General features: G+C 43.3%; 1 protein-coding gene and 14 non-coding genes across 16 annotated transcripts; 3 read left to right on the top strand and 12 right to left on the bottom strand.

The window, feature by feature from the left end:
• Positions 1-21171: 21171 nt before the first annotated feature.
• trnac-gca (transfer RNA cysteine (anticodon GCA)) lies at positions 21172-21243 on the bottom strand. The gene has a single exon. It is a non-coding gene; the product is annotated as a tRNA-Cys (tRNA).
• A 5102-nt stretch (positions 21244-26345) lies between these two features.
• Positions 26346-26417, bottom strand: trnac-gca (transfer RNA cysteine (anticodon GCA)). Its single transcript has one exon. It is a non-coding gene; the product is annotated as a tRNA-Cys (tRNA).
• Positions 26418-28407: 1990 nt separating this feature from the next.
• trnac-gca (transfer RNA cysteine (anticodon GCA)) lies at positions 28408-28479 on the bottom strand. Its single transcript has one exon. It is a non-coding gene; the product is annotated as a tRNA-Cys (tRNA).
• Positions 28480-28721: 242 nt separating this feature from the next.
• On the bottom strand, positions 28722-28793 carry trnac-gca (transfer RNA cysteine (anticodon GCA)). The gene has a single exon. It is a non-coding gene; the product is annotated as a tRNA-Cys (tRNA).
• A 1555-nt stretch (positions 28794-30348) lies between these two features.
• Positions 30349-30420, bottom strand: trnac-gca (transfer RNA cysteine (anticodon GCA)). The gene has a single exon. It is a non-coding gene; the product is annotated as a tRNA-Cys (tRNA).
• A 3443-nt stretch (positions 30421-33863) lies between these two features.
• trnac-gca (transfer RNA cysteine (anticodon GCA)) lies at positions 33864-33935 on the bottom strand. The gene has a single exon. It is a non-coding gene; the product is annotated as a tRNA-Cys (tRNA).
• Positions 33936-35407: 1472 nt separating this feature from the next.
• trnac-gca (transfer RNA cysteine (anticodon GCA)) lies at positions 35408-35479 on the bottom strand. The gene has a single exon. It is a non-coding gene; the product is annotated as a tRNA-Cys (tRNA).
• A 2519-nt stretch (positions 35480-37998) lies between these two features.
• trnac-gca (transfer RNA cysteine (anticodon GCA)) lies at positions 37999-38070 on the bottom strand. Its single transcript has one exon. It is a non-coding gene; the product is annotated as a tRNA-Cys (tRNA).
• Positions 38071-40038: 1968 nt separating this feature from the next.
• Positions 40039-40110, bottom strand: trnac-gca (transfer RNA cysteine (anticodon GCA)). The gene has a single exon. It is a non-coding gene; the product is annotated as a tRNA-Cys (tRNA).
• Positions 40111-47714: 7604 nt separating this feature from the next.
• On the bottom strand, positions 47715-47787 carry trnac-gca (transfer RNA cysteine (anticodon GCA)). Its single transcript has one exon. It is a non-coding gene; the product is annotated as a tRNA-Cys (tRNA).
• A 2667-nt stretch (positions 47788-50454) lies between these two features.
• Positions 50455-50526, top strand: trnac-aca (transfer RNA cysteine (anticodon ACA)). The gene has a single exon. It is a non-coding gene; the product is annotated as a tRNA-Cys (tRNA).
• Positions 50527-59661: 9135 nt separating this feature from the next.
• On the top strand, positions 59662-59733 carry trnac-gca (transfer RNA cysteine (anticodon GCA)). The gene has a single exon. It is a non-coding gene; the product is annotated as a tRNA-Cys (tRNA).
• A 402-nt stretch (positions 59734-60135) lies between these two features.
• Positions 60136-60208, bottom strand: trnas-acu (transfer RNA serine (anticodon ACU)). The gene has a single exon. It is a non-coding gene; the product is annotated as a tRNA-Ser (tRNA).
• A 2025-nt stretch (positions 60209-62233) lies between these two features.
• trnay-gua (transfer RNA tyrosine (anticodon GUA)) lies at positions 62234-62305 on the top strand. Its single transcript has one exon. It is a non-coding gene; the product is annotated as a tRNA-Tyr (tRNA).
• A 7684-nt stretch (positions 62306-69989) lies between these two features.
• LOC137299857 (ADP-ribosylation factor-like protein 5B) lies at positions 69990-103282 on the bottom strand. Of its 2 annotated transcripts, XM_067968795.1 has the most exons (6): positions 103165-103282; positions 89591-89651; positions 86999-87146; positions 82078-82161; positions 80482-80633; positions 69990-78644 (listed from the first exon to the last, which is right to left on the bottom strand). In XM_067968795.1, exons 1-6 carry the CDS (start codon positions 103208-103210, stop codon positions 78596-78598), a joined length of 540 nt encoding a protein of 179 aa, XP_067824896.1. In that variant the 5' UTR covers positions 103211-103282; the 3' UTR covers positions 69990-78595. The 2 variants fall into 2 exon arrangements, with proteins under 2 accessions (XP_067824896.1, XP_067824897.1); XM_067968796.1 differs by lacking the exon at positions 82078-82161.
• Between the last annotated feature and the right edge of the window lie 18614 nt (positions 103283-121896).

Genomic DNA, 121896 nt, shown 5'->3' on the forward strand with positions numbered 1-121896 from the left:
AAGTTGGATTGGTCGCGGGGGAAGAGACTTCACTCGGTCGCCCTGCCCGCACTTCAAAGTTAGGCCGAACTTTCCCCAAGACCGACATTCACCTTCCTGCTGCTGATTGGCCAGCAGTAATTGGGATGATGTCGGCTAAGTAGCCTCTTGTTTCCGGGTTGGAAATTCACAAATAAAAATACACAGAACTGACAACACGGAAATAGACCAATAAAATACAACAGAGTAAAGATCCCACGGGACAATAAAATGAGATTTTATTCTGAAATAAGGGTTGACGTGGATCAGTTAAACAGTGAGAGGGTGAAGGAGGAACTTCAGTGAGAGAGAGTTTGAGGAGGATCAGATAAATAGGGAAAGTTTGATGGCGTTTAGTAAAATTTTAATGTTCACATTAAGTACGAGAGAAATTGATGACGTTAACAAAGAAAGTCAGATGCTGTTTAGAACGAGAGAGAGATTGACCATTTTAAGAGAGAGAGATTTGCAGATTTCACAGAATTTAACGAAGTTCAGCACTCCCTCTATAGACACGTACGTTTCTATTAAAGAACTCCCTCCAGACACACGTACACTTGTGTATTAAGGCACTCCCTCCAGAGAGGTGTACCCTTCTATAACACTCCCTCTACAGACACGTATAATTGTACTATAGAAAGCCATCTACAGACACATACACTTGCATTGTAGAACTCCTTCCAGAGACACACACACTGGCATTATAGCACTCCCACCAGAGACATGTATACTTTATCATAGTACTCTCTCCAGAGACATGTGCATTTGTATTATAGCATTCTGCCGAGAGACACGTATTCTTGGATTACAGTATTCCCTCCACAGACAGGTACACTTGTATCATTTTTTTTTTCAAAAAATATACTTTATTCATAAAATTTGCAGCAGTACATACAAAAACAGTTGTCATATCACTTTCCAAACGTACACAATACAGATTATACAATTTGCAGGTTACGTTAAGTGCAGTACAATGAACACATTGGACATCATTGCAGTTCATGACACTCTAGGGTGTCTCATTGCATCATACGTCAACACGGATTATTGCTTACAGATTCATTTCTGGTCCATTTCAGATTCATTACAGGTACATTACAGCAATTTGAATTTTACATTCTGCCCGAGGGGGTTTTTCCCTGATTGCAGCCCCTCGGTATACAATGGCGGGAAGGCTCTAAACGGTTGCCTTTCCCCACAGGGCCTTTGCGGCGGCCGCACCCATCCTCAGTGCATCCCTCAGCACGTAGTCCTGGACCTTGGAATGTGCCAGTCTGCAACACTCGGTCGAGGACAGCTCCTTGCACTGGAAGACCAACAAGTTTCGGGCAGACCAAAGGGCGTCTTTCACCGAGTTGATGGTCTTCCAGCAGCAGCCGATGTCCGTCTCAGTGTGCGTCCCCGGGAACAGCCCGTAGAGCACAGAAACCTGTGTTACGGAACTGCTCGGGACGAACCTGGACAGATACCACTGCATCTCTCTCCAGACCTTCTTTGCAAAGGCACATTCCATAAGGAGATGGGTGACGGTCTCGTCTCCACCGCAGCCTCCTCTGGGACAGCGCGCGGTGGCGCTGAGAGCCCGGGAGTGCATGAAGGATCTGACGGGAAGGGCCCTTCTCACCACCAGCCAAGTTAGGTCTTGGTGCTTGTTTGAAAGCTCTAGCGATGAGGCGTTCTGCTAAATGACATTGACAGTCTGCTCGGGGAACCAACCGACAGGATCCACCATCTCCTTTTCCCGCAGGGTCTCGAGGACGTTACGTGCGGACCACTTGCTGATCGCCTTGTGGTCAAAGGTGTTTTCCTGCACAAACCTTTCCACGAAGGACAGGTGGGGCGGAACGGTCCAACTGGACGGAGCGTTCCGTGGCAGCGTGGCCAGGCCCATCCTTCTCAACACCGGGGACAGGTAGAACCTCAGCACGTAGTGACACTTTGTGTTTGCGTACTGAGGGTCTATGCACAGCATTTCCTCCAGAGACACGTACACTTGTATAATAACGCTCCCTGCAGAGACACACACATTTGTATCATGGCACTCTCTCCACACATACGTACACTTACACTATAGCGCTCCCTGCAGAGACACGTAAATTTGTATTACAGCACGTTCTCCAGAGACAGGTACACCTGTAGCATTCCCTCTCGACGCACCTATATTTGCATTATGGCATCCGTCGAGAGGCACGTATACTTGTATTCTGGCCTTCCCTCCACAGACACGTACACTTCTATTACAGCATTCCCTCCAGAGACACGTGCACTTGTATTTTATACCACTCGCTCCAGAGACACGTCCGTTTGTATTATAGCACTCCAGCCAGAGACACGTATTGTTGTGGAAAAGCACTCTCCCCAGAGACACCTGTACTTGTATTGTAGCTCTCTCTGCAGAGACACATATACTCGTGTTATAGCACTCCCACCGGAGCCACGTACACTTGTATTATATCTCTTGTACGTACACTGATATAGCACGTACACTTGTATTATAGCACTACATATAGCACAGAAAATAAATGCGTCTGCCTAAAAATATGAAAATATTTTTCTGCCTAAAATTTTAAAAACAATTCTGAAAATAATTTTTATTTTTTGACCTGCCTAACATTTTTGAAAACCCGTGTGAAAACCAGTCGAGACTAAATTTCGCAGCATTGTCGGGCGGCTCCGCGCTATTCCTCAAATGAATTTTGCGGCTACAAAGCACACGGGCGGCAGAGAGTGAAATATGTGCCTAAAATAATTCTGAAACCAATTTTGAACATACGAAGTTGGAAACATTTGTCTTGTTTCGCGCTGGCCGCTGTGTCTCTGGGAGATATTCAACAAGTCTTTCCCAGCGTCTCTGTGCGTGTGTATGTATTATTACTGAGAATAAAGCTGATGTATTAGACTTTTAAAAAATCCCTCCAGAGATACGTATACTTCTATTATAGCACTCCCTCTAGAGACACGTATAATGGTATTATAGCAATCCGTCCAGAGTCACTTATACGTGTATTAAGGCACTCCCTCCAGAGAGGTGTGCACATCTATGACAACGCTCCCTCTATAGACACATACAATTGTATTATAGAAAACCATCTACAGGCACGTACACTTGCATTGTCGCACTACTACTAGAGACACATACTGGTATTATAGCACTCCCACCTGGAACATGTATTCTTTAATCATAGTTTTTTTTTCCAAAAATACACTTTGTTCATAAAATTTGCAGCAGTACATACAATACAGTTGTCATATCACATTCCAAACATACACAATACAGATTATGCAATTTTCAGGTTCCATCAAGTGTAGTTCAATGAACACATTGGACATAATTACAGTTCATGATACTCTTGGGTGCCTCATTGCATTACACTCAATACAGATTATTGATAACAGGTACGTTACAGATTCTTTCCAGGTTCATTACAGATTCATTACATTCTTTAATCATAGTACTCTCTCCAGAAACATGTACACTTGTATTATAGCGCTCTGTCGAGAGACACTTTCTCTTGTATTATGGCACTCCCTCCAGAGTCACGTACACTTGTATTATAGCACTCCGTCGAGAGACATGTATACTTGTATCATGGAATTCACTCCAGAGACTTTCAGTGGGAGAGAGATTGAGGACAGACAGTAAGAGAGAGTATGATGTAATTAATTAAGAGAGAAATTGATTATGTTTAAAATGAGTACAGAGATTAACGATATTAAGTAATAGAGACAGATTGATAGAGTTCCGTCGGTGAGAGATTGACGATGTGAAGTAACAGAGTTTGATGATGTTAAGAACGACAGAGATTGACGATGTTAAGTGAGAGAGTTTGGCGACATTCAGTAAGAGTGGGTTTGATGATGTTCAGAACGAGAGAGGATTGTCCACATTCAGTAAAAGTTTGTCGAAGATCTACAAAGCAGGAACAGAGGGCGTGTATGACGAGGATCAGTAACATGTATTTATTTTAAACAGGGCAATAATACATTGTGTGTCAGTTTGACTGATCTGTTCAATCTGATGTACAAAAAAGATCGAATGCCATTCTTTGAACGTGGGGAGTTTCCCCTGTACCGGATGTGAGTCATCCACAACCAACAAAAATCAGATTCTGGGGACATTTTGTTGGGGTCTTGCTGTGCGCAATTTGACTGCGGTGGAAAGACTGATTGGGCCGAATGGCCTGTTTCTCTCCCGTGGTGTCTAATTCTCTAATTCTTGCTGAGCCCTGGACTGGAAATGGTGGCGCCTGTAATGATCTGGTGAAAATGCGAAGTTAGATTGGTCGCGGGGGAAGAGACTTCACTCGGTCGCCCTGCCCGCACTTCAAAGTTAGATCCGAACTTTCCCCAAGATTTGTTTTAATCTTTTATCTCCTAAATGATGGATAATCTTTTCAGTGTATTTCTTCTTCCTGATATTTCTGCAATGTTAATAGAAATGAAAATGATTGAAGAACATCCGCCTACTAGCTAAGCGCAACGTTACACGCGAAATTGGCCAAATTTAACTCAATGGAATTAATTATGAACGATATGTTGATGAATATTAAGAATGAAATCTCCACCAGGCGCTATAACCGCGTTGCCATCTCCCTGGATGATGAGGTGGGACAGATCCCGCACATTCTCGGGGCTGCCAGCCCTGCTCTCTCCCTGAGCTTGTCTCAATTTCGAATGACCGACAACAGGTCTGAAATCCAGGCCAGGACTGAGGTTAAATATCGCAGCATTGTCGGGTGGCTGTGCGCTACACGTTAAATTAAAGATACGACCAGAACCGTGATAAGCGCTTCACCCACTGGCGCGACAACCCAGGGAGGGCGATATATATTGAGAGAGACAAAGTTGCGGAAGAGAAGGAGACTGACGGGATCATATGATACATTGAGGTATTAACCAATCAACGACCGACATTCACCTACCTGCTGCTGATTGGCCAGCAGTAATTGGGACGCTGTCGACGAAGCGGCGTCTTGTTTCCGGGTTTTAAATTCCAACAAAGAAAGACACAGAACTGACAACACAGAAATAGACCAATAAAATACAAGAGCAAAGATCCCGCGGGACGACAAAATGCGATTTTATTCTGAAATAAGGGTTGACGTGGATCAGTTAAACAATGAGAGGGTGAAGGAGGAACTTCTGTGAGAGAGAGTTTGATGATGTTTAGAACGAGAGCGAGAGACAACGTTGTGTAAGAGAGAGAGACTGACGTGATCATATGATAGAGAGGGCGATTGACAACGTTCAGTAAGAGAGTTTAATGTTGTTTAGGAGAGAGATTGACCACGTTGTGTAAGAGAGGGAGACTGACGAATTCATATAATAGAGAGCGATTGACAACGTTCAGTGAGAGAGTTTAATGTTGTTTAGAACAACAGAGATTGACAACATTGTGTAACAGAGGGAGACTGACGGGATCATATGATTGAGAGGGCGATTGACAATGTTCAGTAACCGAGTTTAATTTTGTTTAGATCGAGAGAGATTGACCAGGTTGTGTAAGAGAGGGGGACTGACGGGATCATATGATACAGAGGGAGATTGACAACGTTCAGTCAGTGAGTTTAATGTTGTTTCGAAGGAGAGAGATTGACAACGTTGTGTAAGAGAGGGAGACTGACGGGATCATAAGATAGAGAGGGCGATTGACAACGTTGAGTGAGAGAGTTTAGTGTTGTTTAGAACAACAAAGATTGACAACATTGTGTAAGAGAGTGATACTGATGAAATCATATGATAGAGAGGGCGATTGACAACGTTGAGTAAGGGAGTTTAATGTTGTTTAGAAGGAGAGAGATTGACAACGTTGTGTAAGAGCGGGAGACTGACGAAATCATATGATGGAGAGAGCGATTGACAACGTTGAGTAAGAGCGGGAGACTGACGAAATCATATGATGGAGAGAGCGATTGACAACGTTCAGTGAGACAGTTTAATGTTGTTGAGAACCAGAGAGTTTGACAACGTTGTGTGAGAGGGAGACTGACGGGATCATATGATAGAGAGGGAGATTGACAACGTTCAGTCAGAGAGTTTAATGTTGTTTAGATCGTGAGAGATTGACCACGTTGTGTAAGAGAGGGAGACTGACGGGATCATATGATGGAGAGGGCGATTGACAACGTTCAGTAAGAGAGTTTAATGTTGTTTAGAACAACAGAGATTGACAACATTGTGTAAGAGAGTGAGACTGACGAATTCATATAATAGAGAGCGATTGACAACGTTTAGTAAGAGAGTTTAATGTTGTTTAGAACATCAGAGATTGACAACATTGTGTAACAGAGGGAGACTGACGGGATCATATGATAGAGAGAGCGATTGACAACGTTCAGTGAGAGAGTTTAATGTTGTTTAGAACAACAGAGATTGACAACATTGTGTAACAGAGGGAGACTGACGGGATCATAAGAAAGAGAGGGCGATTGACAATGTTCAGTAAAAGAGTTTAATGTTGTTAAGAACAACAGAGATTGACAACGTTTTGTAAGAGAGGGAGACTGAAGAGATGATATGATAGAGAGGGCGATTGACAACGTTGAGTCAGAGAGTTTAGTGTTGTTTAGAACAACAGAGATTGACAACGTTGTGTAAGAGAGTGATACTGATGAAATCATATGATAGAGAGGGCGATTGACAACGTTGAGTAAGAGCGGGAGACTGACGAAATCATATGATAGAGAGAGCGATTGACAACGTTCAGTTTGACAATTTAATGTTGTTGAGAACCAGAGAGTTTGACAACGTTGTGTGAGAGGGAGACTGACGGGATCATATGATGGAGAGGGAGATTGACAACGTTCAGTCAGAGAGTTTAATGTTGTTTAGATCGTGAGAGATTGACCATGTTGTGAAAGAGAGGGAGACTGACGGGATCATATGATGGAGAGGGCGATTGACAACGTTCAGTCAGAGAGTTTAATGTTGTTTAGAACAACAGATATTGACCACGTTGTGTAAGAGCGGGAGACTGATGAAATCATATGATCGAGACAGCGATTGACAACGTTCAGTCAGAGAGTTTAATGTTGTTAAGAACAACAGAGATTGACAACATTGTGTGAGAGGGAGACTGACGGGATCATATGATTGAGAGGGCGATTGACAATGTTCAGTAACAGAGTTTAATTTTGTTTAGAACGAGAAAGATTGACAACGTTGTGTAAGAGAGAGAGACTGACGAGATCATATGATAGAGAGGGCGATTGACAACGTTCAGAAAGAATGTTTGATGTTGTTTCGAACAACAGAGATTGACGGTGTTAATTACTGGAGAGAGTTTGGTAACCTTCCCTACGAGGGTGAGATTGACGAAGTTAAGTGGGAGATTGTCAGGTTAAGTAAGAGAGACAGTTTGGCCTCATTCAGTGAGAAATTGACGACATTCAGTAGGAGGGAGAGCTGGGACATTCTGTTAGTGAGAGTTTGATGAATTTAATTAAGGGAGAGTTTGATGATGTTTAGAACGAGTGAGATTAAACACGTTCAGTCAGAGTGTTTCATGATATTTAGAACGAGAAAGAGATGGAGGGCGATCCGTCAGAGAGGGAAATTGACAAAGTTAATTGGGGAATTGACAGGGTAAGTAGGAGAGAGTTCGGATCGGCATAACAAAGAGAAAGATTATTTCAACCCAGACATTGACAACATTCAGTAAGAGAGAGTTTGATGATGTTTAGAACGAGAGAGATTGACGATGTTAAGTGAGAGAGTTTGGCGACATTCAGTAAGAGTGGGTTTGATGATGTTCAGAACGAGAGAGGTTTGTCTACGTTCAGGAAAGGTTTGTCGAACATCCACAAAGCAGGAACAGAGGGCGTGTATGACGAGGATCAGTAACATGTATTTATTTTAAACAGGGCAATAATACATTGTGTGTCAGTTTGACTGATCTGTTCAATCTGATGTACAAAAAAGATCGAATGCCATTCTTTGAACGTGGGGAGTTTCCCCTGTACCGGATGTGAATCATCCGCAACCAACAAAAATCAGATTCTGGGGACATTTTGTTGGGGTCTTGCTGTGCGCAATTTGACTGCGGTGGAAAGACTGATTGGGCCGAATGGCCTGTTTCTCTCCCGTGGTGTCTAATTCTCTAATTCTTGCTGAGCCCTGGACTGGAAATGTTGGCGCCTGTAATGATCTGGTGCCAATGCGAAGTTGGATTGGTCGCGGGGGAAGAGACTTCACTCGGTCGCCCTGCCCGCACTTCAAAGTTAGGCCGAACTTTCCCCAAGACCGACATTCACCTTCCTGCTGCTGATTGGCCAGCAGTAATTGGGATGATGTCGGCTAAGTAGCCTCTTGTTTCCGGGTTGGAAATTCACAAATAAAAATACACAGAACTGACAACACGGAAATAGACCAATAAAATACAACAGAGTAAAGATCCCACGGGACAATAAAATGAGATTTTATTCTGAAATAAGGGTTGACGTGGATCAGTTAAACAGTGAGAGGGTGAAGGAGGAACTTCAGTGAGAGAGAGTTTGAGGAGGATCAGATAAATAGGGAAAGTTTGATGGCGTTTAGTAAAATTTTAATGTTCACATTAAGTACGAGAGAAATTGATGACGTTAACAAAGAAAGTCAGATGCTGTTTAGAACGAGAGAGAGATTGACCATTTTAAGAGAGAGAGATTTGCAGATTTCACAGAATTTAACGAAGTTCAGCACTCCCTCTATAGACACGTACGTTTCTATTAAAGAACTCCCTCCAGACACACGTACACTTGTGTATTAAGGCACTCCCTCCAGAGAGGTGTACCCTTCTATAACACTCCCTCTACAGACACGTATAATTGTACTATAGAAAGCCATCTACAGACACATACACTTGCATTGTAGAACTCCTTCCAGAGACACACACACTGGCATTATAGCACTCCCACCAGAGACATGTATACTTTATCATAGTACTCTCTCCAGAGACATGTGCATTTGTATTATAGCATTCTGCCGAGAGACACGTATTCTTGGATTACAGTATTCCCTCCACAGACAGGTACACTTGTATCATTTTTTTTTTCAAAAAATATACTTTATTCATAAAATTTGCAGCAGTACATACAAAAACAGTTGTCATATCACTTTCCAAACGTACACAATACAGATTATACAATTTGCAGGTTACGTTAAGTGCAGTACAATGAACACATTGGACATCATTGCAGTTCATGACACTCTAGGGTGTCTCATTGCATCATACGTCAACACGGATTATTGCTTACAGATTCATTTCTGGTCCATTTCAGATTCATTACAGGTACATTACAGCAATTTGAATTTTACATTCTGCCCGAGGGGGTTTTTCCCTGATTGCAGCCCCTCGGTATACAATGGCGGGAAGGCTCTAAACGGTTGCCTTTCCCCACAGGGCCTTTGCGGCGGCCGCACCCATCCTCAGTGCATCCCTCAGCACGTAGTCCTGGACCTTGGAATGTGCCAGTCTGCAACACTCGGTCGAGGACAGCTCCTTGCACTGGAAGACCAACAAGTTTCGGGCAGACCAAAGGGCGTCTTTCACCGAGTTGATGGTCTTCCAGCAGCAGCCGATGTCCGTCTCAGTGTGCGTCCCCGGGAACAGCCCGTAGAGCACAGAAACCTGTGTTACGGAACTGCTCGGGACGAACCTGGACAGATACCACTGCATCTCTCTCCAGACCTTCTTTGCAAAGGCACATTCCATAAGGAGATGGGTGACGGTCTCGTCTCCACCGCAGCCTCCTCTGGGACAGCGCGCGGTGGCGCTGAGAGCCCGGGAGTGCATGAAGGATCTGACGGGAAGGGCCCTTCTCACCACCAGCCAAGTTAGGTCTTGGTGCTTGTTTGAAAGCTCTAGCGATGAGGCGTTCTGCTAAATGACATTGACAGTCTGCTCGGGGAACCAACCGACAGGATCCACCATCTCCTTTTCCCGCAGGGTCTCGAGGACGTTACGTGCGGACCACTTGCTGATCGCCTTGTGGTCAAAGGTGTTTTCCTGCACAAACCTTTCCACGAAGGACAGGTGGGGCGGAACGGTCCAACTGGACGGAGCGTTCCGTGGCAGCGTGGCCAGGCCCATCCTTCTCAACACCGGGGACAGGTAGAACCTCAGCACGTAGTGACACTTTGTGTTTGCGTACTGAGGGTCTATGCACAGCATTTCCTCCAGAGACACGTACACTTGTATAATAACGCTCCCTGCAGAGACACACACATTTGTATCATGGCACTCTCTCCACACATACGTACACTTACACTATAGCGCTCCCTGCAGAGACACGTAAATTTGTATTACAGCACGTTCTCCAGAGACAGGTACACCTGTAGCATTCCCTCTCGACGCACCTATATTTGCATTATGGCATCCGTCGAGAGGCACGTATACTTGTATTCTGGCCTTCCCTCCACAGACACGTACACTTCTATTACAGCATTCCCTCCAGAGACACGTGCACTTGTATTTTATACCACTCGCTCCAGAGACACGTCCGTTTGTATTATAGCACTCCAGCCAGAGACACGTATTGTTGTGGAAAAGCACTCTCCCCAGAGACACCTGTACTTGTATTGTAGCTCTCTCTGCAGAGACACATATACTCGTGTTATAGCACTCCCACCGGAGCCACGTACACTTGTATTATATCTCTTGTACGTACACTGATATAGCACGTACACTTGTATTATAGCACTACATATAGCACAGAAAATAAATGCGTCTGCCTAAAAATATGAAAATATTTTTCTGCCTAAAATTTTAAAAACAATTCTGAAAATAATTTTTATTTTTTGACCTGCCTAACATTTTTGAAAACCCGTGTGAAAACCAGTCGAGACTAAATTTCGCAGCATTGTCGGGCGGCTCCGCGCTATTCCTCAAATGAATTTTGCGGCTACAAAGCACACGGGCGGCAGAGAGTGAAATATGTGCCTAAAATAATTCTGAAACCAATTTTGAACATACGAAGTTGGAAACATTTGTCTTGTTTCGCGCTGGCCGCTGTGTCTCTGGGAGATATTCAACAAGTCTTTCCCAGCGTCTCTGTGCGTGTGTATGTATTATTACTGAGAATAAAGCTGATGTATTAGACTTTTAAAAAATCCCTCCAGAGATACGTATACTTCTATTATAGCACTCCCTCTAGAGACACGTATAATGGTATTATAGCAATCCGTCCAGAGTCACTTATACGTGTATTAAGGCACTCCCTCCAGAGAGGTGTGCACATCTATGACAACGCTCCCTCTATAGACACATACAATTGTATTATAGAAAACCATCTACAGGCACGTACACTTGCATTGTCGCACTACTACTAGAGACACATACTGGTATTATAGCACTCCCACCTGGAACATGTATTCTTTAATCATAGTTTTTTTTTCCAAAAATACACTTTGTTCATAAAATTTGCAGCAGTACATACAATACAGTTGTCATATCACATTCCAAACATACACAATACAGATTATGCAATTTTCAGGTTCCATCAAGTGTAGTTCAATGAACACATTGGACATAATTACAGTTCATGATACTCTTGGGTGCCTCATTGCATTACACTCAATACAGATTATTGATAACAGGTACGTTACAGATTCTTTCCAGGTTCATTACAGATTCATTACATTCTTTAATCATAGTACTCTCTCCAGAAACATGTACACTTGTATTATAGCGCTCTGTCGAGAGACACTTTCTCTTGTATTATGGCACTCCCTCCAGAGTCACGTACACTTGTATTATAGCACTCCGTCGAGAGACATGTATACTTGTATCATGGAATTCACTCCAGAGACTTTCAGTGGGAGAGAGATTGAGGACAGACAGTAAGAGAGAGTATGATGTAATTAATTAAGAGAGAAATTGATTATGTTTAAAATGAGTACAGAGATTAACGATATTAAGTAATAGAGACAGATTGATAGAGTTCCGTCGGTGAGAGATTGACGATGTGAAGTAACAGAGTTTGATGATGTTAAGAACGACAGAGATTGACGATGTTAAGTGAGAGAGTTTGGCGACATTCAGTAAGAGTGGGTTTGATGATGTTCAGAACGAGAGAGGATTGTCCACATTCAGTAAAAGTTTGTCGAAGATCTACAAAGCAGGAACAGAGGGCGTGTATGACGAGGATCAGTAACATGTATTTATTTTAAACAGGGCAATAATACATTGTGTGTCAGTTTGACTGATCTGTTCAATCTGATGTACAAAAAAGATCGAATGCCATTCTTTGAACGTGGGGAGTTTCCCCTGTACCGGATGTGAGTCATCCACAACCAACAAAAATCAGATTCTGGGGACATTTTGTTGGGGTCTTGCTGTGCGCAATTTGACTGCGGTGGAAAGACTGATTGGGCCGAATGGCCTGTTTCTCTCCCGTGGTGTCTAATTCTCTAATTCTTGCTGAGCCCTGGACTGGAAATGGTGGCGCCTGTAATGATCTGGTGAAAATGCGAAGTTAGATTGGTCGCGGGGGAAGAGACTTCACTCGGTCGCCCTGCCCGCACTTCAAAGTTAGATCCGAACTTTCCCCAAGATTTGTTTTAATCTTTTATCTCCTAAATGATGGATAATCTTTTCAGTGTATTTCTTCTTCCTGATATTTCTGCAATGTTAATAGAAATGAAAATGATTGAAGAACATCCGCCTACTAGCTAAGCGCAACGTTACACGCGAAATTGGCCAAATTTAACTCAATGGAATTAATTATGAACGATATGTTGATGAATATTAAGAATGAAATCTCCACCAGGCGCTATAACCGCGTTGCCATCTCCCTGGATGATGAGGTGGGACAGATCCCGCACATTCTCGGGGCTGCCAGCCCTGCTCTCTCCCTGAGCTTGTCTCAATTTCGAATGACCGACAACAGGTCTGAAATCCAGGCCAGGACTGAGGTTAAATATCGCAGCATTGTCGGGTGGCTGTGCGCTACACGTTAAATTAAAGATACGACCAGAACCGTGATAAGCGCTTCACCCACTGGCGCGACAACCCAGGGAGGGCGATATATATTGAGAGAGACAAAGTTGCGGAAGAGAAGGAGACTGACGGGATCATATGATACATTGAGGTATTAACCAATCAACGACCGACATTCACCTACCTGCTGCTGATTGGCCAGCAGTAATTGGGACGCTGTCGACGAAGCGGCGTCTTGTTTCCGGGTTTTAAATTCCAACAAAGAAAGACACAGAACTGACAACACAGAAATAGACCAATAAAATACAAGAGCAAAGATCCCGCGGGACGACAAAATGCGATTTTATTCTGAAATAAGGGTTGACGTGGATCAGTTAAACAATGAGAGGGTGAAGGAGGAACTTCTGTGAGAGAGAGTTTGATGATGTTTAGAACGAGAGCGAGAGACAACGTTGTGTAAGAGAGAGAGACTGACGTGATCATATGATAGAGAGGGCGATTGACAACGTTCAGTAAGAGAGTTTAATGTTGTTTAGGAGAGAGATTGACCACGTTGTGTAAGAGAGGGAGACTGACGAATTCATATAATAGAGAGCGATTGACAACGTTCAGTGAGAGAGTTTAATGTTGTTTAGAACAACAGAGATTGACAACATTGTGTAACAGAGGGAGACTGACGGGATCATATGATTGAGAGGGCGATTGACAATGTTCAGTAACCGAGTTTAATTTTGTTTAGATCGAGAGAGATTGACCAGGTTGTGTAAGAGAGGGGGACTGACGGGATCATATGATACAGAGGGAGATTGACAACGTTCAGTCAGTGAGTTTAATGTTGTTTCGAAGGAGAGAGATTGACAACGTTGTGTAAGAGAGGGAGACTGACGGGATCATAAGATAGAGAGGGCGATTGACAACGTTGAGTGAGAGAGTTTAGTGTTGTTTAGAACAACAAAGATTGACAACATTGTGTAAGAGAGTGATACTGATGAAATCATATGATAGAGAGGGCGATTGACAACGTTGAGTAAGGGAGTTTAATGTTGTTTAGAAGGAGAGAGATTGACAACGTTGTGTAAGAGCGGGAGACTGACGAAATCATATGATGGAGAGAGCGATTGACAACGTTGAGTAAGAGCGGGAGACTGACGAAATCATATGATGGAGAGAGCGATTGACAACGTTCAGTGAGACAGTTTAATGTTGTTGAGAACCAGAGAGTTTGACAACGTTGTGTGAGAGGGAGACTGACGGGATCATATGATAGAGAGGGAGATTGACAACGTTCAGTCAGAGAGTTTAATGTTGTTTAGATCGTGAGAGATTGACCACGTTGTGTAAGAGAGGGAGACTGACGGGATCATATGATGGAGAGGGCGATTGACAACGTTCAGTAAGAGAGTTTAATGTTGTTTAGAACAACAGAGATTGACAACATTGTGTAAGAGAGGGAGACTGACGAAATCATATGATAGAGAGAGCGATTGACAACGTTCAGTGAGAGAGTTTAATGTTGTTTAGAACAACAGAGATTGACAACATTGTGTAACAGAGGGAGACTGACGGGATCATAAGAAAGAGAGGGCGATTGACAATGTTCAGTAAAAGAGTTTAATGTTGTTAAGAACAACAGAGATTGACAACGTTTTGTAAGAGAGGGAGACTGAAGAGATGATATGATAGAGAGGGCGATTGACAACGTTGAGTCAGAGAGTTTAGTGTTGTTTAGAACAACAGAGATTGACAACGTTGTGTAAGAGAGTGATACTGATGAAATCATATGATAGAGAGGGCGATTGACAACGTTGAGTAAGAGCGGGAGACTGACGAAATCATATGATAGAGAGAGCGATTGACAACGTTCAGTTTGACAATTTAATGTTGTTGAGAACCAGAGAGTTTGACAACGTTGTGTGAGAGGGAGACTGACGGGATCATATGATGGAGAGGGAGATTGACAACGTTCAGTCAGAGAGTTTAATGTTGTTTAGATCGTGAGAGATTGACCATGTTGTGAAAGAGAGGGAGACTGACGGGATCATATGATGGAGAGGGCGATTGACAACGTTCAGTCAGAGAGTTTAATGTTGTTTAGAACAACAGATATTGACCACGTTGTGTAAGAGCGGGAGACTGATGAAATCATATGATCGAGACAGCGATTGACAACGTTCAGTCAGAGAGTTTAATGTTGTTAAGAACAACAGAGATTGACAACATTGTGTAACAGAGGGAGACTGACGGGATCATATGATTGAGAGGGCGATTGACAATGTTCAGTAACAGAGTTTAATTTTGTTTAGATCGAGAGAGATTGACCAGGTTGTGTAAGAGAGGGGGACTGACGGGATCATATGATACAGAGGGAGATTGACAACGTTCAGTCAGAGAGTTTAATGTTGTTTCGAAGGAGAGAGATTGACAACGTTGTGTAAGAGAGGGAGACTGACGAAATCATATGATGGAGAGAGCGATTGACAACGTTCAGTGAGACAGTTTAATGTTGTTGAGAACCAGAGAGTTTGACAACGTTGTGTGAGAGGGAGACTGACGGGATCATATGATGGAGAGGGCGATTGACAACGTTCAGTAAGAGACTTTAATATTGTTTAGAACGAGAAAGATTGACAACGTTGTGTAAGAGAGAGAGACTGACGAGATCATATGATAGAGAGGGCGATTGACAACGTTCAGAAAGAATGTTTGATGTTGTTTCGAACAACAGAGATTGACGGTGTTAATTACTGGAGAGAGTTTGGTAACCTTCCCTACGAGGGTGAGATTGACGAAGTTAAGTGGGAGATTGTCAGGTTAAGTAAGAGAGACAGTTTGGCCTCATTCAGTGAGAAATTGACGACATTCAGTAGGAGGGAGAGCTGGGACATTCTGTTAGTGAGAGTTTGATGAATTTAATTAAGGGAGAGTTTGATGATGTTTAGAACGAGTGAGATTAAACACGTTCAGTCAGAGTGTTTCATGATATTTAGAACGAGAAAGAGATGGAGGGCGATCCGTCAGAGAGGGAAATTGACAAAGTTAATTGGGGAATTGACAGGGTAAGTAGGAGAGAGTTCGGATCGGCATAACAAAGAGAAAGATTATTTCAACCCAGACATTGACAACATTCAGTAAGAGAGAGTTTGATGATGTTTAGAACGAGAGAGATTGACGATGTTAAGTGAGAGAGTTTGGCGACATTCAGTAAGAGTGGGTTTGATGATGTTCAGAACGAGAGAGGTTTGTCTACGTTCAGGAAAGGTTTGTCGAACATCCACAAAGCAGGAACAGAGGGCGTGTATGACGAGGATCAGTAACATGTATTTATTTTAAACAGGGCAATAATACATTGTGTGTCAGTTTGACTGATCTGTTCAATCTGATGTACAAAAAAGATCGAATGCCATTCTTTGAACGTGGGGAGTTTCCCCTGTACCGGATGTGAATCATCCGCAACCAACAAAAATCAGATTCTGGGGACATTTTGTTGGGGTCTTGCTGTGCGCAATTTGACTGCGGTGGAAAGACTGATTGGGCCGAATGGCCTGTTTCTCTCCCGTGGTGTCTAATTCTCTAATTCTTGCTGAGCCCTGGACTGGAAATGTTGGCGCCTGTAATGATCTGGTGCCAATGCGAAGTTAGATTGGTCGCGGGGGAAGAGACTTCACTCGGTCGCCCTGCCCGCACTTCAAAGTTAGATCCGAACTTTCCCCAAGACCGACATTCACCTTCCTGCTGCTGATTGGCCAGCAGTAATTGGGATGATGTCGGCTAAGTAGCCTCTTGTTTCCGGGTTGGAAATTCACAAATAAAAATACACAGAACTGACAACACGGAAATAGACCAATAAAATACAACAGAGTAAAGATCCCACGGGACAATAAAATGAGATTTTATTCTGAAATAAGGGTTGACGTGGATCAGTTAAACAGTGAGAGGGTGAAGGAGGAACTTCAGTGAGAGAGAGTTTGAGGAGGATCAGATAAATAGGGAAAGTTTGATGGCGTTTAGTAAAATTTTAACGTTCACATTAAGTACGAGAGAAATTGATGACGTTAACTAAGAAAGTCAGATGCTGTTTAGAACGAGAGAGAGATTGACCATTTTAAGAGAGAGAGATTGGCAGATTTCACAGAATTTAACGAAGTTCAGCACTCCCTCTATCGACACGTACGTTTCTATTAAAGAACTCCCTCCAGACACACGTACACTTGTGTATTATGGCACTCCCTCCAGAGAGGTGTACACTTCTATAACACTCCCTCTACAGACACGTATAATTGTACTATAGAAAGCCATCTACAGACACATACACTTGTATTGTAGAACTCCTTCCAGAGACACACACACTGGCATTATAGCACTCCCACCAGAGACATGTATACTTTATCTTAGTACTCTCTCCAGAGACATGTGCATTTGTATTATAGCATTCTGCCGAGAGACACGTATTCTTGAATTACAGTACTCCCTCCACAGACAGGTACACTTGTATCATGGCATTTCCTCCAGAGACACGTACACTTGTATAATAACGCTCCCTGCAGAGACACACACATTTGTATCATGGCACTCTCTCCACACATACGTACACTTACACTATAGCGCTCCCTGCAGAGACACGTAAATTTGTATTACAGCACGTTCTCCAGAGACAGGTACACCTGTAGCATTCCCTCTCGACGCACCTATACTTGCATTGTAGCACTCCGTCGAGAGACATGTATACATGCATTATGGCATCCGTCAAGAGGCACGTATACTTGTATTCTGGCATTCCCTCCACAGACACGGACACTTCTATTACAGCATTCCCTCCAGAGACATGTGCACTTGTATTTTATACCACTCGCTCCAGAGACACGTCCGTTTGTATTATAGTACTCCAGCCAGAGACACGTATTGTTGTGGAAAAGCACTCTCCCCAGAGACACCTGTACTTGTATTGTAGCTCTCTCTGCAGAGACACATATACTCGTGTTATAGCACTCCCACCGGAGCCACGTACACTTGTATTATAGCTCTTGTACGTACACTGATATAGCACGTACACTTGTATTATAGCACTACATATAGCACAGAAAATGAATGCGTCTGCCTAAAAGTATAAAAATATTTTTCTGCCTAAAATTTTAAAAACAAGTCAGAAAATAATTTTTATTTTTTGACCTGCCTAAAATTTTTGAAAACCCGTGTGAAAACCAGTCGAGACTAAATTTCGCAGCATTGTCGGGCGACTCCGCGCTATTCCTCAAATGAATGATGCGGCTACAAAGCACACGGGCGGCAGAGAGTGAAATATGTGCCTAAAATAATTCTGAAAGCAATTTTGAACATACGACGTTGGAAATATTTGTCTTGTTTCGCGCTGGCCGGTTAACCCGATCAACATTTGATAGAATGTAATTTCCAGACCGAAATGCAATGTTGGAATGTCCTGACTTTCCTCCCCTGCCCCTGGGCTACAGGGTGAAGCTGTTTCCATTCATTTGGACAGGGAGGCAGACACTGGGAGGGAGCTGAGAGGGGGTGAGTCAGAAAATTGTATCATATGTGTCACTGACACTCAATCCATCAGATGTTTATCTGAGCTGAATAAAGGTCCCTCCGATCGGCGGATTTACACCGTGGCCCCCGCCCATATTTTTCTTCCCCAATGTGAAAAGTTGGGCCTGTCGCCACATCTGGAGGTTGAGGAGCGGCGCGGAGCCGCTGACAATGCGGCGATATTCAGTCCAGGTCCCGGGCTCGCTTTTCACACCTGTTACCGCTTGGTCGCCAAGTGAGACGGACACTGGGGGAGAGAGAGAGAGAGAAGGGGGCAGGCAGCCCCCGGGAGTGCTCTGGCTCAAGTCATCGGTCATCTGTCCGAACATCTCCTTCTTTCACTCCAGTGTCAATTGTTGACCGATTACCCTCCTGTGAAGCGTCTGGGGTCATTTTACTAGTTAAAGGCGCTATATAAATGCAAGTTTGCTGTTTGACCTTCCCTTGAGTGGGGACCAGATGCCTGCGAGTCTATCTGATTCTCCCTTGGAAAGAGAAAGGACAGAAGGTCCTTCAGTAAACGTCCAGAGTTGGAAAGGTTTATCTCACCATCAGGACTGCCTCCTGAATTAGGATTCATTTAACTTATTGGTTAAAGTTAATATTGAGGTGCGGCCGCAAACCAGACTTTTTAGGTGATTTTAAACCCCCAAAAACGGGTGTGTTGGGGGCGGGTGGGAGTTGTAAATAGTCGTTTTTTGGGGTCTGAACCGCAAAATTTCCGGACTTTGCATTCCCAGTGGGAAGCCTGGTCTTTTATAAAATTATCTGTGGAGAGAGAAACACAGTTAACGTTTCAGGGCGTTCACCTTTCATCACAATTGGAAGATGCCTGAACTTTTGAAAATAATTCTGAAAATAATTTTTATTTTTCAGCCTGCCTAAAATTTTGAAAATAATTTTTCTGAAAATAACTTTTATTTTTTGCCTGCCTAAAATGTTGAAAAACAACCAACAAACAAAAAAAACAGAGATAGAGAGGTAGAAACATAGAAAAGACAGCAACTGACCCGTTATATTAAAAACAGATAACATTTGTTCGCTGGTGGGGTAACGTGTAGCGTGACATGAACCCAAGATCCCGGTTGAGGCCGTCCTCATGGGTGCGGAACTTGGCTATCAATTTCTGCTCGACGATTTTGCGTTGTCGTGTGTCTCGAAGGCCGCCTTGGAGTACGCTTACCCGAAGGTCGGTGGATGAATGTCCATGACTGCTGAAGTGTTCCCCGACTGGGAGGGAACCGTCCTGTTTGGCGATTGTTGCGCGGTGTCCGTTCATCCGTTGTCGCAGCGTCTGCATGGTCTCGCCAATGTACCATGCTCTGGAGCATCCTTTCCTGCAACGTATGAGGTAGACAACGTTGGCCGAGTCACAGGAGTATGAACCATGCACCTGGTGGGTGGTGTCCTCTCGTGTGATGGTGGTATCTGTGTCGATGATCTGGCATGTCTTGCAGAGGTTACCGTGGCAGGGTTGTGTGGTGTCGTGGACGCTGTTCTCTTGAAAGCTGGGTAATTTGCTGTGAACGATGGTCTGTTTGAGGTTGGGTGGCTGTTTAAAGGTGTGGAGGTGTGGGGATGGCCATAGCGAGGTGTTTGTCCTCATTGATGACATGTTGAAGGCTGCGGAGAACATGGCGTAGTTTCTCCGCTCCGGGGAAGTACTGGACGACAAAGGGTACTCTGTTGGTTGCGTCCCGTGTTAGTCTCCTGAGGAGACTAACACGGGACGCAACCAACAGAGTAGTAAAAAAAGCGGTCATTTCAAGAAATTATTAGACAATGCGAAACATCACTTTAAAAATGCTTCAGTCTTTCAAAAATACAGCCAAACTGTTGATGCATAGATTTTATGACTGATTGTGATAATTACAGGCACAGTGTCGAGGGAGGTAACTGGAACTTTCAATCTTTGTGATAACATAAAGTTGAATAAGGGGACACCCAGATTTGGGCAAGGAAACCTCTTGATCTGCAGTCAAATGCTCTACAACTGAGCTACACCCCCTCTCACACTCTGCTGTACCCTGAGCTTCACAATCAAATGAAACAATAGGTAACGGCCTAAGCTTTCCACACCACCCCCCCTCCGCTTAATTTGGGCGCATTTCCATCAGGGTGGGATCTTCACCCACCCTGAGATGCCCCCCCAAACTCATGACTCTGGCCTCATTCCAGGCCCTGCTCATTAACATACAAGGGAAGGTCTCACTGGTCTGTGCCCATGATGCCCGTCAGAGGACACAACCCTGCTGTGGGAGAAAGAGGCGGATAATGCACTGCCCGTGGGAATTTTAAATCTCCCCTTTCCTTGGTGCACGGCCTCACTCTGAGAGTGCTTGCACAGGCCGCTCCGCTGTAGTTATCAGCCGTGATTCAGTGGTAGCACTTGCATTCCTGAACTGGGTACTTATTGATCTGCAGTCAAATGCTCTCCCACTGAGCAATAGCCCCAGATCCATCTATGCATTTAAAGTGCTTCAGAATAAAATGGTCCATAGTACAGGTCACCATCAGGGATTTAAAAAGTGAAGAGATGGGGTCTTTTCAAGAAAATCTTTGACAATGCGAAATATTAATTTAAATGGCATCAAACTGTGTTTACAGTATTATTATGAATGATAGTAACAGACATGGTACAAAAGTTCAGGCTGGAGAACTTTCATTGACTTCTGGTGACATAAAGCTCTGTGAGGGGGCACCCAGATTTGAACTGGGGACCTCTTGATCTGCAGTCAAATGCTCTACCACTGAGCTATACCCCCAAATACATATCAACACTTGATGGGCTGCAGAATTAAATGGTACATAGTACAGGACACCATCAGAGATTTCAAAAGTGAAAAAGAAATGGGGTCATTTCAACAAATTCTTACACAATGTGAAACATTGCTTTCAAAGGCATCAAACTGTTTATACAGTTACGGTAATTATTATTCAAATGATCTTCACAGCAATGATTGAAACCGAAGTCACCCTTTGGTAACACGACCATGAGGCAAAGGGGCAAACTGCATATTCCACTTTATTGTTAAGGGGGCAACTGGATTTAACCAGGAGACTTCTCGATTCAAAGGCAAAAGCTGTCCTCCCGAGCTATAAACCACCACTGAAATGTACAAAGTGTTCTAAACCCAAAGGAGGGAACAGATAACGTGTCTCGGTATGAAGAAGATTCACACAGAGAATACACTCACTGAACTTGCAATTCTTCATTCACGGAACCCCTTTAAACAAAGGGTAGCTGGATTCAAACCCTGTAGTTAAATGTACCATCACTAACCTCCACCTATCACTGAAGCCGGTCTTTCTCTTGTCATTTTGTTTTTTAGACCGATGATGCATTTTCCACAAACTCCAACAGAAGAATTTCAGCCTCCGTCCCAACACATGTTCCACTCTGTTCACTCGGGGCTTTGAGTGTGTCTCCCCCTTGTGGGGAGCAGTGAGATTCAATGTTGCAGGAGCAAGAAATAAAAGTTAGAACAGGGATTGCAAAAATATTTTAACTGATTCCTCTGCATTTAATCCGTGTAAACAATCACTATCCACACCGGCATCACTATTACATTCTTCAATTTTGGGGTATCGCTCATCAGGAAGTATCAATTGGCCTTAGATGGGGTGCAGCTCATATTCTCCAAAATGAGACCGGGGCTTAGAGGGTTAAATTATGAGGACAGGTTGCATCAACTTGGTTTGTATTCTAATGATATCGAAGATTGAGGGGTGAGCTGATTGAGGTGCTTTAAATGTTCAAAGGATTTGATAGAGTAGATCCAGAGAAACTTATTAACTGTGGTGGGGGAATCAAGAACAAGGGGACATAATCTTAAAATTAGAGCTAGGCCATTTGACAGTGAAATCAGGAAGCACGTCTTCAGACAAGGGCTAGTAGAAATCTAGAATTCACTCCCCCAAAAGGCTGTGGATGCTGCGGCAATTGAAGCTTTCAAGACTGAGATCGATAGATTTTTGTCAGGGAAGGGTATCAAGGAATATGGAGTAAAGGCAGGTAAATGGAGCTGAGGTGCAGATCAGCCATGATCTAACAGAATGGCGGAGCAGGCTGGATGGGCTGAATGGCCTATTCCTGCTCCTAGTATTCATAGAATCATAGAATCATAGAAGTTACAACATGGAAACAGGCCCTTCGGCCCAACATGTCCATGTTGCCCAGTTTATACCACTAAGCTAGTCCCAATTGCCTGCACTTGGCCCATATCCCTCTATACCCATCTTACCCATGTAACTGTCCAAATGCTTTTTAAAAGACAAAATTGTACCCGCCTCTACTACTGCCTCTGGCAGCTCGTTCCAGACACTCACCACCCTTTGAGTGAAAAAATTGCCCCTCTGGACCCTTTTGTATCTCTCCCCTCTCACCTTAAATCTATGCCCCCTCGTTATAGACTCCCCTACCTTTGGGAAAAGATTTTGACTATCGACCTTATCTATGCCCCTCATTATTTTATAGACTTCGATAAGATCACCCCTTAACCTCCTGCTCTCCAGGGAAAAAAGTCCCAGTCTGTCTAACCTCTCCCTGTAAGTCAAACCATCAAGTCCCGGTAGCATCCTAGTAAATCTTTTCTGCACTCTTTCTAGTTTAATAATATCCTTTCTATAATAGGGTGACCAGAACTGTACACAGTACTCCAAGTGTGGCCTCACCAATGTCCTGTACAACTTCAACAAGACATCCCAACTCCTGCATTCAATGTTCTGACCAATGAAACCAAGCATGCTGAATGCCTTCTTCACCACCCTATCCACCTGTGACTCCACTTTCAAGGAGCTATGAATCTGTACTCCCAGATCTCTTTGTTCTATAACTCTCCCCAACGCCCTACCATTAACGGAGTAGGTCCTGGCCCGATTCGATCTACCAAAATGCATCACCTCACATTTATCTAAATTAAACTCCATCTGCCATTCATCGGCCCACTGGCCCAATTTATCAAGATCCCGTTGCAATCCTAGATAACCTTCTTCACTGTCCACAATGCCACCAATCTTGGTGTCATCTGCAAACTTACTAACCATGCCTCCTAAATTCTCATCCAAATCATTAATATAAATAACAAATAACAGCGGACCCAGCACCGATCCCTGAGGCACACCGCTGGACACAGGCATCCAGTTTGAAAAACAACCCTCTACAACCACCCTCTGTCTTCTGTCGTCAAGCCAATTTTGTATCCAATTGGCTACCTCACCTTGGATCCCATGAGATTTAACCTTATGTAACAACCTACCATGCGGTACCTTGTCAAATGCTTTGCTGAAGTCCATGTAGACCACGTCTACTGCACAGCCCTCATCTATCTTCTTGGTTACCCCTTCAAAAAACTCAATCAAATTCGTGAGACATGATTTTCCTCTCACAAAACCATGCTGACTGTTCCTAATTAGTCCCTGCCTCTCCAAATGCCTGTAGATCCTGTCCCTCAGAATACCCTCTAACAACTTACCCACTACAGATGTCAGGCTCACTGGTCTGTAGTTCCCAGGCTTTTCCCTGCCGCCCTTCTTAAACAAAGGCACAACATTTGCTACCCTCCAATCTTCAGGCACCTCACCTGTAGCGGTGGATGATTCAAATATCTCTGCTAGGGGACCCGCAATTTCCTCCCTAACCTCCCATAACGTCCTGGGATACATTTCATCAGGTCCCGGAGATTTATCTACCTTGATGCGCGTTAAGACTTCCAGCACCTCCCTCTCTGTAATATGTACACTCCTCAAGACATCACTATTTATTTCCCCAAGTTCCCTAACATCCATGCCTTTCTCAACCGTAAATACCGATGTGAAATATTCATTCAGGATCTCACCCATCTCTTGTGGTTCCGCACATAGATGACCTTGTTGATCCTTAAGAGGCCCTACTCTCTCCCTAGTTACCCTTTTGCCCTTTATGTATTTGTAGAAGCTCTTTGGATTCACCTTTGCCTGATCTGCCAAAGCAATCTCATATCCCCTTTTTGCCCTCCTGATTTCTCTCTTAACTCTACTCCGGCAATCTCTATACTCTTCAAGGGATCCACTTGATCCCAGCTGCCTATGCATGTCATATGCCTCCTTCTTCTTTTTGACTAGTGCCTCAATCTCCCGAGTCATCCAAGGTTCCCTACTTCTACCAGCATTGCCCTTCACTTTATAAGGAATGTGCTTACCCTGAACACTGGTTAACACACTTTTGAAAGCCTCCCACTTACCAGACGTCTCTTTGCCTGCCAACAGACTCTCCCAATCAACTTCTGAAAGTTCCTGTCTAATACCATCAAAATTGGCCTTTCCCCAATTTAGAATTTTAACTTTTGGGCCAGACCTATCCTTCTCCATAGCTATCTTAAAACTAATGGAATTATGATCACTGGTCCCAAAGTGATCCCTCACTAACACTCCTGTCACCTGCCCTTCCTTATTTCCCAAGAGGAGGTCAAGTTTTGCCCCCTCTCTAGTCGGGCCATCCACATACTGAATGAGAAATTCCTCCTGAATACACTCAACAAATTTCTCTCCATCCAAGCCCCTAATGCTATGGCTGTCCCAGTCAATGTTGGGAAAGTTAAAGTCCCCTACTATTACCACCCTATTTTTCTTGCAGCTGTCTGTAATCTCCTTACATATTTGCTCCTCAATTTCCCGTTGACTATTTGGGGGTATGTTTCCTATGATCCTTAGGGTGGGATGGTCACTAAGACCTCTCTGAGCTGCTGGTTTCGACCAGGAGCAGCAGATGCCTACGATCCCCATATCTGTCATTAAATGTATAATTTATTGAATCCCTCGATTAGATTATGTTTCTGCAATCACCCCAGGTATCTGTAATTCTCTCCGTAAGTGAAGTGCACGGTTGAGTCGTTATGTTGAATTTCTAAGGGGACCTCCCAGTTCCATGAGATCTGCTGACAAATTCACCACAATCATAACAAACAAGAAATATTTTCTAACAAATTATTTTCTGTTCACTTACTGTGGTCATTTCCTCAGTAAACAGGCTAGGAAGCATTTCACCTGTTTGTTTACACCTTCAAACCCAGGCCTCATTTACAACTTGTGTTTAACCCATTCCCACCTCTTAACAATCGTCAATCCCAATTTAAACAAGCACCTGAGCCCACGAACCAGCCTCAAATCCCGAGAATTACGCCGTTTAATGGGAATTAGCATTTGTTTCCCTCTTGGCGATGGCTTCCAAAGAATGGATTTGACCAAACAAAACCTGCTACTCTGGGCAAATACCCTGCAGTGACAGGACACCAGTGGAGGCCTAAACCACACCTCTGCAAAGGTGATTTCTGTGACAGTGTAAAATAATTCCCTGCCATTCCACTGTTATTTTTTTTATTCATTCTTGGGGTTTGGGCATTGGTGGCAAGGCCAGAATTTATTGCCCATCCCTGGTTGCCACTTGAGAAGGTGGTGGTGGGCCATCTTCTTGAAGTGTTGCAGTCCGTGTGGTAAAAGTGCTCTCAGGTCAGGAGTTCCAGGATTTTGACCCAGCGACGCTGAAGGAATGGGCCATATATGTCCCAAGACAGGATGGTGTGTGACTTGGCGGAGTTGGTGTTCCCATGCACCTGCTGCCCTCATCCTTCGAGGTTGCTGCAGTGCATTTGTGAATCTTGCTCCACATTAACTTTTATTCTCAACATAAACAGCACTGAGTGAACGCCTGGCTTGTAATAAATAACCTCTTGATCGCTGCCTCCACCATCAAAACCCCAATCCACACCTTCATCACCTCAAGGATCGATTGTTGGTGAAAAGCAGTTATGAGGAGTTATTATTATCACTGAGCTGGTGCGGAGGGAGGGCGATATCATGAGTGCTGATTTGTGAAACATAAAGGTTATGGAGGGGGCACCCAGATTTGAACTGGGGACCTCTTGATCTGCAGTCAAATGCTCTACCACTGAGCTATACCCCCAGATGCATAGTACAATCTGATGGGTTTCAGAATAAAGTATCCCATAGTACAGGACACCATCAGGGATTTAAAAAGTGTCGAAGAGTTGTGGTCATTTCAAGAAATTCATAGACAATGTAAAACATTGCTTTAAATGGCATCAAACTGTTTATTCAGTATTATTATTAATGGTTATAATAATCATAGACATGGTACAGAAGGTCAGGCTGTGTAACTTTCATTTACTTCTGATCACATAAAGTTCTGTGAGGGAGCACCCGGATTTCAACTGAAAAACCTTGTGATTTGCAGTCAAATGCTCCACCACTGAGCTATGCCCCCAGATCCATATATACATTTTATGGGCTTCAGAATTAAATAGTCCACAGTACAGGACACCATCAGGGATTTTAAAAGTGTAGAAGAGATGGCATTAAACTGTTTTATACAGTATTCTTATTAAAGATCACAATAATCACAGACATGCAACAGAAGGGAAATCTGTGCAACTTTTCTTTACTTCTGATCACATAAAGTTCTGTGAAGGGACACCCAGATTTGAACTGGGGGAAACGGCTTAATCAGCAATCAAATACTCCACCACTGAGCAATACCTCCACACAGGAAGCTTTCTTTAGCACTGTCGATTGACCTACACTGCCCAATTCAAATACAGCTCATTTTTGCTGCAATATCCCCAAAACAAACATCATTTGAAACCTTGAGTGAGGCAGCTGTCCCAGTGATTTTTGGTTTAAATTGTGAAATCTAACTCAGGCCCAAATCCCATCGTGCAGGACACCATCGACCTGGGAAACAGGAGCAGAGAAGATGACGTCAATCCGCAAATACTTTGTTTGACGCTAAACTCGTCTTTTAAGAGTCCGATATCTTTGGCTCTAAAATGCTTGTGGGGAATTATTACGAATTAAAATATCACACAGCTGGTTTACAAGGACACAAATTGCAGTGTCTTTATTTATGAAACTGAAGCTTGCTGAGGGGTTATCCAGATTGAAACTGGAATCCTTTTAATCTGTTGTCCAATGCTCTACCTTGGAGCTGTAACCCCAACTACAGTACACTGGGGGCAGCATTCATCCACTTTCAAACACCCACTGTTTATTTATGATCCGAAGGATTTTCCCACGTTCCCTGATCATTGCTCCTAATTCCCAGTGGCCTCACAGTGGCACCTTGTTCAATGGCACAAAACGGGGCCTGAATCTGTCTCACACTGGTAGATAAGTGGGGCCAAGTTTAACTTCAGTCACGGTAATTATTATTCAAATGATCTTCACAGCAATGATTGAAACCGAAGTCACCCTTTGGTAACACGACCATGAGGCAAAGGGGCAAACTGTATATTCCACTTTGTTGTTAAGGGGGCAACTGGATTTAACCAGGGGACTTCACCATTTAAGGGGAAAAGCTGTTGGTGGCAAGGCCGGCGTTTATTGCCCATCCCTGGTTGGCCATTGAGAAGGTGGTGGGAGGCCTTCTTCTTGAACTGCTGCAGTCTATGTTGTGCAAGTGCTCCCACAGTGCTGTTTGGTCGGGAGTTCCAGGATTTTGACTCAGTGACGATGAAGGAACGGGCGATATATGTCACATGTCAGCATGGTGTGCGATTTGACGGGGAAGTTGGAGGTGATGGTGTTCCCATGCACCTGCTGCCCTCGTCCTTCGAGGTGGTGGAGGTCGGGGGTTTGTGAGGTGCTGCCAAAGAAGCCTTGGCGAGTTGCTGCAGTGCATTTGTGAATCTTGCTCCACATTTACTTTTGTGCTCAACATAAACAGCACTGAGTGGACACCTGGCTTCAAACAAATAACCTCTTGATCTCTGCCTCCACCATCAAAATCCCCAATCCACACCTTCATCACCTCAAGGATTGATTGCTGGTGAAAAGTGGTTCTGAGGAGTTATTGTTAATGATTATAATGATCGCTGAGCTGGTGTGGAGGGAGGGCAACACCATGAATCCTTATTTGTGAAACATAAAAGTCATTGAGGGGGCACCCAGATTTGAACTGGGGACCTCTTAATCTGCAGTCAAATGCTCTGCCACTGAGCTATACCCCCACATCCCTGTTGGCATTTGTTGGGTTTCAGAATAAAACGGTCCATCGTATAAGTCACCATCAGGGATTTAAAAAGTGAAGAAGAGATGGGGTCTTTTCAAGAAATTCTTCACCAATGCAAAATATTGATTTAAATGGCATCAAACTGTTTTTACAGTATTATTAATGATAATAATCACAGAGATGGTGCAGAAGATCAGGCTGTGCAATTTTCATTGACTTCTGATGACATAAATTTCAGTGAAGGGGCAACCAGATTTGAACTGGGGACCTCTTGATCTGCAGTCAAATGCTCTACCACTGAGCTATACCCCCAAATACATGGTAAAATTTGATGGACTGCAGAATAAAATGGTGCATAGTATAGGACACCATCAGCAATGGGGTCATTTCAACAAATTCTTACACAATGTGAAACATTGCTTTCAAAGGCATCAAACTGTTTATACAGTTACGGTAATTATTATTCAAATGATCTTCACAGCAATGATTGAAACTGAAGTCACCCTTTGGTAACACGACCATGAGGCAAAGGGGCAAACTGCATATTCCACTTTGTTGTTAAGGGGGCAACTGGATTTAACTGGGGGACTTCTCGATTTAAAGGCAAAAGCTGTCCTCCCGAGCTGTAAACCACCACAGAAATGTACAAAGTGTTCTAAACCCAAAGGAGGGAACAGATAACGTGTCTCGGTATGAAGAAGATTCACACAGAGAATACACTCACTGAACTTGCAATTCTTCATTCACTGAACCCCTTTCAACAAAGGGTAGCTGGATTCAAACCCTGTAGTTAAATGTACCATCACTAACCTCTACCTATCACTGAAGCCGGTCTTTCACTTGTCATTTTGTTTTTTAGACCAATGATGCATTTTCCACAAACTCCAACAGAAGAATTTCAGCCTCCGTCCCAACACATGTTCCACTCTGTTCACTCGGGGCTTTGAGTGTGTCTCCCCCTTGTGGGGAGCAGTGAGATTCAATGTTGCAGGAGCAAGAAATAAAAGTTAGAACAGGGATTGCACAAATATTTTAACTGATTCCTCTGCATTTAATCCGTGTAAACAATCACTATCCACACTGACATCACTATTACATTCTTCAATTTTGGGGCACCGCTCCTCAGGAAGGATCAATTGGCCTTGGAGGGGGTGCAGCTCATATTCTCCAAAATGAGACTGGGGCTTAGAGGGTTAAATTATGAGGACAGGTGGCATAAACTTGGTTTGTATTCTACTGAGTACAGAAGATTGAGGGGTGATCTGATCGAGGTGCTTTAAATGTTCAAAGGATTTGATAGAGAAGATCCAGAGAAACTTATTAACTCTGGTGGGGGAATCAAGAACATGGGGCCTTCTTCTTGAACTGCTGCAGTCCATGTTGTGCAAGTGCTCCCACAGTGCTGTTTGGTCGGGAGTTCCAGGATTTTGACTCAGCGACGATGAAGGAATGGGCGATACATGGCACAAGTCAGCATGGTGCGTGATTTGACGGGGAAGTTAGAGGTGATGGTGTTCCAATGCACCTGCTGCCCTCGTCCTTCGAGGTGGTGGAGGTCGGGGGTTTGTGAGGTGCTGCATGAAGAAGCCTTGGCGAGTTGCTGCAGTGCATTTGTGAATCTTGCTCCACATTTACTTTTATGCTCAACATCAACAGCACTGAGTGGACACCTGGCTTCAAACAAATAACCTCTTGATCTCTGCCTCCACCATCAAAATCCCCAATCCACACCTTCATCACCTCAAGGATTGATTGCTGGTGAAAAGTGGTTCTGAGGAGTTATTGTTAATGATTATAATGATCGCTGAGCTGGTGTGGAGGGAGGGCAACATCATGAATCCTTATTTGTGAAACATAAAAGTCATTGAGGGGGCACCCAGATTTGAACTGGGGACCTCTTGATCTGCAGTCAAATGCTCTACCACTGAGCTATACCCCCACATCCCTGTTGGCATTTGTTGGGTTTCAGAATAAAATGGTCCATAGTACAGGACATCATCAGCTATTTCAAATGTGAAGAAGAGATGGAGTCATTTCAAGAAATTGTTCGACAATGTAAAACATTGCTTTAAATGGCATCAAACTGTTTATTCAGTATTATTATTAATGGTTACAATAATCATAGACATGGTACACAAGGTCAGGCTGTGTAACTTGTGTGTAGAAGCAGAGAATGTGGGTCGGGCTTTAAATGAATATTTTATCTCCGTATTCACATGGGAAAGGGATGATCCGGACGTAGTCGTTAAAGAAGAGAGGTGTGAAATATTGGATAAGGTAAACATAATGGGAGAGGAAGTACTAGAGGGACTGGATTGCTTGAAAGTTGCTAAGCCACCAGGGCTGGATGGATTGTTTCCTAAGCTATTGAAGGAAGCCAGGGAGGAAATAGCGGATGCTCTGAGGATCATTTTCCAATCCTCACTAGATACAGGGGAGATACCGGAGGACTGGAAGACTGCAAACATAGTACCATTGTTCAAAAAGGGTACGAGGGAAAGGCCGAACAATTATAGGTCGGTCAGTCTTACCTCGGTGGTGGGCAAACTAATAGAATCAATACTGAGAGATAGGATAAACTGTCACTTTAATCAGGGATAGTCAGCATGGATTTGTTCAGGGAAGGTCATGCCTTACAAATCTGATTGAATTCTTTGAGGAAGTGACAAGGAGGATTGATGAGGATAGTGCAGTGGATGTTGTCTACATGAATTTTAGTAAGGCATTTGACAAGGTCCCACATGGCAGACTGGTCAGAAAGGTAAAAGCCCATGGGATACAGGGAAATGTGGCAAATTGGATCCAAAATTGGCTCAGTAACAGGAAACAAAGGGTAAAAGTCGATGGATGTCTTTGCAAATGGAAATCCGGTCCAGTGGTGTGCCACAGGACTTAGTTTTGGGTCCCTTGCTGTTTGTGGTATATATTAATGATTTGGACTTAAATGTAGGGGGCATGATTGGCAAATTTGCAGATGACACAAAAATTGGCCTTGTAGTTGACAGTGAAGAGGATAGCTGTAGACTCCAAGAAGATATCAATGGTTTGGTGGAGTGGGCGGAAAAGTGGCAAATGGAGTTCATCCCGGAGAAGTGTGAGGTAATGCACTTAGGGAGGGCAAATAGTAAAAGGGAATACGCAGTAAACGGGAATATATTGAGAGGGGTAGAGGAAGTGAGAGACCTTGGAGTGCATGTGCACAGGTCCCTGAAGGTGGCAGTACAGGTAGATAAAGGTTGTGAACAAGGCATACGGAATGCTCTCCATTATTAGCCGAGGTATTGAAAACAAAAGCAGGGATGTAATCATGGAACTGTATAAAACGCTGGTAAGGCCACAGCTGGAGTATTGTGCGCAGTTCTGGTCACCACATTACAGGAAGGATGTAATTGCTCTGGAGCGAGTGCAGAGAAGATTTACAAGAATGTTGTCAGGGCTTGAAAATTGCAGCTACGAGGAGAGATTGGATAGGCTGGGGTTGTTTTCCTTGGAGCAGAGGAAGCTAATGGGTGACTTGATTGAGGTGTACAAAATTATGAGGGGCCCAGATAGAGTAGACAGGAAGTACCTGTTTCCCCTAGCAGAGAGTTCAAGAACTAGAGGACATAGATTTAAGCTGATTGGCGGGAAGGATTAGAGGGGACATGAGGAAAAACTTTTTTTACCCGAGGGCGTGGGTGTATGGAATTCGCTGCCCGAATTGGTAATAGAGGCAGGGACCCTCAACTCTTTTAAAAAGTACCTGGGCCTGCCCCTAAAGTGTTGTAAGCTGCAGGGCTATGGACCGGGTGCTGGAAGGTGGGATTAGAATGGGCACCTGGTTGTTCTTCGAGCCGGCGCGGACACGATGGGCTGAATGGCCCCCTTCTGTGCTGTATCTTTTCCATGGTTCGATGGTTCTAACAATGGGACATAAACTAAAAATTAGAGCTGGGCCATTTGACAGTGAAATCAGGAAGCACGTCTTCAGACAAAGGCTAGTTGAAATCTAGAATTCACTCCCCCAAAAGGCTGTGGATGCTGGGGCAATTGAAGCTTTCAAGACTGAGATCGATAGATTTTTGTCAGGGAAGGGTATCAAGGAATATGGAGCAAAGGCAGGTAAATGGATCTGAGGTGCAGATCAGCCATGATCTAACAGAATGGCGGAGCAGGCTCGAGGGGCTGAATGGCCTATTCCTGCTCCTAGTTTCCTCTGTTCCTGAGGGTGGGATGGTCACTAAGACCTCTCTGAGCAGCTGGTTATAGACCAGGAGCAGCAGATGCTTACGATCCCCATATCTGTCATTAAATGGATAATTTATTGAATCCCTCGATTAGATTATGATTCTGCAATCACCCCAGGTATCTGTAATTCTCTCCGTAAGTGAAGTGCACGGTTGAGTCGTTATGTTGAATTTCTAAGGGGACCTCCCAGTTCCATGAGATCTGCTGATAAATTCACCACAATCATAACAAACAAGAAATATTTTCTGACATTATTTTCTGTTCACTTACTGTGGTCATTTCCTCAGTAAACAGGCTAGGAAGCATTTCACCTGTTTGTTTACACCTTCAAACCCAGGCCTCATTTACAACTTGTGTTTAACCCATTCCCACCTCTTAACAATCGACAATCCCAATTTAAACAAGCACCTGAGCCCACGAACCAGCCTCAAATCCCGAGAATTACGCCGTTTAATGGGAATTAGCATTCGTTTCCCTCTTGGCAACGGCTTCCAAAGAATGGATTTGACCAAACAAAACCTGCTACTCTGGGCAAATACCCTGCAGTGACAGGACACCAGTGGAGGCCTAAACCACACCTCTGCAAAGGTGATTTCTGTGACAGTGTAAAATAATTCCCTGCCATTCCACTGTTATTTTTTTTATTCATTCTTGGGATTTGGGCATCGGTGGCAAGGCCAGAATTTATTGCCCATCCCTGGTTGCCACTTGAGAAGGTGGTGGTGGGCCATCTTCTTGAAGTGTTGCAGTCCGTGTGGTAAAAGTGCTGTCAGGTCAGGAGTTCCAGGATTTTGACCCAGCGACGCTGAAGGAATGGGCCATATATGTCCCAAGACAGGATGGTGTGTGACTTGGCGGAGTTGGTGTTCCCATGCACCTGCTGCCCTCATCCTTCGAGGTTGCTGCAGTGCATTTGTGAATCTTGCTCCACATTAACTTTTATTCTCAACATAAACAGCACTGAGTGAACGCCTGGCTTGTAATAAATAACCTCTTGATCGCTGCCTCCACCATCAAAACCCCAATCCACACCTTCATCACCTCAAGGATCGATTGTTGGTGAAAAGCAGTTATGAGGAGTTATTATTATCACTGAGCTGGTGCGGAGGGAAGGCGATATCATGAGTGCTGATTTGTGAAACATAAAGGTTATGGAGGGGCCATCCAGATTTGAACTGAGGACCTCTTGATCTGCAGTCAAATGCGCTACCACTGAGCTATAGCCCCAGATCCATAGTACAATGTGATGGGTTTCACAATAAAGTATCCCATAGTACAGGACACCATCAGTGATTTAAAAAGTGTCGAAGAGTTGTGGTCATTTCAAGTAATTCATAGACAATGTAAAACATTGCTTTAAATGGCATCAAACTGTTTATTCAGTATTATTATGAATGGTTATAATAATCATAGACATGGTACAGAAGGTCAGGCTGTGTAACTTTCATTTACTTCTGATCATATAAAGTTCTGTGAGGGAGCACCCGGATTTCAACTGAAAACCTTGTGATTTGCAGTCAAATGCTCCACCACTGAGCTATGCCCCCAGATCCATATGTACATTTTATGGGCTTCAGAATTAAATAGTCCACAGTACAGGACACCATCAGGGATTTAAAAAGTGTAGAAGAGATGGCATTAAACTGTTTATACAGTATTCTTATTAAAGATCACAATAATCACAGACATGCAACAGAAGGGAGGTCTGTGCAACTTTTCTTTATTTCTGATCACATAAAGTTCTGTGAAGGGACACCCAGATTTGAACTGGGGGAAACGGCTTAATCAGCAATCAAATACTCCACCACTGAGCAATACCTCCACACAGGAAGCTTTATTTAGCACTGTCTATTGACCTACACTGCCCAATTCAAATACAGTTAGTTTTTGCTGCAATATCCCCAAAACAAACATCATTTGAAACTTGAGTGAGGCAGCTGTCCCAGTGATTTTTGGTTTAAATTGTGAAATCTAACTCAGGCCCAAATCCCAGTCAAATGCTCTAACACCTCTCATGCACTAATGCACCTTGAGCTTTGCAATCAAATGATTCAATAGGTAACGGCCTAAGCTTTCCACACAACTCCCCCCGCCCCCCTCATTTTGGGCACATTTCCAGCAGGGCAGCATCTTCACCCACCCTAAGATGCCCCCCCACCAATGAATCTGGCCTCATTGCAGGCCCTGCTCATTAACACACCAGGGAAGGTCTCACTGGTCTGTGCCCATGATGCCCGTCAGGGGACACAACCCTGCTGTGGGAGAAAGAGGCGGATAATGCACTGCCCGTGGGAATTTTAAATCTCCCCTTTCCTTGGTGCACGGCCTCACTCTGAGAGTGCTTGCACAGGCTGCTCCGCTGTAGTTATCAGCCGTGATTCAGTGGTAGCACTTGCATTCCTGAACTGGGTACTTATTGATCTGCAGTCAAATGCTCTCCCACTGAGCAATAGCCCCAGATCCATCTATGCATTTAAAGTGTTTCAGAATAAAATGGTCCATAGTACAGGTCACCATCAGGGATTTAAAAAGTGAAGAAGAGATGGGGTCTTTTCAAGAAATTCTTTGACAATGCAAAATATTGATTTAAATGGCATCAAACTGTTTTTACAGTATTATTATGAATGATGATAACAGACATGGTACAAAAGGTCAGGCTGTTGAACTTTCATTGACTTCTGGTGACATAAAGCACTGTGAGGGAGCACCCAGATTTGAACTGGGGACCTCTTGATCTGCAGTCAAATGCTCTACCACTGAGCTATACTCCCAGATACATATCAACACTTGATGGGCTGCAGAATAAAATGGTACATAGTACAGGACACCATCAGAGATTTCAAAAGTGAAAAAGAAATGGGGTCATTTCAACAAATTCTTACACAATGTGAAACATTGCTTTCAAAGGCATCAAACTGTTTAGACAGTTACGGTAATTATTATTCAAATGAACTTCACAGCAATGATTGAAACCAAAGTCACCCTTTGGTAACACGACCATGAGGCAAAGGGGCAAACTGCATATTCCACTTTATTGTTAAGGGGGCAACTGGATTTAACCAGGTGACCTCTCGATTTAAAGGCAAAAGCTGTCCTCCCGAGCTATAAACCACCACTGAAATGTACAAAGTGTTCTAAACCCAAAGGAGGGAACAGATAACGTGTCTCGGTATGAAGAAGATTCACACAGAGAATACACTCACTGAACTTGCAATTCTTCATTCACTGAACCCCTTTCAACAAAGGGTAGCTGGATTCAAACCCTGTAGTTAAATGTACCATCACTAACCTCCACCTATCACTGAAGCCGGTCTTTCTCTTGTCATTTTGTTTTTTAGACCGATGATGCATTTTCTACAAACTCCAACAGAAGAATTTCAGCCTCCGTCCCAACACATGTTCCACTCTGTTCACTCGGGGCTTTGAGTGTGTCTCCCCCTTGTGGGGAGCAGTGAGATTCAATGTTGCAGGAGCAAGAAATAAAAGTTAGAACAGGGATTGCACAAATATTTTAACTGATTCCTCTGCATTTAATCCGTGTAAACAATCACTATCCACACTGACATCACTATTACATTCTTCAATTTTGGGCCATCGCTCCTCAGGAAGGATCAATTGGCCTTGGAGGGGGTGCAGCTCATATTCTCCAAAATGAGACCGGGGCTTAGAGGGTTAAATTATGAGGACAGGTTGCATCAACTTGGTTTGTATTCTACTGAGTATAGAAGATTGAGGGGTGAGCTGATTGAGGTGCTTTAAATGTTCAAAGGATTTGATAGAGTAGATCCAGAGAAACTTATTAACTCTGGTGGGGGAATCAAGAACAAGGGGACATAATCTTAAAATTAGAGCTAGGCCATTTGACAGTGAAATCAGGAAGCACGTCTTCAGACAAGGGCTAGTAGAAATCTAGAATTCACTCCCCCAAAAGGCTGTGGATGCTGCGGCAATTGATTTTTGTTAGGGAAGTGTATCAAGGAATATGGAGTAAAGGCAGGTAAATGGAGCTGAGGTGCAGATCAGCCATGATCTAACAGAATGGCGGAGCAGGCTGGAGGGGCTGAATGGCCTATTCCTGCTCCTAGTATTCCTATGTTTCCTATGATCCTTAGGGTGGGATGGTCACTAAGACCTCTCTGAGCTGCTGGTTATAGACCAGGAGCAGCAGATGCCTACGATCCCCATATCTGTCATTAAATGGATAATTTATTGAATCCCTCGATTAGATTATGTTTCTGCAATCACCCCAGGTATCTGTAATTCTCTCCGTAAGTGAAGTGCACGGTTGAGTCGTTATATTGAAGTTCTAAGGGGACCTCCCAGTTCCATGAGATCTGCTGACAAATTCACCACAATCAGAACAAACAAGAAATATTTTCTAACAAATTATTTTCTGTTCACTTACTGTGGTCATTTCCTCAGTAAACAGGCTAGGAAGCATTTCACCTGTTTGTTTACACCTTCAAACCCAGGCCTCATTTACAACTTGTGTTTAACCCATTCCCACCTCTTAACAATCGACAATCCCAATTTAAACAAGCACCTGAGCCCACGAACCAGCCTCAAATCCTGAGAATTACACGATTCAATGGGAATTAGCATTCGTTTCCCTCTTGGCGATGGCTTCCAAAGAATGGATTTGACCAAACAAAACCTGCTACTCTGGGCAAATACCCTGCAGTGACAGGACACCAGTGGAGGCCTAAACCACACCTCTGCAAAGGTGATTTCTGTGACAGTGTAAAATAATTCCCTGCCATTCCACTGTTATTTTTTTTATTCATTCTTGGGATTTGGGCATCGGTGGCAAGGCCAGAATTTATTGCCCATCCCTGGTTGCCACTTGAGAAGGTGGTGGTGGGCCTTCTTCTTGAACTGTTGCAGTCCGTGTGGTAAAAGTGCTCTCAGGTCAGGAGTTCCAGGATTTTGACCCAGCGACGCTGAAGGAATGGGCCATATATGTCCCAAGACAGGATGGTGTGCGACTTGGCGGAGTTGGTGTTCCCATGCACCTGCTGCCCTCATCCTTCGAGGTTGCTGCAGTGCATTTGTGAATCTTGCTCCACATTAACTTTTATTCTCAACATAAACAGCACTGAGTGAACGCCTGGCTTGTAATAAATAACCTCTTGATCGCTGCCTCCACCATCAAAACCCCAATCCACACCTTCATCACCTCAAGGATCGATTGTTGGTGAAAAGCAGTTATGAGGAGTTATTATTATCACTGAGCTGGTGCGGAGGGAGGGCGATATCATGAGTGCTGATTTGTGAAACATAAAGGTTATGGAGGGGCCATCCAGATTTGAACTGAGGACCTCTTGATCTGCAGTCAAATGCGCTACCACTGAGCTATAGCCCCAGATCCATAGTACAATGTGATGGGTTTCACAATAAAGTATCCCATAGTACAGGACACCATCAGTGATTTAAAAAGTGTCGAAGAGTTGTGGTCATTTCAAGAAATTCATAAACAATGTAAAACATTGCTTTAAATGGCATCAAACTGTTTATTCAGTATTATTATTAATGGTTATAATAATCATAGACATGGTACAGAAGGTCAGGCTGTGTAACTTTCATTTACTTCTGATCATATAAAGTTCTGTGAGGGAGCACCCGGATTTCAACTGAGAAACCTTGTGATTTGCAGTCAAATGCTCCACCACTGAGCTATACCCCCAGATCCATATGTACATTTTATGGGCTTCAGAATTAAATAGTCCACAGTACAGGACACCATCAGGGATTTAAAAAGTGTAGAAGAGATGGCATTAAACTGTTTATACAGTATTCTTATTAAAGATCACAATAATCACAGACATGCAGCAGAAGGGAGGTCTGTGCAACTTTCCTTTACTTCTGATCAAATAAAGTTCTGTGAAGGGACACCCAGATTTGAACTGGGGGAAACGGCTTAATCAGCAATCAAATACTCCACCACTGAGCAATACTTCCACACAGGAAGCTTTCTTTAGCACTGTCTATTGACCTACACTGCCCAATTCAAATACAGTTCTTTTTTGCTGCAATATTGCAAAAACAAACATCATTTGAAACCTTGAGTGAGGCAGCTGTCCCAGTGATTTTTGGTTTAAATTGTGAAATCTAACTCAGGCCCAAATCCCATCGTGCAGGACACCATCGACCTGGGAAACAGGAGCAGAGAAGATGACGTCAATCCACAAATACTTTGCTTGACGCTAAACTCGTCTTTTAAGAGTCCGATATCTTTGGCTCTAAAATGCCTGTGGGGAATTATTATTTATTAAAATATCAAACAGCTGGTTTACAAGGACACAAATTGCAGTGTCTTTATTTGTGAAACTGAAGCTTGCTGAGGGGTTATCCAGATTGAAACTGGAATCCTTTTAATCTGTCGTCCAATGCTCTACCTTGGAGCTGTAACCCCAACTACAGTACACTGGGGGCAGCATTCATCCACTTTCAAACACCCACTGTTTATTTATGATCCGAAGGATTTTCCCACGTTCCCTGATCATTGCTCCTAATTCCCGGTGGCCTCACAGTGGCACCTTGTTCAATGGCACAAAACGGGGCCTGAATCTGTCTCACACTGGTAGATAAGTGGGGCCAAGTTTAACTTCAGTCACGGTAATTATTATTCAAATGATCTTCACAGCAATGATTGAAACTGAAGTCACCCTTTGGTAACACGACCATGAGGCAAAGGGGCAAACTGTATATTCCACTTTGTTGTTAAGGGGACAACTGGATTTAACCAGGGGACTTCACCATTTAGAGGGAAAAGCTGTTGGTGGCAAGGCCGGCGTTTATTGCCCATCCCTGGTTGCCCCTTGAGAAGTTGGTGGGGGGCCTTCTTCTTGAACTGCTGCAGTCTGTGTTGTGCAAGTGCTCCCAGGTTGGGAATTCCAGGACTTTGACTCAGCGACAATGAAGGAATGGGCGATATATGTCACAAGACAGGATGGCGTGCGATTTGACGGGGAAGTTGGAGGTGATGGTGTTCTGATGCACCTGCTGCCCTCGTCCTTCGAGGTGGTGGAGGTCGGGGGTTTGTGAGGTGCTGCCAAAGAAGCCTTGGCGAGTTGCTGCAGTGCATTTGTGAATCTTGCTCCACATTTACTTCTATGCTCCACAAAAACAGCACTGAGTGGACACCTGGCTTCAACAAATAACCTCTTGATCTCTGCCCCCACCATCAAAATCCCCAATCCACATCTTAAACACCTCAAGGATTGATTGCTGCTGAAAAGTGGTTATGAAGATTTGTTGTTCATGATCACTGAGCTGGTGTGGAGGGAGGATGATTTCATGAATCCTTATTTGTGAAACATAAAGGTCATTGAGGGGGCACCCAGATTTGAACTGGGGACCTCTTGATCTGCAGTCAAATGCTCTACCACTGAGCTATACCCCCACACTGCATATGTTTATTAGCACTGTCTATTGACCTATACTGCCATGTCACTCTGATTTTCAAGAAAGGAGAGAGAGGGAAATCAGGGAATTATAGACCAGTTCGCCTACCATCTGTTGTGGGGAAAATGCTGGAGTCTATAATTCAGGATAGGGTGACTGAACACCTCGAGAATTTTCAGTTAATCAGAGAGAGCCAGCATGGATTTGTAGAAATGCATAAAGAGATACCTGACCATATTAACTCTCTCTAATACACCTAACCCACGAATGTAGAAATGCATGATGGATATTTGACTATATTAACTGACCAGCTAATTCAATTTAAAGCTCACATAATAGTTTCTCATGAAAACACACAGAGAAGCACAATTGTGTAATTACGTTTAAGCCTTGGTATGTTGATAATTAAGTTAGCTGAGCAGGTGCTTAGTACCGTCTGGCCCCCCGAGCAGATAAGGGTATTGCTGACTACAAAAATATAATGACAATACAGTTTCTTGAAAGGCCATGTGGCCTTGAGACTGACTTCAGCCCTACTGATAACCAGGACAGAAATGTGGGAAGGATGAGAATGCTCAGGCCTACGAGGCCTACGTGCCTAGATAATAAAGGGCTATGGGCGTTCGGGGGGGGGGAAGGCTCTCTACTTGATTGACCAACTACCTGAGCCAATAAAGAATGTATGTGTACGCCCATATTCTGTGACAGGTGGGCGTCGTTACTGAACTGTATAAACGTGAGCTGTTTCTTGAACTGAGCGAAGACGTAGCCTCAACCATTGTTTGAGGTACACTTCCACTTGTCTGAATCAAGTGTTTGGGAGTTAATGCATTGTATAGAATAAGTAATATTAAGTTTAAGTTTTCGACAGATTTGTGAAAGGTAGTTCGTGCCTGACAAACCTGATTGAATTTTTTGAAGAGGTGACTAAAGTAGTGGACAGGGGAATGTCAATGCATGTTATTTATATGGACTTCCAGAAGGCATTTGATAAGGTCCCACATAAGAGACTGTTAGCCAAGATAGAAGCCCATGGAATCGAGGGAAAAATACGGACTTGGTTAGGAAGTTGGCTGAGCGAAAGGCGACAGAGAGTAGGGATAATGGGTAGGTACTCACATTGGCAGGATGTGACCAGTGGAGTCCCACAGGGATCTGTCTTGGGGCCTCAATTATTCACAATATTTATTAACGACTTAGATGAAGGCATAGAAAGTCTCATATCTAAGTTTGCCGATGACACAAAGATTGGTGGCATTGTAAGCAGTGTAGATGAAAACATAAAATTACAAAGCGATATTGATAGATTAGGTGAATGGGCAAAACTGTGGCAAATGGAATTCAATGTAGACAAATGTGAGGTCATCCACTTTGGATCAAAAAAGGATAGAACAGGATACTTTCTAAATGGTAAAAAGTTAATAACAGTGGATGTCCAAAGGGACTTAGGGGTTCAGGTACATAGATCATTGAAGTGTCATGAACAGGTGCAGAAAATAATCAAGAAGGCTAATGGAATGCTGGCCTTTATATCTAGAGGACTAGAGTACAAGGGGGCAGAAGTTATGCTGCAGCTATACAAAACCCTGATTAGACCGCACCTAGAGTACTGTGAGCAGTTCTGGGCACCGCGCCTTCGGAAGGACATATTGACTTTGGAGGGAGTGCAGCGTAGGTTTCCTAGAATGATACCCGGACTTCAAGGGTTAAGTTACGAGGAGAGATTACACAAATTGAGGTTGTATTCTCTGGAGCTTAGAAGGTTAAGGGACGATCTGATCGAAGTTTATAAGATATTATGTGGAATGTATAGGGTGGATAGAGAGAAACTATTTCCGCTGGTTGGGGATTCTAGGAGTAGGGGGCACAGTCTAAAAATTAGAGCCAGACCTTTCAGGAGCGAGATTAGAAAACATTTCGACACACAAAGGGTGGTAGAAGTTTGGAACTCTCTTCCGCAAACGGCAATTGATACTAGCTCAATTGCTAAATTTAAATCTGAGATAGATAGCTTTTTGGCAATCAAAGGTATTAAGGGATATGGGCCAAAGGCAGGTATATGGAGTTAGATCACAGATCAGCCATGATCTTATCAAATGGCGGAGCAGGCACGAGGGGCTGAATGGCCTACTCCTGTTCCTATGTTCCTATGTCCCAATGCCCAATTCAAATACAGTTCTTTACAGCTGTAATATACCCAAAACAAACAACATTTTCAAAGTTAAATGAGGCAGCTGTCCCAGTGATTTTTGTTTTAAATTGTGAAATCTAACTCAGGCCCAAATCCCATCGTGCAGGACACCATCGACCTGGGAAACAGGAGCAAAGCAGATGAAGTCAATCCACAAATACTTTGCTTCACGCTAAACTCATCTTTTAAAAGACTGATATCATTGAAAAGTGTCTCTAAAATGCTAGTGGGGAATTATTACTCATTAAAATATCACACAACTCGTGTAGAAGGACACAAATTGCAGTGTCCTTGTTTATGAAACTGAAGCTTGCTGAGGGGCTATCCAGATTTAGACTGGAATCCTTTTAGTCTGTAGCCCAATGCTCAACATAAACAGCACTGAGTGGACACCTGGCTTGGAACAAATAACCTCTTGATCTCAGCCTCCACCATCAAAACCCCCAATCCACACCTTCATCACCTCAAGGATTGATTGGAGATGAAATGTGGTTATGAGGAGGAATTATTACTGATTATAATGATCACTGAGCTGGTGTGAAGGGAGGGCAACATCATGAATCCTTATTTGTGAAACATAAAGGGGGACACCAAGATTTAAACTGGGTAACCTCTTCATCTATAGCCAAATGCTCTACCACTGAGCTATACCCCCAAATCCATATCAGTATTTGATGGGCTTCAGAATAAAATGGTCCATAGTACAGGACACCATCAGGGATTTAAAAAGTGAAGAAGAAATGGGGTCATTTCGAGAAATTCTTAGACAATGTGAAACATTGCTTTCAATGGCATCAAACTGTTTATACAGTCACGGTAATTATTATTCAAATGATCTTCACAGCAATGATTGAAACCGAAGTCACCCTTTGGTAACACGACCATGAGGCAAAGGGGCAAACTGCATATTCCACTTTATTGTTCAGGGGGCAACTGGATTTAACCAGGGGACTTCTCGATTTAAAGGCAAAAGCTGTCCTCCCGAGCTATAAACCACCACAGAAATGTACAAAGTGTTCTAAACCCAAAGGAGGGAACATTTTTTTTCCAAAAAATATACTTTATTCATAAAATTTGCAGCAAAACATACAATACACTTGTCATATCACATTCCAAACGTACACAATACAGATTATACAATTTGCAGGTTACATCAAGTACAGTTCAATGAACACATTGTACATAATTACAGTTCATGACACTCTGGGGTGTCTCATTGCATTATACTCAATACAGATTATTGATTACAGATTCATTACAGGTACATTACAGATTCATTACAGGTACATTACAGCAATTTGAATTTTACATTCTGCCCGGGGTGGGGGGGTTTTCCCTGATTGCAGCCCCTCGGTATACAATGGCGGGAAGGCTCTAAATGGTTGCCTTACCCCACAGAGCCTTTGCGGTGGCCACACCCAGCTTCAGTGCGTCCCTCAGCACGTAGTCCTGGACCTTGGAATGTGTCAGTCTGCAACACTCGGTCGAGGACAGCTCCTTGCACTGAAAGACCAGCAGGTTTCGGGCAGACCAAAGGGCGTCTGTCACCGAGTTAATGGTCTTCCAGCAGCAGTTGATGTCCGTCTCAGTGTGCGTCCCCGGGAACAGCCCGTAGAGCACAGAGTCCTGTGTTACGGAACTGCTCGGGATGAACCTGGACAGATACCACTGCATCTCTCTCCAGACCTTCTTTGCAAAGGCGCATTCCAGAAGGAGATGGGTGACGGTCTCGTCTGCACCGCAGCCTCCTCGGGGACAGCGTGCGGTGGCGCTGAGAGTCCGGGACTGCATGAAGGATCTGACGGGAAGGGCCCTTCTCACCACCAGCCAAGCTAGGTCTTGGTGCTTGTTTGAAAGTTCTGGCGATGAGGCGTTCTGCCAAATGACATTGACAGTCTGCTCGGGTAACCAACTGACAGGATCCATCATCTCCTTTTCCTGCAGGGTCTCGAGGACGTTATGTGCGGACCACTTACTGATCGCCTTGTGGTCGAAAGAGTTTTTTTGCATAAACTTTTGGACGAGGGACAGGTGGGGTGGAACGGTCCAACTGGACGGATTGTTCCCTGGCAGCGTGGCCAGGCCCATCCTTCGCAACACCGGGGACAGGTAGAACCTCAGCACGTAGTGACATTTTGTGTTTTCGTACCAAGGGTCCACGCAAAGCTTGATGCAGCCGCACACGAAAGTGGCCATCAGGATGAGGGCCACGTTGGGCACGCCTTTCCCCCCTTTCTCTGGAGATTTGTACATCGTGTAACTGCGGACACGGTTCATTTTTGATCTCCAGATAAAACGGACGATGGCTCGGGTGACTGTCACGGCGCAGGAGCGAAGTATGGGCCAGACCTGTGCCAAGTACAGCAACACCGAGAGCACCTCGCACCTGATGACCAGGTTCTTGCCCACGATCAAGAGGGATCGTCGATCTCACAGTCCCAGTCTCTGCCTCACCTTGGAAATACGCTCCTTCCAGTTCTTGGTGCATGTCCCGGCCCCCCCGAACCAGATCCCCAGCACCTTCAGGTAATCCGACCTAACGGTGAAGGGGACAAAGGATCGGTCGGTTCAGTTCCCAAAGAACATGGCCTCGCTCTTGCTACGATTTACCCTGGTCCCTGAGGCCAGTTCGAACTGGTCGCAGATGCTCATCAATCTGCGGACCGACAGCTGATCCGAGCAAAAGACGGCGATGTCGTCCATGTACAGGGAGGCCTTGACCTGAGTGCCTCCGCTGCCTGGGATCGTCACCCCTCTAACGCCCGCATCCCTCCTGATGGACTCGGCAAAGGGTTCAATGCAGCACACTAACAAGACGGAGGAGAGAGGACAGCCCTGCCTGACTCCAGATTTGATTGGGAAGCTTTCTGATTCCCACCCATTGATTGAAACTGCGCTACTGATGTTTGTGTAGAGCAGTCGGATCCAGTTGCGGATTCCCTCCCCAAACCCCATTTTGGAGAGCATGTACGCGTGGGATATTCTGTCAAAGGCCTTCTCCTGTTCCAGGCTGATCAGGCAGGTGTTCACCCCCCTGTCCTGTACGTAGGCGATCGTATCCCTGAGTAGCGCCAGGCTATCAGAGATCTTCCTGCCAGGCATGGGGCAGGTCTGATCGGGGTGAATTACCACCTCCAGGGCTGACTTGACCCAATTGGCGATGACCTCAGACAGGATTTTGTAGTCCACGTTAAGTAGTGAGATGGGTCGCCAATTTTTGATTTCTTCCCTCTCCCCCTTCCGCTTGTAGATGAGGGTGATGATGCCTTTCCGCATGGAGTCTGACATGCTGCCTGCCAGAAGCATACCCCCGTACACTTCCAGCAGGTCTGGGCCTATCCAGTCCCACAGAGCCGAGTACAACTCCACCAGTAAGCTGTCGCTCCCGGGAGTCCTACTCTTCTCAAAGGAACGGACAGCCTTCGTCAGTTCGTCCAGAGTTAGCGGTTGATCCAGACTCTCCCGCTTGCTGTCGTCTAGAACCTCCGTGATAGACGACAAGAAGGACTGGGAGGCCGCGCTGTCTGTGGGCTTCGCGTCGTACAGTCCAGCATAAAAGGATTTGCAGATCCTCATTATGTCGGGCTGCGAGGATGTGACCGAGCCGTGTCTCGGTATGAAGAAGATTCACACAGAGAATACACTCACTGAACTTGCAATTCTTCATTCACTAAACCCCTTTAAACAAAGGGTAGCTGGATTCAAACCCTGTAGTTAAATGTACCATCACTAACCTCTACCTATCACTGAAGCCGGTCTTTCTCTTGTCATTTTGTTTTTTAGACCGATGATGCATTTTCTACAAACTCCAACAGAAGAATTTCAGCCTCCGTCCCAACACATGTTCCACTCTGTTCACTCGGGGCTTTGAGTGTGTCTCCCCCTTGTGGGGAGCAGTGAGATTCAATGCTGCAGGAGCACAAAATAAAAGTTATTTTGCACAAATATTTTAACTGATTCCTCTGCATTTAATCAGTGTAAACAATCACTATCCACACCGGCATCACTATTACATTCTTCAATTTTGGGGCACCGCTCCTCAGGAAGGATCAATTGGCCTTGGAGGGGGTGTAGCTCATATTCTCCAAAATGAGACTGGGGCATAGAGGGTTAAATTATGAGGACAGGTTGCATAAACTTGGTTTGTAATCTACTGAGTATCGAAGATTGAGGGGTGAGCTGATTGAGGTGCTTTAAATGTTCAAAGGATTTGATAGAGTAGATCCAGAGAAACTTATTAACTCTGGTGGGGGAATCAAGAACAAGAGGACATAATCTTAAAATTAGAGCGAGGCCATTTGAGAGTGAAATCAGGAAGCACGTCTTTAGACAAGGGCTAGTAGAAATCTAGAATTCACTCCCCCAAAAGGCTGTGGATGCTGGGGCAATTGAAGCTTTCAAGACTGAGATCGATAGATTTTTGTTGGGTGACGGTATCAAGGAATATGGAGCAAAGGCAGGTAAATGGAGCTGAGGTGCAGATCAGCCATGATCGAACAGACTGGCGGAGCAGGCTCGAGGGGCTGAATGGCCTACTCCTGCTCCTAGTATTCCTATGTTTCCTATGATCCTTAGGGTGGGATGGTCAGTAAGACCTCTCTGAGCAGCTGTTTATAGACCAGGAGCAGCAGAGGCCTACGATTCCTGGATCTGTTATTCAATGTACAAATGATTGACCAAATTTAACCAAACAAAACCTACTACTTGGGGTAAATTCCCTGCAGTGACGGGACAACAATGGAGGCCTAAACCACACCTCTGCAAAGGTGATTTCTGTGACAGTGCAAAATAATTGCTTATCATCCTCCTGTTATTTTTTTTGTACACATTCTTGGGATTTGGGCATCACTGGCAAGGCTGGCATTTATTGCCCATCCTTGGTTGCCCCTTGAGAATGTGGTGATGGGCCTTCTTCTTGAACCACTGCAGTTTATGTTGTGCAAGTGCACTCACAGTGCTGTTAGGTCTGGGCTTCCAGGATTTTGACCCAGCGACGATGAAGGTATGGGCGATATACTTCACAAGTCAGGGAAGTATGCGATTTGACGGGGAACTTGGAGGTGATGGGGTTCCCATGCACCTGCTGTCCTTGTCCTTCCAGCCGAGGAGGTCGGGGGTTTGTGAGGTGCTGCCGAAGAAGCCTTGGCGAGTTGCTGCAGTGCATTTGTGAATCTTGCTCCACATTTACCTTTATACTCAACATAAACAGCACTGAGTGGACACCTGGCTTCAAACAAATAACCTCTTGGTCTTTGCCTCCACCATCAAAATCCCCAAGCTATACCTTCATCACCTCAAGGATTGATTGCTGGTGAAAAGTGGTTATCAGGAGTAATTGTTAATGACGACTGAGCTGATATGGAGGGAGGGCGACATCATGAATTGTTATTTATGAAACATAAAGGTTATGGAGGGGGCACCCAGATTTGAACTGGGGAACCTCTTGATCTGCAGTCAAATGCTCTACCACTGAGCTATACCCCCACATTGGAAGGGTTTGTTAGCACTGTCTATTGACCTACACTGCCCAATTCAAATACTGTTCTTTGCTGCTGCAAGATTCCCAAAACAAACATCGTTTGAAACCTTGAGTGAGGCAGCTGTCCCAATCATTTTTGTTTTAAATTGTGAAATCTAACTCAAGCCCAAATCCCATCGTGCAGGACACCATCGACCTAGGAAACAGGAGCAGAGAAGATGACGTCAATCCACAAATACTTTGCTTGACGCTAAACTCATCTTTTAAAAGTCTGATATCTTTGGCTCTAAAATGCTGGTGGGGAATTATTACTAATTAAAATATCACACAGCTGGTTTACAAGGACACAAATTGCAATGTCCTTATTGATGGATCTGAAGCTGGCTGAGGGGCTATCCAGATTTAGACTGGAATCCTTTTAATCTGTAGTCCAATGCTCAACCATGATCTCACTGAATGGCGGAGCAGGCTTGAGGGGCTGAATGGCCTACTCCTGTTCCTATTATTTCTACGTTTCCTATGTTCCTCAGGTTGGGATGGTCACGAAGACCTCTCTGAGCAGCTGGTTATAGACCAGGAGCAGCAAAGGCCTACGGTCCCCGTATCTGTTATTCAATGTATGAATGATTGAATCCCTCGATTAGATTACGTTTCTGCAATCACCCCAGGTATCTGTAATTCTCTCCGTAAGTGAAGTACACGGTTGAGTCGTTATGTTGAAGTTCTCAGGGGACCTCCCAGTTCCATGGGATCTGCTGACAAATTCACCGCAAACAAGAAATATTATTTGACAATATTTTTTCTGTTCACTTACTGTGGTCATTTCCTCAGTAAACAGGCTAGGAAGCATTTCACCTGTTTGTTTACATCTGCACATCCAGGCCTCATTTACAACTTGTGTTTAACCCATTCCCACCTCTTAACAATCGACAATCCCAAGATAAACAAGCACCTGAGCCCACGAACCAACCTCAAATCCCAAGAATTACGCAGTTTAATGGGAATTAGCATTTGTTTCCCTCTTGGCGACAGCTTCCAAAGAATGGATTTGACCAAACAAAACCTGCTACTCTGGGCAAATACCCTGCAGTGACAGGACACCAGTGGAGGCCTAAACCACACTTCTGTCAAGTTGCTTTCTGTGACAGTGTAAAATAATTGCTTATCATCCTCCTGTTATTTTTTTGTATTCATTCTCGGGATTTGGGCATCGCTGGCAAGGCCGGCATTTATCACCCATCCCTCGTTGCCCCTTGAGAAGGTGGTGGTGGGCCTTCTTCTTGAACTGCTGCAGTCCGTGTGGTGAAAGTGCTCCCACAGTGCTGTTAGGTAGGGATTTCCAGAATTTTGACCTAGCGACGATGAAGGAATGGGCGATATTTGTCTCAAGACAGGATGGTGTGCGACTTGGCGGGGATGGTGTTCCAATGCACCTGCTGCCCTTGTCCTTCCAGGTGGTGGAGGTGCTGTCGAAGAAGCCTTGACGAGTTGCTGCAGTGTATTTGTGAATCTTGCCCCACATTTACCTTTATGCTCAAGATAAACAGCACTGCGTGGATACCTGGCTTCAAACAAACAATCTCTTGATCGCTGCCTCCACCATCAAAACCCCAATCACCTCAAGGATTGATTGTTGGTGAAAAGTGGTTATAAGGATTTATTATTACTGGTTGTAATGATTGCTCAGCTGGTGTGGAGGGAGGGCTACATCATGAATCCTTATTTGTAAAACATGAAGATCATTGAGAGCACACCTAGATTTGAACTAGGAACCTTTATGATCTGCAGTCAAATGCTTTATCGCTGAGCTATACCCCCAGATCACTAGATGTAGTTTATGGGCTTCAGAATAAAATGGTCCATAGTACAGGACACCATCAGGGATTTAAAAAGTGAAGACGAGATGGAGCAATTTCAAGAAATTCTTAGACAATACGAAACATTGCTTTCAATGGCATCAAACTGTTTATACAGTATTATTATAATTATAGATATGGTGCAGAAGGTAGGGCTGTGTAACTTTCCTTTACTTTTGATGACATAAAGCTCTGCGAGGGGGCACCCAGAATTGAACCAGGGAATCTCTTGATCTGCAGTCAAGTGCTCTACCACTGAGCTACAGTAAAAAAACCACAGTTCTTTACTGCTGCAATATACCCAAAACAAACATCATTTTCAACCTTGAGTGAGGCAGCTGTCCCAATCATTTTTGTTTTAAATTGTGAAATCTAACTCAGGCCCAAATCCCATTGTGCAGGACACCATCTACCTGGGAAACAGGAGCAGAGAAGATGATGTCAATCCACAAATACTTTGTTTGACGCTAAACTCATCTTTTAAAAGTCCGATATCTTTGGCTCTAAAATGCTTGTGGGGAATTATTACTAATTAAAATATCACACAGCTGGTTTACAAGGACACAAATTGCAGTGTCTTTATTTATGAAACTGAAGCTTGCTGGGGGGGGTTATCCAAATTTAAACTGGAGTCCTTTTAATCTTTAGTCTCATGCTCTACCTTGGAGCTGTCACCCCAACTACAGTACACTGGGGGCAGCATTCATCCACTTTCAAACACCCGCTTTTTGTCTCTCAAGTGATAGTTGGCTGCACAACATCTGCTGTCTTTTTCCTACTGGAATACTGAACTCATCAGTCCCATTGTGGACAGCAGGGGGTATAGCTCAGGGGTAGAGCATTTGATTACAGATCAAGCGGTCCCTGATTCAAATCCAGGTGCCCCCTTTGTGTCATTTTACAGCAGTTGTTCAACTGTCGCACCAAGGCAGCAAGAGCCATGGTTCGAAGGCTTCAGGTGCCATTTTGTGGTGTTAGTAGCTTTACTGAGCAATCTTATAGATGCTATATTGAGAACCGTGAGTTGGCACAAACACTGGAATGTGGGAATATTTCTGAGTACTGTAAATAAACAGTACAACATTGGATCATGAGTGAGCATTCCATCTGGTTGCAATGTCATTGGGTTGTATTTATGAAAGCGTTGCCCCATTATTTGGCTTACTGCACAGAAATCTGTTTCATGTTTGAAGTCACGACTTGCTGTCACTGGGAGTATCACTCAGGGGTGAAATATTTAACACAGGATCACAGATGTCCCAAGTTCAAATCTGGGTGCTCCCTGTGTGTTTCTGCCTTTCCAAACTGATTGAAGCCTTCGTAGTGAAAGCAATAAATACACAGTGAAGGGTTCCTCCAAAGGAAAACCAGTATATGGTTAAAAATTATTTCAGAGCTTATTTTGTGACCTTGGTATCACGGACTCATCTCACATTTTACAAAGAATTATATAGAATCTACAGCACAAAAACAGGCCATTCAGCCCAACTGGTCTATGCCAGCGTTTATGCTCCATATGAGCCTCTTTCCACCCCTTATCAGGGTATCCTTCTATTCCTTTCTCCCTCATGCATTTCTCTAGTTTCCCTTTAAATGCATCTATGCTATTCACCTCAACTAATCCTTGTGGTAGTGAGTTCCACATTCTTACCACTCTCTGGGTAAAGAAGTTTCTCCTGAATTACCTATTGGATTTATTGGTGACTATTTTATATTTATGACCTCTAGTTTTGTTCTCCCCACAAGTGGAAACATCTTCTCTGCGTCTACCCTATCAAACCCTTTCATAATTTTAAACACCTGTATTTAGTCACCTCTCATCCTTCTCTTTTCTAGAGAAAAGTGCCTTTAAAATACATACTGAAATACGCCAATCCAGATCTTACCTCATTGGCCTAAAACAGTGGCCAATAAATTGCTAAGTTACACAGAGGCTAAGTGTTACAAAGATCACAGCTTTCTACACAAGTACATACGGTAGGAAAATATTCTCTTTCCGGCGATTCAGCTCTGTACTTAGTTCTGCCAGAATAGCAGAGAGTGAAAGTCCTTTGACCTGTTGAATCCAGTTGTTCCTGAACACCAAGAAAAATTTGCATAAAATGTCCTACCTACTTATGTCGGCATGTTGGGGGCCGATCTAATTTGGTCGACGTAAACGGATCGCAGGTTTTTTTACTTACGAGAAACTGTTGCTTACCTGCTCCTGTCATGTTGGCGGTGACAAGAATCAAACACAGTCTTTATGTTGTTTCCCCCGAGTACACAGTTGTCCCTTGATGCAGTAATTTTTGTCCGGGTGCACAAGGCTGTCTCGTCCATGTCCTAAATTGGCCCGAATTATAATCCCGTATCACATGTGAAGATAAGAGCCTCTTGACATAAGTGGTAATCAGAGACAGCCTTTAATACTGTTAGAGACTTAAACAATTTGTCAGATTAAGCCTGCCAGAGTTTATATCAACGTCAACATATTTGGTGTTATGCACTGTTGTCCAATACGTTAGCTATTAGCCACATATGGTTAATTGGGCTAATTGCATTTTTGATTAATATGCATGTGAACTTTAACCTTTTTGTGCGTTTGTTAGTAAAATGGTACGGTGAAAAGCAGAGAATGCGAGTGTTTTTTGATTGTTGTTTGATCTTTTCTTCCTTTGTTACTGAATGGTGATAGATGTTTGTTAAGTAGATATACACATGTGAAGTCCATTTACCTGTATTGTGTAAGTAAGGCATTTTCATAGAACCATAGAATCTTAGAACACAGAAGGAGGCCATTCGACCCCTCGTGCCTGTGCCATCTCTTTGAAAGAGCTGTCCAATTAGTTCCACTCCCCCACTCTTTCCCCATAGCCCTGCAAGTTTTTCTTTTTTTACTAAACTTAGTCCATGTGGCCAAAACGGTGTTGCCTGTGGCTAGTCAGCAATTCCTATTGGACAACACGGTATTAATGTGCAGAGAACATAAGAACATAAGAAATAGGAGCAGGAGTAGGCCAATCGGCCCCTTGAGCCTGCTCCGCCATTCAATAAGATCATGGCTGATCTGATCCTAACCTCAAATCTAAATTCATGTCCAATTTCCTGCCCGCTCCCCGTAACCCCTAATTCCCTTTACTTCTAGGAAACTGTCTATTTCTGTTTTAAATTTATTTAATGATGTAGCTTCCACAGCTTCCTGGGGCAGCAAATTCCACAGACCTACCACCCTCTGAGTGAAGAAGTTTCTCCTCATCTCAGTTTTGAAAGAGCAGCCCCTTATTCTAAGATTATGCCCCCTAGTTCTAGTTTCACCCATCCTTGGGAACATCCTTACCGCATCCACCCGATCAAGCCCCTTCACAATCTTATATGTTTCAATAAGATCGCCTCTCATTCTTCTGAACTCCAATGAGTAGAGTCCCAATCTACTCAACCTCTCCTCATATGTCCACCCCCTCATCCCTAGGATTAACCGAGTGAACCTTCTTTGTACTGCCTCGAGAGCAAGTATGTCTTTTCTTAAGTATGGAGACCAAAACAGTATGTAGTATTCCAGGTGCGGTCTCACCAATACCTTATATAACTGCAGCAATACCTCCCTGTTTTTATATTCTATCCCCCTAGCAATAAAAGCCAACATTCCGTTGGCTTTCTTGATCACCTGCTGCACCTGCAAACTAACTTTTTGATTTTCTTGCACGAGGACCCCCAGATCCCTTTGTACTGCAGTACTTTCCAGTTTCTCGCCATTAAGATAATAACTTGCTCTCCGATTTTTCCTGCCAAAGTGCATAACCTCACATTTTCCAATATTGTATTGCATCTGCCAAATCTCCGCCCACTCACCCAGCCTGTCTATATCCCCTTGTAGGTTTTTTATGTCCTCCTCACTCTCTACTTTCCCTCCCATCTTTGTATCATCTGCAAACTTAGAAGTGACTGAGACTTTGCTTTATTGTCAATATGTCAAAATAAATACATTTGAGATAAGTGGGTAGGACTGTAGTGCATTTTGATTGCAGAGAGATTTTGGTATGTTTGGCCTGTTAGTACGGCTGTGCATTTAGAGAGAGCAACGTGTGATCGTGAGTTGAGACCATTTGTCTGGTCTTGGTCCTTTGGATTCAGTTGAGCTATGGGGAGGGACCAAAGGGTTATGGCCCACATTAAATAGTGGTCTTGCTGGTTGCAGTTGCTGCCCTTCTCTGGCTTCAGGCAGGGATTTGTTTTGATTTATTTCCCATTCCTGTGTTGGTCTCTTTGGTGTCCTTTCACTTTTGTTATCTGGAGCACTGAATGCCATTTTATTTTTAAAATTAAGCACTATGCCTTTGGGAGATGGGAGGATACAGAACATTGAACAACAAATTGCATTTACATAGCGCCTTTAACATAGTAAAAACATCCCTAGATGATTCGCAGGCACGTTATCAAACAAAATTTGACACCGAACCACAAAGAGATATTAGGACATTGACCAAAAGCTTGGTCAAAGAAGTAGATTTTAAGTAGCGACTTAAAGGAGGAGAGAGAAGTTGAGAGGTGGAGAAGTTTAAGGAGGGAATTCTGGAGCCTAGGGCCTGTGCAACTGAAGGCACGACCGCCAATGGTGGAGCGATGAAAATCGGGGATGCGGAAGAGGCCAAAATTGGAGGAGCGCAGAGATCTCGGACGGTTGTAGGGCTGGAGGAGGTTACAGAAGTAGGGAGGGGCCAGGCCATGGCGGGATTTGAACACAAAGATGAGAATTTTAAAATCAAGGCATTGCTAAGCCAGAAGCCAATGTAGGTTAGCAAGCACAGGGGTGATGGGTGAATGGGACTTGGTGCAAGTTTGGATATGGGCAGAAGAGTTTTGGATGAACCCAAGTTTATGGTGGATCGAAGGTGGGAGGCCAGACAGGAGGGCATTGGAATAGTTGGGTCTGGAGGTAACAAAGTCATGGATGAGGGTTCCAGCTGCAGATGAGCTGAGGCAGGGTCGGAGACAGGCGATATTACAGAGAGGAAGTAGGCGGTACTTGTGATGGAGAGGATATGGGGTCAGAAGCTCGGCCCAGGGTTAAATCAGACGCTGAGATTGCAAGCAGTCCGGTTCAGCCTCAGACAGTGGTCAGGGAGGGGGATGGAATCGGTGGCTAGGGAACGGAGTTTGCGGCTGTAAGGGGTTTCTGGTTTAAGGCAACGTATCCTCCTCGATGCTTTGCAACAAGAAGTCTCTCATATTGTCTCACTCTCCTGACATGAATGTTAGAACATGGTAGGTGGAGGGTTTAAATATTCACTGTGAAATTTATTTAAATGACATTATACTGAATATTTTTTTCAACCTAAACTTTGCCCCCAAATAATATCATTGTGAGAAGGACTCAAGACTCTATTTTGTGCGGTTGCCCATATTCATCTAAGTGATCTCATGGATCCTTGTGAGGGCACTAAATCCCTGAGGCGATGCACTAATACTGGAATGGGGCAAGATTCCTCGTGTTTTATATTGGATGAAAGTTGCACCCACCAGCTGGGTGATTAAAAGTTCTCCTCCTCAAGAGGTGCGATATGGAACTTGCTGCTGCTGAAAATGATTATTTTAGCCTAGCTCACTAAAATCTCTTATATTTGAAGGTAGAGATTGGATGCAATGGTGGGTATAGCTCAGTGTTAGAGCATTTGACTGCAGATGAGTAGGTCCCCAGTTCAAATCTGGGTGCTCCCTTTGAGATTTTGTTCATTGAAACTACATCTGCCAATCCATTTTTACAAAGGGTCTGTTAAAACCATAAGAACATAAGAAATAGGAGCATGAGTAGGCTATATGGCACATTGAGCCTGCTCCATCGTTCAATAAGATCAAGGCTGATCTTTGACCTCAACTCCACTTTCCCGCCCGATCCCCATAACCCATGATTCCCTTTGATGCCAAAAATCTATCGATCTCAGCCTTGAATGTACTCAACGACTGAGCATCCACAGCCCTCTGGGGTAGAGAATTCCAAAGATTCACAACTCTCTGAGTGAAGAAATTCCTCCTCATCTCAGTCTTAAATGGCCGACCCCTTATCCTGAGATTATGACCCCTAGTTCTAGACCCACCAGCCAGGGGAAACAGCCTCTCAGCATCTACCCTGTCAAGCCCTCTCAGAATCTTATATGTTTCAGTGAGATCACCTCTCATTCTTCTAAACTCCAGAGAATATAGGCCCATTCTACTCAATCTCTCCTCATAGGACAACCCTGTCATTCCAGGAATCAATCTAGTGAACCTTCATTGCAACGCTTCTAAGGCAAATATATCCTTCCTTTGATAAGGAGACCAAAACTGTACACAGTACTCCAGGTGTGGTTGCACTAAGACACTGCATAATTGCAGCAAGACTTCCTTACTCTTATACTCCAATCCCCTTGCAATAAAAGCTAACATACCATTTGCCTTCCTAATTGCTTACTGTACCTGCATGTTAACTTTCTGTGTTTTGTACCAATAATTCTTTCAGGCAATTATGATGTTAATCAATACAATATATTGCAACAAGCTTCTCCTGCAGTTCCATTATGGGTTGTTGAGGAGCTGAAAACTTAATAAGGTAAACTTCTGATAAGCAGCACAGCTTTGCTGAGCCCTTGAGCTTGTAATAACGAGAGATGTCTGGGGGCCTGTGGATTTATTCTGTGTTAATCTACAGATTGGAATCTTCAAATCCTGCTCTGATTGCATTTCCATCAAGCTGCAGGTGATAAGTGACAAGCTACACTGTGAATGAAGAAGTTAAGTGTTGTGCTCTATGCTAATCGACACATTGAAACATTAAGCAATGAGCCCCTGTATAAAGTTACCCCAATACCACCTACACCTCAGTCCTGTTGGGATTTTGGATTCATATAGCATCCATCTAATTTGACCATCACCCTCCTTTTATTTAATCTCTCTATATATTGCTGTGCCTCTCTCCCCTGCCTGTGTCTTTCTTTCTCACCCTATCTCACTTTTTCTTGATCTCGGACTAGTTCTCTTTTCTGTTCCTCTATCCCTCTCTCTGACCCCATCTCTCCACCCTCTCGGCCTCTCATTCTCATAAGCCTCTATTCTCCGAATCTTTCCTGCTGAGCTTCTTTCTCTCTCCCTACCTCGCATACTGCCCCTCTCTCCCTCTATCGGTATCTTGCTTCTCTTGTATTTAAATCTCTCCATGGCCTTGCCCTTCTCTATCTCTACATCCAGCTCAAGCCCGACAACCCATCCCTCGAAATCTCGTTCCTCTTACTCCAGCCTTTTGTGCATCATCCCTCTCCCTTCATTCCGCTATTGGTGGCCGTGCCTTCAGCCACCTAGGCCCCACATTCTGGAATACACTCTCTAAACCCTTCTTGCCTCTTCACCTCACCTCTTTTAAGATCCTCCTTAAAACCCATCTCTTTGAACAAGCTCTAGGTCACCCCTTTGAATATTTCCTTCTTTGGCTTGCGTCCATTTTTTCCCTTCTGCCTCTGTGAAGTGCCTTGTGCCATTTTTCTATATTAAAAACGCTGTATAAATGCAAGTTGCTGTCTTTGCCTCCACTTCTCTCTGTCTCCCTTCCTTTCAATCTATATTTCTCTCGATCTGTCCCTTTCTAAAACCTTTTTTTCCCCACCTTCTCCCTCTCTCCGCATTGTATTCAGGCACACATTCCTGGATGGTATGTCAACCTCCCCTTTGAAGCAGGGGTCAACATGCCTAAATTTTACTGCAAGCTTCTGCCTCTTAAAACAAACAGCCTTCGCAGCACCTGCCAGACTTTGCGAAACGTTTGTTCAGCTGTTTCCTTCGCTAAATATTTGCGACTGCAGCTAGTTCCTCTCTTGCTTCATTATAGTTTTTATTGAGGAAAAACGAGATTCCCATGAGGGGGGGCTGGGTGGAGTTTTCAACTTTTGCGTTCTCACTGTACTGGTGCATTTTTGGAACCATGCAGATTCATAAACCTAAACCTCATACCAGGTCTGGGCCAGCCTGAAGACAGAAGGGTCCTCGAGATGCCCGTTGCAATTCCAGGTCATGCAGCTCTATCTGATATTTAATAGTGAGCAGCGAAATCAGAGTGAACATGGGCGACCAATGCTGAATTCAGGAAACAGCGACAAGCAGGAAAAACTGCAGATTGAAATAAAGTAACACATAGGAGGAAAAAGACAGACAGACTTTGAAGGACAAGATCAAGAAGTGAGATATTAAGGGTAATAATAATACCTTCATTTATACGGTGCCCTATCGTGTCAAAACAGCCCAATGTGTTTCACAATCGATTTCATAAGAACATAAGAAATAGAAGCAGGAGAAGACCACAAGGCCCCTCGAGCCTGCTCCGCCATTCAGTAAGATCATGGCTGATCTTCGACCTCAACTCCACTTTCCCGTCCGATCCCCATATTCCTTGATTCCCAAAAATCTATCGATTTCAGTCTTGAATATACTCAATGACGAGCATCCACAGCTCTCTGGGATAGAGAATTCCAAAGACTCACAACCCTCTGAGTGAAGAAATTTCTCCTCATCTCGATCCTAAATGGCCGACCCCTTATCCTGAGACTGTGCCCTCTAGTTCTAGACTCTCCAGCCAGGGGAAACAGCCTCTCAGCATCAAATTCTTTTGACGTGCAGTGGCCGTTGTTATGTAGGCCAATGAACCAGCCATTCTGTACCAGCAATTTCCCACAAACAGCAATGAGACGATATAGGAATATAAGAACAGGAGTAGGCCATTCAGCCCCTCGAGCCTGTTCTGCCATTCAATTAGATCATGGCTGATCTGTATCCTAACTCCATCTACCCGCCTTGGTTCTGTAACCCTTAATACCCTTGCCTAACAAAATTCTATCAATCTCAGTTTTGAAATTTTCATTTGATCCCCAGCCTCAGCAGCTTTTTGGGGGAGAAAGTTCCAAATTTCTACTAACCTTTGTGTGAAGAAGTGCTTCCTGATATCGCCCCTGAATGGCCTAGTTCTAATTTTAAGGTTATGTTCCCTTGTTCTGGACTCTCCCTCACCAGAGGAAATAGTTTCTCTCTATCGACCCTATCAAATCCTTTAGAATCATAGAATCATAGAAAGGTTACAGCACGGAAGGAGGCCATTCGGCCCATCGAGTCCGCGCCGGCTCAATGCACGAGCAATCCAGCTAGTCCCACTCACTTAATTAACTTAAACATCTCAATTAGATCACCCCTTAACCAGTTGATTTGTATTTTGGTGGCATTAAGTAAGGGAAGAATGTTGGCCAGGACACAGGGAGCAATCCCTGCTCTTCTTTGAATGGGACATTTAACATCCTTCAATGGAACAGGGAGACAGGGCCTAGGTTTAACATGGAGGCCAAATTCAGGAGACGAAGAAAGAATTGGGGTAAAAATTACAATCTGATGGGGAAAAAAATGAAAAGAGACTCAGGGAACCTGCAATCAGAAAAATACTAACACCGACAGTGAAAAGGACAATCGTCATTTTATGGTGTGCACTGCTCACTTTGTTTGAGTACATGGGGTAGAGGGGTCCAGGATAGCAATCAGGAATGAGATCTCTGGCCGACTTTGGTCCTCTCTACCTAAGAGGGCAAAGGCCAGTTGAAACTTTCAAACTGCTGCCCTGACTGAGATCAGCAAACTCAGCACCAGCCAGGATCAATTTGGGACTTCCTTGGTCTGCACGACTCAGAACCACAATAAAAGAAAGAAAGAAAGACTTGCATTTTTATAGCACTATTCATGACCTCAAGACGTCTCGAAGTGCTTTACAGCCAATCAAGTACTTTCGAAGCGTAGTCACTGTTGCAATGTAGGGAACTAGGCAACGTATTTACCAACTAATCCATTAGGGGTTAGTGCTCCACAGAAAGTGTTATTACAGTGAGAGCTCTATTGACCAGCAACCTAACTGTGAAGACCTGGAATACAATGATATTATTAATCTTAGCAAGGTGTACCTGGAATTCTGCCAATTTTGTTAAACCTGTGTTGGATTGCAATTACTTATTGTTCAAATAAATGTCAAAGGACTGTTAAGCTATTGGGGGTATAGCTCAGTGGTAGAGCATTTGACTGCAGATCAAGAGGTCTCTGGTTCAAATCCAGGTGCCCCCTTTATTTTTTTTTCAAGGCAAAATTATTTTATAAAATTGAAACAACTAATTAATGGAGTTTATCATGCCACTTTACAAACATAGACCCACTTAACGGTTAAACACCTTCTATTAATAAAATTCAAGAAGGAGCTCGATAGATTTCTAGACACAAAAGGCATCGGGGAGAGAGCGGGAATATGGTATTGAGATAGGATCAGCCATGATCATATTGAATGGCGGAACAGGCTCGAAGGGCTGAATGGCCTACTCCTGCTCCTATTTTCCATGTAAAACACTCAGCAGGTCAGGCAGTATCTGTGGAGAAAGAAACAGAGTTTACATTTCAGGTCGATAACCGTTCATCAGAATTTCATTTCTTAGTTGGTTCCATTTTATAAAATGGACTTGTGTTGAATTAGGAAGGGGGCACTCAGACTTGAACTGAGGACCTCTTGATCTAGTAGTCAAATGCTCTACCACTGAGCTATACCCCCACCATTATGGTATCAATTATATTCTAATAGGTTAGAATGACTGAAAGATTTATAGAATCATAGAATCATAGAAGTTACAACATGGAAACAGGCCCTTCGGCCCAACATGTCCATGTCGCCCAGTTTATACCACTAAGCTAGTCCCAATTGCCTGCACTTGGTCCATATCCCTCTATACCCATCTTACCCATGTAACTGTCCAAATGCTTTTTAAAAGACAAAATTGTACCCGCCTCTACTACTGCCTCTGGCAGCTCGTTCCAGACACTCACCACCCTTTGAGTGAAAAAATTGCCCCTCTGGACCCTTTTGTATCTCTCCCAAGTAAAGTCGAGTAAAAGCTTCCAATTGAGTCAAAATATGCTCTGACAATTTGCCAGTCAGAGATTCACGCCCTATTTATTGTAAAGAATTCCAATGCATTGACCTTCACTTCCACTCACTGACTGACCAGCCCCACAAAGAATGGCTTCTTGGGTGAGTTAATGGAGGGAAGCTGGGGCAAATCTGGAACCAAATCCCACCATGTTCAGGGATGGAGCTGGAAAAAAGGGCATTAACAACCGAACATAAAATACCAAGGAAAAGATGCCCGTGTGGGACAAACCTAGGAGCTCTTGTCACGTCTCTCTGGCACTCTTCCCATGTGATAGTCAGGTCTTCTCTTGTCCCTCCATGCAAATTCTTTTAATTTTCTTGGTACTACTGTGATCAGTGCGTCTCTGAACCTTTCTCTCTTCCCAAGTTTCAGGAACACCTCCTAACACACTCTTCCCCCATCCTGTCCCTTCATTGTATTGAAATCAAGACTCGTCCGAGCGTCTCCTTTCAATCATTTTTTCCAACCACCTCAAAACTCTGGAACTGCTTACTTCCCTCGGTCTTTTTTTTTCAAAAAATATACTTTATTCATAAAATTTGCAGCAAAACATACAATACACTTGTCATATCACATTCCAAACGTACACAATGCAGATTATACAATTTGCAGGTTATATCAAGTGCAGTTCAATGAACACATTATACATAATTACAGTTCATGACACTCTGGGGTGTCTCATTGCATTATACTCAATACAGATTATTGATTACAGATTCATTACAGGTACATTACAGATTCATTACAGGTACATTACAGCAATTTGAATTTTACATTCTGCCCGGGGAGGTTTTTCCCTGATTGCAGCCCCTCGGTATACAATGGCGGGAAGGCTCTAAATGGTTGCCTTTCCCCACAGAGCCTTTGCGGCGGCCGCACCCAGCTTCAGTGCGTCCCTGAGCACGTAGTCCTGGATCTTGGATTGTGCCAGTCTGCAACACTCGGTCGAGGACAGCTCCGTGCACTGGAAGACCAGCCTTTCACCTTCAATCTACAGACTTTTAAAATTCAAGCTTGGCATCACAGAATCACTACTAACTATCTCCTACCCATTTCAACTGTGGTGGTGTCCTGAACTATGGGGCCTAGTCCTTGGCCCAGGTATTTCAGCATTATATAAATTTATCAAAATGAAATGAACACATTTTGCTGAAGTTGGTCATTTTACTTCAACCAAAATCAGAAAGTACTGTTTGGTTAATCAAGAATGTAATGGAGATTACAGGGCATTGTCTTTAGGGGCTGTTGATGTTAAGCTTAAAGGGAGTTTAGCAAATGCATATGTTAAGCCCTCCAACAAACATGAGTGTTAAGAGTGATAGAAAAACTTGGGCAAACAATTCATTTGCAGGCCATTAGTCACTGTGTTCAGATCATCAAATCTGAATGAGTTAAGGTTGGTGTGGCACTGGGAGCAACATTTGTTCAAATATTGCCCACCAGACTAAGAGGAGACAGGGAGACAGTGATGATCCTAGGCGTCTGTCTCCAGAATTACTATATCCACTCTGCGTTTACTGTCCCTGCTCGCATTTACCCAACTAGATTAATCTGGACCATTGCAATTAACTAGCAGTACAATATCTAGCTTTCAATATTTCATGCAGAGGATTTCTGGCAAATCCTGGTCCACTCTCATAGCAGTGGGGGGTATAGCTCAGTGGTAGAGCATTTGACTGTAGATCAAGAGGTCCCCAGTTCAAATCTGGGTGCCCCCTTTCTTCCTATTTCAAGGCAAGGTCATTTTGGAGGCAAATTCAATCATGGCCTTCAAAAGGGAACTGGATAAGTACTTGAAAGGAAAAAATTGCAGGGCTACAGGGATAGGGCAGGGGAGTGGGACGAGCTGGATTGCTCTTGCATGGAGCTGGTGCAGACTCGATGGGCTGATTGGCCTCCTTCCATGCTTTCTATGATTCTATTTAATGCTAACCCTAACCCTAACCTTTCTATGATTCTATTTAATCTTTTAACTGGATAAATTATTGCCCAGGACACTACAGGTCTCTTTTTGATATATGTTGCAAACTCATTGAAATGAACAGAGATAAGAGACTCATCATTAAATTATTATTTTAAAAACCCCTTCTCTCCACAATTCTCTGTTCTTCCTCACCGCTGTGTGCGCTGTGAATTAGAACATAAAGGAAGTAATTAAATATTTTAGCTTCTCATTTACTGACCGTGATGGAGGAGCTGTTTAAAGCCAAGCTGAGGTCAGCATTCAAAGTAACAGAAAGGTCCCTTGGTTTGACTGCCAACCTTAATACCCAGTGAGATTCTTACACAGTTATTTGGAATGGATTGGGGTTCTCCACCTTCAAGGGGGGGGGGAGCTGAGAAGGGACCTCATAGTGGTATATAATAACCTGCATTTATATCATGCCTTTAACCTAGAAATATGTCCCAAGGCAGCTCACAGATGAAATGCGGATACTAAGATGTAGAAGAGTTAGGAGACTGAAAGTGGTGAGTGACTCACCTCCTGACTCCCCAAAGCCTTTCCAACATCTACAAGGCACAAGTCAGGAGTGTGATGGAATACTCTCCACTTGCCTGAATGAGTGCAGCTCCAACAACACTCAAGAAGCTCGACACCATCCAGGACAAAGCAGCCTGCTTGATTGGCACCCCATCCACCACCCTAAACATTCACTCCTTTCACCACCGGTGCACAGTGGCTGCAGTGTGTACCATCCACAGGATGCACTGCAGCAACTCGCCAAGGCTTCTTCGACAGCACCTCCCAAACTCGCGACCTCTACCACCTAGAAGGACAAGGGCAGCAGGCGCATGGGAACAACACCACCTGCACGTTCCCCTCCAAGATTGTAACTGAAGGCCAGGATTTTGAATTCAATTCACTGGGGGACATGGGAACTAACAGAGGTCGGCCAGGACCGGGATAATGGGACATTGTACGGGACAGGATGGGGGCAGTTGAGTTCCGAATGAATTAGTTCGTGAAGAGTGCAGAAGTTCATGTTCTCGGCATACGAAAGAGCCTTCTGTAGACAAGGACTCCATTCATACAATCATAAAATCATAGAATGATATTGCACAGAAGGAGGCCATTCGACCTATCGTGCCTGTGTTGGCTTTTTGAAAGAGCTATCCAATTAGTCCCACTCCCCTGCTCTTTCCCCATAACCCTGCAAATTTTTCCCCTTCAAGCATATATCCAATTCCCTTCTGAGAGTTATTATTGAATCTGCTTCCATCGCCCTTTCAGGCAGCGCATTCCAGATCATAACAACTCGCTGCATAAAAAAAATTATCCTCATCTCCCCTCTGGCTCGTTTGCCAATTACCTTAAATCTGTGTCCTCTGGTTACTGACCCTCCTGCCACTGGAAGCAGATTCTACTTATTAACTGTATCAAAACCCTTTGAATTATCATTCAAAGCACTAAATATTACTGTGTATCAACATTTGAAAATAAGGTGTCTCTCATTCGGTCAGTTTATGTACTGGTTCACCTTCTTCTGGCCCCACTTCTGGTAGGTGATAATTGCAATTAATGAGGTGGTATTTTTCTCAAATGAATTTAGAGATTGCACAGTTTGAGCCGGCTGAGGACTGTGATTGTTGGTAAATCCAGTGAAGAATGGAGCTGATGATATTCCTTTGCCTGTGTCAACAAACAGGGGGGGCCCCAGGCTGCTCAGTGTTTGCAAATCACGAATAATGGCAAAACCCAGTCACTCTCCCTGTGCAGTCAAGATTGGATGCATGGGTCAGAGTGTTTGTTTGTGGGCATTGTTGATTCAATGTCAGTTGGGTGGTGCATCCCATTAATTTTAAGCTGTTAACAACTAATTGTCCCTCCTTCCCATTATCTGAACAAACAATTTAATCGGCCAAAGATTGTATCGGAGGCCTTAAAAACCCAGAGCGCAGGAGCTTCAAAACCTCAAGAAGCTTCACCTGCAACTCATTGTGGTGATCGACCATTGGCATTTCTATTATTTTTTGGCATTTTCAAGAATGTGTGAGACAGTAAAACTGATCACTTTTTCCCTTTGTTTCTTGGGCTTTGTACCCACTGTAAGTAGTTATATCTGGGCCTGGATGTTGTCTATTCCTTACAAAGGGTCTCAAGAGAACTCAGCCAAGAGAAGCTTAGACCCTCAGCCACGTGATCGAGAGAGCAGCGTGAGTACAAGCGAGATGGGTCTGGGGTGCAGACGTGGACTAATTAGTGTTTTGTTAATCATTTAGCTCTGATTTTTGCAGCTTCTGGTGTTACTAACTCCTGACTGTTGCCATCTCCTCTAAGGTGTACATATCTGTTCCAATCCTGTATTTTTCTTGACTATGCAAAGCGATAATTTTGTAAATTTAATTCTTTTTTTATTCATTCATTGGGCGTGGGCGTTGCTGGCGAGGCCAGCATTTATTGCCCATTCCATGCCCATTCCCCAATAGAGTGGGCTGGGTAATGGGATCCATTAGTTAGTTTATAAATCAAAACAACCTTCAGTTGACAGAGGCTTTAAAAAGAGAGATTGTGAAAACAATTATTCTCAAAGTTCCTTATTCTCCTGATTCCTGTAAAAAATACAAAGTGTCAGATTGCCAGCAGTAGTTTAACATATTTTATTTAAAAAGTAAATCTTGAACTATCAAATGGCTTTAAACGAGTCCCTGAATATTTAACTGAGAGTTAATATAAAACTCTGAAAACTTCATCGATTCTGGAAGACTAACATTAGTTAGAAGTTCGAAAAATTCCATGCAACGGTTTATCGTTAATTCAAAACTTTCCTGAAAGTGACTTTTACACATTGTGGCAATCTGATGCCTATGAATGATAACTGGGATTCAGGGATGATGGAACTCATCCGGGAAGCGGTGTGGGGGAAGGAGAGGTACAAGGGGTCCCTTTAGGGTCGAGATGACAGCAAGTTGCCAAACTGGCAATTGGAGATTGGAACCAAGTCAGCTGACTGTGGTAGTCCTGATCACCTGATGCCTGAGCTATGCAGAGCTGTAATACTTCAAACTACTGTTGCCCCTTCAGCCAGTCTGGCTCACCAAGTGACCTGGGATAGTCACTGATTCATGGATTCTGAATTGCAGGAAGTGTTATATCTGATTTAGTTCAAAGCTTTGCATGTCCCAAAGAGATATTTATAGCGTATTAGTGAAATCTATTGTAACTAAATGATTTCATATTAAAATGTGGTGATCCCTGTCAAACTAACTTTTACTCCTTCAGTTTTCCCCTCTTCAAAGATGCCCAATCCTTGCTGGGTTTGTTTCCACAGGCCCTGGCTGGCCTCCAGTACCTCACTCAAGTGAAAGTCCCTCGTGTGTGATCCTAGCCCGTGAACGTCAGCAGTCAAGCCCAGTCCTAACCTTAATTCGACATGGAGAAATGCACTTTCCAGCAGGTGTCTTTGGTTGGTGATCAGGAGCAGAAACCCTGGCTGAAATCGTTCCCCCTCCACCCCTTGCTGAAGCCAATTGTTGTGCTCCCACTTCCCATTCCAAAACAATCCCTTCACACCATGCTGTCAGCTTGCCTCAGTGGTAAAACTCTTACTTCTGAGTCAGAAGGTTGTGAGTTGAAACCCCACTCCAGAGCTACAACATATAATCCAGGCTGACACTTAACTGCAGTGCTGAGGGAGTGTTGGAGTTGCTGTCATTTGGGTGAGATATAAATCTAAGGCCCTTTTTGTCTGTTCAGATGGAGGAAAAAAGGATCCTATGCTGCAAGTCCAAGAAAAGCAGGGGAATTCTCCTGGTCTCCATTCATCCCTCAACCACAACAGAGCATGACTCTCATTGCTGTTTGAGACTTTGCTGAGTTTGCCTACAAAACAACAGTGACTGTACCTCAAAGGTGGCTCTGAAGTGATTTGGGATGTCCCAAGGACATGAAAGATACAACATAAATGCAAGTCCCTTCCTTACCAATTTAGCTCATGTCAGCTAACTCAACACAAACCCCTAAGGTGCCTGGTTTGTACAGTTAAATTCCACATTGGTCTATGCATTTTTGAACTGAGCTATTACAGGAACCTTTCTAAACAACTGAGTATATCTTTCAGATTAATAGGTACTTTGTTAGCATTTGCAAGTAAATGCTCCTATCCAAACATATTCAAAAATGTTTTCAGAATTAATGAACTGTGTTCATTAGATATATAACTTTAAAAAGTCTACTTTTTAAAATGTAGTGTAATAAAATAGTTGGATATTTATTTAAAAAACCTTTTGTTGTGTATTGTGTAGATGCCGTGCGAACACGATCAAGGCTGTGGAATGGGATCTTTCTGCGACAAACATTTTGGGGTGTGTGTTCCTTTAAGACAGGAAGGTCGATTCTGCCGCCGGGATAGTCAGTGCTCCCAGGGTCTGAGCTGCATGTTCGGTCAGTGTCACTTCACTGTCCCTCAAGGACACGAAGGTAAGAAAAAACAGGGACAATCAGAAGCATCCATCGCAAACCACTGTACATGTACATTCAGGAGATCAAGATTCCCAGTGTAGAAGCAATTGGATAATGGCCCCATTTTTAAAACAGCTGCATTTTACAATTTGGAACCTGCGACAAGTCAAACCATCTCTAGAAAAAAAAAACTTGATTCCTGTTGATACTTATCTTAGGAGGGTTGTCTAATGACCTGTTGAAATGCATCATCTTGTAGTAGAGTTGAGGCTGGGGGTCAGTTGAAAATTTCAAAACTGAGTGATAGATTTTTGTTGGGCAAGGGTTTTAAAGGTTACAGAACCAAGGCAAGTAGATGGAGTTAAGATACAGATCAGCCACGATCTAACTGAATGGCAGTACAGGCTCGAGGAGCTGAACGGCCTTCTGCGGTTCCTATGATCTCGTCCGCGCCTGCCGATCATACACACACTTTTCCGCAGGAGTCAAGAGATTGCAAATCAGGATTCCTTTCCACTTCCCTTATCCATGGGCACTGAAGCCAGTTATAACAGCCCTAGAGCCAACCTGTAAAATTGTTTCCATTGCCCCAACAGACAATTCAGAATGTTTCCAGTCCATCGTTAAACTGTTCATGTTTACTGTCCTCTAGGGGCTCGCTGTAAACTGGACGAAGACTGCAGTGCCTCCACGTGCTGTGCCAGACACCACGGGGAGATGATCTGCAAGAAGAAGTTGACTTTGGGAATGGACTGCTACGTACCTGATGGAGGGCTGGCATACAGCATTAACCAGCTCTGCCCCTGTGAGGAAGGGCTAGTGTGCAGAAATGGCAGGATAACGAGAGAGTAAGTATAACACAGTCATTGTGCCTTCAGAAGGTTGAAGTCCCACTCCAGCACTTGAGCAGATAATCAAGGCTCCCATGCAGTACTGAGGGATGTCTTTGGGTCAGATATTAAACTGAGGACACTGTTCAAGCTTATATTTAAAGTTACAGTAGAAGATGGTAGGGTTGGCATCCTGGAAGGATCAGGTGATTCATCCAAATCAATCCCGTGATCATTTCCCTGGTCCTTTCTATCCCATCCAATGGCACATGGGAGATGAGGAACTCTCCAAATAGGAAATCAGGAACCAACCACCTCTGTAGCGTGAGGTGCTGAGTAATGAGCCACCTCGAGCCAAGTATTTTGCATGCTGCAACAAAGTGAATGCTGATCTAATATAAAAGTACTTGATATTTTATAACTAAGATAGCCTTTTAATGGACATGCTAATGAGGCTGGCACACTCCATCTATTCCCCCTTCATATATCAGAAAAATGTTCAATGCAATTCAAAGCCAACTCCCACACAGCTCCTCTGCTCTAAATCAGTGCACAGCAAAGCTCCCCGGCTAGTGGTGTGGAACTAAACCAATAAAGAGCAGGAAGGTGAGAGCCTGAACAATGAGTGGTAATGACTATTGAACTGCTGAAGGCATCACAGCCAAAAATAATCCTAGTCACTCACTAATCAGCAGGGGTCAGCAGGAAACAGGACAAATTTCCCCCCACCCTAGCCTGAAAAGGTACTAGACCCCTTGTAGTACGATACAAGGAAGATTGGCGAACTCAACCCAGTTTGGCAATCTAACAGCTTAATTACAGGCAGTGCATTTACCAACTATGGTACCTTCTATCCTCCCTCCCCTTTTTAGGTACAAATAAAAGTGGAGAAATGTTGTCTGTTTAAATGAGAATTGTCAAAACAATAATTTCAATTAAGCTATTTATTTTCTCACAGGAAAGAATTTGATTATTGGGAAAACAGAGATAACTGGCAGTGCCTGAGTCCTTCCTTTCCCTAACAGGAACACCTTCTGTACACAGTTGTATTTATTTTAATGTTGTAAAGACCCAGTGTAATTCAATCATGTATAATATAGAACTGCTAAATGATTCATATGTAAATAGTTAAAGCTACTGTATGTCCTCTATCCATGTTAATGAATGCAATAAAATACTGTACAGATAAAATTGGAGCAGAAATTGTTCACTCCAATAGGTTGCTGCCACATTAACAAATGCTGTAGTTGGGGCATCTTCACTTTCCTCAATGCTGTAGTTGCAGTTTACCTCCTTGTAGTTTACCTCCTTGTAGTTTACCTCCTTGTAGTTTACCTCCTTGTAGTTTACCTCCTTGTAGTTTACCTCCTTGTAGTTTACCTCCTTGTAGTTTACCTCCTTGTAGTTTACCTCCTTGTAGTTTACCTCCTTGTAGTTTACCTCCTTGTAGTTTACCTCCTTGTAGTTTACCTCCTTGTAGTTTACCTCCTTGTAGTTTACCTCCTTGGCCATCTCGTGTAAACATAACATTTTGGGATACAGTCAGTGATTTGAGAATGACGTAAGTGTAAATGCTTGGGAGGAAAAAGGTGACTTTCGACCCATGGTTCCCAAAGCTCTCCACCACTGGGGTTTTCCTTGCCTCATGTCTGAGTCTGATGTAGACTAATTGATAGAGATTGATCAGTTAACAATTCTATCACCACATCTTCCGACTCCCAGAATGGTAGACGGCGAACTAGATGGACCGTGGTCTTTCTTTGTCCAGTAATTCCTATGTAACAAGGGCAGCGAGTGTCAGAAGCTCCTCAGATGCCTATGGACTTTCCAGCAGGGGTCACTGGATAGTGATTGATTGCGTCCTTGGGGTAGTGGACAGGAACAAAGGCCACTTGTAATGGCAGACAACCAGTAGCAACAGCCAACGAGCACAGGCCAGGGATCTTCCTAATCTGCAGGGCTCAATTCACATTCACCAGGCTGTGAGGGAAGTGAATAAAATTAGAAGTGGTCTTCAACAAACAACCTGGAAAGTCACCCCAGGCAATTCTTGCACAATTGCTCCCAGTAACTGATGAATACTGGAGATGTGGGGGCCATTCACTCAGTGGAGCTAGAAGGCAAGAAAAGAAAATGTCCTCACACCAAAAAAACCCACTAAAACGACAGATAAAAAGCACAAAAAGTTTATTTAAAACACATGCTGCATCACATGTCTTGGAATGAAAAATGTTTGACCTGTAATCTCAATACACAGTTTGAGCAGAGTGTAACATATAATGTTATCAGTAAAATGACCTTTTCAATACTGGCTCATTTCCTCACTTTAGAGGTGAGTCACCTGTTAAATATTAATACTTAAATAGATTAAAAACCAAAGAAAACCGAGGATGAAGCTGACAGAGTTGAGTGCTTGCCACCAGAGGCAGCAAATAAAGCGACATAATCAGAGGTCTCGAGATACCTAAGAGACAAACATCATCTTCATAGAAATTGTTTGTCTTTCAGGAACCAGGAGGGGGGAAATACATCACGGTAACTAATGTGCAGACAGTACGGTCTCCATAAGAGACTAAGTTCACAATTTGTGGAGGTAGAGTGTTTCCCAGAAATCTGTTGGGTCATTTGGACCCGAAAGGACTCCAGACATCTTAAAATCTCATCTATACTTTAAAACCTAAAATTAGAAGCATTGTTCGAACCACTGTCCCATAGAGACACGCGTTTGGTTCAGGGAGGTGTGCATCACACGAGCTGGTGACTGAGGTCCCTGAAGGTATTGCACTGTTCTGTTGGCATCTCCTGCTGAATAACTACACAAGGAGTGAGTGACAGATTGGCTTTTTAAACACTTCAACACTGCTCATGAGCACCACCAATGGAAATTACTGGGTCCTAACAGCATTCATTACAATTCAAACTTTGAGAAGAAAAATATATTCCTTGGCAAGTTCACAAAATTGGTTAAGGCAGGTTAAGTGTCCATAAGAACCATGACTTTTCTTTTTTGCAAGAACGTCAATTTATTTTCACATCTCACCACCCCCCTCCCCTCCACAAAATAACCTAAAATGATCTGGACCATGTCGGTCTAACTGATGTGCATCCATAATCATCTCTAACTGGCTGAAGGTACCTCCTATCTCCATTTGTAGCACTTAAAATAGTTTAACAAGCTGCTCGGAGTGTTCCTTAAAAAAATTGTTTGTGCTAGGAATGGTGTAAAAGTTCACGACATTCCCAGAGATTTGCTCTTCTGAAAGTTTAATATGACCATGGCTAGGGTAAGTGAGTAATTTGTCAATTAGTTCATTGCTCAAACTAGCATCTTTTCTGCCTCCAGGACTTTGTTTTTTGTTTTTGCAGGAGGGGAGATTCATTACACACCAATAATCTTCCTGTATCTTCATTACATAGAAGCCAATAGAATCTGAAATCCATGAATTCACTCCTGAATAATCTGATACAAGCAATCCTTCGCCTAATCTCAACTGGGCTCCGCTGGCAGCATAATGCCTTTTTATATGTAACTATTAAAAAGCAGCTCTTTCCACCCAGGGCTACTATGCAGAGTACATTACAGATCAAGTTGCTCCAGGATGTACAGCTTTGAGGTTGTGGCTAAACATTAAAAAAAAAAAATATATATATATATATATATATATATCGGTATATATATATATATATATATCGGTATATATATATATATCGGTAAGTAGTGCAGCATCTGGCAGTCGAAAAAGTGTCAATGCCCACTGCAGTATGTAATGTCATCCACTGGATGGAGATTTACATCAGTCTGATGGCAGAATTCCAGCAACTGCAGCCTTGCAATCTGCTGGTTGCCAGATCTGCAGTTTTCCTGTGGAACAGAGCTAGTTTGAAAAGCCAGGTGAAGGTTATAAATTTTTATAAAGGAATTACAGGTAGCTGGTTTATTATCTGCATCAGGTGGATTTCTACATTTGTTTACCAGCATTTAAAACCAGCACCCACCTCAGCAGTGGTATCGAGGGGAAACTACGGACTCAATCTCTGCCCATTTGGAGGGGATCTGACTCCGACTGCTTCAGATCAATTTTGATCAAATAAATATTTATTAGGTCTAAATTTAAGACTGTTTGTTACTAAACATCCTGAAAATCTGGTCACACTATTGTTATAATATTGAAGCTGAGCAATTTTTGCAACACATGTTTTTCATGAGGGAGGAAATTAATATATTTTGGTAACTGGCCACCTCTGACCTTTTGCAACAGTCATGCAAAACATCTAGTTATTTAATTTTTGACACAGAAAGACTAATGTCAAGGCCCATTTGAATATTTCCTGATGTGCAATGTATAAACCACATTTATATAGCACCTTACCACAAGTCTCAAAGCACTTCATGTAATAAATTACTTTGCATCCTCCATTGTGTAGGCAAATACAATATTTTACACAGCCAGACCACACAAACAGCCATCAGCTGAACCTCTTTTCTCTTTACAGATGCTAACTGATCCGCTGTGTATTTCTACAATTTTCTGTTTTGTTCAGTGAGCTAAATAACAAGATGATCTGTTGGACATTTTCCACTCTCTCAACCCAGAACAAAGATTATGGGCCTGAAGAATTTTTCAACCACTGTCTCCAAGTCTCGTGGAATTTCTAACATACTCCCATTTCATTGCCAAGCAGACTACTGTCCATCCAGGAGAGTCCCACCTCCATGGTCAGCAACCCTGCCACTGGACCAAATATCCACAGCCTCCAGTATGTACTAGCTACAGGGTGCATCTCCCTTCTTCTGTCTCCACCAAGGACAAGAGCAGCAATATCATGGGAACACCATCGCCTCCCAACTTCCATACCATCCTGACTTGGACAGATAACACCATTTCTTCATCACTGGGTCATAATCCTCAAATTCCTACCCTACCACCATCATAGAAGCACCATTGCCACAAGGAATGCAGCCAGAGAAGGCCCAGCACCACCTTCTCAGGGCAACTAGGGACAGGCAATAAATGCCAGACTTGCCAGTGTCACCCACATCCAGAGATCAGATAAAAAATAAAGTTCACAGCCAGGAAAAAATTTGGAAAAGGTTTGATCATTTCATAGAAACATAAGCATGTGTTAAGAGATCTTATGCCCATGACAGAAGCACAACCAGGAATAAAAATAAGGTATACATTTTGTAAGCGACTCTTCAAACCCCACACAAACTAAGTGCCAATAATAATAATACTTGGTATTGCAGCAATGCAGGCCTCAGAATTTTCTTGGAAAAACTGATTCAAAATAGGACATGTTAAATGAACAGAAAATCAATTTATAATACAGCAATTGATCAATTTTTTTTAATGTTAAAACAAAATCTTGGCAGTTCAATGTATGTTGGCATAAGGAGGTCAGAGGTAGAATATAAGCAGAATCCCAAAAATAAGGAGAAATCAGTCTTAAAATCAGAATCCTTCCCAAACATGCAGAATTATTGCTCACCATGCAACTTTTTCCAAAATTCCACCTATTTTCAGCAGAGATACAAGTTCCCATTGGTCAGTTACATTTAGTACCCAGATTTCCTGGCAATGTCGCAAAACACTGATGCTTCTGATCCTAAAACACCATCACCTGCAGCAAGGTGTGCAAAGGCCAACTCAAGACCGCATACTGCACTCCACGCAAGCTCTGCCTCTCCATATTAGATTGCCAAAGGACCTGTGACCAGAAGGGCACACTCCCAAACATGTTCTGGTCATATCCCAATATTCAGCCATTCTGGATAGCAGTCCACAGCCCATCAAAACAACTACTTGTCTTACATGCCCAGGTGACCTAGCTCAGTGCTTGCTGACCCTATGCATTGGAGGGTGAAGTGTTGCCTGCAACAGAGTAGGCGAGCACAAGTCTACTAGCTGTGAGCAAGTTCATCACTTTGCTAGCAAGTGCGGCCCTGCCCACAACAAACATGTGGATGAAACAAATGGGTCACATACCAATCACAGCAAGTGATGTTCAGCCTTTCCCCTTGAACTGTGGAAATACCAGTCTGGATAAGTCCTTGGAGACTCACTCAACACATTCCCAGAACAGCAATCCACCCATTGGCCACAAAGGTGAACATTCCACTTTGGCCATTATTAGAGACAGGGCCTCCTTCCCTGCACCCAAGCTTAACTAAGCCACAAAAAAATAAAACCACACGAGCCGTTTCAATCCTGAGACACACTGGTCCCAACGCTGGTACAGTGATACCAAGAAACTTGGATGTGCCAATGCATTGCTCATGTAAGCACTGTGCAATCAGTATACACTGGCTTCAGAAATTATAAGTAAGTGACTTCATAAGAGGTGTACGACTGTACACCTAAATGTGCAATGGTTTCATAAAACTCAAATGTGAATGTACTTTGATAATCCAATCACGAAAGGTGCCCTTGAATCACTGTCACTGGACTTTTGAGTGGGAGGGGGGTGAAGAAAGGTGTTAAATCAAGAGATTTATTTTACTTCACAGCCTCACCCTCACTTAACACAATGCTATTTACTACTAGAACCAGCAGAATTCTGCTAATTCTGGTGGCTTTAAAAAAAAAGGACAGATTAGGAAACTACATGTAACCGAGGAAGCAGCAAGCCTGACAATTCAGATACAGGAGACAAAACAGGTGCTAGATGAATAGTCATTTAAGGTGCAGTTTATAAAGAACACAATGACAGTTGGGCGTGTGCATCAAGACCTAAGCTACTGATTATTTTAGTCAGGAATTAACATGAATTCTTGAATACAGAGAGCTCTGCTCAGTGCTTAGTCATCGGAAATCTAGACTTACTGCTTACAGCAGTTTTTTCTATTGAAAAGTAAAACCTCCCTCGTTTCCACCCACCTAAGGGTTCTCCATTTTGAAACTCTTACCTCCCCTCCCATTCTCTTCTGATGAGGGCACCAGTCCACAGGTACCATCCCAGGTAGCATGTATTGACAGATTATTTGACCGGGGTGGGGGGCATCACATCTAGACCCAATCCTACCCTCCTCGAATGTCAACGAGACAAGACATATCCCGCAGAAGTCACTAAACATCTATCAGAAGCAGGAATCTTGGTATTCATTGTCTGGGGAGGTGAAACAAAGACTGGAGTGTCTCAGGCTGACCCTGGCTGAGGTACAGGCCAAAGATTGAAATGGGGGGGGGGGGGGGGGGGGAGGGCTTCCCGCTCGATATGGCTCAGTACCACACTAGATGATGTCGTTACCTAATTAAGCCATTGCTGGAACCTCAGCAGGAGTTCTACTGTGAAGTTAATTTGGCGAATTTTTGTTTAAGATACAAATGGCAATATTTAAATTAAGAGCAGAACTCCCATCTATACTCAGAAGCAAGACAGTCATTAACTTGGGGGGTAGAAAGCGTAACGGTGACATGCAATTATGTAGGAGCTCTGATCCAACACACTGGGCGAGGAGCAGGATGGCTCAGTGGATCTATCTTAATTTCATTAGGTGTGACTGCATCAGTGTTGGAGTGAAGTCAACGAGTCGCAGGGGGGGGGCAAGAAAAACAGATACAGTTTATTGTACTTTAAAATCTGCACTTGCGGTTTCTACTCTGAGCACCCCCTTAAAGTCTAGATGTTGTATGTTTACCAGGTATTTATAAGGAGGAGACTACATAACTATTTTAGAGAACTGCATTAAGTTCTCTATAGCAGATTTGTCCAAGCTTTGTCTTCATTTGCAACTTAAGAATCTTGCAGGCCACAAAATTTAAATTAATTTACATATATCGCAAGTTGCTAATACCAACAGATCTAGGTGCTGGAATTTAGAATTATCCACCAGTGAGGCAGCAGTACCAAGTACAACCCTTTTCAAACCCCAACTCAAAATTCAAAGAGGCAAAAGCAGGATTAAGAAATATAACTGAATAGAACTGAATTGCCTGAGATTTATGGGCCAGACTGCTAGCTTCAAGGTAGGATTATGCTCGCTTCCCACTCCTCCCTCCAGTCAAAGCTTGGACATCATGACCCTACAGTTAAAAAGGCAGGTCTTTATGAATCAGGATGAACACACGAGAGATACAGTTGGCTTATAGACATATGGCACAAGAGTCAGAGGTTTTCTTTCAAGCAAGAGCAAAAAGGATTAAAAAATATACAGTGAGGGTTTCATTTGAACGAAGCTTATTTTCACCATTTGCAGTTATCAGTGGGCTGTGTGTAACTACAGCAAGGTTCGATGCCTGTACAAGTGAAGTATACAGCTTCGCTGCGGAAGGCAAAAATAGCTAAATGCTGATAGTTGCTGCTGGAATAGGCTAGGGAAGTGGTTACCCAGCAAACAGGCACATTCATGACAGGAAGGGAGCAATGGGAAAATAAAAAAAAAAAAGTTAGCCATGGTCATAAAAACTCAATTCAGTTTCCACCTCACGTTCATGTTTGGAAGTCTGACAGATGATAGTCAGACATGAGGCTTCATTTCTGGATCCAAACCAAGCTTTTGATGTGAATGAGTTGACAGCAGAACCAGGATTTGGTGCAGTGTTCAGTGACTGCAGTGAAAGACCAACTTACTCATTTTTATCACATTAAGGTACTGGATCACTCATGCCAAAAAAAAACAAGCAATCTGGTGTCTTCAGTAATGAAAAATGATCTTGGACTGGGCTAAGTAATAGTCGAGGCACAATACTACAAAGAAGTTTAAATCCAATTACAGTCTTACCAAATTATGGCTGCATTGTAATTACAATGTCCATTCCTATTCATAGTACAGACCATTTTTAACTCTTTACTGGCTTGCTACCATTTGTTCAGCTTTTCCTCTTCTCTCTAGCCTTTGCCAATTCCATAAGATGATCAATATAGTACTCCTGACTCTGTGGGTGAAGCTGGATTGTTCTATAAAAAATATAGGGCATCTAAAGCCAGGTATGAAGATCAACTTTAAAAGACTAAACTATGTATTAATCCCATTAACCAAACTTCTCACTTACAAGTTAATACATTGTTTGAAAGGAATTACATTGGAAAGTTTCTCCCTGTTCCCTCCACAATGCACTGAATGCAAAGAAGCTTGTGTGCTACAATTTCCAGCTCTTAAATTTAGAGCTGGAAATATAGAAAGTCCAGCAGTATGTGAAAAGGCAAAGGGCAGGTTAGTACTTCTGGTAGAGACCCACTGTCAGGCAGGCCAGCGGCTTTGGGTCAACCTCTCCAGATGCTGAAGGAGCTGCTATGTATTTGGGACCATGTTTTTATTAAAGCATTCACAGTTTCTTTTCATCTCTACCCTTCAAAGTTGGAACTTGGTCTTAATGAATGGACTGAATAACCATTACAGAAGAACAACATGCCGTTAGATTTCCAGAACTGCTAATCTCTTTTCAAGCGGACTTCTGAAGCTGCTGTCTCTTTAAATATGGAAAAAATCCAAATGGTAGCCGGTCCTTCCAGTACATTACTTAATTTTTTCCATATTTCCCTGACTTTTGGGTCCGATGGCCAGAGCACTGATTACTTCAGCCCAATACCCACGTTACTTCCTTGTAAAGGCGTTCTGAGAAGTGCATTACACTGAAATCACACTCCTTCTGAAACTGAGTCATCCCCCTCATTACACAGATGAAAAGGCTGGCTTAAGGGCAGGTATTAACTGTCCTTGATAGTAACTTGTTTTGAGCATCATTAGCAAGCTTTTTCGAATGAAAATGAGCAATAGGAGAGCTTAATGGAACAAGGAGTCATGTAATGAAAGGACAGACTTTGAATTTTAACCACCACTGCCCAAAATAGGCAGATGAGGTACATGCCTGAAGTTAACCTGCCCCCCAAGAATTTTCATGGACTATAAGCCATTGATGATTGCAGCAATTCACTCCTCCATCCCTCCAGCTTTGAGGCATCCTTTATTAATTCTAGCTATGCAAGAGAATAATTGGGCTAGCAAAGTACGAAGATGTAGCCTGGAATGGGCAGCATCTGTCCGGACTAGCTTTGAACTGAAGAGGAAAAAAAATATAAAGTATCAAAGCTTTTCTATTTTATTGAAGTTTCAAAGCTCTGACTATTCATTCAAGCCCTAGAACAGACTAATACTGATCAGTGATCTAATGGCGTTTCATTCGATAGAATAAAAACTCTAGCAAGTTGAACAGGGAGCAAGACTGCTCCTATGGTTCAATAGATTTAAACACTCTTTCCTGTCAGGATGGGAGTAAAATGCACATCCTGAGGTTCAGGCCACACACAATTCCTGGAATCCCACCTTTTGCTGGAAACATGAATCACCAAGCCAGCTCAGCATACATACTGGTCACATTTTTAAAATCACAAGTTACCACAGAAACATTAGTGTTGCTGACTGCAAGTATTTCATCCCTTCACTTTTCTGTTTCAAGACTTCCATGGTTCCACAGTTAGTGTTTGGGTTTCTTGGAGAACCCAGACAATTAACTCATTCTGCACCTTGGACTGCAGTGTTTAAAATCCAGCACGTTCTCACAGGGCCATCTTTCCCATTATTCTATCCAGCATTTCTAGTCCATCAGTTGTCTCAGGGTCCACCAAGGTGGTCGCTCTTCAGTTTCTGCGCCTGCAGGTTCAAAATGAAGGATTCTCGGTGTGTCACAATTCAAGTGCCCCAGCCAGGGACCTCCATCCTGTGTTTTAAGAATTGTCTCTAAAAACGAGGCACGGAGCCACATCTGTACCTGCAGCTGCTGTAGATGAGTCATTTCTTTTGAAGGTTTTTTTTCCCCCTCGTTTCCAAGCACCAAGTTCTATTTTGCTACTGTTTTCATTGTCATCCATTCCAGCCCTTGACCCAGCCTGAAAGACGGAAGAAATGAAAGTAAACAAATATATCCCTTGCCAGAGTCACAAACTTGATGAAAAAAGCTCCAACAAAAGAAACCCAAGTCCAAAATGTGCAACTAAGAGTTTGAGTGGTTACAGTCTTTGGGCTAGAAATTCCACTTCTGTGCTCACCGGCCCGCCATTCTTTCTCCATTGCATAGAATTTACAGCACAGAATCAGGCCATTTGGCCCAACTGGCCTATGCCAGTGTTTATGCTCCACACAAGCCTCCTCCCTGCCTACTTCATCTAACCGCATCAGCACATCCTTCTATTCCTTTTGCCCTCATGTATTTATCTAGCTGCACCTTAAAAAAGGGCATCTATGCTATTTGCCTCAACCATTCCCATGTGCTAGCAAGTTCCACATTCTAAACACTCTGTGGTAAAAGAAGTTTCTCCTGAATTCCTTATTGGATTTATTAGTGACTATCTTATTTTTATGGCCTCTAGTTTTGGACTCCTCCCTCTCCCTCTCCCCCTCCCCCTCCCTCCCCAAAACAAGTGGAAACATCTTCTCTATGTCTAACTTATCAAACCCCATTCATAATTTTGAAGACCTCTATTAAGTCACCCCTCAGCCTTCTCTCTCAGAGAAGAAAAAGCCCAGCCTGTTCAGTCTTTCCTGGTATCATTAAAGTGAACAGGTAGAAAGTCACGGCTGGCAAGTGGAGAAGTGGAATTTATGTTTTTTTTTGTTTTTTTTTGTTGGAGTGCACGAATTCTATTTTGTGGAAAGGTGACTGGTGGGAAATGACAACATTGAGCACTTCCAGGTCACTGCAGTTTCACAGTGCACAACCCAACACATACATCACACGTTGGTACGGACAAATTTCATTACAGGTGAAAAAAAACGAAGACAAGGTACGCAAACATAGCTCATTAAATTACATCGATGCTCCATGCCCACAAACAGTACCACGCCATGGTCAGGATGAGATGGAGGAACAATGGAAGCTAACAACTTGATTTGAATTTGATTGCAGGAAACTGAAGGCTTAAGCCTTCATTTTTAAACCTAACTTCAATTTTGACAATACTCCACAAAGCCAGTAAACGCTTTATAAACTATAAAACTTAAGTTGTAAGCACTGAAATAATGATCAGGTTTCATTATGAAACGAAAGTAGTGGTCAGAACTGGCAAAAGATGCATTACTTTGGCTCTCATTTGTCCCTTGCAAGAATGATTTCTAAATTTCACTTATGGTCCAGACTAAATATCCGGTACAAAAATCCTTCCATAAATTCCTCTCATTATAAATAGCTACATTTCAGTATTGGTGTTTGCAAGCAGCAGAATTAAGTCTCAATCTGCCAAGACTGGTTTCAAAGTATCCTTATTGATGCTGCAGGCTTTTTAAAGCACTAATTAGATGCAAATTCTGTTGCTCAGCAACCCAGTGCCTCTGTCCCAGCAATTGAAGGTTTTCAGCAGGACCAGGGACAACTTAAAAGATCTAAATTGCTGGGTTGCAGGGGAAGTTAACTTTTGTTTATTAAAAAACCATTTAATTGAGGGATTCCTTTCCCCTCTATTGTCTCATAGGTTAATTACTCAACTAATGACTCAGCTCAACAACATGCAAAGTTACGTGATTAAATGTTTCAAAAGCAGAGAATTCAATTCTAGGATTATGTTCACACACAGACACGTTTTATATAGTCCTTCTCAAAAAAACCTGTAGTTGCATATTTAAGGTACAACATCAGGTGGAGATGAAAAATAAGCATCCTTCATTCCGCTTTTTAGGATTAACTCAAACGTAACTAAATTACACCGAAGCCTAGCACGGCCCAACACTAACCCTTCTCCTGTGAGTGCACAGCAGGCCTGGATGTGCCACGGATGGTCTTTGATGGACGTTAGTGTTAGAAATTTGGAGATCTCAGCTGCCGACATGGAGTTCTTCATGTCCTGTTTATTGGCCAATACCAGCACAGCTGCCTTCCGGAGGTCCTATGAATGAAAACAAGCCATTGTTACAAATCTCGCAGAATAAAGCATTACTGGCACAGAGCAGATAGTCCCAGAACTAACGTTGGAAAAAAAAAACAGCACAAGTGTAAATCAAGCCTGGTTAACAGAAATCGGTTGCTGTAATCCAGGCTCAGCATTCAACCCGCACGAGCGGGTTTCATGAACCCACCTGTTTAGGGGTATCTACATTTGTCCCCAAGACTATCACCAGGCAAAGATCTGGTGGCACAACCAGTAACGCACTGTACCTTTGTTGCGGGCGATTCTACCATGGGAGGTGTCACATCCAGATCAGATTTTTTTTAAAAAAAACAGACTTCCATAGATGGGAAACCTCCCTTACAGAAGTCTTGTTAGCCATGGCTCAGTGGTAGCACTCTTGTCTGAGTCAGAAGATTGTGGGCTCAAGTCCCACTCCAGGGACTTGAGCACAAAATCTAGGCTGACACTCCAGAAGGAGTGCTGCACTGATGGAGGTACTGTCTTTCACAAGACATTAAATAGAGGCCCCCATCTGCCCTCAGGTAGACGTAAAAGATCCCATGGTACTATTCGAAGAGCAGGGGAGTGCTCCCTAGTGCCCTGGCCAATACTTATCCCTCAACCAACATCAGTGAAACAGATTATTTGGTCATCATCACATTGATGTTTGTGGGACCTTGCTGTGCACAAATTTGCTGCTGCGTTTCCTCCATTACAACAGTGACTACACTGCTAAAATACTTAATTGGCTGTAAAGCACTTTGGGATGTCCTGAAGTCATGAAAGGGGCGACATAAATGCAAGTCTTTTTGTGTCAATTCAAACTGCTGTCATTATACTAGATTTATGAGAATCTGCAGTGCATTACCTGCTGCTCAGAACACCTGACCTTTTCCTGGAGTTTACTGTCTGCTTAGGGGTGTCACCGAGTAACAAATCAACAGCAAAAACCCTGGATGATTTTCCCTCCCTATCAGAGACACTAAAACCAACTGCAGCACCAGTGGGGAGATCAACTAACCCAGTACATGCAGGGAGTCAAATCAGCAATATCTGGTCTGTATGGCTTATCATCATACAGGTAACATCTTTAACCAATTGGCCATTGGGGGATCTCAGGCGAGTTTCTTCTATGCTGGTACAATATAACTTGCTGTCTAAATTCAATACAGACTACTGATTAAATCTGGTACCTTCCCAGTCTGTATGGCTCACGGCATTCTATCACTGAGTCTGATCACCCAGCCATTGGGGCAACTGGGAGCTATTGAAGTTTACAGAACCAATATTGGCACATTAATCTATATAAAGATACAAATTCAAGATCCTGTTTTCCCCGACATCACATTAGTAGTGAACTCCCTTACTATAAGTGTCCCTTCTCTTTCCTCCCCCATCCAATATTCAGTTTACTTGCTTTCAATTTAGCAGCAAATTGTACCTCATGTGCCAGCATTTTGTAGAGTTCCTCTTTCGTCAGTGTGAGCCGCTCTCGGTCTGTGCTGTCTACAACTAGAATGACGAACTGAAAATAAAAACAAATTTGCACACAATAAATACGCATCCATCCTTTCTGGAGACCGGTATTATGTGCAGTTAGCGTTTTATATACCTTCATTGTCAGCAATTTTCCCAGTGCTTATCCTGCAGAGTGGGAGATATGTATTGATGTCACATGGTGGGAACCAGATGGTACTTCCACTCCCCGTTGTGTCATTCAATATGTAGGTTCCGGTCACTTTATAAATGCTCCCCCATCTTAGCTGCTAGGGAAGGAGTGAACAGACAGAGCATAGGCTCCAGATTGCTGTGTACATCTCCTCCCATGTCAGCTCAGTACAGCATTAGCAGAAGTTTAGGGGAAACTTGGCAGGGGGGGGGCGCAAAGAGGAGGGGGAGACACAGGGAAGGAAAACAAAAGAACAAAATGCTCAAAAGGCATAAGCTAATGTATTCCATTAAGTGATTTAGATGTCCCAAATTAAAGGCAACATCTTGCACCAACTAGAATACGACCCAGCTCTGTTCAATTCAAATCAATGGAGACTGCTAGCAGATTCAGTCAATAGGATTTTGGTGCAATGCTGTGAAATGCTTGTGTTGTATCCATATGAAACACGCAGCTTCACCATTAGATTTTGCACTTTCTGGAGGCTGGAGTTTGAGCTATATACAGAGGTGAAGTACTGAGCCCATCGTTGTGGGAGCAATTACAGGTGATGAATTAAGAGTACCACATAGGTTTACTGGTGCAACGTTGAAGTGCATTGGTTTAAGTGCAATAAATGGGCCTAGTGCCAATGCGGACTGTAAATGCTATAAAGCAATTAGCCCATATTGCCAAGAGCAAGTAATTAAACACTGATTTCATCTGGTAAAATTGTGGCATCATGCACCTTTATATTTTTCTGCTAGCCCAGTGCAGAAGTAGATAAGTAATGGAATTTTCAACTTTTGCTATACTGCTTCTAGCATGAAGTGGCAGAGGTTACCATGGGAAACTTGTAGATGCCAAAATTTAAGTTTCCAGCCTTAAAGGATCTGGCAGCTTCAAGAAAGTTAATGATCAACAGATTTGATTGCTGCATAAATACTACAGAGCAAAAGATAGTGCCAGCAAAGATCAAGTATTGCCAGCTGGGAGACAAACTTCATTCGAGTAGTGATTAATATAAACTTTTCACCATCCGAACAGGCTTGCTCGCTCCAGCTGTTAGGTATCTCCAATTTATTTTACATCACAAAGCCAGAAACTTTAAAGAGCAGTCAACTAGATACTAATCTGACCTTAATGGTCACCAACACCAAGACCAAGACCTGCAACAGTGCTGCTCAACACAAAAAGCACTGCTCCAGCAGGAAACCTTCAGATCCTTTTGTGTATCACTACATTCTGCTATCGGCACCTGTAGGTCATTTCAAAACTATGAGGGCTTTCGATAGACTAATAGGAAGAAACTGTTTCCACTGGCAGGAGGGTCAGTAACCAGAGGACACAGATTTAAGGCAATTGGCAAAAGTGCTAGAGGGGAGAGGAGAATTTTTTTTTGATGTAGCAAATCATGATCTGGAATGACCTGCCTGAAAAGGTGGTAGAAGCAGATTCAATAGTAGCTTTCAAAGGGGAACTGAATACATACTTGAAGGGGAAAAAATTGCAGGGGTGTGGGACTAATTGGATAGCTCTTTCAAAGAGCCGGCACAGGCACAATGGGCCGAATGGCCTCCTTCTGTGCTGTAGGATGCTATGATCTAAAACCGAAATACGCAGAATAAATGATTTTGGTTATGAAAAGCCACCGTCACACTGACACATGCATTAGACATTTAATATTAAATGTCAGCCACATTACTAACTCCCCTAAAATCTTAGTGGGTTAGAACAACTATACCAGGTTTAATTCTCAATCCGTGTTGAGTTAACTAATCAAGGCAGCAACTGGTGTCTTTGGAATTGGCTGCGGCATCCTTGAGCTGGGAGGAGAATTATGGAAACCAGGGTTTGAGCTCCCGATCATTGCCCAATCACCCCTGCTGGAACTTGCATGGGTAAGTTGGCATGCCGATGCCGAATGGACATGCACATAAATGGGGGAAAAGAACCTGATCAGGCTTGGTTGTAATACACCCATAGCCGTACAGCCCAAAACTCTCTAGGCTTGCACATGAATAGCCACTTGGGTGAGGTGCTGGGGGGCTGCTCTGGAACAGAGCTCCAAGGAGAACCAGCCATTCCAGAGAAGAAAATAGGAGACAGAAACCCTCTACTGACTGCCACCCCTTCAATCTCAGTGTCTCAGGAGATACAGAGTCCAGGGAGATTCCCCCGACAGCTTTTGCTGCCCCTCAAAGCCGACCAGAGACCTTTGAACTGCACCCACTAGGAGCAACCCTCAGTATTTGTTCCATCAGCATCATGAGTTGATCTTCCATCAAACTCGGTTCAAATTCATTCACTGGAACAGCTTGCATGGGCTTGGGGGGGGGGGGGGGGGGGGGGGGGGGGGGAGAGAAAGAGTGACATTCAGAGAGACAGATTCAAAAATTGTGAAATTGGACCCATTATAGCAAATTAGCCTTTAGAAAGAAAATCTGAATTTATTATCACAACTCGAAGTGCTTCATATACAATAAATTACTTTGCGCAGTCACCATTATGTAGGCAAACAAGGGAGCCACTTTGCGCACAGCAAAATCCCACAAACAGCAATGAGATGACTGACCAGTTAATCTGCTTTTGGTGATACTGTTTGAATTTAGGAGGATTTAACAGCAGGGCAGTCTGCAATGGGATTCAATCTCAAGGAATCCAGTGCTCAAGAAAAGTCAACACATGTACAGCACTAGGACTACCACAAAGGCAGCAGTCTGCAGTAAAGAATACATCTAGGAAGATGCCTCGAACAATGATAAACTTGTTACAGCAAGTTACTTGGGAAACGCAGAAAAAAGTCTGTGGGGAAAAAAAGCCGCATAAAATATTCGCAATTCAGATGCTGGACGTAGACACTTCTCCAACAGCTATCTGCCAATTATTTTAATAAACCCATGATTACGTGAGTCGTAAATCACTGAACAATTACCGAGGGCACAAAGCATCCAACACAGATAGTCCACAGGCAAACCTCCCATGAGGTTTTCTCTGAATTTAAAACCTATGCAAGAGTTTAAAATAAGGGTGAATCACTAAGTGTTTGAAGGTGTGACAACTCAGGGTTCAGAGTGCAGTTGCAACTTGTTCAAGTTCAGTCGTCTTGGAATTTGTCTGAACTGATTAGACACTTGCCTTGCACTCAGTCGCAGTATCCAGATATTGGCTGTTCACTAATAAACCCAATAGGGAATTCAGGAGGAACTTCTTTATCCAGAGTAGTTGGAATGTGGAACTTGCTACCACAAAGAGTAGTTGAGGCGCTTAAGGGAACGTTAGATAAACACACAAGGGAGCAAGGAATAGAAGGTTATTCTGATTGAGTTAGAAGAGGGGTGGGAGGAGGCTTGTGTGGCATGTAAGCACCAGCATGGACCAGTTGGGCTGAATGGCCTGTTTCTGTGCTGTACATTCTACGTAATCCTCATGGTCCCCCTAGGCAATGAACGTCGATATTCTATGCATCTCTGCATTTTACTAATTTGACTTGTTAGTCATCAAAATTACTGATACTTTAAAGAGGTGGAGGAAGGGGGAAGTTTTTTTTTTGAAGGAAAATGGATGCAGTCTTGTGCCCTTTCAATGAAACTACTTGAAACTGAAGCAATTGCATAGATATTTTTAGATTTGGCACTTCTGTAGTTTGGGTCAGGGAACAGGGACATTTGAGCTGACTGTGCATATTTACATTGCCACAGAAGAATTGGGTCTCTGCCAAGCCCAGTCCACTGATCTCACCATAAAGCACTGGAATGGGGACTTTGCTGGTCTAAAGAGATGTCTGAAGCATTACATGGAGTTTGAGTATTATTCCCTTAAGCTGGTGGCAGATTTAGACTCACATTTCTTTGGTGTAAAAGTCTGCTGCTGGGATGAGAGTGCTGGATTTAGCAGCATAAACGCCAGAAGTCAGCTCATGAACAGCACAGTCCCAACTAAACAGCAGCAATGTAAAAATTAGTAACACCATCTCCACATTTTGGGGTTACCTGGGCTGGTTGTGAATCCAGATGTGAAAGGACAATGATCTAAACAACCACTGGGTAACGTGTAAAGTTTTTTTTAAAAAAAAGAATTAACATAATTCGGTCTGTTCAGACCAAGCCCAGGTGTCTGAATGGTGTTCCATATTTCTGATCACATTTTAAAAAGGCACTCGAAAAATACCACAGCACATCAGGTCATTGTGGCTGTGTGAACGGCCAGGCAAATATGACTGTAGGGGACAGTAGCAAGATGTACATCAGATTTTTCTCTAGAGAGGTCACAGTATCTTCTAAAGATTTTCACATGAAGATTACTCCACCCTCAAAAAAAATTGCTCTAGAATAAATTGCTGTGAACAGTCAGAGGTACCATCACATGAGCAATTTAAGCAGTGCCCTGCATCAAGGAGGCAAATAATGAGTTGGCACTCCCACCACAATACATATCCAAGTAGCACAGAGATCTGAAAACAGGCCACTGTCTACCCTCCCATGATCAGGGAAAGGAGAAACAAGGGAAGAATGACTAGATTACTAAGAGTAAAGAGATAAAAGTTGGAAGTTATTGAATAGAATGAAACTTTACATTCATTTTAAGCTTTCTGTATAATGCAGATTTGTTGACTGGGATTCTCATTTCTGAGCAATTATTTCCAGTAGAAAAACACTTTTGGCCAATTAAAGGAACCAACCATACCTGGAGTGTTCGGGCACTAACCACATACCTCTGTGTTTGTATAATACGTGCTCCATGTTGAACGCAGCATTTCCTGGCCCCCAATGTCCCACATTAGGAAATGGGTGTTTTTCACAACTATTTCTTCCACATTGCTGCCGATTGTGGGTGACGTGTGAACCACCTCATTCATCAGACTGTGAATGAAATCAAAGAGAGGGTTAGGCTTCCGCAGGTAACTGCATCCATTACACCCTGGCTGAAGCGTTAAGTTTATAAAATTCACGGACATATTTCTCAATACCCTAAAGGATCACATTCAGCCTAGGAATTGTACAATTCAACAGTAAATAATTTCAAATTAGTTAGTTGACAGCAAAGCAGTAGCTGGTACAAACTGCTCAATGACTCCCAGCAGTGCCGAGGACTTGTTCCATACTCAAGTACCAGAAATCCTGGTAGTATTTCTGCCCTCACCAAAGCAAATAAAAAGACCGTTTAATCTCTCTCGAATGCCACACTTAAAGCTCAATAATAATCAGAATGATTTACAGTAAGTTACAAGTTAACAAGTACCATATGGCCCCAAGTACCTAACTGTAGTTTGAAGTTATAAACCACATTATTGGACCTACAGCTATCTGTCCTGCCAGACTGTGTAGGATCAAAATTACTAGCTATTGAGAATGAAGTTGGACATACTCAATCTCCAGTGGAATGAACCGTGGAGGCGGGAAGGAAAACATAGCACGACGCAGACGCTGCTTCAGGATACGGATACCTTGCTAAATACACAAGTCTTCAAACCAAACTCATTAACCTGTAACTTTATAGACCCTGTAAAGTCATCCGAAAATCCATCATGTCAATGTTTGAACGTTACAAGCATTAGCCTCGTCAAACAGTAAAAGCAAGCAGCAAAGCACCTCTTGGTTGGACTGGTCAATCTTTCCTCCATTGATCTCCGGCACCAGAATGTTCTAATGTTCACCAACTTCTAGCTACACTGAAGACTGTACTTTCTAGACAACTAATTCTTATAAAAAGACCATTGAGGTAAAGGGTTCCTGCCAGGACAGAGACACCATAATGGAAGCGGAGGCAAAATCCAAGCCATTGGAATGTACTGTTTAACATTCAAACATCAATCTGCCACTATATTACTATATGCATATGTACAACACAAAAAGGCACCCAATTCAGAGCCCACAATTCACCAATTGTTCAATGCAATACCTTGATCAATGAACTTAGATTTGAAACATCAGGTTGCAGCAAAAAGCCATTTAGTGCTTCTGTAGTTTGGACTGTGAACAATCAATGCCGTTGTACTGGCTCCCTGCTTTTACGTTGCTAAAACTAGCTCTCTTATCCCGACAGTAAAATCATAGACCCGCAAAGGAACAAGGCTCTCCCTCAATCCCTCATTAGAAAAGGGAATAGTGCCAGGAGGACTGGCAGACAGATAATGTGAATCCTATATTTAAAAAGGGAGATAGAACAAGTCCAGGGAACTATAGACCAACTAGCTCATCAGCTATACGAAAGAAATTGGAATCTTTACTCAAAGATGCAAAAGAAAAACATCTAGAAACCGAAAATATAATAAAGGATAGTCAGCAGGATTTCAAAAGGGAAGGTCATGCTTGACCAAGCTTATTGAATTCTTTGAAGTACTAACAGAAAGGATAGACAAAGTTGTTGCAGCAGATGTAATATTTGGATTTTCATAAGCCAAAAGTCATAAGGTACCACATAGTAGACTCAGATACACAAATCACTAAAAATAGCGACGCAGGTTAATAAGGCCATAAAAAAGCACACAAAGCACGGGGGTTCAATTTAGAGGGATAGAATTGAAAGGCAGAGAAGTTATGTTAAACTTGTATAGAACCTTGGTTAGACCACATTTGGGGTGTTGAACAGTTCTGGTTTCCATATTATGAAAAGGATGTAGAGGCACTGGAGAAGTTGCAAAAAAGATTTACTAGAATGATACCAGAACTGAGACGTTATACCCATCAGGAAAGATCGAACAGGCTGGGGCTCTTTTCTCTAGAAAAGAGAAGGCTGAGGACTGACCTGATAGAGGTCATAAATATAAAATAGTTGCTAATAAAGCCAATAGGAAATTCAGGAGAAACTTCATTACCCAGAGAGTGGTTAGAATGTGGAACTCACTACCACAAGGAGTAGTTGAGGCGATTAGCATAGATAAACATGAGGAAGAAAGGAATAGAAGGATATGCTGATAGGGTTAGATGAATTCTAAGCTCTGGAATTCCCTCCACTTCTCTCCCCTCCTTCAAGACCTTCCTTAAACCTACCTCTTTGACCAACTTTTTAGTTACCCTTCCCAATATCCCCTCCTTTGGCTCGGTGTCAATTTTTGTCTGATAACGCTCCTATGAAACGCCTTGGGATGTTTTCCTATGTTAAAAGGTACTATATAAATGCAAGTTTTTTTTTGAATTTCCTGGTAGACTACATTCATTCCATTAGCTATACAAAAATAATCTCAACAAGTTTGTGCATACATCGAGATCTATTTGCACACAAGTAATGATGTACCTCAATTTAGAGCATACAAAGATACTAAAGCAGTTACCCAGAGACAAAACAAATATATAAATGTACTTACAACTGATAAAGGATGGTCGTTTTCCCTGCGTTGTCCAGCCCAACAATGATAACTTTGTGCTCTGATGGGGGAAAGGACAGACATACCATGGTTAAAGTTTAAATGCACCAAATCCAAACCTCTTTTTAAAAAAAAGATTTCTACTCTAGAAAGGTTGAGCAGCCTGGAGTACCATAAACCTCTATGCAAGAGTCCATCAAATATTCCAAGAACATGTAGTACTTTCCATCTGTCAACGAGCAGCAACATGTTCAGACACTGATATTGAATGCTCCTGCTGTACAAATATTCTTAGTGAATCAAAATATTTTCCCTGCCAGCTGCAGTTTTATACAAAGTAAACCAGGTGGCATCAACGACATAACTCAAACTCCACAAGTGTGAGGAAATTGATTGTCATAAGACAAGTGATGGTACTGGTCCCAGACATGTGTGCTGCCTAACCAAGGGTCCAGAAATATATAGTCCTGCAGCTAGCTTCCATTCCTCTTTGGGCAAGTACCTGTATTCCAGCATTCTATTGCACTAAATACTGGTACTCTTTCAGATGAGACATTAAACAGAGGCCCCGACTGCCGCCTCAGGTGGATGCAAGAGATCTCAGGGCACTATTTCGAAGAAAAGCAGGGGAATTCTCCTCGTGTCCTGGCCAATATTTATCCCTCAACCAACATCACAAAACAGATTATCTGGTCATCATTTTGCTGCTTGTGGCAGCTTGCTGTATGCAAGTTGGCTGCTGCGTTTCATACATTACAACAGTGACTATGCCTTAAAAGTACTTCATTGGCTGTGAAGCGCTTTGGGACGTCCTGAGGTTATGAAATGCGCTATATAAATGCAAGTCTTTCTTTCGTCCCTCCAACACACCACTACCACTTCGCCATCTTTAATTTGGAAGGGACACTGCAAAAGTCACCTCTGTACAGAGTTGCTTGGAGCAGGGGTTCTGAGCTTTTTGCCTTTGTGGGTCACACAGGGACACACCATGGAGCCTCAGGGACCACAAGGTTTAAATCCATGTTCCTATTAATTCGTATCTCAAATTGCTGACACACTGATATTGGTGTGCTGATTTAAGGTTTATCAGCCAGTGAGGCAGCTGTGCCAATAAAATCCCTTTCAAAAGCTCTAGACCCAAGCAGGACAAACCAGCAGATAAGAAACAAACAGAGACCCCACCATTTATAGCAGGTGAATTGGTGTTAACGCGATTTGCCCACTACAGGCAGTGGACAGTAAAACCAAAAAGTGAAGTAATCGACACATTTTGTTTTAAGAAACAGGCAGTCTGCATTTAGCAACTGCCTCTCGTAATTGTTAGCAGTTGCATCCAGAATCTCATCAATCAGGAGATAGCACTTTAACAATGTGTGAACAACTGACTGACGCTGCAATGGGGAACTACTTGAACTGCACAATTAACGTATGGTTGTTTTTGGAGTTAAGATGGATATTCCTGAACTGAATTTCCATTCGAAACTTTGCTGGTATTTTCTTCCCAAGTTTAACTTAAGCTGTAGCTGAGTCAGGAAAAAGTGTGCAAGTATTGCTGCGTAGCAGATGCCACAACCACCACTTGCTGCTACAGCAGTTTCTCTTCCCTCACTGTGCACATGTTGACCTATTATAGTTGCAGACATAATATGGCACATGCAAATACTCGACTCACTGCAGCACAACACCAAACCTACTGAAATATTAAAGGCCATCACATCCTTTGCAGATCCTGCTCTTTTATGTGAGCACATTAAATTAATATTTATAATTATCTGTACGATCAGTTTGACAGCTCATCAGCCTGTACTGTATCCAGTCCATCTCACCAGACCACATAACTCCTGTGTTCAGGGACCTTGCTCCCATGTCATTGCATGTACCACTCTGGAGTCAGTCACACGAGCAGAGTTTTGAACACTCCTTCCAGTTTCCTCTCCTACCTCTGAGCAACATGGACGAGACTGCCTCAGGTACAAAGTGGGGACCGAGACCCGCGTCCCACTGCTGTGGATGACCTTTATTTGGATTCTTGCCTTTCTGTTCGGTTAGCCTTGGGCTAGACTAGATTTATTTTTCCAGAAACCATGTGATTGTAAGCTTATAATTAAAGCTCACTGCAAAAAAAGTAATTGGGACCCACTGTGAAGTCGTACTATAGGACTCAAGTGCACACACAGAAATGTGGCAGCTGTGCTTGCGAATGTAATAAACAGCAACATTTGATAAAAGGCAAACCTGGCAGTAAGTGTATGTGACAACTATTCTAACAGAATTCTAAGACTGTACCACTATGAATGAAACGCTAATACCTGCAATTCCCCACAGGTTGGTGAGGCAGTGCAATGCAGCTGGACCATAGATATAGATCAGAATCATAGAATCTTATAGCACATGAGGCCACCATTCGGCCCATCGTGCTTGTGCCAGCTCTTTGAAAGAGCTATCCAATTAGTCCCACTCCCCTGCTCTTTCCCCATAGCCCTGTAATTTTTTTCCCTTCAAGTATTAATCCAATTCCCTTTTGAAAGTTACTAATGAATCTGCTTCCACCACCCTTTCAGGCAGTGCATTTCGGATCATAACTTGCTGCATTAAAAAAAAATTCTCCTCATCTCCCCTCTGGCTTTTTTGCCAATTACCTTAAATCTGTGTCCTCTGGTTACTGACCCTTCTGCCACTGGAGACAGTTTCTCCTTATTTACTCTAACAAAACCCTTCATGATTTTGAACACCTCTATTAAATCTCTCCTTAACCTTCCCTGCTGTAAGGAGAACAATCCCAGCTTCTCTCGTCCCTCATCCCTGGCACCATTCTAATAAATATGAAAACCAAACCCAGGATTTTGCAGGAGAAAGACAACTGCAAAAGGTCACGACTTGGTTTAAATTTTTCCAGGGGGTGTACGCTTTGCTGACAGACTTTTTTTTCTTTAAAAGCTACTAGCCATCTGTCACCATGACCCAATTGTGAAATCTGGAAACTCTCACCGCAAAAGCATTATCTTGTTCCTCAGCCCCGTGGCATGGTTTGAGGATTCCACTCTATCCCTCACGTGAAAGGAGGCTGCTGGCATTCAAACAGCAGCTGTCACCAGAGTGTACAGGCACCTCAAACAAAACCTAAACACTAACAGCTGTCCACACACACCCTCCATAAACAAATCAAATGAGACTGGTGTCAGAAGATTTGACTGAAAGGGAACACAGTAATTACAATCTTATCCACTTGCTGTACGTAGGTTACACACAACTTGCTTAAATATAGCTATCCTCCTTGGGCTCAAACATAAAAACCCTCGAAACAATCTTTAATTGTTCACCAAAATGGGTAGGTATTGCCTGACTGACAGCTGGTCCCTCCCAAAAAAAAGAGAATCCAGGGCCAAGATAACACTCCCCTCCCCCAGGCCATAGGAAAATCCAGGTGCAGAACAAAGAACTGGAATTACAAATAAGACACAGCTTCAGTCCCTCAATGCTCAGTGCAGTACTAAGGGAGTGCTGCATTATTAGGAATGCTGTCTTCTGGGGGAGACCTCAAATCAAGGGGTCCCATCTGCCTGCTCAGGTGGGTGTAAAAGATCCATTGGCACTATTCAAAGAGCAGGGAGCTCTCCTGGTATCATGGGCAACATTCAGCCCTCAACCAAACCAGACTGGCTGGTCACTTAACTGATTTGACTATGGGATTTTGTGTACACATTGCCCGTCACATTTGCCAACAAAACAAGTGACTACACTTCAAAAGTAATTCATTGGCTGTAAAGTGCTTTGGGACAACGTAAAGACACAATTGATGCTTTGGAACTGCAAGTTCTTTCTTTTCGTTCTCAATAGTTCGGTTAAGCCAGCTGCACAAACTGAGCTACACAAACCCAAAGGACCCAGGTGCAAATCATGTTCAACACTCATTGATCGCAGCCAGGGTGGTAGTAACAGTGCTATAATTGGACTCCGTTCCCCAGACTCTGCAGGAGGAGGGAGCGAAGAGGAAGAGACGCAAGGGTTCCCATGCCTGATTGCTCTCACCTTGATCAGTGCTGGAAAATGCACAAGAGAACACCAGTGACAACAGGATCAACCTTGACTCAGTCATCCTGCGTGATCAGGGAGCCAGTCAACATTACGTCTGGGTTCGTGCATGAAGAATGTCCACCTGGATGAGGTACCCAGTGCTTATGAAGCTGTACACTGGAACTCAGTGCTTTCAGGAGAAGGAAAACTTTTTCCCCCAAATTAAGTGACATCACACCTAGCAAAACACAGGATTCGGACAAAACAGTAAAAACTATCAGCCAGAGCAAAACAATTCAGTAGCACAAAAATAAAACCAGACTGTGCGATATTAATTAGGCATGAAGAAATGCTCCAGCATTGAGCAAATACATCTGTCAGGATGTGGAGAAATCCTGGATGTCTTACAGATGTGTGCTAACTGCGAAAACATGGCTCTTTAGGTAATCTGATAACTGTCAAAGAAAGGATTAGTCAGGGTCAGAGGGTCAGCTCAGTGAGGGTTTTTACTGCTAGGTAATTAACCCTTCACAATGTACTATAGCAGCCCACAAGAGGTCAATAGACCAAAACCCTTGGGCAGGGGGGAGGAACAAGCACCTCCATCCCTGCCATATATCGACTCACACCTTGAAGCTAAAGTAATCAAGAGATTAAACAAACAACATTTTCTACAGTTTACAAGAGAGCTAAGAATTACAAGTGTCAAAGAGCTTGTGCACCAATGCCTCAAGCCAAGACACAGCTAATAAGACGTTGGACGCCAGCATTGATATGTTCAGGTGCACAGGAGACCAGTAATGATTCAACTCAAAGTATTTGGCTTTCCAAATACAAATCAAAAATATACCATTGTTGAGAACCCAAGGCTAAGAGTCAAGGACAATAGTGTAGGGGACCATCAAGGATAAAAAGAGCAGGAGAGAAGATTAGGTAAATGATGCTTGGGTTTTAAAAGCCCATCAATTGGAGAAAGGAGGAAGAGTGAAAGAAATCTTTGACAGCTGCTCAGAAAATGAGATTTTAATCCAGCTGCAAAAAAAATCACATGATGCAAGCATGGACACTGAACCAAACTTCTAACAGCTATTAAATTCCACAAATTGGTAATCTCACTAACTATAAAGGAGGCTGGTGCGGCAGGATGCGAACTTCGCTCTGATGCGGTCGGTGTCTCTTGAAACATGGGGTTGTACGGCAGATCTGTACACTGCTCCTGGCCTGCACTATCAATTTAAAATTGCTTGATGTAAAAGGTGGATGTCATGATGGAAAAGTGTGCCCGCCTCCAGCATTGGTATTCACCTTGATCCTCACGTGAAAAGTGACCACTTTCATCTTTCTATTGGCTTAAGCAGTGCACAGATGGAACTATTCAATTTAGACTATTCGCGGATGAACGTGCAATTTGCAGCAACAGAATCACTGAAGTATTCTGTATTAATGCCATCCCCAATGCTAATTCAGCTCCTTCACATCATCACGCTCAGGAACTCCAGTGACACATTTAGTTTTATATTTGTGTAAAACTTCAACTAGTTTCTGGACTGTGATATCCGTACACTGTTCTGTTTTCACAATCAGACTGGGGAGCTGGTCTCTATAGGCATGCACTTTTATATAGAGTCCCATGGAGAGCAAACACATGGGACTAGCTCCCAAAATTTATATGACTAAAACCAGCTTCCTTAGCAGAACTGAAAGGATCACTTCTGTACTGAACAATGACAATCATGCAAGGTTGGCACTCGGTTTTTTCCTCTTTTACATTAGACTAAGAATATTTAAGGCAGTTCCTTTAATTTCATGGTGCAATGACAACTCCCAGCTCAGTCTCATGTGAGACATGAAAACATATCTATAGCCAAAGGCTAGGGCAAAAATGTTGCTCTGATAAAAGAAACCCTGAGTCATAGCAATCACCTCCAGTCAGATCCCCAATAAAGTGAGCCATCACACATTAGAATAGAATGTCAAAATAAAACAGGGGAATTCAAGAGACCCAACAGTAAACACCCACATTTTTGTGGGTCTTCTGACTGGGCATTCAGTCACTACTTAAATCAAAATGCAGTCAGATTTTTATAACTGTTTACCCTCAAATCTGTAGCTTCCAGTCTCCAATGATGGTCAGTTTGGAGCAGCTACGAAGAGGAAAGCAGCAAACCTAGGTCACAGATCTCCCATTCGGATGCCTGAATCAAATGCAAAACTGTTAACCCACCCTCAGCCTTGTAACAGCTCGGTGAAACGACGAACATGCTCCAATCAAAAACCAAAGATCACAGGATGAAATCCGGGCGCTACCCATGTCAGGCACAGAAGTAAACATGGAGCAAGAATCAAACACTTCCCTCAGCGGCAAGTCTAGAATCAGCTTTGCCAGGAAAGTCACTTTGTACCAATGATGTCCATGAATGCAGGAAAATTTCTGTGAATTAACATTTAACACCAGTTATTTTCAGACTGTAATCTTTCAGAGTGTGCCTAACTGTCCATTTTTGGACCAGATTAAGTGGGCTGTACAGAAATCAGAAATGTAGAACCCTTGCTTTAAAAAAAAACTTAATTCTGTATATTAGGATATGCATATGGTTTTGAAAGAATTTAAAATACAAAAGACATTAGATAATCTGAACCCAAACTAAAGCACAGAAACAGGCCGTATGGCCCAAGCCATTGTTTATGCTCCATGCGAGCCTCCTCACACCCCTCTTCATCTAATCCTATCAGCATATTCTTCTATTCCTTTCTCCCTCATGTACTTACCTAGCATAGATGCATTTAAGGGGAAGCTATTCACCTCAACTACTCCCTGTAGTAGCAAGTTCCACATTCTAACCACTCTGGGTAAAGAAATTTCTCCTGAATTGCCAGTTGGATTCATTAGTGACTATCTTATATTTATGACCCCTAGATTTGGGCTCCCCCACATCTTCCCCTGTCCAATTTGTCTTGTGGGGGTTGGGAAGAGAAAAGACAAGTAATTCTGGTGCTACTCCAGGCTCAATATGGGCAGAATGATTATAGCTGTTTCAATTATCCTAACTTACCAGATCTAGGCTATATATTTTTTTAAATCCCATGCTGCATATCGCCAAAGGAGCAATTCAACTTCTAATCTTCCAAATACAATCAGTAATGAAGCTCACCTGATGCAAGGGATTTGAAGTGTGCAACGGTGCAGAAAATTGGCAGCAGCTTCTATGCCAAGCAACTAATCATTACCAGCATGGCGTCCACTGCCAAGGTGGCTATTCACTCCAGCACCTAGGATTTGTGTGAATGATGCTGTGCACTGGAGGTCAGACAGATCACTTCAGAGCTGTTCACACCTCCATGCACCAGTACGGCCAAAGCATTCATGCCTACAGAGGATGCAGACGATTAATTGAAATACTGTGATCCCTTCAACAGATTTCCAAAGCTGTGACCACAACTGGCAACGGTCCTGTTTGCAAAGTTCTTGGAAACACAAGAGGCAGGAGTCAGATGAACATGGCTGGAGGAAGTTCAAGGCATAGGATGGGGTAAATCATGGAGGGATCTAAACACAACAGGAGCCAATGTAAGTCAGAAAGGACAGGATTGATGGGCAATTCGTGCAGGATAGGATATGAGCAGCAGAGTTTTGGATGAATTGACATTTATGGAGAGTGGAGAATGAGGGGCTGGGTTGGAGAGCATAAGTAATAGAGTCCCTTGGAGATTCTACTGGCTTAGGGACCTGGCACCAGGGGTTTCTCAAACTCAACATAAACTAGGGGAACACCAGACAAAACCTGAATGCAGTACAAATGTATATTTCACTGCACACCGAACACCAAGGTAATTAAGTGATTCTCAAGAGTGGTGAGGAGTTTCAAGTACTTTCCAAGATTCTATACAGTCAAAAGTGTAAACATCCCAGAACTGCTTAGTGCTCCAAGTGAGAGCACACCACAGTGCAACCTTGACTGTAAGGGGAGGTGGTATAGAAAAACAAGGCTATAGAGCAATCTGGGCTCCACAATTTAATCAGTCAACCAGGTATATATTTGTTAAGGAGATATGCAGTGCCAGTTTTAACCCCCTTCAGTGCCAGATCATTTGCTTAGTATGGAGAATCCTAGGCAAGTTGAAGCAACCCATCATCAATGTGACATGACAGGCAGATTCAACAGAACTCCAACCTAAGTGGGTAATGAAACATTGACAAACAAATGTAAAAATGATACCTGCTCAAAAGGTTTAAAATTACAAACAAATTCAAATTTGCATCTGCTCTCAGTAGGGTGTTCCACTAATGTGAGCCTTTATTCAATAGTGCCACCGGCATGTGGGTCTTGCACAGTCGGCCTCAACAAAGTAAACACCAGATTCACGCCAGGCCCCGCAGCCAGGAAAAACTAGTAAAATTACAGGTTCTTCTCCTTCCTCCTTCCTCCTTCCTCCTCCCACCCCCACCACCAGCCTTGCGAATCCAGTAAGTTTACTTTGGTGATGCTCCTGGTTGCCTAAAATGGACACATCTGGAGTCAGTGGGAGCTAGCCCAATATAAAATTGCAGGGCTATGGGGAAAGAGCAGAGGAGTGGCACTAATTGGATAGCTCTTTCAAAGAGCCAGCACAGACACAATGGGCCAAATAGCCGCCTTCTGTTCTGCAAGATTCCAAAATCAGCTACAGACTGAACCTCAATTACAACTACAGCACTCTTGTTCCAACAAGGAAAACCCTGGCACAGGCAGAATTTCTGTATGGCAGCTTGAAAAGCAACATTAAATTTTGACGTCAACGTTGGTCATCCACTCTAGCCACTGGTGATACGGAGTGAATAGAAGGCGGAATAGTCAAGTGTACAAATTGGCTGCCATGTTTCCCTAGTGACTACACTTCAGAAGTACTTCATTGGCTGTAAAGCACTTTGGGACGTCCTGAGGTCATGAAAGGCGCTATATAAATGCAAGTCTTTCTTCCCAGTCACTGTGCAATGACTGTGAATGAAGCACAAGGTGTGGAAAAGAAGTAGTTTAAAGAGGTAGAGGAAAATAAAATTGTATAACTGGTCAATATACACTGCCCCCACCCAAATATTCCCAAGATTCATCTCTTCTGATGCATGCAATAGAAAGTATGGTTGGCTGGAAGTGCATGCCCAGAATATTAGTCCACTCCGATTTCTATGTAGAGATTGCGGCGTGTGGAATGTTGTAGCAATCTTTCCTGTTTAAATCCTGGCTTTTTAAAAAAAAACAAATAGTACAGTATAAATTACAGTCCTGTCATTCCCAGATTATCCTTTGGTTTCAGATAATACAAATTCCGAGGATGACTTTGCTTACAGTGGGCTTCATGGCACGGTCAGTGCGCTATGCTTTAGTGTGTGATCATATTCATTCTTTACGATTGCTATATAACCTTGCCAAGTTTAGTTGGGAAATTTTAAGAGCTGAATAATTCTTGCCTGCTGATGCCCTCGAACAGGTGGAGGAGATAGGGACGTACTAGATCAGAACAAGACAAAAGGATATCATTAACGTGTCTTTTCTCTTTTCAGATGCCAACTTACTTGCTGTGTACGTCCAGCATATTCTCTCTTCCAACCCCCATGGCTTGAAGCCACATCAAAACCCAGAGGTACGGCAGAACATACAAACAATGGATTTTCAACAGAAAAGATCTATTTTTTTTTGTAAAAATATATGCGAGGGGTATATTCAAGGCTGTAACATTCAAGCCATCCACTTTACAATTTCAGCTGCCCACCAATTAATAGGGTTAGTACTGTAGAGGTTATGGTACCTGACTAGCATCCCAGACAGAGTTCAAATCCCACCCTGGCAAATTGTGAAACTGAATTCAATAAAATCTGGTTGTTTGTGGTGCTAGCGCCAATGATCCATGAAAGCTGCTCGACTCTCCCCTATACCATTTGTTCAAAAAGGTTTTATCTTTCACTATGTGTTTCCAGCACAAGTCAGAAATTGTATTACCGGAAAGAAGACGTAACTTTCCTTAAACTTGAAGTAATTGTATCGCAATCTTTAATCCTTTTGTACGAGAGCCATCAGTGACATGGACTGACATCCACCACCAATACAAAAAAAACCTTTTGTGAAACTGAAACAGTATACGTTATGCTAGAAACCAGGATTACAGTCCAATCTCAGGGGTCAGGTGATATGTAAAAGCCACTCAGGTTCTCCGCCTTACTTTTAGGACGTTTTAACGCCTCTATTCACAGGACCCCATACTCTTCACTGTATGCAACACAGTTGTCACAATAGATCACCACAGGTCCTTCACTTCAAGTACAGAACAATTTCATTTGAAACCCAAGAGCATCAGTATCTGGAGATGCGCCAGTGGAGCTCGCCCTAGGTACAAAACCCGTTAGTTGACAATTTAAAATAATTGCTTACATTTGCATACAAACCACAGCAAAACAACTACATCAAGATATGTCACCTTGGCAAACAGGACATGTTCAATGAGTCACCCATGCAAGTTTTACATCAAGATATATGCATATCACTCACCAAAACTTACGTCAGACTGGCAGAGATGAGCAAAATAAGATAGTATTTTAAATTTCACCTTCCCTTCACCCCTACCACCACCTTCTTGAAGGTACAATGCAATCAACTTCTATCAAATGAATCTGGATTGATGTGGAAGGGATCAAATGTTATACCGAATGCTGTGGCTCCAGACCTGCTGAGACCATGAAAATATCATCGGAGGAATGCAACTGGTCAGGGTTAAGTAACAGTTTATAACACCAAATTGGTGGCCTGGAATTCTCCCTCAATTGCTGCTCAAGGTTAGTGAGCAATTTCAAGTCTTGTGTGTTTAATTCAGTTCCTTCAAAAGACTGTTGGGGAGAATCCAGGGCCCTTCTGAACGGCTGGGCTCAACAGTCTGCCCAACCTTTTCTTGTTCACATTATTGTGGCAGACATAATATCCTACCCCATTCACACTGCAACTTGCACTGTATTCACATCACATCACAGCAGTAGTGCAATATGCACGAGTATCAGTTCAGGTTAACTGGTGGTCTCTAGGGGTCAGCATTGCAACTCAGTGGGAGTAAGTGAAGTTGAATAGAACTTTTCCTGTGTCTTGGGTGGAATGTTTACACTTAAAATTAAACAGCTGGTTATTTTACTCTGGTTTTGATTACAAGTCTAGAGTACTCGGAAAATGGGATATTACAACTTTTAAACAGCAAATTAGAGGCAATGCAACATGCATTCCTCACAAGCAGCTTTTAAAAGGAACGTCAATTAGAGCTTTTTTAACAGAAAATAAATCAGGTGATGGGCAAAACTGCCTCATTGTCACATCTCATTGTGGGGGGGGGGGGGGGGGGGCAGGAATTCCCACCTATAAATAATTTTAGCAAAAATAATTCAGTGCAAGTACTGAACAAGTTTTTCTGTGCCAACCTTTTCCAATGGAATTATTAATTTCATCCCCCAGCTGAGCTGAAGACAGGCTGACTGGGTTATGGAATGGATTACCTGCCTCTCCATCACCTTCAATCACAATGCACACAGTGTCCCATGTAACACAAGCTACCAGGGAAATGAGATCCAGCTGCCATTGGGCATGGAGAAAATCCACCATCTGCTTAGCCTATCCACGTGGAAAAAAAACAGCAGCCTTGATGGGTAGCAGGATTTTTTTTAAAAACTGTTTCTTCTAATAAATTGGATCAAAGGGTCTCATTGCTGGCAGCAGCATCGCAGATACTGCTATTACCGACTGTGCTAATTCACACCTGCAAAATTCCAAAGTATTTTATAAAGTAGAACGCAAAAGTATTCAGATCTATGCAATTGGGGAAAGATTCAGTAAACCCATTAAGTGACGATGAACCTTTCTAATCTCCACTCAACAAAAAGTAACTGTTCGTTCAGAAAGGTTTCCTACATTACAACAGTACTTAATTGGCTGTAAAGCACTTTGGGACGTCCTGAGGTTGTGAAAGATGCAAGTTTTCCTTTATGTGCAAGACTGGTAGTGTATAACATTAAAACATGTACAGTTAATTCAGAACAAATTTAAGTCTAGCTTTCAAAATCCTAGTTTCATCATAGTGGACTAAACACTTAAGTTATTGAATCAATTTAATTCCGGATTGGTGCGCCTTGATCTTGAGATTCTGAGACTGATTATTTAGCCCAATTTTCAAAAGTTTTTGAAGGTCTACTTTGAGGCAGATTTTAGATGAAATAACTGTTGAAAACTAATGTATTTGTGGCATTATATTTCTTATATCACAGAGAGGCGGGGGGGCAGGGGGAAAGAGAAACTTAAATCACTAAGTCTGTTTAGCAACTCCCTGCAAGGCTTCACGTTTATAATAGGTTTGTTCCACAGCTGTAACAGGTGCCAGGTTTAAGTAGTTATTTGAATGAATGGGTGCTTTATTATACTAAAACCCCCTCCCTATAACCAATGCTCCATTGTACCATCAAATTTGCACCAATTACATCACAATAGCCAATCCTTCAATGTAGACATTGTCACACCAACGCAGAGCCCAGCAACAGCATCCGACCCGACAGCCTCTGCTGACTAAACAAACTGACCAACAAGGCCCAGCTTCATTATCCCCCACCTTGCACGAAAACCAACTTTCAGCTGGCTCACTGATCCTAAAATTCACTTGACAGACAGTCCACAAGTACATAATTTTAAAAACGGTGATTCTAAAAATGGGAATTAAAATATATTTTTACAGGGAGAGGCCTGAAACATAAAGTGTTGATACTCTTTCATTCCATAATTCAAGGTACTTTGAGCCTCAAGAGAGATTTCAACCTATTGGTCTTAGGAACTCTCTCTCTCACAGACACACACAAAAACATCAATCTCACCTCAAGTATTCAGGAGACACTAAAGTACTCACAATTTCACTCTCCACCCGAACACTCCCATTCTCTCCCTCCTAACTCCCAGGTATCCATTACTACACAACGAATAGCCCAACACTGATTACAGATACAAAGTTTAATTTGCCACAACACAAGTCTCAAAATTTCTTCCCAGCTTCTGTCCGAGCATTTCAAAAGTTGATTTAAACACGTGAAAAAGTACAATTTAAAAAAAAAATTAAATCCCAAATCCACCACACAAACTTCTTGGGTGTCAGAACATCTCAGTACACGAATGTTGTATTTTTTTTAAAAAAACACACACACGATGTTTCAACTTTCGTTTCTATAAAAAAGTAACCAAAAAAAAAAGTTACTATAATGGAGAAGATGCGACACTGTATCCAGCAGTGTCTCTAGACACATCTGGATGGACATTTCTCTTGGATTGGAGACCTCACTCTCGGTCCCTTGCACAAAATAAAAAACAAAACAAAAAAGCACATCGGAATCAGATTCTCTTGTATTTAAAAAGAAAGAGAGTGTGAGGCGGGTCCGGAGTCAGTTAGTTGAATCCAGGAACTTGGCAGCCGCCTCTTGAGCCCCGGAGGCGGCGGCGGCGGGGCGGCGGCGGGAGGAGGGGAGGGGGGGTGCTGTCACTGCACAAAGCCGGTGGGTGGGTTGGGATCCTTACCTTGATTACAGAAGAGTCCCATCAATTTGGCCAGGAACATCCCCATCTTACTCCGTCCGCTTCTGGATGCCACGGGATCCACTGGAAACGAGACCCAAACAAAAGAAATTTTTTTAAAAACACCCCCCCCCCCCAAAAAAAAAACCAGGGCCCCGAGTAGATTCCTTATTTTTTTTTGTTTGTTCCTCGAGTTTTATTTTCAACCAACTGCCCCCCCACCCACCCCACTTCCACCTTCTTTCTCTGAGGCCTACTCCAAAAAAAAAGACAATCCACCGGTGTTTATTTCAATCCAATGCGGGGTTGAGGGCCGTCAAGTGCCGGACGCGTTGCCCACCGAGACCCGATTTGTGGTGGTGGTAGGGGGGGGGGGGGCGGGTGAGAATGGAAAGAAAGCTCCAGGAAAAAAAAAAACGCTGCCGATTTTTAAGAATAAATATTCCGGGGAGAAAATAAAATGTAAAAATTTCCTAAGTGCTCGGCGCGGCACTGAGGCCCTTGCGGCAGCTTCGAGCCCAGTCTCACCATGAGGAGCCGCTCCGCTCCGCTCTACGCGCCTGTCTGGCGGTGACTGCCGGAGCCGCCGTCTCCTCTTCCCTATTTAAAGCCTCCCTCCCCCTCCTGCGCATGCCCCGCCGGCCCCAGTCTGCCAGACCCCGCCCTCTTTTGGAGATGATTTCGAAGCTGATTGGCTGTGATGCGATGAATATTTATACCGGCAATGAATATTCATCATCGTTATTATAACGAGCTTCTGTGCCTGGGCTTCAAAGGGTAAGGTTATGAGGCTAGCTTGCATGGACCAGGCTTGTATTCCCTTGTATTCCGCACCCATGAGGGCGGCCTCAACCGGGATCTTGGGGTTCATGTCGCGCTACACGTAACCCCACCAGCGGGAATAAAAAGTTTTCTGTTTTTAATACAACTGGTCATTCTCTCTCTTTATAGAATCATAGAAGTTTACAACATGGAAACAGGCCCTTCGGCCCAACATGTCCATGTCGCCCGGTTTATACCACTAAGCTAGTCCCAATTGCCTGCACTTGGCCCATATCCCTCTATACCCATCTTACCCATGTAACTGTCCAAATGCTTTTTAAAAGACAAAATTGTACCCGCCTCTACTACTGCCTCTGGCAGCTCGTTCCAGACACTCACCACCATTTGAGTGAAAAAATTGCCCCTCTGGACCCTTTTGTATCTCTCCCCTCTCACCTTAAATCTATGCCCCCTCGTTATAGACTCCCCTACCTTTGGGAATAGATTTTGACTATCTACCTTATCTATGCCCCTCATTATTTTATAGACTTCTATAAGATCACCCCTTAACCTCCTACTCTCCAGGGAAAAAAGTCTCAGTCTATCCAACCTCTCCCTATAAGTCAAACCATCTTTCGGATGTTTCTCTCTCTCTCTCCCTTTCTGTCTTTGGTTCTGGCCGTTTGTATATTCAGTAGTCTGGTATCTAATGTTCCTCTGTCTGAACACTATTCAATTCATTTGATTGCCTTGATAACAGGCAGTTGGAAAGATTATCTGTAATCACCAGGCATTGTTCTGTGACTATATATGCGGCAATTTTCAAGGAATCCAACACTCACCTGACGAAGGAGAAAGCCTCCGAAAGCTTGTGATTTTCAAATAAAACTGTTGGACTATAACCTGGTGTTGTAAGATTCCTTACATTTGTAATCCCTTGAAGGAGACTAACCAGGACGTTAAATGTACCACCCCAGCCTTTGCCGACCACATTGCAATTACGAGTAATTCTCACTCCGCAATGATTGAAAATTTAATGATACTTGAGTCATTCTGTAAGAAAACTGGGCTAGAAGTAAACACCAATAAGACCGCAGGTTTTCACCAAAAAGGAAACCTTCCTGTACAACCACAGGGCTAAATGGCAGATGGACGGTAAAGAATTTATAGCCCCGGGAAGTATACAAAAGTATTTCAGTGCACGTATAGACCCATGGGCGGGAGTAACGGAAGACAAGTGGATTACAAAGCTAGAAAAATGGATCAATAGCCAAACTTAAACCAACTCAAAGGATCAAGATACTTAAGACCCATATGATTCCTAGGCTGTACGACCACCTTACCCTCACCGAGGCATCATAAAACACCCTCGTTAATATAGACAGGTCAATCAGAAAAACAGTCAAAGAGATAGTACACCTGCCAAATGATATCCCAGATGATGTACTATACTCGAGAAATCGAGGCGGGGGATTGAGCCTCCCAAAATTAGAGATTCATAGAAACATAGAAAATAGGAGCAAGAGTAGGCCATTCGGCCCTTCGGGCCTGCTCCACCATTCAAAATGATCATGGCTGATCGTCTAACTCAGTACCCTGTACCCGATTTTTCCCCATATCCCTTGATCCCTTTAGCATTAAGAAATATATCTATCTCCTTCTTGAATACATCTAATGACTTGGCCTCCACTGCCTTCTGTGGTAGAGAATTCTACAGGTTCACCACCCTCTGAGTGAAGAGATTTCTCCTCATCTCGGTTCTAAATGGCATACCCTGTATCCTGAGACTGTGACCCCTGATTCTGGACTCCCCAGCCATCGGGAACATCCTCCCTGCATCTAGTCTGTCTAGTCCTGTTAGAATTTTATAATTTCAAATCCCATTGGCAATAATACTCAAATTAGAAGCCTTGGAGAACTCCAGTGATCTGGTAATTAGAGCTTATTCATTTACAGAGGACAGGACAACGAGGATACCATCTCGAGGCTTAAAAGCCTGAAAGCCCTCAGGGAGGTGTCTGAATACCTGGATTCAGTAAGGAAAAAACCAAAGAAGAAAAATCACGAACGGGAGACAGAGTTAGAGGATATGGTACGAAATATTATACCAGAAGAGCTACAAAGAAGGGCCAACAAAGCAATAAACATATATGCGGAATGGAGGAGCTGGGAGTACCACAAGTGGGCCAAACTAGAATATCAAAGATCTGGCATTGAATACTATCATAATGATAAAACCTCTAACGAATGGATTAAATTAAGGGTTGGGGATGAAGCAATCACAATTCATAAAAGCTTTACTAATGAAATCTAACCTTTCTCCCACCAGATACACGTTATCGCTCGGGAGAACTGGATCAACTGAAATGTGCAGAAGATGTGAATTGTCAAACAAAACCATTGCACACACTTCAGGGAAATGCCTCTCAGTTTAAAAAGCCCAAATTAAGAGGCATAACAAAATCCTAGAAAAACTTAAAAATAAAGCAAGTATCTATGGCTGGGCATCATTTACAGAGCCAAGACTTAAATCAACTGATGGGGTTCTATGGAAACCCAATGTCCTGTTCCAAAAAGGCAAAGATGTAGCTGTAGTAGATGTCACAATTCATTGTGAGAATAAAGATAAATCATTAGAAAAGGCTTGGATTGAGAAACAAGAGAAATATAAAATGCTGGAGCCCGCCATCAGAAAATTGACAGGCGGAGACAATATTAAATTCTTTGGCTTCGTAATAGGTGCAAGAGGAAAATGCTTAGAACAGAATAACACCCTGATGACATTTCTAAACATCAACCACTACAAGACCTTTGAGATTCAAACGTCAAGATTAACACTGCAATTGACACTAGAAATCCTATAAACCTTTAGTGACAAAGACAACACCCAATAGACCTATCTTAGTTACCCTGTTTTTCTTCTTGTTTAATTAAAGTTGTTCTTAGTAGTACAATGTTAATGAATAATGTACTTCACTACGTTTCTTTGGCAGGCATACATTGTTATTCTGTTCATTAAAAGTAATTAAATGCACAAACATCGATGATGACATGGGTAGTAGGTATTTATTGACATTAACCTAACGCCCAATAGGCCCGGTTCACTTTCTGTTGCTGTTGGACTTCAACGCTTGGTGAAATTTTGAGACTCAGTGATAGGACTTTCCCCTAACCATTGCCCCCCGCCCTCACTCTTCCCCACCCCAGCACCCACTGCCCCCGCTTTGACTGTGGTGTCACTGGATTTGACTACGTGGACGAGCCACCGTAAAGACCTCAACCAGATCACTTTTTCTTATTTTTCAAAAAAAAATGTTGAAATATAAAAAAGTGATCTAGTTGCAGTGTTTAAGGTGATTAAAGGAATTGATAGGGTAGATAAAGAGAAACTATTTCCTCTGGTGGGGGGAGTCCAGAACAAGGGGGCATAACCTTAAAATTAGAGCTAGGCCGTTCAGAGGTGATGTCAGGAAGCACTTCCTCACACAAAGGATAAAGGGTAGTGAAAATCTCTCCCTGTTGAGGCTGGGGGTCAATTGAAAATTTCAAAACTGAGAGTTTTTGTTAGGCAACAGAACCAAGACGGGTAGATGAAGTTATGATACAGATCAACCATGATCTAATTGAATGGCGACACAGGCTTGAGGGGCTGAATGGCCTATTCCTGTTCCTATGTTCTTATGGTACAACATAGGCCATTTCTTAATAAAACCATGAGGAGACACTAGGTTGCCCTGGTGTCACAAGCAGAAAAACCTAAAAAAAGTGCTAAATAAAGAACTAGTATCCAGTATGCCCTCCAATCCCAGCGGAGTACAAGGTAGGTAGAATGCCCATTGAAGCCTTTAGATAACAACAACAACTTGCATTTATATAGCGCCTTTAATGTAATAAAAACGTCCCAAGATGCTTCACAGGAATGATTATCAAACAAAAATTTGACACCGAGCCACATAAGGAGATATTAGGACAGGTGACCATAGTGCTTGGCCAAAGACATACGTTTTAAGGAGCGTCTTAAAGGAGATGGGAGGGGTAGAGAGGCAGAAAGGTAGAAAGTTGATCCGGGCAAATTATTAGTTAAATAGGAAGTGATGAAGTCTGAGGAAAATCAGACAAACTTATTTTTCTCCAATGTGCAATGGGGGAATGGGGAATACATTGGACAGTATAAATCAGTTCAATCAGTACTTTCTCAAAGAGATGGGATTGAGGGATAGGAGGAAAAGGCAGACAGATAAAGTTCATCTTCCCAAAATGGTCAGTCTTGTTGGGACCCATGACCCTTTCCTGTTACTAAAAAAAAATGGTATGTTATTGTAAACTGTTGAGCAAGTTCCTGGCAGATTCTTCACACCTGCTAGCAAATCTTTGCTAAGTACCGATTGTTCCTTTTTTACGTGGAGAAAAAAACCCAAGAGTGAGTCCAAAGCTTGTGTGGGATGCCAACAAGGTTGATGAGCAGTAGAGAAGACAAGGGGAATCACAAAGCTGTGATTGGTTATAGGAGCTAGGCACTGAGGCAAGACCCAACTTCTCCGATGCCCTCCTCTCCATCTCCTGATGTCCCCGCTACTTGTCCATAATATCTTTGATATCCACAACCAGTTCTGCTCATCCTACATCATATCATTTTCTTTCCATTCAGTCTTTTCCCAGGTCAGGCCCATTCAATCACTTTCTGAGGGTAGCTAACATCTATATTCCAGTTATGAAAGTCTGATTATACAGAAAGCATTTTCTCACTACTCAAACTTATTGGATATAAATGAGATTATATAGATACAAAATTTATAAAAACAAAAATGCTTTACAAAGGGACTTTGGCCTATTCTATTAACGCTTGGTCTGAGGAAAGATACACATCATCCTTAATGCTGGCCCTGAAGTGAAAAATGAAAAATTTCAATTGAGGATATGACAGTCCTCTCATTTATTTCTAGATTCGATTGTCTTGCTGGGATATGCGCCGGCTGCAGTCAAGAGGTTGGATGGCCAGTCCTCATACGGTCAGCAATGGCACTCTGTGTCGGCCTCCAGGATGTGCAGGAGAAAAACTCGTGAACAATACTTGCTCAGGTTAGCCATTGGGGCAGGTGTTCCATTTCCTCATATCCCCCTTGCCGCATGGCTGAGACTTTGAGGGACACGACCAAACCTGCAATCTGGAACTGCCCTTTCGCGACTTGACAAGGCATTTCCTTTGTACTAAAATATAGCACCATCAGGATATCCCAAAGTGCTTTACAGCCAATGAAGTACATTTTGAAGTGTGGTCACTCTTGTAATGTAGGAAACACGGCAGCCAATTTGCGCACAGCAAGCTCCCACAAACAGCAATGAGGTAAATGACCAGATAATCTGTTTTAATGATGTTGATTGAGGGATAAATACTGGCCAGGACACCGGGAAAACTCTTGTGCTTTTCTTCAAATAGTGCCATGGGATCTTTTACATCAACCTGAGAGGGCAAACATTTTAATGCCTCATCCAAAGGCAGCACCTCTGACAGTACAGCGCTCCCTCAGCACTTGTACTGAAGGGTTGGCCTAAATTACTTGCTCAAGTCTCTGGAGTGGGGAGATTTAAACTAATGAATTGTCCCCCCCCGTAACAATTTGGTGTTGTCCTGTTATTTTTATTATTTGTGAGGGAGAGTGAGAGACAAGAATGGTTTCTGTGAAGCAGTGTTTCTCTGGGGGATGGGGGAGGGGGAGGGGGAGGGAGACTTCCTCTTACTTGGCTTAGCCGAGTGATGTCACCAGTGGCCAACTACTCAAATTGGCTTTTTCCAGCATGGAGCAAGAGACTGATTGTGGGTCGGAAAGGAGAGAAGAACAACTCTGTCATTACATTATTGGTGGAAGCTTCCTCAATGGTTTGGTGGATAAATCCAACTGGTGTGGTATTGAGCAATAGGGACCATGATGGTCTTAGGTTTGACCATTCATCTATGTTGAGCTCACTGATCTCAGCCCTAGTGGCTGTAGGGTTGGTACAGTTGTGGCTCTGGAATAGGGAAGGCAACTATCAACTGGGTTTTCCACTCAAGATTGTTATCCAGTACTTCTGATGGGAAATGCGTTTGTGTGAATGTCAGGTGGGAGAAGTTTATGCTTATTTGTGATGTTCTCCATCAAAGAAAAGCCTACCAGCTTGGCTCAGCAGTAGCACTCTTGCCTTTAAATCATCGGAACATAGGAACAGAAGTAGGCCATTCAGCCCCTCGAACCTGTTCCACTATTCAATTACATCATGGCTGATCTACTTGTCATATTCCACCAATCAGAGAATGAACCCTTTATTCCTGCTGTCTGTCTTCTACCTCCCAACCAATTACCGACCCATGTCACAAGGTCACTCCCAGTTCCGTGAGCTCTTATTTTTGCTAATAATCTCTTGTGTGGAACCTTATCAAATGCCGTCTAGAAGTCCATATAAACAACCTCCATAGACACTCCCCTATCCACCACGCTAAAGACCTCCTCAAAAAATTCAACTAGATTGGGCAGATATGACCTATCCTTCACAACTCTATGCTGACTCTCTTTGATCAACTGATACCTGTCTAAATGCTCAGCCGCTCTGTCTCTGATGATAGATTACTGTAACTTCTCCACAATTGATATTAAACTGGCAGGTCTCTAGTTACCTAGTTTTTCCCTTTCTCCCTTTTCAGTAGGTTGTGGTTTCAAGGCCACTCTCCAGGACTGAGCAGATAATGTATGCTGGTACTTCATGGCAGTTCTGAGGGAGTGCAGCACTGTTGGACGCACTATCTTTTGGCTGAGATGTTAAACTGATGCCCTATTCATCTGCTCAGGTGGATGTAAAAGATCCTGCGGCACTCTATTTTGAAGATGAGGGAGCTCTCCGATAGCCTCGGACAACATTCATCCCAGAACCAACACCACCAAAACAGATTACCTGGTCATTGCTGTTTATGGTACATTCCTGTGTGCAAACTGGCTGCTGTGCTGGTCTAGAAAACAACAGTGACTGCACCTCAAGAGTAATTCATTGGCTGGGAAGTTTGGGACATCCCGAGGACATGAAAGGCGCTATATAAATGCAATTGCAATTGCGTTTTGTCTGTCTTTCTTCTCTACCAACACTCTCTGTCTACATTCGCACACGAGGAATGGCCACTTGAGTGAGATACTGAAAGGTGGCTGGTTCTCATGGACTTGAACCTCAGCAGGAGTCAGCACTTCAGGGGGAGAGGGGGGAATGTTCACCAAAACAATGTAAATTTGGTTGAGTTTTGTACTTAGTGTGGCAGCGTCAAGTTTTGGTGATGTATTCTTAGGTTATTTTCCTGCCATTCCACATTATAAAATTGCAAACCATGCTACAGTGAAGTGTTCCAGCTGCAAACATAGTTGAAACTACACACTATTTGCTTGTCTTACAGATGATTCTTGCAGTGTTACATCTTGTCAACTCTTCTTACACCTCAGTGATTTACAGATAGTCCCTTCAGGTGGCATACTGTCAACCTGCCAACAGGCTCACACCTGAGTGAAATCATTATCAGACATGTCAGGATAGAACTGATTTGTTCTCGGGCTTTTCACTACTTCTTGGAACAGTATAAAGAGAGACATCCAACCAGTTTCTCAGATGGGAATATTTACATACCTAAACCCCTCCTAATCTATTTTGGTTTACACTCAGTACCTTCATTCCTTTCTCATGAACACTCATGTATCAGGAAGCTTCATTTTAAAGCCCCAATGTTCACAAGATCACAAAATAAATATGGATAAGCATGGCCATTCAGTCCATCTTAGCTCATCCATTCAGAATAAAAGACCTGTATTCATCCCATCACATCATCTAACTAATGAATCTCAGGTTTTTGCCTTCACTGATGCTACCCAGAAGACCATTCCAAGTGTAGATAACTTTTTGTGTGAAGCAAAGAAAAGGACTTGCATTTATATAGCACCTTTCACGACCTCAGGATGTCACCAAGTGCTTTATAGCCAATTAAGTACTTTTTGAAGTGTGGCCGCTGTTGTAATGTGGGAAACGCGGCAGCCAATTTACACACAGCAAGGTCCCACAAACAGCAAATGAGATACATGACCGGATAATCTATTTTAGTAATGTTGGTTGAGGGATAAATGTTGACCAGGACACCGGGAGAACTCTCTGCTCTTCTTTGAATAGTGTCACTGAATCTTTTACGTCCACCTGAAAGCTCAGACGGGGCCTCGTTCTAACATCTCATCCAAATGATGGCACCTCTGACAGTGCAGCACTCCCTCAGTACTGCACTGAAGTGTCGGCCGAGATGTCTGTCATTTTTATTGGGGTTAACTGCTTTGGCTGAGTTGATTTTTGAAGTTCTTAGTAAAAACCACTAAAAGGCGCTCTTTTAAAGGAGGGATGAGGGTGACGTGGCCAGGTCAGTAAACCAGCAGCCGTTACTCAATCAGGTACCGCCACCGGCAACGGCTGTCCAATGGGGAACAATCCAGTGGTCCCTTGTACACGTGTGGATCTCAGATGAGGTCAGAATTGGACTCAGCTGTGATGCACCCCATGGTTCAGTGGCCTGCTGATACTCACTGATCAGGCGCACAGAATCATAGAAAGGTTACAGCACGGAAGGAGGCCCATCGAGTCCGCGCTGGCTCTATGCAAGATAAATATGAAGAAAGAGCACTTTTTTTTGAGGTACCCACAGGGGTGTCCAAGACCTGAAGAATTATTCTCCAACATGAGCCTGCGGCTTCGAGTTGAGAGGGCAGAAAAATAGAGAGAAAAGAAACATGATAGAAAGAAATAAGAAGACAAGAAAGAGAGGTGGGATTTTTACAGGTAGACAGCAGGTCCAGTGCAGTGATGTAAATGTCAGGTTGATGTTTGTTGTGATTCGCAGAATATCAGTAATAGATGAGTCACAGTGACGAAGGATGACAAACCACATCCACGAACCTGTTAGATGAAGTTTCTGTGAGACAATTGCTGTTTCCTCTTTGAGGTATAAGTCACCTGTGGTTATAAGCTGTTCACGTATTGCTGCAGTCATGTGAGTGGGACTGTGCTGAGTGATTTTATCGTTTCCCAGAAATTGCTTTTAACCCTGTTATACTGGCATCTTGTTTGGTTCGGATTCCAAGGCACCGGAGTCCATGTGCTGGCTCTCCGTGTTTACACCACTAAATCTGCCTCCCTTATCCTGGCAGAATCATGGGTTTAGGATCTGACCGCCACAATGACGGATTAATGGTGCGAACAGGGGGAGCCAGCTCGTGGACAAGTGTGTCCCAGAAGCTGAAGTAAATGAATGCCAGTGTAAAAGTGTTTTCACGCTACCTACTAAAACTGTTTGGCGCTGAAAATCTGCAGGCCTGATCCGCCAGGGTGAGTTCCAGGAAATGCTCACTGATAAATCTCCACTCCTGAACCCCACCAAAATCTCCAGGGTCAGGAGGAGGTCACCCAGTTTAAATATCAGTGGTGGATATCCATGCCACTATGGACGCAACTTGGGCACCTGCCAGAAGAGGGGGTTGGGGGGGGGGGTCAGGAAATATGGCACCGGGCACTGCTCGCAGGACAACCGATGCCACTGGCCAATTATAGATTTTGCCCCTGTCTCATTGGCCCCCTTTATAAGGGGACCAATTTAGAAAGTTGAGCTGGCGTTTTTTTAGGGTGGGGGGGGGGGGGTGGTTCCAGACCGGGTCCTGGGGAAAGTTCTCACTGCACTCCTGGCAGAGCACGGCCGGAGGCATGGGTTCTGGGGCACTCCCTGTCTGGGCGAGCGACCTCTGTGCAGTGTTCTGCCCCTTTTACCATTCCGGTCAGATGCCCGTTTCTGGGCTCCATTGAGTAAACCGGAACATGCAGGGGATCATCTACCCACATTTGCTTATGAGGGCAGGTGGCCTTAATCCAAAGGCAGATTCAGAGATCTACATTTTTGTGGGTTCGTGACACCGTGGCCCCGGTATTAACGGGGAGGGCGAAATCAGACCACAACCCGGGCGCGGCCGGGGACGTGGAGGCCCTGCCGATCTCAACAGCAGGGCCTCATTTAAGTAAAATGCTGCATTCTCCCAGCCGGATAGGTCGACAGCCTGGCCTGCAGGCGGGAACATGGGGAAGCGACAGGAGGTAGCAGCCATGGGGACAGTCTGCATATTTAAAACAGGACCGTGCTTCCTGCCTGCGGGTGTCCTGCTCGCCTGCTCAAAAGAGCAGGTCAATACGGGGACATGCCGGGAAGGCAGCAGGGTCGGTAAGGGGGGGTAACTGAAACCCGTTATTTTAACTGCCCTCCCCCCCCCATCATTTTCCACCGGGGGGCGTGGGGGGGGGGGGCAGTTAAAATCGGGCCTCATTGGTCAGGAACATGGGTGAGAAGTCAGCCCATTTATACCGAGGAGTGCAGCTGGCAGAGGGGGAGCAGGGGTATCATTTATCAGCTCCACTCCTGCAATAGTAATAGTGCTTTCTGACACTCATCGCAACACTAGTGACTATGCAGCTAGAGCCAGCGCTCCCCTTGTGTTCTATGGCGTCTGCTTGACCTGCCTTGAACTTGCAGAGTTTCAGCAGAAAAGTAGAAATAAGCCAAACTGTCTGACGTACAACTTCCTGTCTGTTACCGTGGTGCTGTGTAATTGAAGAAACGTTTTGAATGCACAACCGTACTTTTGATGTTTCTGGCAGGTTTAACCCTGCCACTCTTACAGGAAATGTGTTTTAAGCTTTAGCGTAAACAAGTTACATTTTTCACACTTCAATATAGGCGGGTTGCGGTCGGGGTGGGAGAATAAATTTGCAGAAGTTCTATCAGTTCTTTAAAAAAAAAATGAATAGCTCTCCGAGTCACTAAATGTCGAAAGCACTAGTCTGTGTGGTACTGAATCATACAGACCAGGCCATTCCCTTTGAATTTCAGTCTGTGCTGAGTAAACCAATTACATAGAATTTACAGCACAGAAACAGGCCATTCGGCCCAACAGGCCATTCTGCTCCACATGAGCCTCCTCCCACCCCTACATCATTTAACCCTATCTGCATATCATTCTATTCCTTTCTCCCTTGTGTGTTTATCTAGCTTCCCCCTTAAATGCATCTATGCTATTCGCCACAACTATTCTGTGTGGTAGCAAATTCCACATTCTAGCCACTCGCTGGGTAAAGAAATTAGCCAAGCTGGCATTGGGCTGCACTACAGTTGATTACAGTTCACCTGGGGAAGGAAAATAATCAGTCAGGATTCCCACTCCAGCTGGATGTAATTGTAAAGTGAGGAAAGAATGACGTTTGGCTGTGATGCTCCCCCTGGACGATTGACCTCACTAATTCGGTTTCGCACATGAAGCAGAGGTACAGGTGGGGGTCCAGCAGTTGTGGGATTGTAGCCAGCATGAGTTGGTGCATTAAGATGAAAGCAACTGGAAAGTGATCAGGGGTATGGTGGCTGACTTTTCTCTTTCCAGTTTAGAGTCCCATTGTTGCCCTGGTCGAGGGCAGTTAATTCAGCATCCACCTGGGCTCAAACCTGGGACCTTCTCGATCAGTATAGTTGATTTTCACATTGGACTGTCCACTTAGAACTAGAGCCTTAGGGAGAACCAGTGTTCAGCTGAAGTTCTGAAAATGACCATCTCACTGACCAAATAATGATCTTGATTAAAAGTTAAATCATTTTTCCATTTTGCACAGACAGTGCTGAGCAAACAAATATGTTCTCTGAAGAAACACAACAGAAACCAAGTTATCCACATTGGCTTTGAGGTAATTTTAAAAATAATTTTACAAAATAACATTTATTTTTAGCCACAATAAAAACCAAAATAACCACAACCCCCTCCCGAGACTGTCACATGGTTGGAACATTATTGTAAAAATTAATCAAAAAGCTTTTCAAAGTTTGTGGTGCTCTTGCCCCTCTTTTCTCTGTTTCCCTCCTGCTGGGTGTCCCATCCTTGACCAAAGTGCTGTGAAGTGCTCTGAACGTCTATCGCTATGTGAGGGAAGAAAAAACTTGTATTTCTATATTGCCTTTCCCGGCCTCAGGTCATCCCAAACTGCTTTGCAGCCACTTTTTTTGAAGTGTAGTCACTGTTGTCATGTAGGAAGAGCATCAGCCCAATTTGTGCACAGCAAGCTCCCACAAACAGCAATGGGATAAATGACGAGGTAATTTGTTTTTGTTGATGTGTTAGTGAATTAGGAGGAAGTCAAGTGGAGCTCCTTTGTACAGATTTGTACAATAAGTTATCTGGGAACTTCATTGACAGAGATGGTTAAATTGCTTCAGGAGACAATCAAATGTGTTTCTGGAGGGAGAAGGGACTGAAGGATGTGGTGAGAATGCAGGTAGTTGAGCGTTGAGATCAATCAAAAGGAGATGGGCTTGTAGGCCCCATTGGCTTTTTCCTGTTCCTAAAAACTCATCTTTGTTGATGGTTTATGATGCATTGCTGGTCAAAAATATGGCTTTTAATCAAAAATAACAACAGGTATTGATTCACATCACACCTGATCTGATCAGGTAGGAATTTATCAACAATGTACATGACAGTTGCTATCCAGCATCATTTAGATAAAAGAATTATATTTGTATAGCACCTCTCACAACCTCAGGTCATCTCAAAACACTTTACAGCCAATTAAGTACTTTTGAAGTGTAGTTAATGTTGAAATGTAGGAAATGCGGCAGACAATTTGCACACAGCAAGGTCCCACGAACAGCAATGAGATAATGACCAGATCAGTTGTTTTCGTGATGTTGGTTGAGGGATCAATATTGGCCAGGACTCCCCAGCCCTTCTTCGAAATAGTGCCTTGGGATCTTTTACGTCCACCTGAGAGGGCAGATGGGGCCTTGGTTTAACGTCTCATCCTATAGACGGTTGAGAAGTTCTGCTACAAGAACGGCTGTACTTTGTAACTGCAGTTTAACCCCACGTTTACAAGCTCCACAAAGCTATCCTTTTCTTCTCCTCTATTTTCTGAGGGCACTGTCACTACCAATGTAGGGTCACTGGGTAACCCTCTGGTATCTCATCCAAAAGACCACTCTTCATGTATAAGGCTGGACAGTATCAACGAGCTATCTGACCTCAGGTGGGTTTGTGGAACAATATGCTGTTCAGTACAATTGACACCTTACTCAATAACTTAAGGTTTCAACCACAACTATGCAGATATTGACCATAAAGAGGAATTGTCACTGTTCTGCAGAAAGAGACCATGGAGGTCACATTTACACCAGAATGACGTTGTGAGCCTGATTTCTTTATGATAATGTGATGTTCCCACATCATAAGTTGACAAACACTCAGAAAGTTCTGGTGCAATGATTCTTCCTCCTCTTTCCCACACAACATTTTAAAAATAAATTATATTTATGAACCTTGTACTCAAAGGAAAGGAATGTTAGTGCTAGAACATAGGAATAGGGGTAGGCCATTCAGCCCCTTGAGCCTGAGCCTCAATTCAATTAGATCATTGTAAGGAATCTTACAACACCAGGTTATAGTCCAACAGTTTTATTTGAAAACCACAAGCTTTCGGAGGCTTTCTCCTTCGTCAAATAAAACTGTTGGACTATAACCTGGTGTCGTAAGATTCCTTACATTTGTCCACCCCAGTCCATCACCGGCATCTCCACATCACAATTAGATCATGGCTGATCTGTATCTTAACTCCATTTACCCGCCTTGGTTCTGTATCCCTTAATACAAAAAATCTATCAATCTCAGTTTTGAAATTTTCAATTGACCCCCAGCCTCAACAGCTTTATGGGGAGAGAGTTCCAAATTTCCGCTCCCCTTTGTGTGAAGAAGTGCTTCCTGACATCACCCCTAAATGGCCTAGCTCTAATTTCAAGGTTATGCCTCTTTGTTCTGGACTCTCCCACCAGAGGAAATAGTTTCTCTCTATCTACCCTACCAAATCCTTCAATCATCTTAAACACTTCAATTAGATCACCCCTCAATCTTCTATATGCAAGAGAATACAAGCCTAGTCTATGTAACCTGTCCTCATAATTTTAACGTTTTTAGCCCCAGTATCGTTCTGGTGAATCTGTGCTGCACCCCCTCCAAGGCCAATATATCCTTCCTGAGGTGCGGCGCCCAGAACCGAACTCCAAATGCGGTCTAACCAAAGCTTTATACAACTGTAGCATAAATTCCTCCTCTTTGTATTCCAGCCCTCTTGAGATAAAAGCTAATATTTCATTAGTCTTTTAATTCATCTTTGTACTTGTCCACTAGTTTATCGTGTTTTTTTTGTACACGGTCCCCATAATCTCTCTGCTCCTCCACAGTTCCTAGCTTCTCACCATTTAGAAAATACTCTGATCCATCTTTCTTAGGTCCAAAGTGGATGACCTCGCCACAGTTTTTGCCCACCTACTTAATCTATCAATGTCTCTTTGCCACCTTCTGCTCCCATCTACACTATTTACTGTGCCACCTAACTTAGTGTCACCAGAAAACTTGGATATACAGCTCTCCATTCCTTCATCTGAGTCATTGATAAATATAGTGAAAAGCTGAGGCCCCAGTGCAGGTCCCTAGGCGAACTATGCTGAGACTGCCCCTTTAAATGAAGTTTAGACAGTCACCGCCTACAGGAATTTCCCATCTTTCCTTTGAGCCTTCCAAGATCCCCACTGCGCTGTTGCCTTCGTTATCAGGCTGGGAACCTCAGGCAGGGTTTGTGACGGCCAGCAGCTCGGCTCAGGGGGGTTTCCGCCAGAATTCCCCAGGAAAGGAAAGGTGAGCTGCAAATACAAAAATGGAACAGAAAGCAAAACTCACAGCAGTCAAAGGAAAGGTCCAGAATTGCAGCTAGAAGAAATAATTAGAAACCGTTCCTGTAAAACAAAAGCGATGGCAGGAAATCATTGTGTTATGCAACAAGACAAAATGGCCCTTTGGGGATTTCCCTCTCTGAATTGAGACAGTTCCTCCCACTCTGTGGTTTGAATTGACAAGAAGGAAAGTTCCTAAACACTGCCTCTATGTGTGATGCACGGTGCATGCCAGTTCCATACTAACCATGGTTGGCGAAAACACACAAATTTTACCAAATATTTCATTTTTTTTGACTTAATCAGATTATAAGACTTTTTTATTGCTGCTTTTCTCCCCCCTGAATTTTATCTCCTGAACCACTGACTTATCTTGGAATATGGCTCCTCCGGTGTCAACAGCTCTCCAGTTCCTCGCCCAGGCTGCCATTCGTCATTTACTTAGACAGTGAGTGCTATTTGACCATTGGGGCATCACCACAGCCGAACCCAATCACCTCACGTCCACACGTGCCCAACTGAGATCGGTGTAAGAGTACAGACCCAGGATCAAAGCTGGGGCTCAGTAAAAGTAACCTCTTTACATCTGTGCTATCTATGATACTCAGTGCCCTAAAGACCCAGGTCATCCCCCCTCACCCTGCTCAATTTTCTGATCTCCATTAAAACAATTCCAGTTCAATGATCTCCCCTCATAACTTAGAGCCCAAATGCCCAGAATCACCTTTGTCACTCTCTTCTAAACCCTTTCCAATGCTTCAATGTCCATTGGAAACTAGGGGTTCCAAAAATGTACACAGTATTCCTAAACTTGTTCTCACCTGTGATCTAGACAAGGTTAGGGTAATTTCTTTTATCTTAGCACCTGTTGCCTTGAGATAGATCCTATTGCCTTTGTTGGTAAAAGCTTCACCATTGATTGAACATGATCACTAAAAATTTGATTTCTCTTAATGCTGCATCTTTAGTCTGTGTAATTACACTAATATTACCATCAATGTGTGTGTGATTGTATGTTTCTTTCAAGATTGAGATCGATAGATTTTTGTTAGGGATATGGAGCCAAGGCGGGTAAAGGGAGTTGAGGTACAGATCAGCCATGATCTAACTGAACAGTAGAGTAGGCTCAAGGGGCTGGATGGCCTACACCTCTTCCTATGCTCCTGTGTTTTGGTGTGTGTCTGAGCACGTTGCGAGTATATATGTGCGTCTGCTTTTACATTTGAGTCTTTTCTATCTCTCAGCAATCCCTCAGGGTCGAGGATGACTTGCTTCCACTCCAGGAGGTGGGAGTGGAAGATGCCTGTGCGTGCACACCAATCACCACACGGTACAAGCAGAGCGAGGCCTTGGCCCAACGGCAGGGAAACCTGAGACGACTTTTTTTTTATTCGTTCATGGGACGTGGGGCGTCACTGGCGAGGCCGGCATTTATTGCCCATCCCTAATTGCCCTTGAGAAGGTGGTGGTGAGCCGCCTTCTTGAACCGCTGCAGTCCGTGTGGTGACGGTTCTCCCACAGTGCTGTTAGGAAGGGAGTTCCAGGATTTTGACCCAGCGACGATGAAGGGACGGCGATATATTTCCAAGTCGGAATGGTGTGTGACTTGGAGAGGAACTGGAGACCAGGCTCTGCTTCCTTAGTACTGCACGGGAAGTGTCAGCCTGGATTTTGTGTTCAAATCTCTGCAGCGGGACTCGAACCCACACCCTTCTGACTCAGAGACAAGAATGTTACCCACTGAGCCACAGCTGACTCCGGTAGTGAGTCTTTTAGCATGAGTGTGAAAGCATGAATGGATGTGTGTGTCTATCTGTGAGTGTGAGAATAGAATGCAGAGGAAAATAAATCTTTCGCACATGGGCCCTGAAATGTCAGATCAACAGCTGGATTGCAGCGAGAACACAAGGAAAGAATGATTGAGTGTATTACTGATACGGATATAGAAAGGGAAAGAAAAACAAACAAATGGAAGGGGTTACAGTAGAGAAAATAATTCTTAATAGAGATTGTCAGGTCAATGTTCACTCGATCCTGGGTTAAAACACAGCTGTCACGGCCCTTTCTATCAGTCCTTCATCTGAGGGCAGTGTTAAGTTCCCATCAATCAGATTGAAAGTAAAAGTACCTGGTTCTCTGTGGGACACAGTCCAACGGCAGGTAGAAATCGATCTGCTTGAGTTTCAGGGAGATTCCTCAGGAAATTTATGGAAATTCCAGACAGGTTAATTTTTTTGTGAAACCTGTGGGGAACTAAAAAAGGTAATTAAATCTGCAGGCTGTATTTTTTCTACTGCTAAGTGTGTTTCCTTCTCAATGACTTTCCACATTTGAATGCAGTGCTTTTCTTCGCAGACCTGCAATGCAGATCAAGGGTCTGTCACTGCTTCTTGTTCTGTTATTTTCTCCCCTCCATTCTTGCCTCTGATGTTCTCTTCTTCTCTACTGGGCTATTTCTCAGGGTGCCATTGACCCTCTCATACCTCAGCCAAGTGGCCATTCTTAATACGCGAGTAAGTGCTAGTGAGTTATTCGACCTTGGAAGCGCATCACAGCCTGCGTTCGCCCAAGGTTCACGAGCAAGGACCCTGGCTGGTTCTCCCACTGTAGCTGACCGATGCCGAGGCCAATTATAGTGACCTCACTACCCCAGCTGAGAGCAGCTCTCAGTGCAGACCGGGATCAAACATGGGACTTTCTTGGCCTGGATGGCTCGATATCACACTGGGTGATGCACGTACCCACTGAACATGTAGATTTGAACAGAATCTACAAAAAAACACCCCTATAAAGCCCAATGATGTGGGGAGCAGCACCCGATGAGCATCAGTGCAACAGCCATCACGTTGTCTGCCCTTGTGTGGCATTGTTGTTCTTAACTGTAGGTTTGTGATCTTTCTAGATCCTTGTCCGATGTCAGGGATGCATTTGGTGCAGGGATGAGGGGTTACAAGTTATGAAGTAAGACGTCTGCTGGAGGCATCCAGAATAAGAGGGCATAACCTTAAAATTAGAGCTAGGCCGTTCGGGGTGATGTCAGGAAGCACTTCTATACACAAGGGTAGTGAAAGGAGTACAAGACAAATGCAGGAAGGTGGGATTAGACTAGGTATCATAGAAAGTACAGCACAGGAAGAGGCCATTCGGCCCATCATGCCTGTGCTGGCTCTTTGAAATCC

This window comes from Heptranchias perlo, chromosome 30, assembly GCF_035084215.1.
Source record: "Heptranchias perlo isolate sHepPer1 chromosome 30, sHepPer1.hap1, whole genome shotgun sequence".
In the NCBI taxonomy this organism is placed as follows: domain Eukaryota; kingdom Metazoa; phylum Chordata; class Chondrichthyes; order Hexanchiformes; family Hexanchidae; genus Heptranchias; species Heptranchias perlo.

Coding starts and splice junctions, on each gene's coding strand:
- LOC137299857 (XM_067968795.1), bottom strand. CDS start 103,210: ATGGGGATGTTCCTGGCCAAATTGATGGGACTCTTCTGTAATCAAG. Junction 89,652..103,164: donor GGGACTCTTCTGTAATCAAG/GTAAGGATCCCA, acceptor TTCCCCCATCAG/AGCACAAAGTTATCATTGTT. Junction 87,147..89,590: donor ACGACCATCCTTTATCAGTT/GTAAGTACATTT, acceptor TTTCATTCACAG/TCTGATGAATGAGGTGGTTC.